This window comes from Mugil cephalus, chromosome 2, assembly GCF_022458985.1.
Source record: "Mugil cephalus isolate CIBA_MC_2020 chromosome 2, CIBA_Mcephalus_1.1, whole genome shotgun sequence".
In the NCBI taxonomy this organism is placed as follows: Eukaryota; Metazoa; Chordata; class Actinopteri; order Mugiliformes; family Mugilidae; genus Mugil; species Mugil cephalus.
In genome coordinates, this window is record NC_061771.1 from 1,857,084 (window position 1) to 2,001,262 (window position 144,179).

A 144,179-nucleotide genomic window follows, 5' to 3' on the forward strand; every position below is an offset into this window, starting at 1 on the left:
ACTCTGTCGTTTAACATGTTAAGATGTAAATTAAGGTATTAAAAACACATTCACTAGTCACCCAGTTCTCTTAACCAGTGAAATGGTTGTACACTAGTTTCTGTTGTTGGACAGATACTGGACACGAGCAACCATGTCCTGCTTTACTAAAAACTTGGCTGGACCTGCCAGTCACACACTGATCTCATTGAGGGACAGGTCTCAAAGTTATTTTTTCTTGCAAACTATTATTTGATAGTGATTTTTTTGAAAAAGATGAAAAGAAAACTAATCATCCAACGTCACTTTTTGAAGTGAACCCACAGGAAGTGCCAAAATGGTGATGTAAGTAACAACACTAATGACCTACTGAAGGTTTGGATTGCTTGAATCACAGACGAACATCTGCACACAAGTCAGTAATAATACTGTAATAATGTTTCACAGCACACTGGAAGCTGTTGTAAACAGAATACTGGATGTACAAAAGACTGACGGAGCTAAGAGGGATACATTAATGAGACTGCAGAGTGGTTGTGAACTTTGCAGAAAGCCTGAAAAAATGCTGTTCTGGAGAGACTCTCCGTTCAGCCTATCACACTGTCTCCACCTCAGCTACTAGCCCTTCAAAAAGAAAGAATCTGTTGGACGATAAACCCTCTCCTCAATGGAGAACACACAAACAAGAACAACAACTGACACTTATTCATCATGGAAATACTTCCTTGTAACTTTACAGTGATAAAACACACATTAAAACATTTACTTCATAGACATCAGCTACATATACACTGTACCTAAGTAAACATGTGTAAAAAGTACACAAAAGTGATTAACCAATTTAGAATCCTTTCAACAGACAAAACTGCAGACCTCTCCTCCAGTCCATCATCTAGAGGTCTGTCCATGCCAGAAGAAGACCTCTGGTTACAAGTCTTTGTTGGAAGTCAGGTGGCTGTTGGTGCTGTTGGTGAGACTGAAAAGAAAAGGTTGGTTCCTCTGTGGACATATTGTTGAATGATGATGGCTGTCTTTAGTGGAAACACTTGAGGTCCTTTGATGTTATCTAGTGTCGGTTGATGGAGTCAAACATGGAACTGTTTTCCTTGTAAATCTACTTTTCTGAACTATCAAAGCATGTCTTTAGAAAGATTGCTTTACCATCAATCAGCTGCTTTCATATTTTTTCTTGAGTAAACATGCTGTAAGAACTTCACTTCTAACCATTTTGACTTTATGTCAACAGGCAGTCATGTCTTAGATCTGATCATATCTTGTCTTATCTCCGAAGCTTCAACTCTACCGAGAGGTCCACTGTGGTGAAACCCTTCACCCAGACACACTGGACTGCCCTGCACTCTGGAAAAGGTTTTCAGTGGAGGAGGTAAGTTCTTTTCTGTCCTTCCTGAATAACTGTAGAACAAGCAGTAGAGTTAAACATTTATTCACCAGCTTCTTGAACTTCTTGTTAGAGAGTTTTAGTTTCAACATTTTGTTGAATGTTTTGAATGAGGGGAAATGACAGTTAATAGTGTTTTACTATTCAGTAAGAAAGAAGACAACCAGTGACTGCAGCCTGAAGACTGTGAAGACTTTGACCAAACCTACAGGGAGTATGTCCCATGTCTTCAAACTGCTCTTCTCAGATGACCAGTAAAACTGTCACACAAGACAGTCTGTTGTACCAGCTGAGGGTATAAAACTGCATTTTATATATTTTTTATGTATTTCATTACATTTACATATACATTTTCAGAAGCAGTTTAAAGCATAACTATGGTGCTGTCATTTCTTTTGTTCCTGACTTTGCGTTTAGTCTGACTCATTTATTCTTTTCATATAAATAACACAGGGTGAAGAAAATGGATGGCTTGAAAATCCTTCAAGCTCTGGCTCAGCACCACTCAGAATAAAAATTACATGAAGTAAGTCTGCTCTTCAGGAGGTATTGTACACTTTCCACTTCATGTCTTTGCTTCATGGGTTCATGCAGTTTCTCTGTGTGAACATGTGTCTGTGGGCGTTTACACTCACTGATGATGTTCATTGTTCCTGTACCAACAGACCAGACTGGTCCTCGATGCCAGGGGGCAACGCTGCAACCACTGTCGAAGTGTAATGAAACATCATCCCTTGATTTGTGGGTCTCTTATTCCTCAGTTGTTGCTGTGTTGCTGTGAGAGAACAACACCAGCACAAGTTGGTTAACAGCACTGGAGTAGCTCACATCTTCTCTCAGTGAGGTGGGCCGTTGAGTTCTATCAAGTGACTTGTCAAAGTGTAGAATTAAATCATTATTTAATATTGCTCCATAGACACCACGGGCAGATGGTACAAAGACAAAGAATGTCCTGAAGATCCTGAACAACATAGATATATACAACATAGATAGATAGATAGATAGATAGATAGATAGATAGATAGATAGATAGATAGATAGATAGATAGATAGATAGATAGATAGATAGATAGATAGATAGATAGATAGATAGATAGATAGATAGATAGATAACAAGTTCACAAATCTATGTTAGGTTGTATTTGATTAAATACCATTTACACTGTAGGAAACTCCTAAATGTGCATTAGGACATCTGAAGCCAAACTTCATTAGCCAAGCTCATTATCTAGACATCTATTATGAGTATATACACAATATTTATATGTACAGTCAGACTGAATCATCTGAGACGGACACTGAAGATACTAGAATTGAATATCTTTGAATTGAATCTCTGAATTGCAGCAACACATGTGACCCCAGCAAGGGTCAGGAATGCTTATCTTCATGTCATGATAAATCTTTAGTGTGGTTTAAGTTAGGTGTCTTGAGGAGAATTTATGGCTGCAATCCTTTGGTCTTCAGATCCATAGAGCACGGATGTTTGGTCCATTTTCCTGCTTCAGAATGATGTCTTCTTCACAAAGATAAAGACCAGATGGCGTTTCTAATGCATAACTACCTGATCAGGGCATTAAAATGGAGGTGTCCTACTCCAAAGACTTGAATATTCCCACCATCAGGTTTCACAGTGGGTTTGATAGACTGTGATAAGCATTCTGTCTCCTGCTGGTCTCCTTACGTATACCCTACAAATCTTAAGCTTGGATTCATCAGTAAATAACATGTTTTCCCACTTTTAGCCCACCACAAATATCTGGCTTTGTTTCTTCTCCTGACAGGTGCTACAGATTTCCTACTATGGCCTGCTGCTGATGGGACATCATCTGATTGGAGCCCTACCTTCATTATTTAGCAAATTATGCATCTGTGATCCAAATGATCTGTCCAAGCTGTGTCTTCAAACACCCATGAGCTACACACCTATGAAAAGAAACCAGCTCTTAATTTATACATGAGCCACGCAGCATGTGTTTTTCTTGCTGCATGTCATGCTTCCCTTATCTTTGTTCACACTACCGTCCCTCGTCACTTCTGTGGGCTCTCATATCCCCACTCTTCAGCTGTTGGTTGCACATGACCTGTGAAAGCAACATCAATGCTTGATGCTTTGTCCAATTAGACACCTTAATGGAAATTGCAGTGGTGCTGATGAAACAATTTCTCTCATTCCTTGGTGAAAGGAGGAATAAGACACATTTTATTTATTATTTATTTTTTGAAGTTGATTTTTTTACTTGACACATTATTCTTCATCAGATTTCCCTGCTGCTGTTGCCTTGGGTAAAACATTTACATTTATGTAGTGTTCTTGCGTTACACAGTTGTTTATTGCAGTTAAGAAGGATTTTGCTGAATTTCTGATGAACACAAAGTAGATTCTAGCTAAGATTTATGCAAATGACTTACGCAAATCCCAACAGCTTTTTATCTCCAAACCCGTGTGTTCTCTAGAGGAAAGTTTAACAAATCAGCAATTCAGTTCCTAAAGTGTTGCTAGTGTACTGTTTTGGTCTGAAGAGGGAGTTGAATGTGCTTTTCTTAAATGGTTCACTGAGAAGGAAAGGTGAATTATGGGTGATTCCACAGTAAGATAACAAAAGTTCACAGCAAAAATCTCACCATTTGCTTTGTCGACCTCCAACACTGTTGTGTAGGAGTCTGGAAAAGACCCCAGGGGTTCAAAATATATGGCCACTATGTTTCCATGGCAATGCATCATAAATGGTGGGGGTTTAACTGGATGGATACTGATCAGCCTACACACATACACTGCTATCCCATAATTTCTTCTCTCACACGGATTCCACCCAACTATTAGATGTGTTTGATGTCTCCTCGGGTAATTGGTGGGTGTTTCGCTCAAATGGGGCCACCATCATTTGGGTGATTGAAGCAGCAGACCTGGAGGGGGCAGTTTATATCCTCTAAAGCTACTAGGAATTTACATTCTGGGTCGGACACTCCCTCCTGTCTGCCTTTACAGATGAGGAGTCCCTGCATGCTGTTTATGTGAGCATGATTTAAACATGACATCAGAGCAGATTAAATGGCATGAGGCCAGCTGAGATTTAGGTCCTTGTAGCAGCAAATATCGACAAGATAATAAAAGAAATATTCACCCAAGGTTAGTAAATCTTCAACAAAATAAGTATATATGGCACCAAAGAATAGTTCAGCATATTTTCTCAGAGTGGACAGAATGGATAGACATATTTCATAAAAACAGATCAACGAAAAGCCTGTGAACGAGTGGCAGTCGGCTGTTCAGTCGGAGTTCCTCGAAAGCTCTGGGCAGTAGTGGCTGGTGATCCCTCCTAAATCTCTCCTTCCATGCCTTCCCTCATCTCTCCGCCCCCACCTTGCTCTCTCTCTCTCTCTTTTCTCCATCTCTGTCCGTGCCTGGGAGAACGTATGCGGATGGAGAGGAGTGGTGGCGTCTCCTGCTGAACCAACCATCCCGTCAGAAGAGGCGTGTGTTCCTCCTCCCTCCTGTCGAGGCTTCCGAGGTGAAACCAGACAGCCGTCCCCGCTCTGCGCCGTCGACCGCGCAGCAAACAGCGTGCCAGGTATCATGACGCACCAAAAAATGGGCATAACTTCTCTTTCTGAGTCTGCCATGTGCGCGTGTTGTTTAAGTTTCATTGGCTCCTCTAAGGCCACATGAGACTGGGGCTTGATTTCATGCTGTTGTCACTGCTAATTATGCATTTCTTTCTTTCAGGTGGATCTGCGCCCTGCTGCTGCTCCTGCTGGTGGTAGTGGTGGTGGTGCTGCTGCTACGTCGCATCTCTCAAAGAGAATTGCGCGTTTCCAGCTTCACGAAGTTGAGTCGCTGCCTCCTTTCTCGGTGAGCAAAAGCCAGAGTCGTGTGTCATCGCCGACTAACGCTGTGGTCAAACGGGATTGGTATGACGCCGCATGGAGACCCGTAGCTATCACTGAACTATTAGACGTCAACTTTTTCCTCTTCGGATGAAGATTTGTTCGCCCGCCTAAACCCATGTGGAGGCGCACTGGACAACACTGGAGTACGCACGCCTTTAATTTGTCACACCGGGAGCGAGATGAAATTGCAAACTATGTGGAGTCACTGAGGATCTAATCGCTGCTCTCCGCGGGTGCATGGAGAAGAGCAGCCCGAGGATGACGGGTGGAACCCGGGAGGCGCCGGTAAACATTTCGCCGGCGGTGGCTGCCAACGCCGAGGGCGAAGAGATCGAGGTTTTGGAAAGTACCGACGTCCTTCCTGTGGCCCCAGAAGATGTAAGTCAACACAGGGACACCCCAAGTGAACGCATGACCTCTGTTACCTTTCAGCATGTTCACAGTCATTTATCTAAATGTCATAGCAAAATCCAGGGACACCAGATGGAATTTAAAACACTGGAGTACAATGAGAGGAGAGGATGGGCACCAATAACACACTGCTTTTCAAAGAGGTCCTCCTTGTTCACACACCGCTTAATGATTCACACTTTAGTGCATTATGATTATGTAACTTCAGCTCCCTGACCACAATGATCAGATAATAACAGCATGTGATTGCAAGTCTACAATTAATGCAAATGTGCAGAGGGGAATGCCCCATTGGCCAAGATTCATCACAACAGCACCTATTTCTGAGTTTTAATTTTCCTCTCACCCCTTCCTGTCACTCTCCTTCACATCCTCTTTTTTCTCTCTTTCCCTGTCTCAGCAATGGAAATCTCTGTTTGACAAGGTATGTATCCCCAGACACTGTGGCTTCAATCTCTTTTCCAAATGCATGTTTCACTCATTGTGGAGCTGTGATTTCCTCCAAGTTGCTCATCTGCGTGTGAAGGGACTTAATCTTTATTACAACTTGAAGCAACGCGGCTATCTTAAGGTCATGAAACATAGGAGAGGTTTTGTATTTAAGTTACTTTGTTTTGCCATAATCATCAGTGGAAGGAAGGAAGACAGGACAAATTTACAAGTTAATGTAAAAAAAAAAAAAAAAAAAATCTATATTCAGGGTTACTTCCTCCTGTCCACTTTTAACCCATTATCATTATGCTGTAACAGTGGTTTTGATCACTAATAGAAGTGACTTAAACCCGCACAAGTAAATTTTCCGCACTAGTTCCAAGACATTAAATCTAATCATTTATTAATGTAATATATTGTGACATGACTTAATTTATCTGACTCAGTCAGGTTTGTTATCTGCTCATATTTCATCACTTTTTGATGAAATATCTTTCTGAGGTTAAACATCTGGCACCAGAATCTCAATGGGCTAAATGAAGTGGAGATGGCAAATCCTTCTTTCCTTCAGCCCCAGCTTGTGATTTTAGTTGATTAGACAAATGTATTTTTAGACCAAGATCTTGCCAAGTGCAACTTTAAATCCTTTGCGTGCTAAGTAACAACCATGGCATAACATGTAACCGGGCCACGCCTCTGTCATACCAAACTCCTGGGGTGCTGAGAGCAGCAGTGGGACGACGCTGGGGGCTGTGGGTTTGTCGTTCACTGACACTGACCCCAATAATGCTCACACACACACACACACACACACACACACACACACACACACAGCCAAAAAAGCCCAGGAGAAGAGAAACAGAGACTGGCTGATCATAGAAGCAGCAGGTTGGGCTGACAGACGGCAAACGGGCCTCCGCCTATCACACACACACAGACACACTTATGCACACACTGCTTGCACTGTGGGTCTGCTGCAGCACCTGCCTGGCCTGGGGCCTCCTGTGGGGAATAGCGTGTGTGTTTGTGTGTGTGATGGGGTTAGCTGGGACTTTTAGGGTTCAGTCTCAGACTCGTGTCAGGCTCACGCTTTCAGGGGGAGACAGAGGTCCCCTAGGATTATGCTGTGTGTGTGTGTGTGTGTACTAGTGATGAAGCGTAGTCTATGGACGGGGCATTAAGTGGGCCTCTCAATCCATCGTCTTTATGCGTGCGGCAAAGCTTTGAGCTCCTTCAAGTGGGCTTCGGCATGAAAAAAACGTGGGTTTGTCCAAATGGCAAGGTCGCTGGCCTTTCTGCACGCAACAAATATCCTTTCATTCACTCTTTCACTCTGCTTTCCTCCTTCATCCCTTACAATGACTTGCTCCATTTGTCAAGGGGCTGACCTCGCAGACCCCCGGCTTCTGTGCAGCGGCAAGAGAAATGATGGACCACTGAAGACCAGGAAAAGATTTTTTTTTTTAAATCTACTCTGGCAACTTGTGTTAGTGCTGCATGAGAGACAAAAGATAAATGCTGCCAGTAAACAATGAGCAAGGTCCATGCACAGATACACACTGCAAAGTTCATCTGTACATGTAAGTTCAGAGTCATGTGTAATTATTCTTTTTATCAGCATATGAGCGGAGAGTCATAAAGTGCATATAACTTCATAATAACACAGATTTTGAGACATTTTGCCTTAATTTCATGGTGAAAGTCCAGAAAGAGATGAAACTGTGAAATAGGGGCAGTATATTATGCAGCCAAGATTCCCTAACAGTCTTCTTAAGATAAAGTTGAGTCTAAGTCTAGGTCTTAAGTTTCTGGAAATCACAAATATAACAAACACACCCACCTGGTGCAGCAGTTGACCAGGTGTGAACAGTTGAAAAAGTCAACCACTGCCATTGCTTGTTATGACACATGGATGTCTTTCAGGTCAGTTGAGGATTTTGTACAGTTCATTGCATCTCATCCCTCATTGTAATGGCAGGTTCATGCCATTGGGTGTTGTGATCTGAACAAATATAGAGTGCTTTTTCTATTTGATCTGTGGGCGATTTGTACAAGCTAGTGCTTTTCAAGCAGAACTCAGTCTTCACCCTTCCAAACTTCCCATAAGTCACAATATGACCAAAATGGTTTTCTAGCTATGATATGTAACTTATCAATGTAAGCAAAATATTCTTTAAAAATATAATATCTTGGCAAAATAACATGTCTAGAGGTAAAGACAAAGATGCCTGCCTGGTCAAATGGCAAGTACATTTTATTCTGACCATCCTGCTTTCATAGCAGAGAGACAGTAGTATCATTTTCTCCCTATGTTTTTTTCCTTCTTTCTTTGGGACTTTCCTCCAGCTTCTTTAAAGCCATTTGTGCTGTGTACAAAACATTTGCCATCACATAATTTCTACCGGCTCCCATGCGACTCTGTACATACAGCTATCATTTCTGGGTTTCACACCATCAGGGGCCAGAATCAAAGTGCTGCGTCGCTCTGTTCGCTTTCCCCTTCACTCCTCTCCTTTGTCCCTGGAGAGGATTTTGTTGCTGTATACGTGCTTTCCTCCTCTGCATTCAGGAAGTAAGAGAGCAAACCTCCGAGTGCTTTGATGCATGTGGCCCATCGCCCGAAACAAACATGAGGACTGAGCACAGACAACGGCAGTGTCTAACGAAGCAGAGGAGATGCTGTCGGGGTGTCAGCAGCTGCACTGCCCTCTCTCTCCCTCATAATCAAAGTGTCCCAGCCTCTATTTGTCCTCTAGATGCACAAATCTGGAAAGACTGCTACTTCACTATACCCCGATTGCACACAATATTTTTTCACCCAGAAGAAATAAACAATCTTTTTGGATTATGTGCAGGCTGATTTGCACACTCACCAAAGTGGCCCTTCATGTTGTTTTGGGGGATTGTTGGGGATTTAAAGATGGGCCACAGTTTTATCCAGGATTTACCACATAAATCATATTAAAGCATGATTAAATCATGCACCAAATTGAAGCAAACATGATTGTTTTTCATTCCTAGAGAAGGAACGTCATTTTTTAGTGTGTAGAGTGTTAAATGGGAGAACAGAATTAGACATGTTGTTGAAGATTTCTTTGGCTCTCATTATTTTGCTTACAACAAGTCCCAGAGAGTGATTTTTGGACAAATTTGTTTATGAGGAATCTTGAGATGTTATTTTCAGGGGGCTGGGAATGACTCAGTATTCATGCAAAGTTCGCACCTGGAAGTTCTCAGTACAGATTGGCTCAACTTACTTAGCATTAGCAACACAGAGATATACACATACCGTATAATGTATTTTTGTCATATACAAAACTGTTTTTCTTTTTGTCATTTTTGTAAACTGTCAGTGAACAGTGACATAGTATAGATTCTAGGCTTCTCTGTGTGTGTCTGTGTGTGTGTCTGTAATCCGTGAATATGTCCACAGTTGTCGCTGTGTTGACAGCCTGCACTAAATGCCATGTTGAAATCTCCCAGGCACACGCCTGCAGGAGCTTAGTGATTAAACACTTTCACATGACTGCATACTTTCCATGGAAGAGTTTCCCTTTACATTACGTTGTTGGTGGCATTAAAAAGAAATGCTGCTAATGCAGCTGAAATAAATGTCTTATAGGTTGTTTAGGAAAGCTTACCCAGTTCACCACTGTGGGAAAAAACATTGTATTGTGAAACATGATTAATGAGCATCACCCCAATATTTATTATTTAAGCAGTTTTTCTTTGACAGCTATCGCCTTGCCTCATCGTATGGTGCAGCTGGCACTGCCTCCGTGTCACTCCTTTGTTCAAAGCACACTTGAAGTGAATGGTCCACCACTCTGGTAACTGGTACTTAATGGATAAGCCAACTGGGAAGCCTCAGCTGCGTTTAGTAGTGCATGCAGGGATAGGATGTCTTGCTACGCCCTGTCAGTTTTACCTTCACTACACGAAACAGAAGGGTGTTTAAACAATGAGATCATGAACAGTGGGTGGCCAGTGTAGCTCATGGTAAGGAGGTGTTCGTTAACAAGAAGATGTCTTGTTTATTAGGCTTAATTGCAGGTGTGTTGTTTAAAAGAAGGGAACCTACACCAAGGAGGGAATTTCAGAATAACAAGAAAAGTGACAAGGTAACTGACAATCTTGCGATGTTTTTTTTATACTATTGGAAAAGGTATGTTATTTTCACAAGTAAGCCCCTGGTTGCTCTGGTTTCTTTCTTATATAGATTAATTTTCCTCTTTGAACCATCTTATCTGTAGTAAACTGATATGCTTATCAGTCTAATTGCCTCTGACACGTACACAGATGGAGAGGCCACAGTTTGCTGACCTGCTCATCCAACACTTCACCAGTGATTGGCACCAGCTGAGTCTAGGAGATAACTCAAGAACAAACAGTCTGTGGTTATATTGATCTGCGTTGTCTTGATTTAGTGTCATAAAAGTAGTTACAGGCAGCAAAATCTGCTCCGCCTCATGTTATTGAATAGCACCCCGGCAGCGTGTTGATAAAGTAACAGGCGGATCCTCAAACATTTTCATTGAAAGGTTTAATCAGAGCTCATCTTTCCCTGCTCCGCTCCCTCTCTGCTGTTCAGCTCTAAATAGATTTCCTTAATGAACGGCACAGTTCCAGTTGGCAGAGTGTGAAAACAGTCGCTGCTTTTATGCAGAGCTAAAAATATCTGCTGTGTGTTGATCTGTAAATGTGAGAGAGAAGACGTTCCAGTTGATCCATACCTGACTGCAGTGTGCATTAGCAGCATTAAATTCTTATGTGATAGCTGAATAGCTCAGTAGTGTGGCAAACACGGTGTGTTATGTGTGAATGTACAGTGTGTTAGAACACAGCACATCTAAAAAAGGTACATTGATTACTAGACATGAAGTGAGGACAGTGGTGGGGGCTGGGTATGCCTGCTGTCTTTTAGGACCAGTGTCAGTGTGAACTTAGTTTGGGCCCCTACTCAAATGATCTCTGATTTGTCAGCTTGCTATTGTCTCTTTCATCTGTCTCATTGCAGCTCTCTCCCTTTATCTCTTTCTCTCATCATTTTGTTCCGATGTCTGATTCGCCATCAGATTTAAGGGGATGACTCTGTGACCAGGCTCCAGTCTCTGTTTGCACATCAGTGCTTTCATCTAACTCCTTTTCATTAGCCCATTAGCCACCGCCACCACAACACTAGCTCATCAAATTTATAGTAATGCAACAAAAACTGAATTTTTAAAACATGTATTTAGACTTTGATCAAAATACAGTGGTGTTTTCACTGAAGCTCAGTCTATGTATAATAATTTACTTTTATTCAGAAGATTGTGTTACAGTCTTTGTTTACAGCTTTACAAACCAATTGACGCCTGATTGTTTTTGTCCTTGTCAAGCTACACTAGGTAAAGGAACAACAAGCACTTTTTATTAAGCTATAGGCTTACTAAGCTAGCTGAATCTGTAAATACAGTTGTTAAAGTGGTAGCTCAGTAGAAGTACTGCTGTCGATAGTCACATAAAACAAGGCCCAGCTAAAACAAGTTGAAATGAGTTTACATATTCTATATTACGAATATTCTCATTGCTTTACCATGCAGTTCGACAACCATGTTGGAGAACTGAAGCTTATTATACTGTGCATCTGTCTTCAAAGCCTGCAGCCTCTGTTAACAAAAAGAGCGACCTGTCACGATAACACGTTAACACAACAAATGCAGTGCTTTCACTACTTTGAGCTTTCACAAAATTCCCACTTCACCTAGTGAGTCTAGAGGATCTTACACAGCAGTGGAAACATTTAGGGAGCTGTCCCAGTGAAGCAGCACTGTTTAACAGACTCCAGCTTCCTGTTCCAGAGTTGTCACTCTGATCCTCTGGGGGATCAAAGACACCTTGCCGGTCCATTCATTCCTTGCCGTTGAAACCATAGTGTTCCCACAGGTTGTAGTTACAGAGCTGCAGACAGAGCTAGTCATGACCCATCACACCAACAGCCAGAGTCTGTGTTTGTGTGCATGTGTGTACAAATGTGTGACAGACTTGTAAGTCTGCTCTTCTGTTTTCTCGTGAAGGCTTTTAGGGACCTGAAACCATGAAAATGTCAATGTTAAGACTAAGATCCCAGGAAGCACTTACTGTATATTTCAGGACACATTCCTATGTCACAGGCTGAACAGTTCTAGAGAGAAGCCTTGCAGGTGCAGTGTTGACACAGATACAATAACCCTGTGTTTTTTTGCGTGCACCTGTCCGTGGATATGTGTGTGCTTCTTAACTGATGTCTGCCTCTCCAGTCAAGGACTTCCCATTAAGGAATTTTCCACATGGAGCGTTCAACTGAGCCAACGCTTTCATTCCCCTCTGTTCTTCCTCTTGGAGAACAGTTTAGTCCTCAGCAAGACAGATGGCGCTTTGTCAGTCACCACAAACAAACACAGTAAAAAGTCAAAAGCTGAAACCCAACAGCAACAACTGTTTGTGCCTGTGTGCTACATACATAATGTTAGTAACGCTTTGTGCATTTGAACATTAAATTATTTGCTGGCTTTCAGATCACTTTTTCTGACTATGTGCTCTATTGTCCGTGGAGCCCTGTCCTAACAAAGTGCTTCACCAGTGCCTCCTTGTTTATTCCACCCTCTGTCTTCATCTCCCTAGGGAGTTTTCTGTCATTGCAGACTGTGTTGTAGACAAAACAACGCTAGACACACATAATTCAAATGTAATGGCATCTTTAATTCATTTTCTCTGCTTTAAATACACCCACACTAAACCTGTAGATATTGCAGCTCACAGTCACCGCTTTCTCTGATTCACTTCCCTCTCTTCTTTTCCCACAAATGTATTACACTGTATATACTTAAAATCATAAAACTATTTCTACAAGGACAAAGCAGGGCAGCCAGCTTTGGGCCTGTGACAGCATATAATAATCACAGTAACATCCCTCGTAGTGTGTTGTCCTCCCTGCTCAGCCTACATCCTCTTTCTGAAAAGTGCTTCAAGATTTCTCAAATAAATTAAGCACACAAGTGGCTTCCCTCAGATTCTGTTTTTTTCCCTCTTTAAATATCTGAGGGCTGGAAAAAGTCAGGGCGAATGATACGGTTTAACATTTTTCACATTCTTAGTATTCCATGTTTCCCTGCATTTATGTAATACCCAGAAGTCTACATGCTGCAGTCACAAACATATGAGATTATTATTATTATGCTATAATTTGTATATTTGCGCCTGTCAGAGGTGACTTTACTTCAACCACGCAGTTACTGGCTTTCAAGTCAGTTGGTTTTTGGCAACATCTTCTTGCAGCTCTGAAACAGAGAAACAGAGAAAGCCAGAGGCCACAGCGTTTACTCTCAGCCCATTGGTTGCGCTTTGCTGAAGTACAGTACAGTCACATGTTGTATTTACTAGGTTAGTAGGGGTGGGGGTTTGTAGCCAGTGCTTGGCCAGTGCCTGAATTGTAGATACACTTGGTGGAGCCCATCCTAGCTGTCACTGAGTGAGAGGTGGGGTTCACCCTGGACAGGTCTCCAGTTTATCATAGGCCTAACACAGAGAGACGAACATCCATTCACAGCTACAGCCAATTTAGAATCACCAATTAACCTAACATGCATGTCTTTGGACTGTGCGAGAGAGACACAGGGAGAACATGCAAACTCCACAGAGAAAGTCGAACCCAGAACATTACAGGTTTGAGCCATCCGTGCTAACCACCACGTCACTGTGCCACTGTACTTAGTTTCAGTCTTGCACATGATTTTTGAAAAGTAGATCAAAGTATGCTTCCCTGGCTGTTTAGTTATTGCCATGGCAACCATCCTCGGGTCAGCCCAGCCAACTCAGCAGATACTCAAGGTGAGTGACAGTGTTCAGCTTTCACACTGATCCCTGTTGCTGTCCTGTCCCCTCTGTGTCGTCTTACACAGGGCATTGCTCCCACAGCCCGCCTGCCAGCCGGGCCAAAGTGCTGAAGCTGCTAACTCTGACAAAGACAAAACCACAATACACAACACAAAAAGTAGAGCAATAGAAATCAGACGTTCAGATGTTTGCCCAACTCAAATTTGTGTGTGTGTGTGTGTGTGTGTGTGTGTGTGTGCGTGTGTTTTCATGAACAGGTAAATGTATTGCAGAACACATACTGCTCATTTGAAACGTGGAGTAATTCAGTGTATTTGTAAAAAACAAAAACAAAACAAACAAAAAAAAAAAAACATCCAGTCGGATATCTTGTGGATGACTTTTTGATAAAGGCCCAAACCAAAATAAGGAAATAAAATTAAGTCACAAATGGTACTGGGCCCAGTGATAATAAAATGTAATTGCGTTAACTATGAAGTTTGAGAAGATATTGGACCTTCTCTGGCTTGACTGCTGTATTTGGGAATAATTTATATTTGTCATAAGTGTTGTCATATTTTTTAGCTGTCATATTTTCATAATAAAGGGCATGTCTGTTACAGACCTTGGTCTAGTGAAGAGATACTAAGCCACTGTGTAGTAAGGTGTCACATTTCTTTGGTATGAAAGCAAAAATAGTGGGACATTCACTCATTTTATTTTATGTTTCATGGTACCACAGTTACATGTGTGTTTGATGGTTGGCCAAAAGTTATTCACCAGTTTTGAAAAGCTGTTGAACTCAATTTAACCATCTTTATTTAACATAATTAGTATCATTGTGGATTTATTACATTATGTCACATCAGGTGGTCAATGTCTTGATGGATCCCGGTGTGTCCTATCAAATTATTACTGGTGTGGTGTGTCGTGGAGTTCTTGTGACTAGGTGAATCTCAAGAGGCTCAGGAGGAAAACACTGATGCATTTATTGATCCCCTGGATTTAGGTGCATCATGATGACACAGGAGACAATTTTGAAAGCGTCTCTGTCAACGGGGGTGTTTTTTAGTTTTGTCACTCATCCAAGTAGCTTCTTCAGTTCTACCCTAGTTGTAACCTAGAACTGAAGAAACTAATGTGATTCAAGAAACTCTATAGTCCTGTTAAAGTTGTTTCTTTCTTTTTGGACACAGTCCCTGTGAAATCATGTGCTGCATTCAGTGTGGTACAGTAGTCTAAAATATGTCCTGTGGTGTGAGTTGCAATCACTATTAGATCTTGTAGCGTGACATAAATGAGAAGAATGTCTGTGTGATGTAACTGGATTTCATAATCAGGTAGGATTTAAAAACTCCTATAGCCTTAGCCCAGCTTAATGTGTATTCATTTTATATCTTTCAGTATGGAATATTGTCTGACTCTAAGTCTTTCCAAATCCTTTGTGAGCCCATCAAGGAGTTCATGTTTTAATGTGTCATCTCTACATGCAGCTTCAGTGATTGAATCTCTGTGTGTCCTTAATGCTTATAGTCACACCATTATTTCTAGCTGCTCACTTGGAATCATTTGAGCCAAACTATGTGTTAGTGCTGTGTGAAATCACAGCCATGGCACACCTTTAGATGGTCCTGTCCCGTGACAACATTATCACCCCAATCGTGTCTTCTAAAAATCTCTGAGTTTCAGGGGCAGATGGGGTATTGTTATTTTTATCACTTGGTTTTCGGCTGCCACATTTATGGATACGGTGGCTCATCAGGATGCTTGCCTGGGTCTGGCACTGAGGGTGTGATTATGATAAGACTTATCTTCTTCTGGGGAACAGCTGCCAAGGTTGTGATAACTTAGAGCTCCATTTCAGGTGGGATAAGGATACCTGTTTAATCATAACTTTTGAAACTTTCCAAAGTACACTGAACTTTTAATGGGATATTGGTAACATGGTCTGTGTGGGCACTATCCCATATATACGTGTACTTGTCAGTTCTTTAGGTACACTAGTGAAAATGAAAACATTTTCAACAGTCCTGCACTAAGTCTTAGCTTCATGAAGGTTATGGCATTCAGCATTTGTTTAAAACAACTGTGACAGCATTTCATTTTAAAATTAAATAAATAAATAAATAAAATCATATTTGAAAAGAAGTCTTAACTATAGTCTTAACATTTAACAGTACCAGAAAAATTAAGTAAAAGTCAGGCTGCGGGTTGTGTAAAGCAGATAATTTGGATTGATATTGTAATACTGTGCTATCTTGTGTAATAGTGGCAGAGTGATATGTGTAGTATAACAATGTGCAATAGCAACAACAGAATATTTGCAAAACAATCATCTGCAGGTTTAATTAATTAATGCTTGGTAACATGCCTTGGTCACCCAGCTTTTGTCCATGCCTCTATTTGTTGTTGTATGTTGCACGCTTGTTTTTCTTTGATGTATGTTTTTGTAGTTTTTTAATTTTTTATCTGCCAATGTGACTCGAGAGCCATAATCTCTGGCATTGGTGATTTTGGTTTTGAAATTCTGGTGAGGCCATGTAGGAAAATATTATAATAATAATATATAATCATTACCCTCACAACAACAACACAGTAGCCAGAGTAAACCCACACAACATGTAAACTCCACCAAGAAGAAAGAAGAAAGGCCAGAGTCAGGCTCCAACCTGGACCTTCTAGCTGGGAGGTATCAGTGCTTACCACCACACCACTGTGCCAATCTGACGATATATATTATCATATCAATAGCACCACCAAACGGCAGTGTTCAAGATCTCACTATATCAGATATATGACATGGAAACTATAAAGTGACAATGATAAACACACAATGCACGGCTCATGACGTGAACACCCCACATCCAATACACATCAATAAATATACAAAGTCACCACACACATTTCAGCTCCACAGACAAGTAAACAGCAGCATGAGATTGAGTCCCCCACACGCGCATTGCTAGTTACGCATCATGCAAATTCCATTATAATTCAAACAGTATATAAACTACATCATCAATTCCATACGGGTGAAAAATAAATTAGACTCACCAAGTTGCATGGAGCTCCCAGTTAACCAAGTTTTTTGCTTCAACCACTCCTGGTTGGATGACCTAGTTTGATCTTTTCTTTCTTGAAAAATTATTAAATCCTCTGGTTGATGTGCTCCCAAACCTTTTGTCACCAACTTCTTCTCAAGTGGTAAAGTCCCGAATCGCACACTAGCTAGGTAGTCAACTCGATTCATCATGCAATGAATGAATGAAATGTGAATTAGCTACCGGTAATGTTACTTCACTATGTTAGCCGAGCTAACCAGCCCTGTGAAACAGGAAAAGGAGCATCAGGGAAAATTAACTATTCACACACAACTACGCTACAAAAAGTGTCTACAATTGCGGACATTTCATTGGGGACCAAGTTTATTATTCATTAACTTATGCACAACAACATTTTCTAGACAGGAAAACTTTACAAGCTTATAGTCCTCCCCCGCACAGCAGCGCCCTCTGGTGGGCCCTTGCCCCACCGGCCCCTTATGCAAAGATGCCACTTATCTCTGGTATTTACGTGTAAAAGTCAATAATTCGAACTGTCCCATTTTAAATCAATCAATATTGACACTATATAAATAAAACTGAATTGACTAATCCATAGGCAGAGTGAGCTATAATTTCTCTTATGTTTCTCAACATGTAAGGCTAGTCCTTTAATGTTCTTCCTTTAATTCCTCTAACTATTAAACAATACACTTGTGATATTTAATAATATCAAAATGAAAATGATATTGGTATAAATGGGAAATAGTTGGCTTTGAGTCCTTTGAATGCTGTATGAGTCTGCCTCAAGTCTTAAACACCCTGAACTGCCTTTTCAGGAAGTTTTTCCTCTCCAGCTTCAGTAATGTAGTTTGAAAGAACTTCCCTCCTCCCTCATCTTAAAAGGAACGTGGAGTTGGGGACTGCTTCTTGCTGGCTGACATCGGGGGATTATGGGAACAGGATTATGAAGTAGGGGGTGTCCTAGTGGGAATTTTCACCACTTCCAAGGATTGGGAGACAACTGACTGATTGACAACCTGACTGTGGCAGATTACTTAAAGCTCCTGTTACAGAATTGCCCCAAAACGACACAGAAAATGAAATGTCAGTGGTGGCAGACTGCATTAGTACCTCAAACTAGTATAATATGACCCTTGCCTCTAAAGTACCCTTCTGGTTGGGGCGGGGTTGAAGAGTGACAGACAGTTTGAAAGGTCCCACCCGGCCCAGATGGCAACCTTGAAAATGTTTCTGAGAGCTTGCTTAGCTCCCCCATTCTCTCCCCCAGCTTTGCACAGCTCTCCCTTTTTTTTCTTCCCTTTTTAAGATTTGAAGAAAATAAGTCTGGGGCCCGCCCCTTGGGGCAGCCCAACCTCGGATCCATTTGCCAGCTATTAGAGATCATAAATCTGTGGTGAATGAAACTGCTGCCATCAGTGGTGCTGGGATTTGATGGTGTTGTTGGGGGAATTGACCTGAGGGCATAAGAAGGGACTGAATGGGAGAGAAAGACAGCCTGGGGATGGCTCATTAAACAAATGTTTCTCCGTTCTTATTGTTCCCCTTCTTACTCCGTGAGGAGCTGCTGAATGCGTGGAGCACTGACGGGATGTTTGATAGAGGGTTTGGCCTAGCTGTAATGAGGAGTTCTCACCTCGTTGTAAAGGGGAGGTTTGGGGATAAAGGGTCACCCATCTCCATCTTTGTCTCTGTGTTGACCTGCCCATGCCCTTTGCCTAAGTGACACAGATACTCCATCATTGCTTTGTCTGTGTATGTGTGTGTTTGACGAGGATTTAGACTTCTGTATGTCTCCTGGTAAATGAACTCCTGTTTGTGTGTTGCAATGTGTTGCAATAAGTGACATTTATAGCTTCTGAGGTATAACCTTTTCCTTCCTGGTGTGTGTGTGTGTCTTTTTGTGTGTCTTGTACCTGAGTCTTGGTGTTTTTTGTTTGTTTTTTATTCTGTTTCCATACATGCTTTCCTCAAGTTAGAATGCTTTTAAAAGCAGCAGCAGGGGGTAAAGTGTTTATTTGAACACATGCTAGAGAGCCTGCTGAGGTCCATTCAGCTCTCTGCTGCCATCCCTTTCTGGGGACAGCCAGAGTGCAGCACAGCTTTCCCTTTAATTGAGTCTGTCTCTTGCCCTTCATTTTTAAACTATCAGCTAGTTGGTTCTCCACCAAATTTTCTACTGTTAGCAGATATAATGCTAATGCTGCACTCATAGATGCTGAGCTGCAACACTCAGTGCATTTACATGCACACCTTAATTGAGCTAAGCCCGAAATCCGACTTTCTGTCTACAGTCCTTGTCCCAGTTTACATGCAGTGGAGAAAATCTAATAACTGACAGGAACATGTCCTCCTCCACACTAGGGAGCAATATGCATCTTTTCAGTGTGACAATACAATGTTAATACGGCTCGTTTTCTGGTCGTCGGTCATGCAGCACACAACAACAGATGGTTCTTCTACTGGCTCTGTTTACCTTCTTCTTCTGCTACCGGCTTTCTTGAAATGTTTTGTTTTAGCTGTTAGCTGTCACAGGAACCCTCCATCCACTTATAGACTCCAATGTGTGATTTCTAGTACCACATCACTTGGTGTTACTCAGAACCTGATATGCACCTCCCATTGACTATAAGGCGACCATATTGGATGTGATTGGTCCGACATGCAATTCCTTGTTCACATGACTCAGCAGCTGGACAAGCACAAAGAGTTTTCCCTGCTCAGACGTCTTCTCTATCTTCTGTGATGCAGTGATTTTAGTACAACTAAATGTTGATCCACATTTATTTACTCCATCTCCATCCTAAGCCACTTAGTTCCACTCACCATTATGTGATGTGAGGCCACCTTGTATTTCAGTGCATTTCAGTGCACAGGTATAAATGCTTTCGATGACGTAACCCCCTACCCCTTAGCTAAATTAAGCTTAATAGGTGGTTTATGCTTCTGCGTGAATTTGACACCGTAGCTATGGCGACAACCCAGACCCCATGCAGGCAGTAATGACATAGCCTGACGTGCACCTCCCCACGTGCAAATCACGGTGATGCAGACTGCAAGAGCTGTAATTGGTCTACTGGTAGTAGCTTATTTCCGCTTCAGTATTTCAGGCTGCTTCTCCATCTCTGCAGTTTTCAGATTGATTGTTTTAGATCAATAAAGATGGAACTCATCAAGGTAAGGTTACTCGAGGAGGTTCAGAGACACAAACATTTGTTGTTAAAATCTGCATTATCTTGTCTTGTACGTCTTCCTATGCTTTATTCTGCAGCTTCTGTCAAAGAAATGATGATGATATTGTGATTGCATCTTCTCTCCCAGGGACCTGAATGCCCCTCTGACTAGCATTGAACCTGGAAGGGAATGTGGCTTTAAACTTCAGGGGCCGAGCATGTAGACAGGAAATAGGCTCTGTCTAATGAAGTGTGCGTGAGTGCGTGTTAATGAATGTTGAGGGACACTGAGTGCAGTCCTCTTGTGTGATGCTGGGTAATAGATCTCAACTGTCTGTGGAGTGGGCTGCTGTGATGTGGTGGGAATTAGTAGACATGCTGATGGGACACAGACAGAACATGCTGCTGGTTGATCAACCATATTCATACCGCAATGCTTAGAGACATTTAATTTGGATTAAGCTACTCCAAGATGCCTCTATTACATGCAAGTGGGTTTTCTTCAGCAGGGTGTCTGTGAGGTTTTTTGTTTTTTTTGTTTTTTGCAAGATAATGAGGATGGCAGTATTGTTTACAGCATTAGGGAGGCTGGTGGCAAAGAAAAGAGAGGTTGCACATTTCACACCTTCAGCAGAACCTAATATCTCATCAGGTTTGCCCAGACCCACTCAACACAAGTTGCACAGCATATCAGCTCCATTAAAACACCATTCTAACCAAACATGTCAACCACAAAGAAACAATAAGAGTGCACTTGAACTAAAGTAGACAGCACTGCTTTAATATTACCTCTGAGACAATGAGGCACCGATCATTGTCATGGTCAGATTTCCTGCCATGCAGAGATGTACTAAAATAATTCTGCCACCAGTTTTTATGATATGTAGCTGATCTAAGGTTTCATTTGTATGTCTTGTGTTGTAATCATGGGTTTATTTTGAGTGGATTTGTGCAGCAGTGTAGTAATAGTACCTTGAAGGACAAATTTGGAAAAGGCAACATGTTCAGACAGGATTTCCTCACTCTGTCTCAAGAGCATGATGATAACACACATCATTGTACTTACAGAGACAGAAACTCAATGTGAAATGGCTCCCGTAGCTGAAAGAACAGTGAAGCCACTTCAAACTTGATACACAGTCTATAACTATGTGTATAATGTGCCTGCATTCTTGTGTGCCTGCATGCTTATGTGCGCTCTCTGCATTTCTGTTTATTACAGGGAATAAAATGTCTAGACATTTAAGGTAATGCCGTAGTGTCTGACACTTTGCCACACGTGAAACCCCATCTGTGTGTGTACATATGTGCACATGTACATGTACTCACTGAAGACATCTTCACACTGACCAGCGTTGCCTGGTTACAAGCCAGTTGGCAAGGGAACAGCGACAGCTAGTGCTAATTTGTGATGGCCTCGGATCTGTGTTTGTGTGGGGCCGCGTGTGTGTATAAGATGAAGGCTTCTAATCGGTAAGTGAGACAGGTGACCTGCTGCTTTGATTAGGCCAGACAGACAAAACGTCAGTCATTCCTGCAGCCACCATGCAACTCCACTCTCTGTGATAGAAAACCAATATGGGGCTGTTGGAAATTCAAGTCAGTTTTATTGACTGAATGACCAATTTAGACGAGTCATGGGCATTTCTTTAGACACACACATTCCTGTGTTTTTATCATGGAAATTTTCATAATAAGATAACTTCTGCCACCACTGCATTATTGGTAGGTAAAGCAAATTCTTCTTTGTATCGATTCATTTTGTTCCATGAATATATGTTTATATGTACAGTATATGCATATATATGTATGTGTGTAGTCAAAGTTGTGTGTTTAATGGTGAAATAGCTAGAGAACAGAAAGTCCAGCAAAGAGAGTGCATTTGATTGCATGCAAGAAAAAGCAATTACCTTTGGGAGACTGTGTATTTGAAAGAGGACAGAAGACACGAGGATAGAAAAGCTGGATGAAGAAAAGTAAGAAGAAAATGAACAAAAAGAAAGAGGAGATGCTTTGGCCAATGGGGAGTGCTGGTCAGCTCTTTCTGTGAGAGTTGATAAGTCTAATCTGTGTGAATATAGCTCCACAAGTAATGCCATGCACTTGAAATTTCAATTTTTGGGATCACTGATATTTAGGCTAACTTGGTATGACTTGCAGGAAGGGATGATGTGTCCGAGTAGCAACAGCTCCTCTGCTGAGAAAACTTAAGCCTCAGTGCGAGGAGGCGAATCCTTTTCTCACTTGTGAAGTAGTTTTCTTTTTCAATTGCTTTCACTTTAAAAAACAGAAAAATAAGGTGGATTGATGGCTCTAAATTACCCAGAGATGTTGAGTAGTCCTTTTAAAAATGATGAGGTGAGAATCCAATGATTTTTATTGGGAACACTTTCATTATAATGTAGTTCATGGCAAACCCACCATGACCTCTATACTAAAGGTGAAAGATCTTTGTTAACATTAATAATAACGTGGACCTTATGATAAAACGATCCTTTTATCATTTGGAGGATGTTGTAAACACAGTGCTCGATAATACTAATAGCAGTGGTTAGTAGTAATAGTTTTTATTCAGCCACATTACAAAAAATACAGATCAGTACAAACATGTAAAGTGCCGTGACTGAACAGACTCAGGCAGAAGCAAAGAATGCTTATGAATGCCTTACCTACACTCTCAACAATATCTTTCAAATAAATAAATAAATAACAATAATAAAAAATTATAGATTGCGTGTTCTAAAGCACAGATACATTCATCACCCATCGCTCTGGAGCTGCCAGTTTGTCATTAGTGGACATGAGGCTCTGATTGCCTAAGAAACAAGAACATAAACAGACGTTATGGACTGACAAGGACTGACTCTTCTTGCTGTCAGCGCTCCAGTGACGTTCAGTAAGGTCTGTTGGTCATAAGGCAGTAACTCTTTCTTTATGGTTATGTTTCATACCTCATATCAGCATTCTTTACACACATATTGGTTGAGTACACAATTGGCCAAGGAAGACCGTTGTCTATTGTGTCTAGGTCTATTGTGGTAGAGAGAGAGCACATTTGTCGTAAGAGTTTATACCAAAATGGATTTAAATTTAAAACTAAATCGTGACCATAATCAATATATTTTGTACTTTTTAAAGCTATATATTCTGATGCTTTGATTCATGTGGTGGTAATTGTGATTCTGTTGCTGTAACATTCGACACAGTGCCAATATAATGGATGAACGTACAGCAGGAAATGAATATGATAGAGAAATGTGTCAGGGAGGAGAGGATTTCCATCTGTTTTAATAATTATAATGGAATTATAATCTAATACAACATTATTATGAATAATAATATAAGCATTGCTTTAGTATTATGTAGTATTTTGACCACCCTGAACCACCCACGAGTACCTCTCATTCCTTCTTCCTTCTTCATCTTTTCACACAATAAGCCATGGAAATAACAAGTTCAAGTGTGCAGGCTGTGCAACACTTGCCCCTTCAGTCTTTCACCGGAGTTTCCCAGGGGAAAACACTGCTTGTTTTCAAACATGAGTAACAACGGGAAGAAAGCAGAGTGGGTGAAAAAGTGTTGGAGGAGCTGCTGTTTAATGAAAGTGTGTTATAATAGAGAGCTGTGCTGGGACAAGAAAGGCCCTCTCTCAGCTTGTTGAGCTTGCTGATGTATGCTTTGTCAGATTGTTGCTTAATTGACTTGGTTTTTGGCCAGCTGAGTGTTATCCTACCAAAGGCAGTAATTTTACCTACCATCTGACAGCGATAGGGATCTCTGTCCAGCATGAAAAGTGATTTCTATTAATGGCTAAAGCTTGTGTTTTTTATGCGTTGTACCATGTTGTTAACACATGGCACAATGCGTAATGTGGCACAAAACTATGTAAGACATAGCGTTACAGCTAAGTCACTGACCATCCAAACAGTATTTAAGTCTTCTCACTAGCTTGTTCTTCCTTGTTTGTAACTCTATCGGTCCTCTTCTGCCTTACTCATCTGTGGCCTTGGCCGTAGCCTTTGAGTGTAGGTGATGTTTATAGCCACATTAACATACACTGCTGTGGCATTTTGGGAGCTATTAGAAGTCTTATTGAGACATTAGTCATATCTCAGAAGTGTGAAGTGGGCAGACCTCTGGATGGGCCAGCGGGGGGCTGTGACAGGCAGGCGGCTGACCTTTTCCTGCCGAATCCTTCATGACAGGAGAGACAACGTCTGAGTAATTAATGGTGTGAAACCGTGGTGACTCATCACATGCAACCTGTGTCACTCAGCTGTCAAGTGACACCAATGGACAGAGCAGGGAGAAATCGAATTTAACCCAGCTCCTTGCCATTTGCATTCAAAGTCCATTTGAAAATGAATTGCATGCAGACAAAAGTATTGCCCTTTGGGATGTTAAAGGAGTCACACACATGCACATACACAGAGGATAATTAACAATATCAGTCCACAGGGACTGGAGTTTGTTTAAGATGCTGCTGTACTTCTGTCTCTCCTCTGCTCTCAACAGTGCTGCTTTTGTCTGGGTAACAGAATTTTTTTCTCTGTCGGAGAATAATAAAACAGCCAACTAGCTACTGACTGGTACGCTGTCAGCATCAGTGCCTGCCTGAGCCGGGGGCTGTCAGTTCAGCCCCGGACCATGGTACAGATTAGACCTGCTCATGTCAGAAGGACCTTCATGAACTTGGCATTTCTTTCTTACAAACTCTGAGTTGTGTATGTTTGCAAGGCTTCACATCTCTTTCAGTATACACGTTTTCTTGTAATTAAGTGACTTACAGCATAGTTAGGGACAACAGATGGAAATTAGCCTCGGCTACAATATTGGCATATTTATGTTTATGTCTTTATAATGTTCTTTAATATCCTCCTTCCCTAATTTAAAAAATAAAAGAAATGAACACACAAAGTTATTATGTACACACAAAGGTAAATAGTCATCCCAGCAAATTAAAGCTTTACTAAATGTTGTGTTTTTCCACTCTGTTTTCTTTATATGCAAGTAGAAAATAGTTTCAATTCAGTTAAATGCTACCTAAAAATGTATGCAAGATGTTTTCACTGAAAAAATACCTGGTAAAAATAAATTTTGCACTTACTGCAACCATAAGGTTAGTGGCTTAGGGACACAGAATATTTTCAAATACCTTACATGTAAGGCAGATGTATATTTATCATTGTCTCTATCCTAGTTTAAAGGAATGCTAGGTAGCTAGATAGTTAGCACAACACTAAAGAAGCTCTGATGTCATTAAATGGGAATGCCATTAGGCTTTAGATTTGCTCCTTCTCTACCACACACATACACCTTAATGACAGCTGATGTCAGTCTTTGACTTTTCACTGTTTCATTAATGCCCCACCCTTCCCATTCAGAGGTGCCGGCTGCTGAGAAGCAGTTGGATCCACTCAACCTGAACTAGTAACCAAAGGAGACCAAGTCTGGGCCACGCCAGTGGGTCCAGTGGTAAGTCCCAAAGCCACAGAGGATCTTGGAGTGCACAGTGAACACTGATAATACACTCCTGTGTCAGATTATATGACAAAAGAGTGTGTTTATGCAAGGAAGAAAGAGTGCGAGGCAAGAAATAGCAATGAAGACAAGAGACATATCACACAGGAATTCCGCCTGGCCACATCCTGAGAAGTCTGATTAACATGAGACAATGAGTTCGGGTGAGTGTTCTATTGTGACGCGTGTGAGCAATGACCAGTGAGAGAGGCACCCCTGGTTTTGCTTGTCGTCCTTGGTGCTTTAGTGTAATTATCAGGGAGACTAATAAGCTTTAACGAGGCTAGCTTTGTTATTAGAACTGCTAATTGCAGTCTGTGGCTAGAAATGTTTACAGTGTGTGGGGACCTTTTGCTGAAGAGAGAAAATGCGAGTAGTACTTTCAGAGATTATATTCTTTACCAAGAATATAAACAAATAGCTGTGTTTGAGTGTGTCCATACATGAATTGCATGTACGTACTTTACATGCAAGTGTTTTTGTGCTGGTGTTATCTCCTAAACTAAAGGTGCACTCTTTCTGAAATTTGCTATCCATTAAATTATTTGTGCAATAGTTCAGTCTGATTGAACTTTAATACTTGAAAATGAGCCTCTCCAATTTCCAGCTAATTTAAAATTTGACTGAAACTTACTACTCATTCAAGTTCTTTTTTTTTTGGCAATTTTGTTTCATACTGCAGAAACATTACTGGGAAGGAGAGGTGCTGCTTGGCTGCCGTGAGTGCAGGCACCATGACAAAGATTAATGACAATAAATGTCTAGATGGAAATCTGAATAATTCAGGTCCACTAGCCATACTTACCCCTGCAGCGTATGTTTATAACCTTGCACCTAATTGTGGCCACAATATGTGAGAAAAACTGACAGATCTTGTTCAACCAGTTAAATCTTTCCTGTGGTCCATGGCTGTGTTTTAATGTTATGTATGATGAGTGAAATTAGATTCTGTGAATTAGTCATTTTATGATTTATTATTGTTTACTGTGACATTCTACAGGCTCATAAGAAGACATGTTTATACTACAGTGGTGAGGTATAGCAGTCAAGAGCAGTTGAGATGTGAAAATGTGTTTGGCTCCCGCCTCCTTCTAAGTGTATAACTCGACCTCATAACTCCTCAGTGATCCATGTTATCTGATTAATAAGTTAACCAGCATTGCCTGCTAGTGTTTTCCTTCGATGCACTAAACAAGCCCCTAAAGTTCTTTTTGGATGGGTTGTCTTTCTTTCTGAGAAGTAGGCTGATTTGATTTCTTTTCCATGCTTATTAGTGATTTGATTACCTATTACCTGCTGTGCTCTGAGAAGAGTGAGCGTTGACCCTGCTGATTAGTGGATGAAGATGTTGGTCTTCGGGCATTTTCACTAGTTACATTAAAGCAACACTGATGTGAATAATAAAATGAGTAATAATTCTATTTAGTTTGTTCTGCTTCAGGATCTTAATCATTTGCATATATCCCTCAGTGTCAGACTGTAAGAGCTATGGGATACTACGTGGCTATTGGTATTTTTTTTAAAGGGAATGCCATAGATTTTTAACAGTTCGGTTCGGAAACCCTTACGCCTTTTGAGAAGAAGGAAAGCCATTAAGAGAGCCTGCTCATTCAAATGAGCAGATACAGTGTCAGCTATAGTTAACTAGTGTGTCTTGGCTAGTCTGCCTTCATACCACAGTGCAAACCTTTAGAGTGGAGGCTTGCGATTGTACAGGAATAAATTGTATGTGCAGGAAAATATGAAAAGGAGGCAGGAGGGTCGTGACATCTCCTTTTACTGTAGAGCAAGTGTAAGGGCACAGAAGTACAGCATAGCTATATTTCTGGCAATTTTAATAAGATGTTTGATGCAGCCACTGGAAAATGTAATAGTTTGTCTATGCAGACTGAGCAGATAGAGGCTGTTTTTATTTTGATTTAGTGTTTTTATTTACTGCATAATCCTTAAAACAGCGAAAACTCAGCGTTGCACACTGCACCTGCTGCACAGGCTGGGTGGTTATTACCATAGCAGTTATTTAAATGGAAGAACACAATAATGATACAGAGAGATCAAAATTAAGTTTTAATGCTTAATAAATATAAATGAATGAGAATATGTAGTGGAAAAATACATGATTTAAATTAGATTATTGTTGCAATAATCTAATTTAAATCATGTATTTAAATCAATCTAATGTTGTAATAATCTAATTTATTTATATAATACTATAATATCATGGGCATGTTTGCTATGTAATGACATGTTCTGTTCTGATATATCAGAACATGCACTAATGCTGTGTGTTTTACTTATCTTACTTATTTTTGGAATCTTCTCCTCACAGTCACTCCAGTAAATGATTGCACTGACACACTCTTGCACATCTTATTGTGTTGTCTTGCTGATTAGCCTTGGTGATTGGTCTAGAGGATGTTATTATTAAAAAATGTGACATTACAAATATTAACTGACCCTGCAGCCGCAGCAGCAGTGTGTTTATTGCTTCATGTCCTTGTCTACTAGCACATCTTGAGTTTTTTTCCTCTGAGTATGTCAAATAGCAGAGAGTAGAACTGACATCTGTGTGCCGTTGTGTCCCCATGAGACAGGTCACACATGTCATGCTGCTGAAGGAATGCTTCATGCCCGTTACTGCATGATTGAAATATTTCCCTGTACAATTAGACTTTACCGAGAGTGCTTTATTACACAGATGACATGAAGAGTGGAAGAAAGACTGGAGAGTGGCATGTTCACTCACAGCAAAGATCTGCCAATTCAAGCCAGTATTTTTTGATTATGTGGTGCAGTATGATCTGTTACTAAGGGTTTATCTTTACTTTACTAATGTTGTTATCAGTGTTTTTTGATTTGTAGTTTCTTCTGTTGCAGCACAAATTAGACACAAGGTGCTGTTTGTAGTGTAGCTACTGCAGTGCACAGTGACAAAAAAAGAACCAATGAACATGAGTGTAAATGGTACTGTGTATAATTGTCACACATCGGTCGACACATCGGCATTCACTGTATCAGTTCTTTACTGCGTAGCAGGGTGATAATAAATGTAGGTGTAAGAGGATTTGAGCTTGACCGCCAATTTAGTACCTGCTTTTAGTAGACCTGGATGTATAGGATCAGTTACTGGGGCTGTTCATTTTCTCAGACATCTCACCCTTCACACTTCCTTATTTCTCTTACCCTGTGCTAATCACCAGCTCACAGCTCTTGGGCAATGACCCCTATCAGTCTAGGTCAGATGTCAAAGGTCGCTGAGAGTCCAAGAGGTCAGACATGTCTGAAGCTGAGCAGTGTAGTTGATCAAATGACCTCCTATAAAGGTTTTTTCTTTGTCCTAAGATTGAAGGGATATGACTCTGGAAAACAAGTTAATTGCTTGTGATCAATATCCTGTAATCACACCCCGGAGTACAGCGTAGGTTGCTTCTGTTGCTTTTTCTTTTCAGTCACTTGATATGAATGTGGGCTCCATTTCATCATTCCTCTCTGACCCTCACAAAGTGCCTACTGCTCTCGACTTCTTTAATATTCATTTTTATGAAAATGAGACCGAAGACTAAAAGCTTTGGATTTTGTCCAGTGCTCACCCCCTGGCTACAGCCTCAGCACCCCTCCCTCTGCTGTGTCTCCTCCTCTGCTCTAAAAGATCTACTGAGAAGCCCTGAATATGAAAGCTCATTGGTTGTGGGTGTTTCGTGATATTATGTCTGCACTAGGATTTGTATGCATGTGTGTGTGCTTATTTTAATCTGAGAGATTTACATCACACTTGCTTTTGTGTTTGTAAGACAGATCCTATGGAGCGCAGACAATAACATACTACATACACAAAACGATGGCAATAGAACCAGTTCAGCTAAGCTGAATACTTACCAGTGTGTGGATTGCATTACCCAAAATAAATAAAATCCTCTTTTTGTTGTGATGCACATTTAATATCAGGAAGTTATTAAAAAAACTGACTACATCATTATGTATCTCATGTTGTGACATAATAAAGGTATACAAGTACATATGCATAGATCTTAAATATATGTCTTCTATGAAAATGACAAAAATTTATTAATTTGTGGTGTGGGAAATTATGACATTTTTTCTACAACTTCCTCACCAAAAAGTAAATTTAAATTGGTAAAAATGAAGCTTCAGTAGTAAACATTTAACATGTCATATTTAGTTTTTAGTGAAGCCTTTGACTCTTGTTCTTGTGTCATATAATGTCCTTCTCTGCTTGAACGTCTAAAAGGAAATGGTCACTAATTGGAGTGAAGGAACTGGGTAAACCTTGCATGAAATTGTTGTCAGGGGCCTATTGTTGAATATGCCTGTTGACTTCAGCGAGTGCTCACTCAGCTATGAAGCCTGTGGTGTTGAAAAGCAGAGCAAGGGGAATGTTTGTGTGTGTGTGTTTGAGGAAAACAAGGTATGGCTGCCTGCATCTGTGACTGACACAAAAAGCGATAACAGGCTCATTTATTGGGCTATTTATTTGTTTTAGTGGGGGAGCGTGCATGTTTGCTTTACAGAGAGAAAGTGAAAGGAGAAAGTGGAGGAGAGGTGCATGAATGTAGGGTAAGAGGGTGTTTGGGAAGGAGCGAGGAAGCAGACGGGAGGCTGATTGGGGTTTTGGAGGGGGAATGAGGGAGGAACATGGGGGAGGTGTGCAGTGAGGGTCTTGGATTGGATTGTAATCCTTTAGTCCTGGTTGGAAATAACCCTGCACAGTCTGGGACAAACAATATGACTGAGGACACAGTGAGCCTATTGTCACACACTGAGTGGTGCGACTGGCTATGGCCGACATCACTTCATCATGAAAAGATGTCCTCGAAAGAAACTGGCTGATCTGCTACAAGAGAAGGTGGGTTCTTTCATTGGTAGTTTACAATTTACATTTTAAGAATTAAGTGTGTGTGTGTGTGTGTGTGTGTGTGTGTGTGTGTGTGTGTGTGTGTGTGTGTGTGTGAGTGTGTGTGTGAGATAGAGAGAGATTTCCGTGTGTTGAACATGATCAAGTCAAAGCACTGGACGTTTTGGGAAGATACATCTCACTCTCACTGTAAATATGTACTGCATTTTAAGGATAAACTCTTGCACCATCTTCCCTCTTCTCCTCCTTCCTCTGTTGGCTCTTGTGTCAGGTGCATACATTCAAACCAGTTGTAAATAATGAATAGCTCACTCTGGTAAGATTACTGTTGTGATTGCTTTTTTTGTTCTAAATTTACCAGAACACTTAATATTCTGGATCTTATTCTACTGATTTGGGATGTTAGGTAAGTTCGAGTCTTGTTGTCCTTTACATAGTCACAATGCAATCTAGCCTCAAACACCATACCAATAAGTCAACACAAACTGGGGAAAAGTGCTCTTGACAAAGATTTGAAGTCATCACCAAATAGACTAATAGAATAATTTATGTCCCTCACCTCTATTGATGAATAAAACACCTAGAAACATTGTAATCTGTTAAATCACATGAGACCACGTAAAATCACATCAATTTGTCTTGGACCTGCTTGGCTTAAACAAAAGCATTGAAAACAGACTTTTCTCAAATTTCTGAGAACTTCGTCTTTCTTAAAATAAACCAATTACAAGTTCACACACATGGATAAAAATGTCAGCAGAGTAGGTGATGGAATTTTTTGATTGACGTTTGGGGAAAGGCACATTCTTTTTTTTCCTTCCTCTGATAATGTCTTCTTGCACTCTGAGGTTTTCTGTCTGCTGACAGAGGTGTTGATGGGGTCTGGTGTCCTTGTGCAATAGTACAAACTAACTGACTTTTATAGACTTAATATGTGTTATAATCAAGAGCCAATCTCCAGGGCTGCATTTACCCAGTGGTTGAAAAGTAAATCCATAAATAAAAAGTGCCAAAAAAACTGGGGGGGGGGCCGAAATGCCACTTGAGGCTCATTTAAAAAAGTCAGCCCCTAACTTTAATGTATAAAAACACATGTACTATATGCACCACAATAAGTTTAGATCTCTAGAGCTTCTGTAGCTCCGCTCACACTCGCATTTTTTTAATTAACTTTAAAGTCAGGAGCAGTCAGACACATGCAATATGGTGAAGGGTGGATCCACCACACTTCAAAACAACTCCTCTGGAAACTTTTGGTGACATCAGGGAAGGTTTGTCCACCTTTATATACATTACTAACTTACTTAGGTTTTTGTATTCCTTTTGGAACATAGGCCGTTGATGAACCACCTTCACCCATGTCTTTCTTGGGCTATCTACTGTAGCAGTTGCTCCGTCGGCCCCTCCTTCTTGAACCCGTGCTTTGTGCTTCTTCTCCAGGGACGACCTCTCCCCCGTTTGCCCCGTGGTTTCCATGCCAATACCTGTTTGGTTTTTGTGATGTTTCTTTTCAGAGTGTGACCAATCCAGATCCACTTTCTTCTTTTCATCTGTACTTCTATTGGTTCCCACAGTGTGATGCTGTTGATTGTGTTTGGCCAGAATATCCCAAGGATGCATTTTAGGCAGTGGTTCCTGAATGTCTGCAGCTTGCTTGTGATGGTAGTGGTGTTCTTCCATGTTTCGGATCCATACAGCAGTAGGGATACGAGGTTGGAGTTGAAGATTTTAAGCTTGGTGTTGAGAGAGATGTTACCTTGGTTAGGATGTGGAATGCTGCTCTGTCTTTTCCAATTCTTGCCTTTACATCTTCCTCTGACTCTCCATCCTCTCCATCACTCTTCCCAAGTAGGTATAGTTGTTGACGTCTTTGAGAGTGGTCCTCGAGTGTTATGGAATTCATCCTTTTGTTATTAATCTGCATGCATGATTTTGTTTTTTGACCCATTTATAGTTCAAGCTCAGCTGCTGTTGTTTTCAGCCTTATTGTCTTGTCCTGCATCTGTTGGTGTGTATGTGATAGGAGTGCAATGTCATCTGCAATTTCTATACATTGAATGGTTATAATACAATTAGTCATTCTAAGTATTGATCTCACCCAAAGTCTTAATATACTTACTGCTGTTATACTGGCTCAACCCTCTACCCCCTAAGACAGAAGGGTGATGGAAACAATCATGCCTGTCATGCATTTGGAGCATATTACTTTACTACATATGCTTTTAAATAACTGCTCCCACATGAACTTTCTCAAGTCTACTTCCAGGCCAGGTATGAGTATACATGCTGATTAATACGGCCATGTTTCAAAGATGACATCAATGGAAAAATGACAGCTAGGAATAAAAACTGCCTCCTCACTATCAGATGACGTGCAGAAAAACAACACGAGTGAGATCCAAAACCTCCTCCTCTTGTTGTTACTTGGTCAAGCACAGAGCACCTGCTGCCAGCCTGGCTGTACTCTAACTCTGGCATATGGCAAACACACACTCACACAAACACACGCCTGCATGGAGGCTTTAACTATTTCTGGATCAGGGGTGTTGGAATTTGGCAGGCAGCTAATATTGTCACATCTTTATGCATGAACGTGCACATTTGCAAATCAAGAGAAACACACTCACATACATACAAGGAGGCACATTGAGACAGAGGCAGCAGTTGTCTTTTGTATGCACTCACAAGCAACCTGACATTCAAATTAAACATTCAGTCGTGATATATTCCAGTGTTCTCGAATGAACAGATATTGTCACAGATGTATCTGTTTTCAGTTTTATCCTTGTTTTAGGGCATCTGGAGCAGCTTGATTTTAGCAGTCTAGGCAGGACCGTGTTTTCCACTTGAAGCAGTGTTCATTACTCTGCAATCAGCATGCCTCTTTTACATCATTCCTCTATCTATAGATAACCTCAAACACGCAATGTAGCAATTTCACTATTCATTCCCATTTAAGATTCAAAACTGTGTGCTATTATGGAAAAATAATACAGCAAGTAAAATCACAGCCTGGTGGTTAATTGTGGTGCTCAGTGTCATTTCAAAGTTAAATCCAGCGCCGTTAAAAGGTACTGTTATGTCTCAGCAGTCTCTCAGCATTTAAAACTGCTCAAAAACTACTCAAACTGTGGCTAAACCGCTGCAGATGGCTTTGTTATAATGTTTGACTACACAGAAAAAATTGCTATGGGTGATACAAAGCTCTCATTAAATAATGTTTATTCGTATCATGTATGTATCATCATCTAATAGAAACTGTGTGTTTGTTGTGCCTGTTCTTTTATATTTCATATTATTGCAGATGACTTACACTGTTTATGCATTGCCTCTGTGTGTGTTCATTTGCAGTATGACCCAGATAGTTCAGGCTTTATCAGCACGGAGCGGTTCAGGGACCTGCTGGCGACACACGGCTCTGAGCTTGACCCCCACAAACTGGAAGTACTATTGGCCCTCGCCAATGGCAACGCTGATGGAAAGATCTGCTACCAAGATTTTGTCAACCTGGTGAGATGTGTGAACATTTGCGTACTTGCTGACATTTGTTTTAAGCAGAATAGCAAACAAGAAATTCAATAGTTTACCAGGAGGTCTGTTTAGATGTTTTGATTGTTTTTTAATATCAGTATACAATGTATTTATTGTGACTTGCAAAACGGCGTAACTACTGCAGGACACCTCAGCATCTTAGTTTTCTTCATCACATCAAGCATTTTTCTCTTTTTACATTCAGCCCCAGAAGTCATATTCCAAGATCACCTCTGCAACAAACTGAAGAGTCTCCCTAATAGGAAGTGACGCTCAGTCTGGTGATAAATTCCCCTCTTAGCGCTCACCTTGCCCCACTTTCACTTTCACCTCCAAGCTGCAGGCTGCTTGTGATGGCCAAGGCCTTACTCCACCTGTGCTCGCTGCCTCAAAACTTCCTCATTTTCTGTTTTCCACTGTCTCTTGGCTGTTCCTCCTGGGAGGCTGAACCGCTGACCCGGGACTGTGTAGAGTGGTCTTGGAGTAGGAGTAGTTCTGTGCTAAACAATAACTACTGGGTGGCTGAGGGATGGGGTGGGGGTATGCATGTCTGTAGAGACTGTAGGGAATTCATTGTTGTCTGTGAGTGTAAGTACGTCCATCTCTCCCCATCTCTCTTGTTCCTCTGGTCTGTTTATTGTACGATGCAGTGGGTGAAGAATGAGGCCTGTAGGAAGCTTGGAAAAATGTCAAAAGATGTCACGTGAAAGGCTGTGGGTCAGAGGCTGCTACTGGAAGTGGGACAGAGAGGAATGGGGTGCATCTGTGTGTATATTCACTTTTTTTCTTAGTCCTTATTGTGTCCACCCCCTCACCCCCTCACCCTCCTCTGAGAGAGTTTTACATTTTCAAACACAGCGACAGCAGAGGGAAAAAAGAACTGACAATTTATGAGTGACGTAATATAATGTGATATAAATGAGTAGCCAACAATTCATTCTGATAAAATTAAGCAATTACAAAATGATTTCCTTCCTTCCCAGTTTTATTGCTCAAATTTATTCTGATTTCTCTGATTATGATGTGAACTATTGGCCGGACAAAACAAGCAGTCTTAAGACTTTTCCTATACTTTTGGAAAATCCTTTTTGAAATTTTTTGATGAATATATGTGTGCTGAAAACGCTCACGGCCAAGTGTGAAGCTGCTTCATTGATAATCAGATACTACAAGTCTGAAACCATGGTGTGTGCCAGAAAATGGTGCATTGCACTCTGCAAGTTGTGGGTGAGTTGCTGCCCCTATCAAAGCAATTAAAGTATCTTCATGAGTCATGGTACAATTCAGTGAAAAAAGTCAACACAATGAAGGTCAAAGGGCACACAGGAGGCTTTTCTTGTTGAACATCCGTATCTAATCTGATCATTCAAATACAGATATTTTCACAACAACATGATTGATCATCTAGGATGTTGAAACTATAAACTGACTGACCGCCATGATACAGGAGAGGACAGCTCTGTGCGATGGTTTGTAATTCCTACTAGCTTTAGTCTCCCAGCTAACAGTAGCTTTTCCAGTTTATTTCTTTCAGGCATGCACTTAATAGATGTGCCAGACAGCTCTTGGTTATAGTCTGTGGTCCGACGTTTTACAGGTGTCGTGAGGTGACATAACTGTGGACGTTTGGAAACTGCTCATCTCAAAAGGGTCCAGTATAGATGGTTCAGGCATCTGGTTAGGGTTCATGGTGGGGTTTTACCAGGCATGGTCAGCTGGTAGGAGACCCTGGGATAGATGCAGTTCACTGGGATTACATATCTCATCTGGCCTGGTAACACCCTGGCATCCCTCATGGAAAACTACAGTGTGTTGGTAGGGAGGGCGGCATCTAAAATATCATACTTTGAGTGTTGCCACCATGACCCGACTTTAGATAAGTGGGAAAAAAAATAAAATAAAAATAAGTGAACAAATACAGCTGGAGGAAATACTCAAAAAAAATAAATAAACACATGCAGTATATTTGCTGGTTTTGCATTTGATATGTTGCTCCTCTCAGTTTTTTAAATATTTTAGAAAGCTATTCACAAACATCACACTGGGCTTTTAAGAACACTTTGAGATGTTATTACCTAAACTGTTGATAGAGCAAGTATTCATGGTTAAAAGTTCAGTGTTACTCTGCCCACTCCTAGTAGCTATTCTACAAGTCTCTGAAGGAATGTATGGTATGTAAACATGACATAAAGGACTTTTTATGGGAAGGCATCAACGGCCTCAATGATAAAGGTCAATGTCAAACCAAAATGAAATATGAGATCAAGAAGTTTGTAATTATTTCAAGTTAACTGTGCAGTGTCTACTTTCTGTTGGTAAATGACTTATATCTCTAGCAGCAAAGATGGTCTGAGGTGGGGAGGAATAATAAAGGGAGAGTCAGAAGCCAGGACAGACAGAGACAAACTGTGAGGGGTTTATTTGTCGCACCATCTCTCCTTTGCACAGCAGCTCTTCCATCAATATGATTGTCAGTAATTGCCTGCTCACTGCTTTGTCACAGTCAGCATTCAAATCACTGCTCACCCTTCTCTTTACTTCATCTTCTCCTCTGTCTTTTCTCACTTTTTACCTTTAGCTCTGTCTTTCTTACTGCACAACCTCTCAGCTTTGCCCAGTTTCTACCTTACCTGTTCCATATTCTTCATTCTTTCTATTTTTCTCCTTCTGCTTTACTGTCTCATATATTACTCCAAGGCTTTGCTTTCTTACATTTGTCTTGGGCAGAAACCGGCTCTGTTGTAGTTCGCAGTATGAGTGACACACTGTGTAATGATAGCTGCTGCACCATATTAAAAACAATAGTGTCCTTCTTTGATGGCTGCAGTTTCTTTCTTTCTCTTTGAGAACTGTTGTAGAAGAAGTAGTTTTCAGTCTCCTGTTCACAGATCTTTGGCTCAAATTCAGGTTCATTCGCAGAAATATGGAATTACAATGTAAACTACTGTCCCAGGAAAGTTTGACATACTTGACTGTGTTTGAGGAATCGTTTTTTTTTTTTTTTTTTTTTTTGAGACCGTCATTTTGAAGTACAGTAATCTGACAAAACAAATAAGATATGTATGTATGTATGACATTTCTGTGAAACCAACATCACACATTCTTTCTTTCACTATACCTTTCCTTTCACTCCCTTTTTCAACCTTTTTCTCTACTTCTGTGTGTCCTTAAATGCGTCTGTTGCTGGCCAAACGCCCATTTGTCCCCCTCACCTCTTCTCTTCACCCACTCCCTTCTCCTGGCAGCGGGTAAACAGTGAGAATGTCATTCTTTCTTTTGTGTCTTTAAAAAAAAAGAGAGGAATCGCAGTCACTTCACAGAAAGAATTGACTGTCTTTATGGAGCATGGCTGCCCGGGGGGAGGACTGTGCTCGCTCTTGCTGTAGTGTGGTCTAGAAGTGTCCATGGTAACCTGTAATCATTTTCCCACAGTTCTGTTTGCCTCATATAAAGCCTGAAATAATTGGCCCTTTTTTCTGAAGTTTATGTCCAAACAGTGTTCCCCACAGGGACAATAAAGGTCCTGTTAAAGAGTGCCAGAAGAACCACCAGCCAACAGTTTTTTTGATGTTTTTGACCTTCTGATTTGATGCACGTCTTTTGCTTTCTTCAACACATCTTTCCAAATCAATTAAACAGAAATGAACTATTCAATCATCATTCACATGATGATCAGCCTGCTATCTTTAAGCCAAAATCTTCCTTATTGTTGCCATCACTCACAGCTTTATTACAGATCCAACATTTTTCTAATAAATTGCAGAAAGGCTTTTTTTTTTTTTTTTTTTTTAGAAATCCAGTGGCTGTAAACCAGAACATTTTTCCCATCATTACAAAGAAATGGGAATGACTGCATCAACTGTTCTCGAGACAAAATGATAAGATGATTAAATCGTGAACAAGATCAAATAAAATTTGATAAAATAAAATACTGTAAGCTACCCTAACCTTTTTCTGATTAATAAAAAGTCTTTATGTCCATAGTATGACAGTCTTTGGTTCAGTCTTACTCTCATAATTTTCCTCATTTCCTCATTTTTATGTCATTTATTTACTAGTTGTTGCGCCCTGAGGAGAAACTGTTAGATGTGATGAGACCTTCTCAGCTTCAGGATGAGGATTAGACACATGTGCTTTCATTGTTTCAGCATCTAAATGTCATGGTCGTGTTTCTGGGATTCAGTTAGATTCTCTATTAGAGCTACACTGATCAGGCTGAACATTATGACCACGTTCCTAATATTGGTCCCCCTTTTGCTTCAAATACAGTTGTGACTCATCAGAGTGAATGGCTAATCTCTGTTATTTTCCCTGGGGAAAAAAATGGCTAGTGGAAATTGTGATTGACAAACACATTGGCTGGTGATCAAAGAGTTAATTTACAACCCTGGGTAGAATGGTGTCCTTTCCAGGGTGTACACGCATCTCAATCAATGACAGCTAGGCTGGAACCCCTCCATGACCCTGTAAGGATAAGCGGTTATGGAAAATGAATGTACATAAAACACCAGGGAACTGCTAAAAATCGTTTTGTTTTGTCTGCTCAACATCCCAAAACTCAAAAATATTGTATTTACTGTAAGAGGAGTAAATATTTCAATATGCCAGAAGCAGTTTTCCCCATTTGAGTGGATAGAATCATCAATGTTCTCCTAATCAATTAATGAACTAATCAATCCAGCTGTTGTGTCATGTATGAGTGTGTAAAGTGTTGAAAAGTGCAACACATTTGTAAGGAAAATTATTACATTAAATCAGAATAACACATTTGAAATACAAAAGTCACTTTGTCAGATTTTTACCTTTCTTACTATACTGATTGGTTCTGAATGTCTAAAAATGGGCATGGAGGAAGTGAACTTGATTTCAGAGACAACAAGGAATGAGGAGACGGTGGTTGCTAGGCGATGGTACTGGCACTCTGCGAGGTGGGAGTGGTGTGTGTGTGTGTGTGTGGCCTCTATCCAGACTGTGTGTTGAGTTCTTCATGAATATGCTCTACAAAATAAAATCTGTTGAAGTAGCATGGAATATAAAACAACTGATTTTATGGTATGATGGTTATAGTATGCCCTAAATGTCATAACGTTGTCCAAATCTCTGATCTTTCCTTTTCTCTTCCTTCCTGGTCCCCTCATCTGCATCCTCCCTTTTTCACTTTTCTCTCTTCTTTGTTCCTTTCTCCAGATGAGCAACAAACGCTCCAACAGTTTCCGGAGAGCTATTCTGCAGGGGAGCAGGCAGCTGAAAGGCTGCAGTCTCAGAGATGAAGTTGGCTTAGGACTCCCCCAGCGTTTGGTCCGCCATGTCGCCTATGAAACACTCCCAAGAGAGGTTGACCGCAAGTGGTACTTTGACAGTTACACCTACTGTCCCCCTCCCTGGTTCATTCTGGCTATTACCATTGCTGAGGTAAAACCAGTATATGTTAACTTTTTATTAAAGGTACATTTCAATAGATATGAGATTTGACCATTAGAAGTGCTAAGGAGATACTGTACACGTATCTCCTTAGCACGTACATAATAACAACTGTGCAGTTTGGCAGCTCTCTCACTGGCTACATTTCATTTTACAATATTTTTCAACCCAAATCATTCTGATTCCAACTTGACAGTTTTATTCATAAAATGAATAAAATGGAACAAGTGTTTACATGTTTATTAGTTGCTAATACTTTTCTTTTGAGTGCGAAATCCAACTGAGACGACGGCCATTTATTCTGTTTGGGCTATTAATTGTAATCACTGGTTAAACGCCCAGATCCATGTAAATTCTTATACAGTTCTGTTTCATACTATTGCACTAGTAGCTGGTACAGTAACTCAACAAGAATCGTTGTAATGTAAATTTAAATCTGGACATATATGATGTAAAATACTAATATTCAAAAAAAAAAAAAAACATTTCTGTGACGATGAAAATGCTTAAAATACATTTTAGCACAAGAAAACTGTATTCTTTTAGTCAGTGTATTTTATTTTACAGTACAAAACAGAAGTTATTGTCAGGAATAACTTGGGTTTAAAATCAGTATTTAAACAAATAACCCAGCATTTCCCCCCTCTACCAAACTGCTGATAACTTCTCAATGTGTGTATTGTTGTTTCCTAGTTTAAGTGATAGCTGTTGGAGACAAATAAAGTAAATGCATTTAAGTTGAATTAAATTAAAAGATTGACATTAACATTTAATTCTAGTTATTGTGGTGTGTAGGCTCAACAGTCCCTCCTTAAAATGATCATTAGTTCTTTCTGTGCTCTGCCAGGTAGCCGTGTTCATGTACTACGGTTTCCAGCTGGAGCGCTTGGTCCTGCAGGTATCCAGCCCATCCTTCTTAAAGAGCCCCCTCCCTTACCACCCCCAGCTACGAGCCCAGGCCTGGAGGTATCTCAGCTACATTTTCATGCACACTGGGTGAGTTCAAAACCTGCTCTTAAATTTCTAGTAAATTGTGCTATGCTGCAGTTTCTGTGGACTATAGTGACTTGTAGGCAAACAATCAACCCAATCGAATCAACCCTAAAACATACTGGGAGACAGTGAAGTAAGGCAGATATGGGGAAAATATGTTCTCGCTTGTGTGCTTCTGTTAAAAGACACATAACAGTATTCTTCACCAAATGCAAGCATGAGAGAGAGGCCTGGCTACCCCCAACACACAAAGCATTACAGTAGTCAAGATGAAAAGACAAAAAGGGTTGACTTTAGATAGGAGACTCAAGTTGAAGAAACTGCACTTGACCACTGTAGTCATCCATTATCACACCCAGATGTTTAACTGAGGGTTAGGGTCACATATGGATGCAGGGGACTAAGGTGCATATAATGAGTCTCAGAGGCATCACTAAGTCCAGAATAAGAAATAGGTCATGGTCAAGTTGTGAGTTCATTGTGAATTAGGATGCATTTAATTACAGCCCCAATCCCCAAAGAGACAAATAAGCTTGTGGAGTAAAGTCTTTTCAATAAATGGACTGTTGATGAAATGTGCATGGACCGTGAGTGGTGCTTCATAATGTCAGATTATTTAATAAAACCCTCTTCAGTCTCCTCCTCTCCTCTCCTCTCCTCTCCTCTCCTCTCCTCTCCTCTCCTCTCCTCTCCTCTCCTCTCCTCTCCTCTCCTCTCCTCTCCTCTCCTCTCCTCTCTCGTGGGAGACTCCATTATCAGTTCATAGCAGGTTTAATCACCTCTCTAAGAAAACGTAATGTCAGGTTATAAAGAGAACTAATAAATGTAATTTACTTAGGAGTACCTGGAGGTTCTGGTAACAGGGATGACAGTGTATGGTGAAAATGATGGAGGGATAAAAGGAGGGAGGCGGGATGTTTAACTGGTCACACAAGGACAAATTTAAAAGTTTTAGAGCCTCAGAAAAAGTGGCTGGAAACTTCTGTGTATGTGTAGTAAGTATATAAAATGCTAAGGTTGGAAAGATTACCATGAAGTTAATCTTCAGTCAATCAAGTTTTGTATTGTAATGCAAAAATCTATGTGGTGGCCTGGTGGTGGATGTAGTAGAAATCATCTTTGTCTATATACATGTATCAGAGATTTGTGCGTCATTAATACCCATTTGAAAAGCATTTCAATGATTCTTTTATTTCATCATGTGTCTGTATAGCCGTGTGAATGCTCCTACATTGTGTTGTAGTATATCTCGTGGTCTGGGACTGACTGCTTTCTTTTGTTGAAACAGGACGTGGTTCAGTCTGAGATTTAATCTAATTCACTATAGATTTGTGCTGGGCAGCTTGCCATTCAGCATTTGGTGTGTGTGTGCCCAGCAGAGGTGGTTGAAATGCATTTGGTGACAATTTGGCAAATTGTTCAAAATACTAAACAATTAGGCATGGCACAACCCTGAAAACATGCTTTCTGTTCTGCACGTCACAAACCTTTATATCAGCACAATTCCTTCAGATTCAATACTCACTCATTATTAGTGACATTAAACTAGAGTATAAAGTTTTAATCTCTTGCATATATGTTCAAATGAAGAACATTAGATTATCTAAAAACTATCTTTACATATTACATACAGTATATAAATTAGAAATTGAACCATCTTAGAGGTATATTCACTACATTCATATCACCATGCACCCTGTGATCCATGTATCCACTAGTGCAGGCAGTGCTTTGTTGTTGTATCACTCCATAATACACACTAAAAGTGACAAAGACTAAAACCACTCTTCACATATTTCAGTTTTACCCACTCTCTCTCTCTATCACATACACACAGACATTTGCAAACCATGTAATCTTGTCAACAGCTCAGCAGAACTGATCCTTCCAATTCCCAACGCTAAAACATGTGTAAATATTGGCCAGAAAAAAAATCTTGCAGCAGAGCCTTACTAACTCAGACTGACTCATTTCTCTTCCCTCTCACTCTCTCTCTCACATAAATACAATGTGTGGAGCAGCTTTAGAACTTCAGGAAGATTAGTGTGTTCCAAGTATAAACCACATTCAGTTTGCCTTTCAATTGTCCAGTTGGCATAATCAGGAAGGATGCTTTCTCCTGACATAATAAGGAACAGTAAAGGAAAGTGTGGATAAGAGCTGAACAGGACAATGGTGAGACCAGTGATGCTGTATTGTTTATAGACAGTGGTTTTAAGGCAGGAGGAAAAGCTGGAAGTAGCAGAGCTGAAGATGGTGATGTTTCCAGATGTGAGATGTTTTTGAGATAAAGTTAGAGAGACCAGGCTGAGACATGTTCAGATGAGGAATAGTGAATATGTTGGTCGAAGGATGCTGAGGTTAGAGCAACCAGACAGGAGGTCTAGAGGAAAACAAAAGAGGAGGTTTATGTGTGTGGTGAAAGAAGACATGAAGGTAAATGGTATGAGAGAAGAGGATACAGAGGACAGGGCGAGATGGAAGCAGGTGATTCACTGTGGCGACACGCGAGGGGAACAGCCTAAAAGAAAAGAAGGCTATTACATTACAACCTGAGTATCTGAATTACTTTTGGTTATAATGTAAAACTTGATATTTCTTGTTGTGAAAGATGTTCCAGTTCTTGAATTGTGGCAGTAAACCTGAACTAACAGTAACGTTTATCTGTAGTTTGGTGAGTCAGAAAACTGCGCTTTTGTTGAGTGCTCTCAAAGACCATGGTCATCTTGACACAATAGGACCTCATGGATCTCATGGTCTGCTGTAGATCTGCCTGACAGTGCTGCCTATTCCTCACAGCCTTATTAGCAGTTTAGAAATAGATAGCCGCCATTATCTGGAGTGGAGTTGCCCTTGTGCATTTGGACAGGCGTCCCCCGGCTAATCAATATGCCCCATTGTCTGTCTGATCACTGGAACGATCCTCTATGCCAGTGTTGTTGTTAAAGTGGTCTGCTAAACTAAATAGATTATCGGCCTTACCTTGTTTTTTGGTCTGGTTTGTGTTGCGTTTTGTGTCTGGTTCGCTGTTTGTTTAAGCAATGTCCATTTGATTCTGTGAAACAGTGGAGACGCCCAAAAGAGTGTTCACATTGTTTCTCTTTGCCTCTGTCATTTCTTTCACATCCTGCTCTTTTAAACAGAGGTGACAAAGTAATGTTTTTTCATGCTGTGTTTTCCTGTGAACAGTACATTTCCATCTGTGTATGTGCATTGTGTGACTCGTATACCATGTGCCTCTGTCTGTGTTGCTATGTAATACTTGATGATTGTCTGTTAATGACCACATACAGTTTGCTTGTGACAATCATCTAAGTTGCCATTTTCTTTTGTTTTAGAAGATATCTGTTCATATATCATCTGTCGTATCCCTTTTTCCTCCTCCTCATCTTGCTCCAAAGAAGCTCCCACTCAACAACCTTCAACCCCGAAGACATAAACACACAATTTGTTTTTGTCGCAGTTTCTGTTTTATTATTGTTTGGTGCCAGAATTGAGCATCTTTACTGTCAATCAAATGGAGATGGAAACATGTGTCCTTTACAGTTTATCATCCTCTTCATGTCTGTGTTTGATGGAAGGGAAAAAGGTTATTTGAAGTTGCAAGTTTGCACAAAAACTCTATTATCTACACCATGGATTTAGGATGGATCTAAAATATGTACGGTGTTCAGAAGCCACAGTAAAAAGGTAAAAATTATATTAAACCGGTACAGAACAGTGTATTTAGCAGTTTCTTATTTTTCTTATGCTTTGTCCTCAATAGCTGCCCAATCAGCAAACCATGTAAATCAAATTAACAGCTCAGCAACACAGACCCTTTCACATTCTCATGATCAGAAACTGGGAATAATTGCTGGCCTCAAAGACTGATGTACAGACTTCATTTTCTTCCTCTGACTTGCTTTTTGCAGCATACACATGTCTAAATGTTTCTAAGCATGTTTTTTACACAACGGTCCTTTAGCTGATAGACAATGGATCAGCAACAGGTTTTGACAAATGACCAGTCAGTTGACTCATTTATTCCATATCCACCAGTTTAGTTTATCTGGTGCGTCTGAAACTTTTCTTGGACAGGCTTTTGACTCCGTCACCACGTTTTCTTCCCTTTTCAGCTGTTGTAGACACCCACAGTGCAGGAGGAGACATTTACCTGGCATGGATTCGTTTAATCAGCAATAACTGATCTTGGTGGAAAATGTTTGAATATGAAAGATGTTCATTTATACAGTATCTTAAAGTTTCACACTACAGCTTTAAGCCCTATGTTTACATATTGATATTGTATCAATAGTCTGACAGTACGTATATGTGTGTATGTCTTACAGGATTGAACACTTGAGCCTGAACATGGCCATGCAGCTGCTGGTGGGAGTCCCTCTAGAAATGGTCCATGGTGCCCTGAGGATCGGACTGGTCTACGTGTGTGGTGTGCTAGCAGGTACACTACACACAGTGCTCCTCCCCCACAACCATTTTTCCTTCTGCTTGTTGTGTGTTTTTAAGCATTTAACAACCTATCAGATTCCATTGACTGTGTTGATGGACACTGGTCAATGAGCAAAATGTGCATAAATATATATATATGTGTGTGAGTGCGTGCGTGTCTGTGTGTGGTGTGCGTGCGTGGTGTGCTCAAAGCAGATGGCCTTGTGTTTCTGTTTTCCTACCAGACGTGGTGGGATGTAGGGGGTTGTCAGTGTCCCATCAAAGCCCCCACATCGTCCCTGTATTCATTTACAATAGGGGCAGTGCAAAGTGAGTTAGCCCACATGGAGCTCCATCAGAAAAAAACACCCACACATATGCAGTAATAATGAAATAGGAAGAGGGGGGTATGAAGAAAGAGAAGACAGATGAATTCATAAGTGTTAATAAGACTGAGAGGGTCTGAACAGGGGAACTAGGATATGAGACACACAGAGATAAATGAGTAGAGGAGGGGGGTGACAATTAAAGGAAACTTAGTGAGATACTACAAATGAAAAGCCAGAGCATATGCAGGTTTGTCTGTCAACCTCAGACACTGGAGTAATTTCAGCCCTGTTCAGATGGCAAACTGTGTGAGTGTGTGTGTAATCAGGGCCGCTGCTGTTGTGATCATCAGTGTTGGTTTTTTGTGACAGGGGTGACGTTTCTAGAAGATATTGGACTACTTTTTGATCCCTTGTGGCAGGAATTGTGGGTTATTACTGATAGAGGGAGAAAACCCAGAAAGTATTGTGTGTTACAGCTTGTACTCAATATTTACTTTTGTTTAATATTCATGAAATATCTGTCTGAGTCTCCATCTGCGTGTGTCTGTGCAAGGGTCACTGACAAACACCCTGGGGATACCAGATGTGGTGGCCCGTAGCATTAACCTCACAGTGAAATGAGGAGGAAACACACACACACACACACGTCTGCTGTTTTAATTACATATCGACCACCAGCTGAAGAGGGCACACTCTGGTTAGATCAGCTGCAATATTTTGGTTTGTTATGTCTGACGGGTCTCTGTTGTCCACAGCAGCATTTAGTGTCCAGCTATAAAATATTAATCTACAGATGTAATTTGATAAAGAAAACGGATTTTTCTTAATGTAACTTCTTAATGTTTAACCTTCACAGTGGAGAACGCAGGTGCAGAGACTAAAAGTCTGTCTCATCTGCTCTTTTTTAAAGTGTTGCAATGAAGATCTGCAGATCTGTATATTCATCCATCCTGGATTTCTCCTACAATCTAAAGTAGATGTAATAATGACATTTGTTTAAAAAATATAACTGTGTCTTTTGTATCTTCATCAGATTTCAGTGCGTTTTTTGAGTGGGTGGACAGCAATGCTGTAAAGACACAGTTTTAACTTTTGCACAGACATATGATAAAAAGCGTGTTTTGATTGTTTAAAACTGAAATGTATAAAGACAAAATGGTCTCTAGCTGATATATTTGGGTTCAGATAACAATGCAATTCTTCCAAATTTTATTTAAGGACATTTAAACAGTTTGCAGTCATGATGACACAAATGTCACTGAGTGTGTTGAGAAATACAGGCAACAGAGAGGGCCTCAGCTGGCACATGCAGGGATCAGAGGTCAAGTAATGACTCAGAGAAAGGTCTGTGACCCTCTAGGGACAACACACACGCTGACACTTTCATGGCCACAATGGACTTGCATGTAAACATGCGAAGAAGTCAGTTAAGGACAGCAGACCCTGCAAAGGGTGTAAGGCCGGTGTGGCCACAGACAACAGCAAGTGTATACGAACACATGCTCAAGTAGGAAAAATGAGAGACAGAATATCATAAACACATGTGGGGTCACACATATATAAAATTACCACTGTAAGTGCTTGGTAGATTCAGCCGGCTCTTGATTTTTCTCATTACTAACACTTAATTGTTATTAACAATTTAAATATTCATTTTGTTATAAAATATATGCTGAATCAATTAAGTCAGTTGGGAATTGTGTAAGTAGTGTGTTTGGGTTTATGTGTGTGTGACTTTCTGGATTCAATTCTGCTGTCATTTTACTTCACACACCTGAGAAGGGCAGACATCATGAAAAGATGTCTGCCCCATGTCTTCCGTGTTTGCTGTGTTGTCAGTTTACGTTTATTCAACATTTTAGTCACTAATGTAATTTAAACATGAGGGTAGTTTTTAAATGAACACATATTAAAAAAAAAATGTTTTGTGCTTGAACTTTGCAACAATTTCAAATTTGTCTGGGATTTTGTTTTACTGGAATCTCAAACATGTTTCCGTTTGCGTTGCGAACCCTCCTTAAATGTCTAAAGGACAAAAAAAAAAGGTCTAAAGGAGGATTAAATTAAATAAAATATGGACTCCTGCTTATGTCCACAGATCACCTATTGATATAATTACTGTGAAACTGAAGAAGCAGGAGCAAAGAAAATTGTTTTTGCTGATTCTATATTTTCTATTTATGTGTGGTGTGCAGACAAACTCCAGTATTTGTATTGTGAGAGAAAGATAGTCCTTGTATTCTCTTTGGAAATGTGGGCAGTTGTGTTTCACAAATTTATAGTAGCATGAATAATGTTCACAGACCAGTGCTGTGGAGTGAAGGGAAGGGATAGATGTACATAAAACATAGACGGAGGCATGGAGAGAAAGTTAGTGAGTGAAAGAAAGAAAATTAGCAAACGAGAGAAGGTGGGGTTTTGTGTTTGGGTCGTATAATAGTCCAACCCATGTCTCTACATTTCAGCCTTTTTTTTTATTCTGTCTCTTGCACAGAGACTGCATTGAAGAAAGAAAAGTTTGTGAATATTTAACCGTTTCAGTGCCAAACTGAATCTTTTGTGCAGCACTGAATTAGTACCAAGGTGGTAAGAGTGCCGCTCCCTTTTTGTGGTACCCCAGTTTGTGTGAATGCATTGTTGAGCACAAAATCACAGTGTGTGCTGGTACAATATGAGCAAACCTCTGTTCATGGAAGTCTATTTTTAATACACCCATATTAAATAACGAGTCACAAAGCTGCCTTTCTGACATTCGAAATAAATGTATTCAGTGCACAGCCTGTACAAAAACAATTCGAATGAGTCAGTTAGTCACAATGTCTGAACTGTATGACCCTGTGAGGGAAAATGTTCAAATTTCCTCCTGATTACAGAGAGCTCAACATTGTAATATACAATATGATAGTTTTCTAATAAACAGTTAAAGTAGGGATTCTTTTAGTGTTTTATCATATTGCGTATACACTCAACAATTCCAGTTACCTTTGTTTTTTCTATCTTCATAGACATGTCACCACTCTGAAAGCAAACAGTTTTCAAAAGCAAGTGACAAACAGCTTTGATATGTCCCGATGTACATAGTCTGTTCAGCACCAAATGGCAAAAGCAATCATGATTATAGCACGGTACGTCAATCAGCCACAGCATCTACAGGTGTAAAGGAAAGTTAAGATTGAGCTCAGCCCATGAATGCTAATAATTCTCCTTTCTGCTGGATGTGTAAATGGATGACTGATTGCAATAAACAAACTTCGTTGTGCGTTTAAGGACTTCTTCTGCATGCTTGACTTGAAAGCCAAGATTCAAAGCTAATTGTTTTCTCTGCTGAATCATAGCTAGATTATATTATTAGACTGTTATTTTTTCAGTCATAAAGGAAACTAAGTGACTGTGGCTCGTTCATTCTCAAATATATGGTTTTAAATACAGTATGGCCTCTACAAAAGTGTCTGTTGGCAAACAAAGGTTCATTGTCACTGCTAAAAGGAAAATGCTTTCCTTGCTCTGTGTCCTGTGGCTTTTTGTGAAGTTCCATCAGCAAAAGGATGTCCTCGTGCATTTATAAATTTACCTGAAACCTGTTCACTGACTCGTGGCCTTTCTCATCCCTACAGGGTCTCTGGCTGTGTCTGTCACTGATATGACTGCTCCAGCGGTAGGTTCCTCCGGTGGAGTGTACGCCCTGGTCTCAGCACATTTAGCTAATGTAGTAATGGTAAGTTTTTATGAGACCCCAGCAGGTGCTTCTCCATCTACATATGCCATACGTCCCTTACCACCATGTGAAGGTGTCTATGTGAGAATATGTGAATAATATCGTTCCATCTGAATGCACTCTGCCGTCCTTTGATATCTGTGCTTACTCTGTTAGTCTAACTCCCCTCCCCTCCTCAGTGGGTCGTCACACACACATCGTACTTACATCACTCAATGTGAACTTTTGTTGTGTGTAATAGGAGGCTTATCATGTACCCTTCCAGATCCTCCACAACATTCTTGAGGTCAGGGTGGAGGAGTTTGTCTCCTCCTCCTCTATGCTGAAATCTTATTATCTAAAACGGCAAGAACAGATTGGGGGTCAGAGTGCCTCTGGGGCTTTCAAAATTGTCATGGATGAAGACAAAGGGCACAGTTACTTCATGTCAGCAGATGTGTGTGTCTGAGGATGCCTCCTCAGTTTGCTGTGTCTTTAGAGCATCAGAAGTGTTTTTCCTCATCATTCTTCTCTTTCTCTTTATCTTTTTTTACAGAATTGGTCAGGAATGAAGTGTCAGTTTAAGTTATTCCGTATGGCTATGGCACTGGTTTGCAGTAAGTCTCAGTGAATACTCTACACACTAACACTCATCTTAGGTTCCATTTTAAAACTGATGATTTGTAACAAAACGGTTGAGAGATTACAGTTGAATATTAATGCATGTATGCCCGTTGACTCTAAGATTACAGATACAAACAAAGAGGAAGTGCTGCTGGCACAACTTCCAGTAAATTTTATGCGATGGGTTGCCTAAATACAGAGTGACAACAAGAGATTACTTGCTAGATTGTGACCTTTGACACACCCACATTGGTGATAGACAAGTGTCAGAAGCTTTCTCTATAACTTGTCATTTCCAGTGGGTCTAAATCAAGTGAGTTTCTTCAAAAGATAACATTTGTAGTTCCAAAGTCCCTGTTCTTATTTAATAGACTTTCACAGAACTTCAGCAGGAAACACTTTGCGAGGAATCCCAAGAAGAAAATTTGTAGTATGATAGCTGTGACTGCAGATAGCCACCTGATTTGATAATCCAGGCTGCTAAAGCCTTATATTAAGTTTACATGTATTTTTGCACAGACAGAGATCTTATTTTAATTATGTTTTTATTGCATGTATTCGTGTGGTGTATGGTTGTGTTTGACCTGTATACAGCACATACTGACACTAATGCCACATATTTTCATCTCTTTCTTACTCTTACAGTGAGTGTAGAGTTTGGCCGTGCAGTGTGGCTGAGGTTCTACCCTCCAGCCTTTCCTCCATGCCCCAATCCCAGCTTTGTAGCACATCTGGGAGGTGTGGTAGTCGGCCTGACGCTGGGCGTGGTGGTCCTGCAGAACTATGAGCAGCGACTCCAAGAGCAGTCCTTGTTCTGGATCTTTTTCTGTGTCTACACCTTGTTTGTGCTCTGTGCTGTCTTCTGGAACATTTTTGCCTACAGCTTGCTTGATGTGCGACTTCCCCCACCACCTTGAGTTAGAATCAGACAAGACACTTTATCCCCTTTATTCCTCCACTGACAGATGCCTGGCTGCCTGGCTGGGTGAGTCACCTCAGCCCTCACATTCTGAGCGTCATCTTGGGTTGATCAAAATCCTCTGACAGACCCCCTTACTCCTGTATCCAGCGCTACAATGCAAGGATATCTGGCATGCAGCAGCCTTTTCTGTCTGCAGTTTCTAGCCACCCATTACCTTTCTGTATTAAGCTTTACCATTGTCCCTGCTTACCATACAAGCTTACCTCCTGCTGTTTTTTTTTTTGTTTCGATCTTTACTGGATGTTTGTCAGTGGGACTGTTATTGACATCACTGCATCAACAAATGAGTAGCAGTGCAACACAAACAAGCAGCCTCAGCCTTGTCCACATGGCTTAATCTTCTCTGCCTCTTGCTCCTCAATCCAACGGTGCCTAGTTATGAAGACATCAACCTGATAAAAGTATTTCTGCACTGCTGTTTCTTATGTAGTTCTCAATATCCGGGTTATGTGTGAATGAAGGAAGTTATGTAGGAACTTCGGCTAGGTCAAAGTTTTGCCATCATTGCAAGAAGCTTGTGATCCTACAAAGTTTAGATAAAACAAGAGGATAGCAAACAGAATTTATTATGAATTTACCTGTTTGAAGGAAACTGAGGGTTATTTTTCAGTGTTGCCTTCAGCATTTGCCACTTCCTCAGAGGAGCATTCATTTATTTTTTCAGCATTATTTCCACTGTCTTTTGTATGTGTGCAAGGAGTGCCACAAATGAATAATTGCAGATGGAAAAGAAGCAGAAGAAGTGCCATTCAGACTTTAAACTTTCAAAAATAATGCCAAAACGTTGCCACAAGCACATGGGAAAGAGCACTGGCTCCAGCAACTGTTGTTTTTGTGTTAGCAAAATGAGGAGTTAAGTGTGAACAGGACATTTTCTTTGTCAAATTCTTGTCATTTTTTTTGCGCTGGGCCTTTGCATTGATATTTGCAAAGGAAAAAAATAAAATAAGAGTAAAGGGTAATTTATTTATAAATGGTGAGATCTTAGTTGCACAAGACTAATGGAAACATTCGCTGACACATACAGCTGGACCATTCTGAATTTAGCCTCTTCCTCATTACCAAACATAGAAGAGCACACATGCCTGACCTCGACTGCATCCGGACTGGGGTTGTTTCAGTTCACAAGGCAATTGGGCAAAGATTTAAATCAATGCTCTCTCAATAGTTCCTGTTACAACCGGAACAGAAAGTGACCCCAGCCCTAAGCTGTAAGTCTCAAACTGTACTGTATTTTAACCTCATGTTACACTGGTAACTGCTTCGCAAAGATAATATTATAATGTAATTAAATACAGATTAATATTTTAACACGCATTTGCTGTGATTATTTTTTAGATGATGATATTGGTATTTTGTGTACATTGTTTGATCGGTCCGCATTGTGGTGTGTTAGCTATATCCTGTTACAAAATTGATTAATGATGGCCTAGAATTATAATAAGGGCTAAAACTGAGCGAGGGGTAAATCACTGATAATATTTTAACATTGTGCATATTTTGTAGATTTGATATGTACATACTGGGTTACATTAAACAATTTTATACAGAAAGAAAAAAAAATTATTTTGTCGGATTCTTTGGAAACGATGTGATTCAACAGGCATGCTTTTCTGTGAATGGGTGGACACGTACATATATTATTCCGTTTTTCAGCTTGGTCCAAACCGTCATCGTACTGCTTCCTGACAGCAGCTGTTGTGGTTCGATGTGAGTGAAGACTTTCAAGCATTTCAACCCAAATGTCCTCCAAAAAACTTAATTGTGATTTACATCATGTCACCCATGGATCCACACATATTTTTACTTAATATTCCAGGAGAAGGAGGGAGGTAATCTTCCACTGTGCAAATAAAAATGCTCAAACTGAGCAGCTTTGAAAGCAGATTAGGTTTAAAATTCACACACAGTTTTTACAGAGAACTCATGGCCCCAGAGTATAGCATGGGTGGGAGGCTTTGTGGGAAAAAAAGCAGAAGTCAAAATGATCAATGAAATGTCTGAGCATAAGAATCAGCCCTAATTTATTCAGAGAAGGGAGCCCCTTAAGCTGTCAGTGAATGTCTCTTCCGTCTAGCCAGTACAGCCATATGGAAAATAGTGTTCTTGAAGGCGTGGAATGACAATTCATTATGCCCCCCAGGAAAGCTGCTTCAGTCATGTTTCCTCTTCATAAATCTCTGATTTCAAAGGTCGCCACTCACCTTGTTGGGAAAGTGAAGACAAGAGAAACTGAGAAATTTGTCTGAATGCATTTTAGTGTCTGAATTTCTGCAGCCTGTGGAGAGGGGTTTTTTGTTACAATTTGGCTTTATTTTAATATGTAATTTACCTAATTCACTTGGATACCAAAAATAAGAGTGATATAAAGAGAGAAATAGCCCTTTAACACTGTTGGGGTTTTGGCTTATCTTAAATAATAGTAGTTGATTTTCAGCAGTGCCACAATACATCAGAAATTATGATAATATTCTGGTTCTGCAAAGTAACCATAACCTCCACTCCCTGAAAGGCTTTATGGACAAGCTCTGCTTCCATCCACTATATGAAGGCCTGAAATCCAGTGGCCTATTTCTGCAACATTGTCCCCACCAAGTGGACAAAACAACAAATTGCAATCTCAGGCATGAGAGTTCTTTCGTAAGGACAAAGGTGGATGCACAACAATATACAGTATAACATATAAATTGTAAGTAAGTGCTAAGGGACAGGTGACAAAATACAGACTTTATGTTACACACTTTATATGGATGCACTCATGTAAAGTGCAAAGTGTCTGTAAAGTAAGGGAAAAAAAGTAAAGTAATATTAAAATATTCAAATCGGAATATTGATATGTTGAAAGTCTTTCATATATTTTTTTTACTAAGAGCTCAAGTGATATTGTTGGGTGATACTAAGGCTTACTAAGTGCACTTTTCTAACAATCGGACAAACATATGGGCCAATACTCTTGTAAGTTTGAACAAATGAATTTACAGTAACTCATCTTCACATTAGAGAGGCAATGAATTAATACTTAACTAATTAACTAAAAGTCTGAACAAAATGAAACAATTTAAAACCCTGAGAAAAGCTTAATGTGAACCATGTATGCACATGAACTTCAATAACTGCAGCCTGGAGATGCTGTCCAACATGAGCTTGATCCCAGCATAAATCTCTACCTTCTGGAAAGAAAAACAAAATAAAACAAAACAAAACATGGAGCTGGTTGGAGAAAATGCTTGTCTAAGGGACCAGTTTGTTGGAAAACGGAAATGGAGAGGCTGCTGGATGAGAAATCTTCACAGTTGTGAACGGCTTGGTGAATGTTAGTGAGTTGGTCAAAAACAATGGCAATGTAAAGGAGAAGACGAGCACGCTGCTTATCTGGTCAGGTGTTGAGTTTCTGTGCCAAATAATTTGTTGAATGATAATTGCTTTATACTGAGCATCTGAAGAAAATGAAGCTGACTCTCTTCTAGAGCTTGCCTTAAAAACAAAGACAAGGCACAGATAAATGCAATAATAAAAAACAAAGGAGACTGAAGATGGAGATGGAAGTAAAGGAAGAGAGAAAAAGTGAGAAGAGAAAGAAAGAGAAAGAATTACATCTACTCGTCCCTCCCCACTTCCCTCGAACGTGCCAACACTAACTAGCTCCTCCTCTTTCTTCTTCTCTCTTCTCTCACCCCTTTTTACCTCACACTACTGGATTCCCTTAATCACTGTTCATACTGTAAATTTACACAAAAAATGAAAAACATCCATCCTGCAAGACAATATTTTATATTGATCAGAATTGGCCCACAGATATTTTGCGTTGCACCATTGATACTACAATCCCTAGTTATCCCTGCGAATTCATACAATATATTCATACAATCTATTAATCTCACAATGTCTGAAAAATAGCATCATATTGGCCACCGTTGGTAAAACAGCCAAGTGAAAACTAGTTGGAGCACACCTGCAAGTTTTATTTTTAATACTTTGATATGGATTAGAAAAAGTTAAATTCCTATTTCTGTATGAATGATTTCTGATATAATAATACATCTGAAAAGACAAATTGTGACAAATAAAATAAATATCCATTCTAGATGGCACGTGATTTCTTAATCAAGTCAGTTCTTAATTTTATGCCCCCTCCACTGCATTACTTGATAAGATGAAAATAATCATTTTAAATCTGAGCAACAACCAAAACAGCTATTGACATTTTTGTAATATTAAGGTGGATTTTAATTGAGAATTTGTAAAATATGTAAAAACACAGTGATGAGCTCATCAGCATACACAGATCAGGCACAACATTATGACCACTGACAGGTGATGTGAATATCACTGATTATCTCTCCATCACAGCACCTGTTAATACTGTATATCATATCATAAACAGTAAGTAACCATTTTGTCCTCATAGTTGATGATTTAGAAGCAGGAAAATGGGCAGGAGTAAGGATTTGAGGGAATTTGAAAATTCCTACAAGTTCTTGTGGGATGTTCCTGGTCTGCACTCCAGTCACACATCTGGGGTGTACTGGACAAACAGGCCTGGTCTATGTAGGCCCCACCACACAATTTACAGGGCTTAAACAATCTGCTGCTAACATCTTAGTGCCGCCAGATACCACAGCACACCTTCAGGTGCAAAACGGAGACCAACACAATATTATCATAATGTTATGCCTAGTCGCTGTACATGATGTTTGGCTCTTGACTGTATGACTGTATAAGTCAATGATGGATTTTGTAAAATAACCTATTCATACATACATACATACATGCATATTGTGTAGGTCTGCCTGGTGCCATTGTCACAAGACGGTCAGTGTCATTTACGTCTACTGTGAGTGTTTTTAATGTTGTATAGTAATAAACGATATCCTGTTTCTAAAACCAGGGGCGTGTCTACATCGCCCGTGATATTCACGCGAGACCATACTGCCTATTCGCGAGACTTCAGTGTCCGCAACTTCCTAAGGCAGAGCGCCATTTTCGGCCTTGTCACGGGACAGTATGCTTTTGTCTAACAGATAATAAGACTCGCATTTAACGCTGTAAGACTTGTTTTTCAGTATTCCGTAAAATGGGGCGAAAAAAGAAGAAGCAGATGAAACCATGGTGCTGGTATCCTTTTCAACTTGTTCACAAAATACTCTCGTAGAAAGACCAGAGGCTACACGGAAGCTTGACAAAAAGGAGGCCTCCGCTAGCATATCCGAGCGTTTATCTCCTCTTAACCTAATGTTAGCTGGACATTGTGTCCTATGTATGCTAGAAAATCACGTTGAGCTCAATTAGCTTTATTCAACTCCTATTTAATATTTGATAAACATCTTCGTCGAGGGAAATTTAAATTGTAAAAGACATTGACCTCAGGGTGTAGCTAAAATTAACGTTAAACGAATGAGATGTCCGCTGTGCTAATCTGTTGAATTGTTTCGTTTCCGATTCAGTCTGACGCCATGTGTAGCTAAACGGACTGAGCTGCCTGGCCGTGAACACAGACTGCGTTTCGGCACATTTGTATTATTTCAAGCATGCTAATTCATTGTTGTTATCTAAATTGGTTTATTTGTCTGGTTGAATTTTCGTCTTGTACAAACACGTCCTTAACTCCCTCCTTAAGGTACTGTAATCGAGACTTTGATGATGAAAAAATTCTCATCCAGCATCAGAAGGCAAAGCATTTTAAATGTCACATTTGCCACAAGAAGTTGTATACTGGCCCTGGCTTGGCGATTCACTGCATGCAGGTATGGACCTATATCCTAGCAGGTGATTTTTTCTGTGACATCTTGTTACATTTTGGTCACAAATGCTACTTTGCATGTGTTTCAGGTGCACAAAGAGACAATTGACAGCGTACCAAATGCAATTCCGGGAAGAACGGACATTGAGCTGGAGATCTATGGCATGGAGGGAATACCAGAGAAAGACATGCAGGAAAGAAGACGAACATTAGAACAGAAATCACAAGGTTGGTTCACTAACAGTAAAATTGAAGACCATATTACTGTGGACTATGGGACTTTTAAACGAAAAGTATTTTTGTTGGAAGTGTGGGCTCACCATCAACCTTCTGTTTGCAGAGAGTCAAAAGAAGAAGAACAATCAAGATGACTCTGATGATGATGACGACGATGACGAAGCAGGACCATCAGCTCAGCAGGTTGCTGCTGTCCAGCCTCAGGCAGGCTATGCAGCTCCAATGACCCAACCTGGGATGCCTCCAGTGGCAGGTGCACCTGGGATGCCTCCTGCAGGATATCAAGGTAGGAACTTTGTTGTAGACATAAGATGGTGGGAATTAACTTAAATTGTTAAAACGCTACACACACAACCCTACACTTTTGAATTATTTTCCAGTCAGTCATAGCATCAGGTGCTTTTGGTAACATCATTTACTCTCCACAATCAAAGCTGAAAATCTGAGTTGATAAATGCAGACATTTCTGAAGAACTGTGAAGCTTTTTTGTAAGAAGGGATTAGTGAAAAGCTGCTGGATGCAGGTTAATGGCTTTAAAAAGATGTCAAAACATTTAATCATTATTCGATGACACTGTCTTTGTAAATGTCTATCCCAATTATAAATGTCTGTATTTTCCTAAAAAACTCTGCTATGGGGTTGGCTAGTAATGATTTTTATCCATTTATAATTATGTCAAATTGATCCATCTCATGTCTGTATTATTCATTTTCTCGTAACAATTTCCCAGCTCTAGCTTTTTTGTATGTTTTCTATATGGAGTACAATAAGCATTGATCCACCATAATTGCATTTGGTTCAGACATGTGAAATGATATGTAGGTTATTTGAACATATATATTTTTATTGTGCTCACTTGGTTTGGTGTGTAAGTTCCGTATTAAGTAAACTCAATATGTCTTGTCTGATTTACAGGAATGCCACCTATGATGCCAGGTGTTCCTCCCATGATGCACGGCATGCCTCCTGCAATGCATGGAATGCCACCAGGGTATGAATATGGTTTTTGTCTGTCAATTTATAGCACCTTCTGCATTTAATATATACCAAGATATCATTTTATACATGTACCATATAATATAATAATAGTACTATAATTATTAATCGTACTTATTAATAATAATTATTCGATTTATTTACAACTTGATGCAGCATGATGCCAATGGGAGGAATGATGCCTCCCATGATGCCAGGGATGCCCGGTATTCCTCCAGGTGAGTTGAGTTTAGTGAGATTGCATTTTAGGTGCTTTCTGAAAATGCATTAACCTGGGCACCTACACGTTGTAGCTCAAAATAGCTCTTTCGTCAGGACAACTGGCCCTAGTGTGAGTGCTTAAAAGTATAAAAGCCACAGCAGTTTAAAGCGTGGCAATAAAAAAGATTTTACAAATACAAAGTTGAATTTTATTATTGACTTTATATGTTGCATGCGTTCGTAAACAAAAAGGTTAACTCTTATGTGTTGGATTGATCCTTTAGGAATGCCACCTCACATGGCTCCAAGGCCAGGGATGCCACACATGGCTCCAGCCCCCGCAGCAGGACCAATACCCAGTCGTCCAGCAGTTCCTGCTGCCCAGCCCGCTGTCACGAAGCCCCTCTTCCCCAGTGCAGCACAGGTGGGCATCATGCAAATCCGCCTGATGCATGCACACACACTAACACACATACACAGTTTAACAATTTGCAATTTTATATGCAAACAGGGCTTTCAGACACATATAAAATGCTCCGTCTCTTTTGATTCCTCATGTCTTCTTTCAATCAGTAGCACTATAGCACAGTGAATTCTGTACTCATACTTGAGTTTGGGTAGTTTATATGGTTATTTTACATGCCAATGCTGTGATCTCCTTTCCACCATGCTGCAGATGGGCTCTGGTGTTCACAGCAGCACAGCAGCTGTTTCTTCTCCACCTGCAGACCTTCAGTCTGCCTCCTCCCAGCCTCCCTTTCCTAACATGCCACAAGTATGCTCACAGACAGGACTTTGACATGGACTGTGGCAGCTGCATGTTGCATATTTATTAACTCTGCTTGTAAATTCTAAAGTTGTAGACTATGCTGTTTACTAACAGTATTTGCCCTCGAAGCCTACTTGTGCAAAAAGAGAGCACGCTGGCCAAAATGTTGGTGTCAGAGGACGGTTGTCCTTGACAAGAACTGGCATACGTTTTGTCTGTGAGCTTTATTACTGTGCATGCGTTCAACATCATCCAAACCCTCCTGACCTTTGGAGCATGAATTGTGCAATAATTACTTGTCATGCTTTGAAATGACTTTGTATGTTGCAATAGTACAAAATGCACTGTTTTTCTCCACAGTCTGGTTTCTGAGTTCTGAATGTATGATGGCACAGTTCATTGCTTATACTCATACAAAGGCTTGAACTCATTCCATATTGAAAATTGCACTGTGGTTGAAAATACATGGTGTCAGCTGCATAGTTTTTGTTCACAAGTTAACCAAGAAATTTATATGTAAATAAAGTGGGATAATTGAGTCAACACAGTTAAATGTAATAACACTTCATTTTAGATTCAGAAGAATCTAATTAAACAAAAAATGTGGCCGTTCAAAACGTGTTAAGTTGACTTATGTGGGTTTATATTTCTCTGTGTGATCTGTCACAAAGTTATAGTGTATGTATGTCCTTAACTTTTTTGTTTTTTACCTGTTGGAAAGTTGACGGAGCACCAGGACTTTTGTTTACCACATTATTGCCTGTATTGTGTCTTTGCACAGGCCCAACAGAACGCACCAGGAGCAGCAGCTTCAAATTCCCACAGCACGGCCGCCTCTTCCGACCCTCCTAAAGCAACGTTCCCTGCCTACACCCAGCCCTCTGTCTCCTCTTCCTCTTCTACTTCATCTTCTTCTAATCCCTCTAGCAGCACTGTGGCCAAGCCCCCAGCCACAGTGACCAGTAAGCCTGCTACCCTCACTACTACGAGTGCAACTAGTAAGTTGATCCACCCTGATGAGGATATCTCACTGGTAAGTTGCTTGAGCTTTCTATTATGCCCTTTTCACAGTAAGTAATGACTGATATATTATATAAAATGATATATTTAGTAGTAGAAGCTCATGGACTTTACAGTATTTGACCGCTAGTCTGCTTCTACATATCAATATTTTTAAATGTCTGATCCCAATTTTTGTTCATGTTAAGTGTAGCACTCAGCATGTATATTCTAAAAGCAACTTGGTAGTTTATCTTTTGTGGTTATGTTGAAGGATGATTCTGAACTTGAGTATCCTCAGTCTGAAATCAGGGCACGCCAACATTGGTACCCAATTCCTCAACATTTTTGTGAGTGTTTCTTTGTATTGTAAGGGGCATAATGGTGTTTATTTAGTCTGAATGTTTGCTTTGTGTGTTGTATCTGCCAACAGGAGGAAATGAAGGCCCAGTTACCCCGTTACCAGCGTCTTTTACCAAGACCTGGTCAGGCCCACGCAGCTGCTCCCCCAGTGGCGGCCGTGGGCGGCATAATGCCCCCACAGCAAGGCATGCCACCTCAGCAGCCAGGCTTGAGGCATCCCCTGCATGGTGAGAATATTTTTAATCAATAACTTGCATTTGGGAATATACACTTGAGTTGATGGTGGTAAATGTAGCATATTCCAGACAGTGGTCTGTTTCTTAGCTACTTTAAAGACTATACAACAATGCTTTGTAACGTCCGTCTAAAAACAACAGCTAAATGTCCATGTGTACAGTGTCTGGCCAATAAAAGATCAGGTTTGGCTTCGGCAATGTCAGTTAATTGAGAGGGCTTTCCAAAACCTGTTAGACTAGTATTTACATGTTATGATTAGGAAGATATCCACTTCCAGTTTGTTGAATCTTTAGAAATTTTAGCACTAAGGCATTTTGGCTTCCCTAATTTTTTGTTTATTTTATTTTTTCTTCCTCTGTAGGTCAGTATGGTGCCCCCCCTCAGGGCATGCCAGGCTACATGCCTGGAGGGATGCCTCCATATGGGCAGGGTCCTCCTATGGTGCCCCCTTACCAGGGAGGCCCTCCCATGGGCATGAGACCGCCTGTAATGTCTCCAGCTGGACGCTACTGAAGCAGCAAAGCACCCACCACATTAGGTTTGAGGTTAACACCTTTCTCTCACCCTTGTACTTTTTCAAACCTAGCTGCAAGCCAAGAGCAGTAAGACCAGTGGTGGTGAAGACAAACATTATTTGTTAGAACACATGGACGTTTAATGTGACATCTTTATTGGAAACAGCCAAACACCACATAAGTTCCTAACAGCTATTTTGTTGTTATTTGATTACATGTGAGGATATATTTTTTCCCATAGGTTTCACTCAGGTTCATAGAAGTGAAGTGTGTTAAATGATTCATATTTCTTTTGAAGCTGCTGGAGTAACATGAACGTACCAACCCCTTACAAAGGCAAGTTTTTCTTGGAAACCTTTGATAAATTTTATTTAGTCTATTTCTTTGGTAGATTGATTGAGGCCCTCACAGCATGCTTAGGTGCTGTTGGACATTCGTCCCCAACCTTGGTTGGTGAGGGTCTCAGTAATGAAAATGATTCCAACTAAGTAGTGTTAAAAACCCATGGCTCATCAGTCTCTAGCTTTATTCTTTTTTTCAGGTTTGTTTTTAAGATTTCCTGGTCAAACGTTTACTTGTATGCATCCTTTGTAATGTTTAATCAATCTGTTGTAATAAAATCCATCTTGAAATCCAATGCTGGTTTGTCCTGACGTGCGTTGAGGTGAGTCATGAAGGTTTGTACTGGTGTTGTATTTCTATACATCCTAGGGATCTGTTTGACAGAATTTCATTGGACATTTAAATACCAAGTTTGCCATCATCTGTTTTTTTGTTTATTATTATTTTTTGCAGAGATCGTCTTCAGTATCTGAACAAACAACTGAATGTTACAGTACCAAAGAAATGTCTAACATCAGTTTAGAAAAAAAAAAAGATGTCTTATGTGCAAATCTTGGCTTGAAACGAAGATGTTGGCCAACTTCTGGTTCCAAATGCTGCATGTTACTCATGATATGATGTAAATGACTGCAAATAAAATGATATTGGTAGATGTAGGGCACTCACCAAAATAAACTAAATTTCATTCCTGATTCATTAACCCCTTTTTTCTACACATACATACCAGTGCTCAAACATGCATGAATGCTATATTAGTGTATTTCATAGACATGTCCCTATAATGCATTATGAAAACTCAATTCAACAAACCCAACAATACAGTAGCTCAATAGTAAATTCCTATTCTGTGAACCTCAGGACTTTTGATGTTTTTAGACTTAGATTTTCCCACATAACTTTTGCAACCTGTTTCAGCAGGTTTCATCCAATTCAGTGCTTGGTACCTTGTTTTTTTTTTGTTTTTTTTTTTGTTTTTTTTAACAACCATGTTACAGTATGTATTGTAAAACAAATGTAACGACAAGCCCAAAAAGAGACCCTTACCAGTATAAACGGACATCTTACAACACATCTCTGATGACACTTAGTGGCACTAGAAATCCCCTCTGGTCGTGATCTTCAGAGAAAATGCTTTGCTGGATCGGTTTTTACTGCAGTGCTAGTTTGTATTGCTGGGTGGTTTTGCATTATTTTCATTTCTGTTCTAAATGTTTTGCATAATCCTCAGTGATGAGATTGCTGTAGCCAAAGTGATCTCTGAAAGAACAAACCTACAAATACACATGGAACTAATGTGCAAAGTCAGTCACGGATCAAAGATCATGGTAGTGTAAGAGGTACCTGTAGGCAGCTAGTGTGGCACAAGTTTTTCCTTGTGTGTTTTCCTCTGCCCATGCCACTTACTGCTCTGTATTTGTTTTTGTTGTCTGTAGCCCATCCATATCAGCTTTTCAGCCTTAAAACCCACTCAGCTGGCATGACAGGTCAGTTAATCCCAGTAAGTACCTGATGTTTATTACAGTGTGGGTCTGTCCCGTATAACTCCATGCTAGGCCTTGTACTACATCATGTGTTGTTACATTACAATATGCTTGTAAACTATAAGACTAAAGAGAGATGAGTATACTGTTTGTATTCCGTTTTACTGACGGGCACATAGACTTGGACATTGAGATGTAAACTTTAAATGTGTTTTCTGTGCTCTGATTTCGTGTGAAATCTACTAACATGGTAAGTAGCAACAGGCTCAAGGCTGTGGTTGTGTGTGTGTGTGTGTGTGTGTGTACTGGGGCTCTATGTTTAGGAGTCGGCTCACCCCGATTTACATATGGGAGTTCTCCATGTTTTTGGCTCCTTTGAAGGGATGTCCAGCTGTCACAAAGCTCCATCCACTGCCATAGAAGATGATGCACAACACTTTAGATGAAACGCACTGTTCCAAAACTGGTGGACTGCCCCTTTAAATATGCAGCACTTCCAAAGACAATGTTCATTTATTTCCATTTATTTATTTTATTTTTTATAAATCACAAAATTGAAACATTTAAAAGAAATCATATTACTTATTAGTTTCTAGAAAGTATTATAATGGATAATGCACACAATCACCAGTTTCTGTGGCACTTACTCGTACAACCAAGTGGCTCCAAAGTAAACTGCAAGCCACTCTGACAACCACAGTAGAGTCGCTACCTCATTTTATTGTAGTAAGTAACAGAAACAAGTTATTTATGGTGACTGATGAAGCCAAACCATGCGCCACAAAAAATGAGTTGCAAAAGTATGAAAATAATAAAAGGGTGAGCTGACTCGTATTAGAAGCTCAGAAGTGTTAACATACACAGGTGTTCATACTAATTACTTTGTTGCTGTTTTTAGTTTTGTTTTTTTTTTTGTTTTAAATATTTAGTTGAATATTAACTCTATTGTATAAGCCGCATTTGTCCAGAATGCCTTGACATTTGAATAAAAATGTGTTACCGTTATGTCAAAATGATTGTTTTTAAATAAAAACTATGGATTCTTCTCTGTTGCTTCTCTGTGCTTAGTCTTTGTAGCTTTCAGAAGCTAGTTAAATCTAGTGGCACCTAGTTGTGTAGGCACGTGAGACGTTCATGTGAATGCTTACATAGAGATGGATGTATAAGGGTTTGGACTGTGACACAATCTGTATTTAAGATGCTTACTAATGCATGATTAAGTTAATTAAATAATGAATAAATCTGGGAGTATTCACATCATACATGTGCAGGATTTCCTACCAATTTTATACATAGTCCCCTTAGCTGCAAGACACTGAACCCCTAGTTGCTCCCAGTGCAACTGGCGCTGGTGTGTGAATATGTGTGTGCTTGTGTGAGTGAATGGGTGGATGTGTCTCTGACCGTAAAAGCGCTTTGAGTACCTTTGAGTAGGTAGAAAAGCGCTATATAAGAACAAGACCATTTACCATTTACCTTATTTCACTCAGAAGTGATTGGACATAGTCATGTTAATAAAATGTTTATTTTTGATTCTTTGCCTAGAATCATTTGGACACAATTAAGTGTGTTACCCATGCATATCAACAAACAACACATTGTTGGTGCTGTTTCTACCTACAGTAAAGTGCTGTCCTATCCACTTGGGCTAAATCTGGGCATTATGTATATTCTCACACACTCACATCTGACTTTTGGTCACATGGTCAGTGTCCCAGTGCCATTGACCATGCATGCATTTGGATTACTCTATATGGAAGGAAGATTTAGATAATAATCCCCGTTTCCTGCTCCATGACTTGTCTGGATGTTGAGTGTTTATTTACCATAAACAGAAACCTTTTTTTTTTCCCTGTTGATTTAGGTCAACCCTATTGTTTCGGTTGTGTCTGATGAATTTGTGTTTTGTTTTTTGTGTATTTATGCATTTTCTAAATGAATGTGGGTTCCAAACCTTTGACCTGTTTGTGTTGACCTTTAAGCCCCTGAAAAGGCCACTGTGTATACACCTTCCCTATTATTTGAATATGAATATCCAAATGAAAGCTAATTGCCTGCACTTTAAGCCCACATTATTTATATTACATACATATTTGAACATATGGATTACAGAGTGAAATCCTAGATAAAGGAATACTTCATTCATTTACCAATACTACTGTTGATGATCTACATGAACATGGAGCGCTTTGGGACTTGTCTGGTTGCCTATGTGCACGTACAGACAATGATATTTTTACACCTAAACCTTTGTGTGTTTGCATTTCAAAAAATTGTAGAAATATTTAGAACATTCAAAGTGTTTATGCTTAAGCATTTTTAATGAAGTTTTTTTTAAAGGCAAAAACTGTTTAAATGAAGTGATCTGAACAATAAAAGTGATAAAACAGAGTGAAAGGCAGTGAAGCTGCAGGTTCACAAACCGCAACATGTTAAACACGCTTCTAAATGCACTCTTAAACCACCTGTAATAAACCACTTCCTGTTCATTAGCTATTTGTGGTTCACTTCTACTCTGAAACTAGGCAGATGTGCACACTATGTAGAAAAACAGGGCTTACTTAGAACAGGGATCTTATTGTAAACAAACGAAAAGCCTGAACATAGAGGCCCACTTTCCGTTTTTGCTGTTCATTCTGCTCCAGTCACACGTTTGTTGCACTGTTTGTTTTTTTTGCTGCTTCTCACGTCTGAGTGTGAACATCTGTGTACGTGTGAAGCACAATTCACATTTGAATGTGTGGACCTTTGCCACCAAATAAGAAATGATCAAGCCCCTTGATTGAGTGGCAGAATGTCATTAAGAGTAAAGCGGTTGAATTTCTAGGTAGACAGTGACTTATGTTTTCTCAGTATTTCAGTGGAGGTCTTAGATCTAGGTCAGAACATTATTTGCTGACGAGTGACGAATGTTTAAGAAGCCTCTTTTTAAACACAGGATGTAATCAGTATTTAGGCCTAATGATCAAATCTTATTTACATTGGATTAATACACACCGATGAAGGGCCTCCATCAAGAATCCATCAAGGGAGGAAAAAGTGCTTGGTAGAGGGAACACAAGGACCCTGCATCAATAGCTACTTTTTAAGAAGTGTGTCAAGTCAATTGGTTGAAGTCCATTGACAGGAAGTAACCCACGGCTGGCAGGATATCAGCATCCGTAATGTTGAGGCATGTACTAGCACGGAGGCAGATAGAGAGAGCAGCCAGCCAAAGAGGGAGAAGATCAGTTTTCAGAAACCTGGCTTAAGTGACCAGGCACAGCTACAACTAGGAAGTGGGAGGATAATGACCAGGCTAGAGTGCTGGGTAAGCTGAAAGGGACGGTGGAGAGTAAGTTGGAGAAAATGGGAGATTTTATTTCAGATTATGGTAAGGAAAGATTTGGAAACCAGAGGGAGAGGTAGTTAGGTCTAGGCGCCAACAGGAGATTGATAGCCTGCTGGTCGGTTTTCAGTTGGACTTGGGATCTACTGTGTTTCGCCTGGGATCTTGGCACAAAGGATTGTAACATCTTATCCTGTTTAATAATGAATGATCAGTGTTTTTTTTATCATGTTATGTCCTACAACAGTCTCCACAATAACATTTTTCCACTGACCTGTACAAGTTGTTTAACCAAGTCTAAAAAACAAAGCTTGAAGGTTTGGGGACATCAAGCTTCAAGTTCCTGTTTGTGAATACGGTCATATTAGTCTTAGGTGTAGACCTCTGTCATTTGCATTAATTGTTCCCCCTTTTTTTTTTTTTTTTTGTTGTTTGTTTAGTTTTTTTTTTTTTTTTTTTTAGTGTTGACAGTCCATTGAAGCGAATTATCAGAGAGCAGACACATCCTGTTCAGAGACTGGCAGTCAGCATCATTTCCTCTTGGAAATAGTTTGTCTTTCGAAAGACTTTTTGTCTTAAGCATGTGAAACCCAATGGATGCAAATTAAAAAATGAAAAACATGAGTGAGGCTACTTGAACTTAAAACATTTAGGTCAGGTTTCCTAAAATGAGTTTAGGACCTTCTGAGAGCCCTCCCACGCTGGTAAGTAGTGCACTGGTGATGCTTATTACTTTTTAATCAGATCTAAAACATTCTATCTCAGCTGTTGGATATGATGACATATTCAAGCTGTAAGAAGGAGCTGATCCAACATAGATTGGTTAGTATGTGCTTCCTCTTGTGTGCGCCTTGAGGTTTGAAGGTGGAGCTTCATAGAGTTCCTCATGGTTTCATTTACAGTTAAGCAAACTCTTGACATTCACTTTTGAGTGCTTGCATCTGTGCTGTGATGTTGTAATTTAGTGACTTCCTTCAGGATCTGAATTAGAGTCTCGTGCTGGTATTAATGATGACTGGGACCAAGTACTTGGCTTGTCTGTGGACTGTGGTCATCACCCAGGCTGGGTTTGGTAAGTTCACCTCTTCTGTTTCAGGCAGGAGATCCGATTGTTTGCATATCTGGTGCTGGCAGCTGATGTGTCAGTCACTTCTGTTTAGTCACTGAATATGTTTAAAAATTAATAATTAGAGCATAATAATATTAAAATTAATTAAATTTAGTTGAACATGGATTAAGATTGTTCTCTGTCATTCTGCATTTATGGATAGATGCTTTTTTTTTAAGATAGATAAAAAAATCGTCTTGTTTATTTTTTGTCACAAACATATCTATATGTTGGCATTTATATATATGTGTGTGTGTGTGTGTGTGTGTGTGTGTGTGTGTATATATATACATATATATATACATATATATGTGTGTGTATACAGATTTTTTTTTTGTTTGGCTAAGAATGAAATAATGTGTTTGTGACACATTTCTTATTGTTTCCACCCAGTCTGCGGTGATATTCAGTTCTTGGAGCGGCATGAGGGTGAGTCTGTGGTTCTTCCTTGTGTGGTTGAGAAGAGGAGCACCCCGCCCTTTGGTGTCTACCTGAAACGCAGCTGGCTCCGTCCCGGTGAGGTGCTGTTCCATTACACCAAGAGCAAGTTCCAAGTGAACAACAGTTCTGACAAGAACCGCACCAGTGTCGACGGAGACCCGAGCCTTCACTCCGTCAATGTGACCATCTCTCAGCTGAGGGTCAGAGACACGGACCGCTACTACTGTGAGTTTCTTGTGGAAAATCCTTCCTCTGAAGATGAAAAGATACAAGGAACAACTGAATTCTTCCTCTTTGTTAATCCTGGTGAGTACTTGCTCACTTTTTCTTTTCTTTTCATCCCATGTTTCACCTTGCGACCCACAGAAAGTTAAACTTTCCAAAGCCACACAACAAGAAGTTCAAAGCATCAGATCATCCCCACAAGATGTATGTTTGGTGCTGTTTACACAGAAGTCGTGCTCCTAATTAAGGATTCTATTTATAATTAGTTAGGTATAAAGGAGTTCATAAAGCCGTTATTACAGCTGATAAACGCTTCATTAATTCTGCCTTATTAAAATGACACCATCGAGCCTGTTTTCCTTTGGTCCCACAGCAAGACCAGACACATCTGTAAACCCCATATTTATATAAACAACTCTGTGGCTTTTAACCCATGAATTAGTCACAGTAGTTGGATTTTCTGTGCGACGCCTCTCACTGTTTAAATGAGTGCCTAGTGGTTACATTCGTCTCGTTCCCTTTCCCCTCTGGAGATGCCCCCGGCTCAGTGGACATGGAGCTGGTAGAGACGTGTGCTGGGGGTTCAGCTGTGCTCCCCTGTCTCCCCTCACACGGGGAAGGCTTGGCGCCCGTGGAGGGGGTGAGTGTGAAGAGGCAGCGGGGCATGGCGCCTGTGGAGGTTTTGTATGACTGGAAGCGGCACAGCAGCTCGAATCCTTCCTCCTCCTCTCAGTTCCACCTGTCCTCGACGCCTAGCCCTGGTGGCATCGTCTTCAAGCTCACCGTGCAGCAGCTGCAGCCAGAGGACAGCGGCCTGTACAGTTGCCAGCTGTTCCATAGTGGCAGCCCCGACGTTAGCACCAGCCTAGGGAGGCATGTGGTGTTTGTTTCTGTGCAAGGTGGGTCGAGCCACAGTGGGACCGAGTGATTTCACATGGCTGGTGCCTCGCTTTTCTCAGGCTTTTGAAATAAAAATACTCATCACACTAACACTAGTTTTTTTTTTTTTTATGCTGTGGCACCCTGTGTTTCCCTTTTCGTTTCTCTGTTGTTTCAGTGGGCATCAGTTCACAGACACATCTGGCTTCTTCCTCTACTAACTCCACTGATGGTATCAGTAACAACGAACGACTTTCCTCACAGTTGAAACTTGAGAGTCATTTGCACGCTCTGATGTTGCCTAACAGCAGTGTTCCGTTTTCTTTATTTGTATGTTTATCTGTGAACCACCGATAGACAACCACAAGTGTCACAGAGTTAGACTTGTATATCAGATCCTAGCCCTAACCCTAACCCACACAGTTTGTGCTATGAACAGACTTGTAGAACAGTACACATTCAGTCCATAACCAACCACTCGCTGTGTTCAGCTGTTGGAAAAATCAGAAATGATGTATTGGGACCACAAACCAAAATCAGCCTTCCCACGATTAACAGCTGTCCCCTAAAACCAATGATTTGTTCAAACTGCAACCCAAAAGTAGGAAGGAAGTTTGTCTCAGTGGTTGCTTCTCCTTCCCCGAACTCCACCATTCTTAGGCTATTATTGCAACTTCTTTTGTGTGTTTTTTCTTTGTCTTTATGCCTCTGTGATTTGTGAATTTGTGTTCAGCTGAATAAGCAGCGTGGTTTCAGAGGTGAGGATGCGGAGCAGCAGAGAAACTGGTGTTGGTTTAGTTCTTAGGGGGCCTGGACCATTTGAGTCTTGCAGCAGCAGTAGTGTTTAAACACTTGATGTGGACATGTTTCCGTGCAGGTGACCGGTGCGGCTGCTCCAGCTACCCCACCCTGCTGTACACCTTGTCCTCAGCTGTGGTCCTTCTGCTCCTCCTGCTCTTGGCTGCATTTGTGGCGATTTATAAAGTGAGTGTTGCTGTGCAGTAATTCGAGACAAAAACAATATAGCTGGTGCGGCACCTGCCTGTTGAGATCGTGCCAGAGAGTTCCTCTGCAGCTCAACCACAAACCACACTGGTTTCATAATGTTTTAGCTGTTTGTCCATAGCTTGTTTTTCAGTAACCATGTCACCAAACCCTGACTCCTCTTCTTGTTTTATTAAGATTTAACTAATTAAGTTTATGTTTATGGAGTGTTATTTCTCCTGGTGATTGTCACACTGAGGTTTAGATTTGGTTTGACTTCCTGTTGAGGATGCCGTCTTGAGAGTAAATGAAAAACTTTGATTTTAACACAGGAAATTGAAAGTGCACGTTAACTCTGGTTGTTCTCTCCACTGATTTGTTTTCCCCCTTTCTCGATGACTGTCAGTGCAAAGCAACCCGCAAAGTCAAGTCACGCCCTCAAGCACCCATCTACGAAGAGATGGTCGGGGTTGCGCCTCACAGTCGGAAACTGGGCCCCAGCCATCTGGAGGAAGCAGAGTCTTCTGAGTACAGAAACTGTCCAATGAAGAAATCCTGCCCCGACAACTACTATGAAAGCCCCAGCGGGGCCCTCCGCCTCAAGAGTGAGTCGCTGAAATATTAAACCTTCTCACCGACATCACAGACTAGACCAACTCCGCTCTAACATGCACAGTCACACTTCAACATGCAGTATTTCATCTCATGCAGTTTTCTGTTTGTGCATTTGCTTAAGAGCTTTAATATATGTCTGGCTCATAGTACAGAGAACCAAAGGGACAAAGTTGTATTCCATGTAAATTTATATCAAATGGTTATGATGTATATGTTGCTGCAGTGCATTTTCTGAAAAATAACCTGACAGGATTTCATGCCACAGTTGTGGTTACATTCACTGCTTCTAAATAAACAACGTCCCTTTTTAAAATTATTTGTGTGGTCACTTTATACCACTAAATTTCAGTGGTTACATTTAGACCAGTTAGAACAAAATACCTCATGTGATGAGGTTAGATCGGGGTGGCCCGACGGGAAGGAATATTCAGATTGAGAGGGGCAGTGTCAACATTTAATAATCGAGCTTGTTAACCTTAATAACCATGTAAATGTTTGACTTGATTGTTTCTCCCTGGTTGGCATCAATCCATTCTTTGTGTGCTTGTCCTACGCAGGGTAAACATGAGGTGGTGAGTTTCCATGAAGAACAGAAACATGGAGGTCGCACAACAACCAGCTGTTCAAAGTGTGAAAAGCTATAATTGCTGTGAGATTAAAAATGTTTTTCTTTTTTGGCCATCTTCTTTTGAATAATTTCAGTGTTGCCAGCAAAAATGGAGGCAAAAGGTCTTCTGATATATTTCGAGCAGATTTTGCATTGTACATGTTAGAAAATGTATATTTGTGTTTTGGGACATGGAAATGGATTTGTTGACTCTATCGTATTATCTGATTTAGTGTCCATGTAAACAGTCACGGTGGAATCAAGAAATATTTTCCATATAAATGCAACCATTGATAATTGGAATAATGTAAATAAAAACTCTTATAAACAGCAAGAGGTGCTAGTTGTAAAATATTTCGCAGGCTGACTTTAGATACTTGACATCTGTCAACAAAAGCCCACTAACAGTTCCACTAACTGAGAGAAACAAGACCTAGGGCAGTATTGGGTGTTTTATGGCAGTTTGATGTGGGCAGCACCCACAGATGTTATTAATAAAAACCTAATCTCCAGCAGTCATGTAGACCTGGAGAAGCCAGATGGATGAGTGGGGAAACATCTTCAAGAACTCAAACAAGATGGTTTTCTTAAAAATAAATGACCCTGTCCTGACATGAGGTCCTGCCTCTCATTCATTTTTAACAGTTCAAACAGGGACCTTGACACAACCTATTGTATTCTGTCTGCATGCAACAAAATGAGACAAGACACTCGGGAACAGCCAAGAAAATTTGTAATTTATTAATATAGTCCGAAAGAAGCTCCATTAATCATGGAAACATTTTTTTCTGGTGCATGTCTTTAACAATCACATTCTATGAGGAGAAAAAAGAACAACATTAAAAGCCACAACTTTGTATTTCAGTTACAGACATTTTTCCTTAATGTTTTTTTTCCAAAGTAAAGAGAAAGGCAAAGGCAAAGTCTCCCCCCCACCCACCCCACATACACTTCCCCTTAAAAAACAGACCGCCTCAAAAGTCATTGGGCTTTTGTTTTTTACTCAGTACAACCCACAGTGCTTTAGCAGAAGGATAAGCGCTCATTGGTTAAGGATTACACAGCATGACGACGCAATGTAAAGTTTTGCTAAAACATTAGATGGCAATGGCGAGGGGGGGGAGTGGAAGAAGTTTGAGCAAAACACACACACGAAAATAAACCAACCCTACATCAAACCCTGAACCCCAGAGTCTGAGTGGACAAGCAGCCGCAGTGCAGCGGCGACGCCTCTACTCCTCCCTCCCACTTGTGCATAGATCATGATCCTAAAACCAGCTTTATTCCACTTCAAACTGCCTCTGAAAACCATCTCTTCTCACATGTTAAGAAATCTCTCAGCTATTCAAAGCCTGTCAAGGGGGCAGACATTGTAACAGACAGGAGAGATGATTGAAAAAAAAAAAAAAAAAAGAAATAAAAAAAGAAAAAAATCTTGCACAATGCTCCTGAACTACAGGATGGAAACAAGGTCAAAACATACAAATGCATTTTTCTGTCACTGTCTTTTTGACAATCAGACCATTGATCATTGTTTAAATGTAAAGCAATTTCTACTTAGATTTCACATGTAAAGCACTCCACTTTTCTCAAAGTTGATTCTCAGTCATATTTGGTAAATATGTAACTTGCTACAAACATTTTTTTAATGTTGTTTTTAAAGAAACAATGGTACACTCTATACTCTGTTTAACTCATGAACTTCAGTGCTTGCTTGGAGTTTAATAGATTTCAGTTGCCCCCCCCACCCCACCCTCCCCACACACACAAACATTAAACCTAGAAATGATGGAGTTGGTATCTGGAACCCTGGCCTTCCTGAGACAAAATCCACATCTTTTATGAGTGTGCAAGATAGTGAGCAAACTGCATCGCAGTATTACAGAAAACACAAAATCACAACTTAATACATACAGAGATAGTCTATCCACAATGAAAAGAGAAACTCAAAATTGAAATATGACAACACTGATCAATCCCAGAGTTTTGAAAATAGCATAAATCTTCATTTTGCAAGATATTCATGTCCATATTTGATGGAAGATGAAATTTGTCCTTTTTTTGTTTAAACAACATTCCTGTTATAAATTCTTATTTCCTTGAACTTCAGACAAATGAAATGCTTGTAAACGACGGGTGGCTTTTGCAAAACAAAAAAGAAAAGATAGGCACCTCTGAAATGAGTCTTGTAACAAACTCACCTCCCACATTTTATCCCTTTCCATTTCTCCATGAAGTTAACATCGGGATTACTAGTCCTTCTACAGCTAGCTATGGCCACAGTTCTTTGTTTTGTTTTTTTCTTTATTTTTAGATTTTTTTTTTTTTTTTTTTGTATTTTTAGATTTTTAGATTTTTTTTTTACATTTTCTTGTATAATCGGAACAAAATGGTGCAATACTCAATGATAATCCTTGTATTGGATTATTCCACAATAAAAGCCACTATAAGGTAGATAAACTTTTTACAGATAGAATGAAAAACAAAGTCCTTGAGTAAACATGTACACATGAATTGTCACCGTCACCCCTCCGTACTTAGACTCGTTTACCTACGATTAGCTGAGTGAGGGGCAGAAGACACTCAGTGCAACGTTAGAAGATGTCTATCAGAATAGTTTTTGACAGAACACAAAGATAAAAATGGACACAAAATATACTGAGTGGAACATAACAGCAGGCCATGTGTCCTGTACACACTCACGCAATTTGTTGAGCACACATTCATACGAACATCTGACTTTCAAGCACACGTCTAAGATGACTTTTTTTTTTTCAAAGATTTTGTATTTGTAACTTAATGCAATACATATTTGATATTCTCTAAAAGCCCCTAAGTGTACCTGTCAGATGGAGAAAACAAAAAAAAATTACTGACTTCACATTATGTTAATGGCGCTCCATGATTCAAGTATTTCTGTTCAATATTTTTGTTTTGTTTTGATATGTTTGTGATTTTTTTTTTCTCTCTCTCTCTCTCTCTGTCTCTCTCTCTCAGTCAACTGGGTAAAAATATGCATTGAACCAGGTGATTCAGGTTGGGCTTTTAGACAGGCTAACTGACAAACAAATACACACATATACAGTACAAGCACTTCAGAGTACTGTAATATGTCATCAGAACCAAAACGTGCATATCCATCTCCGTATAAGAAAGACGCAGCTTTCAATCAATCAAGTATCAGTTTACACCTGACCCCAATTCTTTCCTTTGTATCACTTATTTGCGGGGAAAATACATATTGCTCATTTTCAGTTGTATTAAACCAAGACGTTTCAAACAAAAAAAGGAAAAGTTTCAGAGGTTACGATCCAAGAAGTCTGAAGAGGTGATACCACACACCGTGCTCACAGTATATATATATATATATATGTATATATATACATATGTAGTGTATACATATATACTGTTATCTAGAAGAGAACTGTAGAGAGGAGAGCCTCTCGATGCTGGTGCAGCATGGGAAACCCCCTTCACTGTCAGGGTTCTCCAGTTAGTACAGGATGCTGGGAGGTCCTCGGCTATTGGGTCTGTCTGAGCTTGGATCAAGGCAGTTACAGAAACAGGCAATAGTGATTTTTGCTTGTGTGCTGCAGGACTGCAAGTCCTGAAAGGTAGCCTTTTCCCGTTTATTTTTTTTTCTTAATTTTTTAAGCTTTTTTTTTTCTTCGTTTTTAAGACTTTGTACCTCTTGAAATGTGCCTCTCCACTCCCGCTGTTGCGGGATGAGAGAGTGAGGCTGATACAGTGGGCCCAAGCCATCTGGGTCTGTGGAAATGTACAGTTCAGTGGGCCCTGCTTTGAGCAGGACACAAACATAAAACAAGATAAATACAGCATCCACAAAAAGGCACCCCGGCCACCGCTCCACTCCTTTAGATGGTGGTAGTAGAGGCAGGTGGCCGGAGACGTTTCAGCTAGAAGTGCAGAGCTTTAACATATTATAGATCTTTTTTTTTTTTTTTCTTCATTTAAATTTTTTAGCATTTTTAAGGTTTTTATGTCAAACTTCATAAAAATGACGTTAAAATGCGATTTCATTTTTGGTTTTAAAAAAATATGTACCCGGGATTACCCATCATCAACTGTGCACTGTAGCAAACTGGAACCCCCAACTGAGTAAAGATTTTCTCCTTAGCATGGGGCATTCCCCACAAAGCATAAAAAAAATCTCAGTCATTGAAGGGTGTGATGTTGCCGCCCTTTTGTTTGTTCCCTCCTGTCCCCCGCTGCTCCCTCTGCAAAGGTTATCAAAGCTCCTCCAAACAGGGAACAGAAGTGCTCTCTATAAAGATACAGTATGACACAGCAAATTTATATTGGCACAATACGTTGGCATCTTCAACATGCAATAATGTCCCCCCCAAACAGTAACAATAGGCCACCTTTTGGGAAAAGGATTCAATACAGGCCTTTTCCAATAAAGATTCAATTTCGAGGCGTGAGGTCTGTACATATTGTTGCGCAGATGGCCGTTTTAATTTAAGCTCTCACAGTAGAAAGGACAGATACGGAGAGCTGCATCTCATACTTGGTATCATCAACTCCCCTACCCTGAGATCAAGCTGGACAGAAGTGTTGTCAGCGTAGAGAGAAAGGCCGACCTTTGATTAAGTGTTCTGACTTTAGTATATGACAGTGTTCTGGTGGCTTAGCCTGACTTTACAGAAACTGTGGCCATTCTGAAGTGCTGACAAGAGCGCACGGGGGACAATGGTTAGGGTATGCCAAGCTCTGGGAGGAGTGCTCGTTCCCGAGTCAGGTTTGGCGTATTGTAAAGGGCCCCAGCCTCTAGTCTTTTGCATAGAAACAGATACGAGGGCCTGTTGGTGCCTGGTCAGGGGAGGGCTACTGGGTCTGGTTGAGGTGGAGGAGGAGGAGGAGGTTTTAGCGTAGCAGCTAGGCAAAGGGCAAGGGGGGACAGCCTGCAAGCAGGCGGAGCAGCTTGGAGCGACAAACACCCACATCCCCGTCTGAGACACCTCATATTTTTTTGTTTTGTTTTTGTTTTTTTTTTTGTTTACACATCTCAAGATACTACCTGGAAGTACTACAGAATACTGTCAAACACAAAAGCATGATCAGTTAAAAACAAATAGACAATCAATAACGGTCTGTAGTATTGATCCTCATTTTGCATTCAATACACAGGATGAGCATACAGAGGCACCTCTGACCAAAGTGTTTCTGCATATGAACAGTGAAGGGCTAGTTCAGCAGCCAGTATTTTGTAGACCACTGCATGTAGACAAAAATAACAATATAACACATTGAAAAAAAAAAAAAAAAAAATCTAATGATATTTCCAAAAAATACAAAGTACACTGGCAAAAATTCCAGAAATATGACTATTACATCTTCCAGCTAAAGTGATCTTTGTGTCAAAGAACTGAGAGATGGGGAAGAGGGCAGGATGACAGCAGGGTCGAGTGGTGGTGGTGGGCCCCCATTGGAGAGCCGTGATTGGCCAGTCTTGGAGGAGCTGCGTTTCTTGTCAGACTGAGGGAGGGTCAAGTGGAGCCCAGGAGGAAGTGCTGCGCTGTGTGGCTGTCACATGACACCCAAAGGACCACAGCAAAGAGGCACTCAGTGGACTCTCCCACGCCCCACCCCACTCCGACTCACCCACTGACTGGCTGGCTGGCCAGCAGGTGTCAGAGACAGCTGACATTGCAAGTCTAGTGCCTCCAAACAGAGCAAGGCTAATGATTTTGGAGTAACAGTGATATTCACTTTGATATAGTTCAGAGAAGCTTTTTCCCCCAAAGTCCAATGGTACATTTCAGTTTTGTTTCCCTTCATCCTGCTACCAGAGGAACAACGCCACACACATTTCCATGGAATAGATACAGTACATAAAAGAGCAGTATTTTTTTTGTTGTTTTCAATGTTTTTGCTGCTCCTTTTTTTTTTTTGATTTATTGGATTGCAGTTGAAGCGATTTGCTCTTCATAAGTGCTATGATAAAACCCTTTGAATTTATAAAAGTCTTAGTCTCTTCTGTTTGTACAGTACCAAACGCAAGGAACACTCGTAGGTCTACTGCATTAGGAGAAACCCCTCTTATTTGGTATTGTGCCAGATACCCAGAACCATCCAATCCCACTGTGGTTTCAGTCTCTGTTGGGTGTGGCTGTGGCACGCAGAGAGGAAGTGTGCATTGTTGTGTACCCAGTGTCATTTTTTCAGTACAGTTTGCTGCATGCACAGTTCAACAGCTGCTTCTTCCTCTTTGCAGAGTTTTCCCAACAGTTTCAGCGGGATTGTTGGCCTGGAGGGAATCCAAGTTTTGAAAAGGGGTAAGGTTTTTGAAGTTCCAAAGTCCTGCTGAAATCAGCAACAATCCACAAAAAAAAGGAAAAGAAAAAAAGACAAACCAGCTCTGGTGGACATCGAGTATGGACGGAAGAAAGGTCTATGATGTATATTGCACAATGTAACTGTCACTAGAAAGTAAAATTGAGTTATTTTTTTCCTCCGCATGTTGGATGACCATAGAGGTTGCTGGGCTTCATAACAAATCAGACAATAGAAAATTCGACAAAGCACCAGTGAGCGTCCGGGTTCCGAGTTGAATATCTGGGCTTGCAGACGTCAATGATTAGGTTCCACTGGACATACATAAGGAAATGCACACACGCAGCGAGGTTGACAGATAATCTTCTCTCAGCTTATATGTCGTGATAGATGTCAAAAAAATTTGCCTGGACTTCAACCTTAAAAAAAAAAAGAACATTTAACGGCTGTGTCAATTCCTTGGAGACAATTTAAATAATTAAGCAGATGATTGGTAGGGCCAGTCACGGTGCCAGGCCTTCTTACTGTCCAGTGACAGAGTTGGTCACCAGTCGTGTCCTGTTCAACTTGCTGGCTCAGAGGTGAAACTGTGCAAGATTTCAGCTATTTCTTCAGTTACAAAACAAACTAAAAAAAGGCGGCTTGGGAAGGACCTGGGCCAGAGAGCACTTAAGGCTAATATTAGTGCTGAGAAACAAACATTAACATAACTAGTAAAGGTCTTTGAACAACATCATTGGCCATGGATATGCTGGGAATGGTCATTTTTAAGTCTTATTTTGGGTTTTTTTTGGGGAGGGAAAAGGAAAGTCTCAGATGGCAGCTTTGATTGCTTCTCCTAAAAACACTTCACACAGAATGTCATGTATACTTATGGAAAAACTAAAAACACTTAAAAGGTTTCTTTGCGTTGTGTCTCATTTCAGTTTCTTTTATATGATGCATTTCAAAAATACCAAAAGGAAAAACATTTTTTTTTCCCCCAAAAAAGGTAAACCTAACAAAAAAAGGACCAAGTAAAGCAGAAGGACTGGGTCTTCAGTCTGTGTGGTAGGGACCACAGCCTTCTGATTCACAATTCACAGTTCAAAACAGTTCAAATTGATACTGATTATCGCCACATGATTTGCTTGGGTTTTGCTCCTGTTCATATCTATTTTTTTTTGTTTGTTTTTAGTTTTTTTTCCACCCCACCTTCCACCAATAGCTTACATGACATGGGGGTGGTGGGTTGGTTGGTTAGTGTGTCGTGGCATCATCCTACATGGACTCCCCACTCAGCAGATCTCCAGGCAGCAGGGTGTTAATGGGAGTGGGGCTCCCGATCACACGGGCGTCCTCTCCACTAGGCGGCCCCCACAGGCTGGAGTACTGGGGCACTCCGCCCCACAGCAGGTCTCCTCCGCTGGCCTTGCCTCCACCAGTACCGCTGCTCCACTGGCCAATTGAGTGGGACTGCGTTGCCCCGCCCATCCGGTTTTGATTGTTTCCCGGGTTGGCCTGCCAGCTCGTGGTGTTTGCCCCCAACGACTGGCCTTGTGCAAAGAAGCGGTTCACCTCCTCCTCACCAGCAAACTCTGCCAGGATTGTGGTGTTTCCCAGCACACACCTTACAGGATGAAGGAGGATATCACTGGTTTTACAATCAGAAGTCAATCGGGTATAAGCAATTACTGGTTTCATCTAATTTGTGTAGTAATGCATATACATTGTTTATTTAGAGCGTAACTTTTCTAAGCACGTTTCATGCAGCTGATAATTTAAAGTGGGTCACACAAAGTCATATGCTTTGTTTCCATGACAACCAGCTGTAGTGGCGGCAACTATTAACTACAAAAAGTAAGGGAGTCTTGCAACACTGAAAGAAAGAACACGCGAGTGTGCTCATAGACCGTCTCTACACTAGCGTTTTCCCACCATGAACTTATTATTACAATAATCACAGTAATGTTCCAAAACATTTGACTGCAGCGTGATTCCCCACCTCCTCTTCCATGTGGCTGTCCAGACATAAAAATAGCACCATCTGCTCTACAGAGAAAAGCTGAAATGCTATCTGAAACTCCCAGTGTTCCCTGTAATAAGGAACAATGGGGATTTCCCCAAATTTTTTCTCTGTCACTGCTTCTTTGTTTGACACAGTGGAAACTAAGAGAAGAAAGTATGAAAATGCCTCTGGTTTCAGTCTTCTTAGCCTAAACTGGCTGACGTAAGAGTGTGCTGAGGCTTACATGTGCAGGGATTTTTGAGCCTTCGCAGCTTCATCCTTAGAGCTGTAGCGCACCACAGCATTCCCCTGGGTCAGGTTAAGATGGAATGTGATCAGGGGGCCATGCTGCATGCACAGGGTCCGCAGAGTTGAACCATCAATCTGAAGCACAAAGACACACGCAAAAAGTTTTAAAAAAATTGCAGTTCATTATTGACAATGCAAGGTTATTCATGCTTTAAGTACTACTAATTACTACAACTAGGTATTAAAAATTAGATTTTGCGCTTGATCATCTGTTTTTATCTTTAGTTTCTTATTGATCACATTTACAGACAAACTATAAGCGTAGGATCATATAGAGTATATTCTCTTTAGGTGTTTCACATAGGATTCCACAGTTACATAATGGCTCTTCTCAAAACAAAGCAGAACATAATACGCACTTGTGGGGTGAGATTCCTCAGCACCAGCCAGCTGCTGGTCCGATTGGAGCTGTCAGTACTCCATGTGGTTCCCTCTGGAAAGGAAATGCAGACACGATATATATAACTCAGCCTTTTATTGGAAAAAAGTTCAATTTAAAGTGTATCTGAGTAAAAGCTCAATATAATTATACTATGATTGTAAAGGGAGATTGGTATTTCTAGAATGTAATTTCCTGTCAACAGAAGGTGAGAATTCAACAATGGGTGAAAATATGACACCTTCCACCTTCTAGATAGTATTTCCTCTTCACTGCATGAATGGAGACGTGTTATGACAAAATAAGGTCACAATGTCACATATGTGATATTTAAAAGTGGCGTCTTTCAGAGCCGGTAAACCTCAAGATGTCAGTTTGGCAGGGCGTGTTCAGCAAGAATGTATACTGCAAGTGCTCAGGGCACAGTTGCAGCTGCGAATGCCACACCTATGTGTCTTCAGTCACGTATGTGCTTGATGCGTGTGAAATCAATCACATAAAAGTGATAACTCTATTTTCACTGGGGCAGCAATCTGTTGAAACGACTCAATTTATTGTCAGTGAAAAAAACAGAATGGGTCATAATGGGTTCATTTTAGCAATTTCAAAAAAATCCTATGCAGTAACCTGATATTTGCTTTTTCAGAACTTAGAATTATAGAGGAAGTATCTCATACGAATTTGAGAAAGATTGTCAAACAAAGGCAACAAAGCACTTTAAAAAGAAAATAAATGATATAACTTGGCCGGTGTACTTGCCATAATGACAGAATTTCACAAAAAGAACTTTATACTTAGAAACAAGGTAAAAGTGAAAATTGGGGTTCAAGATATGACATGTCTCCTCACCAGAAGAATAGGAACCGCTCCAGCCTTGGGCCAGACCCAATGAGTTGCCACCCCAGGTGGAGGAGGGCTTTGGGTTTGTGAGGCCTGGAGGAGGCCTTGATGGGGCCGTGGTGCTGCGCGGACCCTGAGGGACTTTCCACAACTCATGGGACAGAGACGCTTGGCTCTGAGAGATGGGCCCTTGGGACCAGGTGGATTTCATGTCAGACAGTTTACCTTCATAGGGAGGGAGGGGAGAGGGAGGGGGGAGAGAGAGGGAAGAGAGAGGGGAGAGGATGTAAAAGAGTGTAAAAATGTCTTCTTTTGAATACCGAAACTGTTGATGATTCCATTTGTAGTAGATTAGATAATGCATCCTCCTCTAATGCTTTTGTTTCAATAGTGATTTGAGTCATATTTCTATGTCCAAAATCCATTTAGAAAAGCTTGTACATCATTCTGTCAAACTAATTTAAATTAGCTCTGCTAGAGAGGTTAGTTAACAACCCCTGTCCTTTCCTTGTCAAGATGGCAAATGCAGAAACTGCAAAAATAATACAAGGTATCAAGTCACAGCAAACATGAAATCCTTAAAGCACAAGCAAAACACGCACAGGATGTGTACAGAACAGCTGGGTGAGGCTTGTTTTTTGTGTGGTTTGGTCAAAGAGGCACATATGGTCGGAGGTAAAGGTGTTTTCTAAAGACACTGAAAGAACAGGTTGAGGTGTAACTTTAAGTAATAAAGTTCATAAATAAGTAGATCATGGGGTTGGGTAAGGTTTAAGATATGCAGAAGTCTATGGTAGTGTCAGGGCTCCCGTATGGGTAAGGACAAGATTAGCAGGTCCACACATGGAGGGAAGACACTCTGGACTTGTACCTGAGCTGTCTCCATCACAGGATGACAGACTGAAAGAGCTAGAGTAACCACTGACTGGCCAGTCACTGCTGCTTGGAGGCAGAGAGCCATTCTGAAGTGGAGAGTCTGGAGAAGTGGCTACACGGTTATAAAGATAACAATGTTGTGAGACAGACAAAACAAAAAAAGCTAACTTCATGTATGAAACAGTACAGCTGCTGTACACGCTGTGAAGCTTCTAGCTGTACTAAACTGATTCCATACCTCCATTCCTATCTCGCAGCAGGTACCGATTGACATCGTGGATGTTGGTGTTGATAGTGGGGCCGCTGGGGACACTGCCAGGAGTCATATTGGGGTCATTCTCAGGGTCAATGTTCTGAAGGCCCTTCCATGGCACCCCTGGGCAGAACTCTAAGGCATTGAAATAAGAGAGGGGTTACTGAAACAACAAGCTTAGAGACTGATGAATTTCATATGCCATCTCTCGACATTCAAAAGATCACTGAATTCATATTATTGTGATAAACAACACTTGTAACAAGCGCAAGCACAATCAGTTTACTCTGACTGACATACAGGAGCTTCAACACTTTTATTTACATCACATTCTCACCTGGGGGCCAGTTAATATTGGTCCCATTGGAGATCTTTTCATTGGGGCTCTTGCCCTGGCCCCAGCTGTCAGGGGCTACTAGGGGGCTGGTGGGGGACTCAGCATTGGAGATTAGATTGTAAGGGCTGTATGAGTCCTCCAGCTGGGGGGGCTTCCCAGGGGGGACCAGGGTAGAGGCAGCAGATATGGCACCTAGCACGCACAAAGAAAAATCAGACACTAGATTGAAACGCATATAATTTTGTGTAGGCAAATGTAAGTTGAGTTGTTCTTTTTGAATTACTTATTACTGGCATCTGCATGTTGAACTCTTTAAATGACTCCTGTTGATAACGTGATCTTTAACGAATGTGATGTCTGCAGTATGTTTATCTGTGTGCCCTTTAATGCTGCCAACACATCTTTCCCTAGCAGAAAAAAAAAACTTTTTTAAACTTTTAATTTCCTGTGTTTCTGGTGTACAGATTCTAATCTAAGCCTTACAACAGACTGACTTTAAGAAGGCAGAAATGAGCTAACAGTCAAAATGTGTGAACAAAAAGAACAGCTCACCAAAACACACTTGAAAGATACAAGTTACAACAAGCTACTGTCAGTTGTGAAATATCTCATCTGCAAACTTTTTTTTAAGTGTCCTTGTCCTAGTCTGTGTTTTTATCTTTGCTTTTATTTTGATACCTCAGTATTTTATTCTATTGTATTTTATTGTATCAAATACTGGACTGTTATGACGACAAAATTTCCCTTCGGGGATGAATAAAGTTATCTGTCTGTCTGTCTTTCAGAGAATTTTTTATGTGTGATGGTGTTGTTGATATTATCGTGCAGGATTTTAATCACACTTAATTCAGCGCTTAAGTATTCACTTGAAATCTTTGTGTATTGCTGGAGTGTGTGCACACATGCTTGTGTGTTTTTGCAATGTACCGTGCTTATTGAGGTTGTTCTCCAAATTTGAAGAGTTGCCGGAGAGGTTGTCCATGGAGTTGGAGTGTGTCCATTGGGACAAGCGGGACTGGGGCTGAGGGGGTTCCTTCAGGGACAGACCCCCCACCTCCATGCAGTTTACATTCATGTTTGGATTCAGTCCAGCTGCAAAACATAATTAAACATACTGAAGTGAAAACTAATATTTTACTCAATTCTATACAGAACACAGCATTGATTTATATAGTAAGACCAAAATATTACTGTCAACCTTGTGTTGCCCCCATACCAGACTTACAGAGAGAGTAGGTGGTGTAGGCGTTGGGAGAAGACGGTGGCTCTTTGGTGTGCAGTGTGTCGGCGAGGCCTGAAGCCTGGTGTGGGCCTGCAAAAGGGTCCATGGTTGATTTTCCGGAGCCAGGGCCTCCAGTAGGGCCACCAGGAGGATGCAGACCAGTGGAGGAAGAGGAAGAGGAGGAATGAGAGGGAAGTTGCTGCTGCTTCATCAGCAGCGCCTGGTACAACTGACGCTGGTGCTGCTGGATCTGCTGCTGCATGTTGGTGATTGTACGTGCAACCTAGGAAAAAACAGAGGGGTTGTCATAATAAAGAACTTGAATGGAAAGCTAAGATCACAGCTACAAAAGCATGATGCAGAGCACTCATCGAAATACTAGGAAATTCCAAATTTCCAGCTTAATGTTATTGTAGGACATCAGAAGATGGCTTTACTTTTGTGACATTTTTCAATTTTTTTTAATTTTCACAGAGAAAATCAAAATGAATGAATTTACCATATATGTTTCCTTGCCTTTAAGTGGTAAACACATGTAACCATTCAGCCATTTGATTAGCTGAATGAAAAGCATATGCTTGTGTTGAAAGCTGGGTTGAAATGATAAGATAAAGTTTCAGCATGTGGGCAAAATGACAGAAATATGAGCAAAAAAGGGGAACAAACTTGTTCTCCTTTTGTGTAACTTTGGCTCAACTCCTTTTGTAATAGCGCATGTTGGAGTGTCATGTGTCATGCCATGTGTTCCCAAAATTTTTTAAGTTGCATCATAGAGCTTTGAGTAAACGATCATGTGTGTCATACATTTTTTGGTCATAATGAAGCGAATGTTGACTCACTTGCTGCTCTTGTTGTCTAATGGGGCCAGAAACATTGCGTTGCGCCTGCATCATCTGCTGCTGGATTTGTAAACGCTGGTACGCCTGAATAAAAAGGAACATACAATGCAATGATAAAAATGACAACAAAAAAGAGTATATTAAACCAGCCTTTATTCGTCAGTATGCGCTAATAACCAGAAAAAAACTAATATGAACACATCGCAAAATATTAGACAAGTGCAATCTACTTTCTATTTTCATTAGACCCTGAGCCTCTTACAAATGTCCACAACATGTACTCTATGCTCTCTGATCATAAGCTGTAAAACACATGCAAAATAAAAAGAGCTGGTGGCTCACCATTTGCAGTTGCTGAAGTTGGTACAACAGGGTCATTTGTTGAGGGTTTATTGGTGAGGTTAAAAGTGCAGGGTTCAGACCAATGTTTTTTGCTGCAAACTGCAAGAGCTGTGCTTGGACCTGAAGGGAACATACAAATGCCAAGGTAGAAGGGAGACATGACATGTTACTCACTGAAAAGCACAAGAGCAAAGCACCTTCTGGAAAGATAAGATAGTCAGTGCGTTTACATGCACGTGAAAAAAAACTAATTATTGCCTTAATCGGACATTAACAGGAGAACTTAAGGTCTCTACTCCGATTAGTTCTCCTTATCCGATTGAGACACCCAGATAATGTGATTGGAATGCGATTTTCTCCGGTATGTATACAGTGAATCGCATTTTTCAATTGGCTTCACAACCGCTGCGTTGGCGTGTGACCCCGGAACAAAAACAAGACCGCATTCAGAAAGTTGAATTTTGAGCATAGCTCGATTAAGCTCTGCATGTAAACGCACTGAATGACGAGTCTAAGAAGAGCTTTGTAAAACCCCTGTGGCTATGTAAAGCATATTAATGACAAGAATAAACCGAAAGCTATCAAAACAAAACAACGTTTGTCATATAGTATTCCAACATAACTGGAACCCCCTGGTTTCCCTTTGTAGTCAAGGGAACCCTGCCTTCTGTAAATATTATCATGTGTGTAAGTACCTGAGGGGAGAGAAATTGAGGCACTTGAGCACGTAGACTAGGCTGGGAGGAGCTGAGAGGTGGCACTGGTGGCTGAGGAGGCTGCTGCTGCATGGCCCGGGTTTGTGCTGCTCCACTACTGCCAAACATTCCACTGGGTATCTATAAGCAGGAATCATTTATAAAAAAAGAAATTGTTATTACCAACAAACTGACCGGCTATTGGAAAGAATATGTCCTCCCTTGTCCATGTCCCATTCAATACATGATTAATGAATTCTATGAAAAAGCTTGCATTTGTCAACACAAACATAAAATATTTTATTTTTTAATTTATCCACAAAGCAGAAGAACTGTACCTGTCTGTTGTTCAAGTTTTGCATGGCCAGCCCCGGGTTGCCCTGTCCCAGACCCTGCCCAGGAAGGCTACTGTTGGCCAGGGAGAGCTTCAGGCTGGGGGAAGGCAAAAATGGTGATGGGGGGGCATCATCTGACAGGACACCATCCTGGAGAAGAGCAAAATAAACAGTTTGTAGGGACAAAAGGGGAGTAAACAGCAGTAAACAACATATATTTCAAATATGAATGTAAAAAGTGAGTGAAAAAAACTAAATACTGTAACAATTAGAGTGTCTGGATAATTTTTACGATTTATTTGTGACAAATTAACATTGTCACATAAAATGGCTGCAATATGTGTACAAAATGACTACCACTGTGTATTTACATTTTGTCAGTACCAAAATGTGGAAAAGGCCTGGTGGCTGCGCAGCCTTATTTTACCTTGTCCAGAAAGGTGGCGCGGTCGGAGGGGTCTTTGGAGAGTGCAGAGGGCCGACATACAAGAGGCTTATTCATGCCATTGCTGTAATCAGATAAGCCCATGCCCCGCTTGTCCAAGTCTGTCTTCTTCTCTAACAGGGCAGCTGAAATTAGAAAGGAAGATGAAAGAGGTTACATAAAATATAGACTGCCAACCCATTAAAGAGTTGTGTCTTAAACATATTTCATATAGAAGTAGTTATACTCTATTCACTGCCACATTTCAAAGACAAGAATGTTACTTCCAGTCAGTTGTACTTAAGGAAATGTATGTCCATTCTGAATTTTTTCATTGAAATCAGGATAAATCAAATATCTAATCTAAGAGCTGCATATAATTTGTAAAACAAACGCAAACATACACTGTACACAGATTTTTTGGTGAACTTACTCATGGCCTGGTCAAGGTTCATATTGTTGCTCTTCAATGCCTCCTCAGCAGGGTCTCTCTGTAACAAATGTGTAACTTAAACGATAAAACAACACATTCTCAAGAAAATATGGTATGTTGAGTATGCAAACTTAGTATCCATACCGGAAAGCCCATGTCAGTGAGTTGTTTGATGAGGCGGTTCATGATCCAGGCCTCGTCTGGCTTGTTACTCATCTTTCCCTGACAACATAAAAACAAAATATTTTTAAACATTTTAAACATGTTATTTCCAAGGTTGCCTGCCTATATTTTTATGGCAAACCTAAAAGCGTGTTTCCTGACCTTGCTTGGGCACTTCTTGGGGCCATTGCCCCAAGAGTTACAAGAAGAGCTGCTCTCCTGGGAGGTAGGGCTGTTCCATACATCCCCATCCTCAGTGTCCCATTGGCTGGTAGACATGCCCATCTCCTCTGGTGCACTTCCCCAGCCATCTTGCATAGGTTTGGAGACTAAGAAAGAGACATGAAGGTAAGAATGAAGAACAAAAAATGTGTTCCAGTTTTCACAGGGTTTAAATGTTTTAATAATGAAGCCATTTAAAAAAAGAAGCCAGTAATTCTCAACCTGACCACTTGGTGTCACTCTTGCTATTTGAAATTCTGTACTTTCCTTCTACAACCAATCCTATTATTTTCAACACTTAAAACCAACAGCACCAATAACCAAGACCTACTGAGGCGTGGAATTGCTTTAATCCCAGCAACACTCACCAGAACTAACAACAATGACCAGAAGTGACACATGTGGTAGAGGACAGGTGTGAAGAAACTTCCTTTTTTATTTCCCAAGTGAAGTGTGTTCAGCCCAAATATTTCCATCTACCATCAATCAGTCTTTTTAAGATTTACAGGAACCAAACCAGGCATCAAATTTCTGAGCTTACAGACTGAAGCAGGAAAGCCATTTTGCTATAATTTTCCAAATGTGAGGCAATCTTGACCACAAACTGTCTGCAGCAGTGCATCTGAAACTAAACCTAAAACTGTAATTTACTGTGTCATACTTTGGCATGGGTGAGTATGGTTAATGGCCAATGGCAGTGAGCATAGTCCTGCATCTTGGTACAATTTCAGTGCTTGACCATTGAGTTCCTGTGACTGACATCATGAATTGCTATGCCTGTAAATATTATTCATCACTGGACATTACCTGGCTTGCAAGGTGCAGAACCTGGGGGTCCATTGGCTCTGCCATAGGGGGCAGAGGGCTCATGGCCACCATCTCCCCATCCTCCAACCCCACCTTGGGGCTTGCCCCAGGCCGAGGTACCATTGTCCACAGCTGAAGTTGGAGCTGCTGGCTCTCCCCAAGCAGGCTCTGACTTGGGCTGAACACTAGGAAGCTCTCCCCAACCTGGAAGAAAGGGGCAAATTCATCCACTTGCACATTTTATCAGTTGTTCATTAATCCTTGTTTGCCCACCCTTGAAAACTAAACAATCAACTAATGCCAGTAAGAGCTCAAATTTAATAGTGAGGTTGTGAAATCTGCATTATATTAATCCACAAAATAATGTGGGCTAATTAAAGTAAATATACCTGCTCCAAATTACAGAAATTTTGCACATATTATTTTATCACACTGTCTTTTCAAGTGTGCATGAAACAGTAAGGTTGTCAGTTGCTTAACAGCGGGTCTATATATGGACGGCTTCAGTCTCCCCCCTGACAGCAGCAATCGCTTGGTTATCCGCACCTGCCTTGTTGAGTGGCATCTCCATGAAAATGTCGAAATGTAAATGTAAAACAACTAGTAAGTCAAGGAAAGAAAGAGTTATAGCACCTTTAGCAGAGATGACTGAAAACATAATTGTTTAGAACAAATGTCTTAAGGTGGTAATAACAGTCTCTGTGCTGTATAAATAGTAAGCAGTAGGGGGCAGTGCTCACACTCAAATTCAAAAAGTAGGTAGGTATGAAAATTACAATGTATATACACACTGCCTTTGACTTCAAAGAATTATTGGAATTTGCTAAAGTTCCAACTTGTATGTACTGTTTTAATTATGTATTCATGATCAATTTCTCTGTCTATCTGGTTAATAACAGTTCTTTCAATGAATAATTAATTTTTTTTTAGACATTTTGTCACTTTAAGACCCAATGGGTGAAGAAAGGCTTGTTTATATTTGAAGCTTACAGTAATTTTGAACATTCTATTAACTTTTGCACTGGTTCTATATACTTTAAAGTCTCCGTCAGGAGTTTCAGAATATCAAATGCTAAGTTTTTTTAAATACCTGGGTTAGCGAGGGGAGGTCTACCCTGGGGGCCTGCACTTGGATGTGAGGCAGCAATGTTCGGTGACCCATTGTTGTTTCCATGGTGTTGCAGGTGATTCGGGGGCTGGCCATGGTGGGGATGGTGATGCATGTGGTGAGGGTGATGGTGATTGTTGGTGCCAGGGCCAACAGAGTGATTGTTGTTGTTATTGTTGGGCACAATCATTCCACCATTCTTAGTAGGAGGTGGGCCATTGTTGCCTGTGTTACCATTGGGATTGTTACGATCCCACATGTTGACAGTCTTGTTGTAGGCACTGGGATCACCCCAGGTGGATGTTCCATCATCAATCTCCATCTTCCTGCGGATGGAGGGAGGAGAGGGTTCTTCCCAGCCAGTAGGCTCCATACCCTGGTCCTGTTTGCTGACATTTCCCCAGCTCGAGCTGTTCTGCTTCACAGAACCTGGACCACCCCAAGGACAATTGCTGCCACCTCCTCCACTGCCAGTGCTGCTGCTGCTGCTTTCCTGTGGCTTGGAAGAGCCCCAGCCTCCCTGCATAGGGCCATTGGCACGTGAAGTCTCCCCCCAACTGCTATTATTCACAGCAGGAGCAGGTTTGCCCCAGCCTCCTCCTCCTCCTCCTCCTCCTCCTCTATTTCCTCCTCTTGGGCTTTCCTTCCATCCACCATTTCCACCATTTCCTCCATTACCTCCTTCCCCTTCCCACATGTTGCTGGAGGACACATTGTTTTTGGCATCTGGCTCTCCCCAGTCTCCTGTGCTGCAGCCATTAGAACCCCCATTACTGTTCCCCCAACCATGGGAACTTTTGGGGCCCTCTCCCCAACTAGTAGGCTGGTTTTTCATCATGCCATCATCCCAGCTGGGTGATTTGTCTTCAGAAGCCCAGGATGGTGTGCTGCCACTTTTAGGACCACTGGCAGGCAAAGGATCACCCCAGCCACTGGTAGTGCCATTCGGTGCTTTGCTGAGGGACTGTTGAGTGTCACCCCACCCTGATCCAGTCTGGACTTGCTGAGGTGGAGGAGCTCCCCAGCTAGAAGATGATGGTCCTTCATTGTCACTTTTTCCTCCAGACCCAGGCCTTCGACTGGGACCAATATTAGGGTTGATGATACTTCCATTGCTTGACGAGGGTCCACCATTAGAGCTGGTGCCTCCTATAGTGTCTGAGCTACTATTGCTCTTTCCATCGTCAGAGTTGGCTTCTTCCATCTCCCATACAGTATGCTGTCGGATGGGGGTCTGTCCCCAACCGGTGTTACTTAACACTCTGGGATCCAGGTCCTGCCGGGGTAGCGCAGGGGCAAACTCAACACTTGAGGACCTGTCTCTGCGATGGGATCGACCTTCACTGCTGTCCCCACTATCCTCACTTGCTGGGGCAGTTCCAGGCTGTTGGCCCCATGAGCTAATCTGCTGCTCTTGACCAGAGCCAGAACTACCAGCATCTACTGAGTCCCAGCCTTTAGATGCATCTCCACCACCGGAGGATTTCCCCCAGTCACCCCAGCCACCACTTCCACTACTCCCACCACCACTGCCTTGGCGACCCCAGGCAGAAAGACCTCCAGAGGGAGTTGAGTCCCAGCCTGAGTCCTTGGGGGAATCAGCTGCCTTGGTCTCTCCACTACCCCATACTGAGCTGCCTGTGGTGTCCCCATTGAGTTGGGATGATTCAGTGGGTGACTGGCCTCCCCAGCCAGTTAAACCATGGATAGGGCTCATAGGCTCCTGAGCTTGTTGCTGTGGTTTAGTGTGGTTTGGTCCATCAGTCTTGAGGTTTGCAGATTCCAGATTGAAGGACAAGTTTGCGTTGGTTGAAGGGTGCTGTTGATCATTTTCGTTAGCACTTATCATGCCAACCCAACCTCCCCCAACATTATCAGCACCTCCCAGGCTACTATTTCCCATGTTTCCATTGCCATTTATACCTGGCGGGAGGGATGAAGAGTTGGACACCCCGCTGGGGCCAATACCGCTGCCTCCTCCACCCTCGTGGCCAAGAACGGGCCATGCTGAAGGGTTGGCATTGGGGTTGAGGTTCAAGTTAAAATTGGGAGAACCCCAGTTATTGGGCGCTCCAACTCGCCCACCATTCATACCATCTTGTTTCCCTTCTGAGCCCCAGCCTCTATTACTCGTTAATGTGCTGGTTGACCCAGGTCCTGTCATCATATTATTGTTAGCTTTAAGAGATGGGTAGTGGGCCTGCTGGCCGGCGGCACCTGTGGCCATACTCAGAAAACTACTCCTACTGGTAGTGACAGCACTGGTGTCTATGTTTGAGCTAGCTGAGCCCAAGGGGCATTCTGGTAATGCAGGGTGGCTGGGGTCACTACTGCAGCTGATGGAGGGCCAAGCTTCTGTGTCACTTCTGTCAATAATCACTTTGTCCCAGCTGTTGGCACTGGAGGGGCTGTCGACTGGTACAGAGGCCCCCCAATGAGAGGTCTCATACTGGGCACCAGGGCCGCTCTGGTTGGATATGTCTAAAGAGAAAATGAACAAACAGAGGGAAAGAAGGGAAAGAAAGAATACATTAGGTTAGATTGAGGAGCATCATGTAATAAAACTAGGTTCACAGTCAGGCTACAGTTAGTTTCCCAAACCAATTTTATCATGGTTGGTTAACACCAGCTATTGGACTTAGCAAGATGAGATGGTCACACTTGCACATTCTACAATCCAACACATAATCAGAATGCATAGCCAAGCGTGCTCCATGTCATATCAGCTATGCCACATTCATATATCCTTGGCCTGGTGCAGTCAGCCAAACAAATTCAGGGAGATGAAGCCTTTGCTTTTTTTTTTCTTTGTCCATCCTTCTTTCCTCCTTTCTTTTTCCTCACTCAAACTTCAAATGTAACTTTTCTTTCCAAGCAGTTTCCTACTCCGTTGGCATATTGCTTTTGACCCTTACTTATTTTATCTATACCCTTATTTATTATTAAGCCACTCATTTTGCTCTGACCCTTTTCTCTGTCCATGTCTCCTCTCTCCCTTTCGTGAGTCTTCCCTCACCCTTTAATTTCTCCCTTTCTACCCTCTGCACTCCTCTAACACCCAGTAGTGAGAGGCCCATCCGTCTCCATCCTGGGTTCGCTGACTGGAGCTGTGAAGGGAAGCCCAAGTGGAACGCCGCTCATTTACTGGAATGAATCCAGGATGGCTTCTCATCCATCACTCCCTATACTCTGCCGGGCCAACACCTCGTCCTCCTCCTCTTCTCCCTCCTCCAACAGTATTGCACTAAGAAACCACAAGGCACTTTCTCCGAGCTTGTCTGAATAATTCTGTGTCTCTGCTGGCTTGTACCTGCAAATACTAAACATACTAGTGTATGGGCATGCATTAGATTCTGTACATTTCTAAATGATAATATACATTACTATGTGGGGAGTAAAGAAGGCATGTACATATTTTCCAACCACCTATACGCTTTTAGACACCACACCAACAAAAGACAGATTTTGCAACAACACGCTGGACATTCTATATTGCACACAAGCAAATTCATTACACACAAAAGCATCCCACCAGATGTGCAACTAATAATAGACAAAGTCGATGCAGTAAAGGGGTAATCAATCAGTGGGAGGCAGCTAATCAATGATCTTATTAAAGCTAGTGGGTGAGAGCAGGGAGGTTATTGATCCAGCATGCAAACACCCTAATGACTAGGCCAGCCTAAAGCAATTGGCTGAAAAACCAATGAGAACTACTGCTATGAAAACCACCAGCACACTGGCCAACCAAACACATAAAGGGAGAATAAGGATAATAGAAGCGCACTATTATTATGATAAACTACCAGCACCTAACGAGTGCCACACTTAAAATGCATCTATACCAGTACACTTCAGAGGTAAAACAAGAGGTACATTAAATCATGTACAGTACTAGTTATTCTTTCAAACATCACATTCCTTAATGTAAATGTCTAATAAGGTTTAGGTATGTGTGGTCAATCTGCAATCAAAGACAAAATAGGCAGTTCTAGAAGCCTAATAAACAGTAATCATGGGCAGGTACAGTCAGCTTGACTCACTAACCATCAATTGAAAGTCAATTTTATTGTTTATAAAACCTCTGAGGTTATTGTTCTGCCTTAACTTCTAGTACTCTTCTGCTTCCATCAGATATTGATTTCAATAAGAGCTGGAAGTTATCCACTGTGAGAAAAGTGGTCAAAAGGTCTGTTTGTTTCTATGTAGATATACAGACACGCTGGCAGCTATGTGGCTTCAAGATGCTGCACAGCATACTCTGTGAATAAAAATTATGCCTCAACATACTTATCTCTAGTCCCAAGACACACAGAGTTGACATACTGATGGAGCACACTCATATAAGTTGAAAAATGGGAAGAAAAAAAGAACTAAACAGAAACAGAAACTAAAAGGCATGACTTATCTGGGACTGAGGCTGTTTCTGAGACAAAAGTGCAAAAAAAAAAGTAGAGTATGCAGAAGTGTAGTGAATACTAGAGTATTTGTTGGACAGATGATTCAAAGAAGTTTCAGTAGTTCCCCATTTTTCATTTTTCATATTGCTGTGAATGGAAATATCTTAGAAGTTATCTAAATTTACCTTAGTCACAAACACATATTAAGTACACTTAAATCAAATGAAACTACTTGCAACACTGAATAACTAAAATGAGTGTTTGTTACAAAGGCTGGTTTGGCACAATTTCAGAGCTACTTATTTGATGCATACCTCTTGCTACCCAATTAAACTGCAAAGAAAAGAATAAATAAAAACCACACAGCTGGTCTTTTCATTTACCACTGCATGCTCTTAGTGTCAGGTAGGAGTTTGTTTTTCTAAAAGCAGAGAGAATAATGGTGGCAGTATTATTAAAAGCCACTGATGTTACTCTTTTTCTGTTCCAGCAGTGCTCGCTTTCTGAGCAAAGAGGAACGCCATTTTCTCAGTCTTGGATCTTATCCAAGAAGCTCAGTGGCTGCAGCCCTAGGAAATTTTTATTTGGTTCAGTCGACCCCACACCACCCATTTCTGTCACAAACAGTGAACATAACAAATTTCAAACAAAAACCTAGCATAAAAGGAAAAAGGGGAGACCGTGTTGCCTGCAGTAGAAAAAAGGGGTCAGACAGGGAGAGTGGAAAAATACCTGAGTGTTGCACCAGCTTCATTCTGCTTACACAGATCCATGCAAGAATTGAAAACAGCAGACATCCTCTTGGTGTGTCTGCTGTAAGCTACTCACTGATCCACAAATCTTTGCAAAGGCAACTGAATTACTAGGCTGTATGTTACAGACCTATGCCTACTACAACTATATGTGGCATCTGTGAATATATTTCTTTAACTGTGTAATGTGTAAAAAACAAATGTGGGTATCTTCCTCAATACAATCAGACCATTATGAGCTCGTCTAAAAGAGTATTTATTACTGCTACAGCACTACTGGCTTAGTTTACACAATATAGGTATAACATTTATTGTACCTACTCCTGTGAATAAGAACATGTGTAGCATGTGTAGACTAATGCAAAACAGCTTCTTTTTCCTTTCACCTCAACATCACTAAAGTTCCCTTTTCAACTCCTTTCCCAGACATTCCAAAAGGTCTCGCTGATTCTTGGCAACTCGTGGATTTGAGGGAGGGGCATGAAAGCTAGCTGAACATGAAAAACAAAGACGAGAGGACAATTATTTCCATCCACCATTTGCAATCATGTGTCAGTAATGCTTTGCTGCTGCTTTCATTCTGGCAGCAATAAGGAGGGCAGTCTCTGATTGCACTTTGTGAATGAAAAGGGTCAGAAATAAAAACAAAGGGGCCCTCTATTGCTCCTCATGCAACCAACAGGCAGCACGTACACAGAAGTGCTTGCATGCATGCAAATCTGCTCTCTACATAGAACTATATACTTCTTGAAAGCAGGTAAATAATAACAAAAAATCCCAACGGTCAGGTAAACCATCAAGGGCTGTCAAAAAAAAGCAACACCACCACCAACACAAGGAAGATGCGTGACACCAGCTTGTGAGGGCTGAAAGAAAAAAATAAGTAAGACATGAATTTAGAATAATGAGACTAGTTTCCATCATAGAAACGGGCATTTAGCCAAGAATTAAATGCCTCCCCTCCCCTCTGAATAAAATTAAAGGCAGGGTGACAGAAAGAGGGTGGTAGTAAGAGATGGGGGTTATGGGGGAAGGGTTGATACATGTAGCAGCAAGGGAGAAGAAAGAGACGCGGTGATAGAGAAAGCAAGACCAGGTTCTGAGCAACACACTGATTTCTATAGTTGCAGTGTGTGCCACAGACTAACCTTAGTTTCACAGTGCAAGCTGCAGAATCATATAAAACCTTAACCAAAGCAGGAGGGGATGTTTATTAGTCTTTTGTCCCCAAATAGACCCTCTTGATCCGTCTTTCAAGAGAGGTTTACGTCCCCCCACATCAAGGACAGCATGCACTTGTTTTTCCGGAAGCAGGGAGAAAAAGAAAGAGTCGGGGAATGGTCTCGGGAGGTTTAAAAAGCTCATCATTCATGTCTGTTTACCTCTGCTGAGAGGAGAGGCAAAACAGGAGTGCGAGACCATGGTAACTTCTCTGGTTTCCCTGACAGAGGCTGGATTAATGAAGCCACAAGGGGGTTCTCTCACTTCTGTGCCTATGTCTGTGTCACAGCTTGAACACATAGTGCATTTATAGTTTTATAGCTTCATTAGGGCCATGTAATCTTGTGATTATCTGATGATTTTAAAAAATTCAAATAAGCAGGATCTAAGGGACAGTTACTTTTGCATTTTAATTGTTCTGTGCTGGACACAGATGTTCATTTTTATCAGGTTGTCTAAAACTAGGTAATGCATTTTAATTTCCTTTTTAAAAAAGAAACATAGTTTAAACACCACAGTCTTGCATATATAAGAAATGATCAAAATTCAAAGGACTTTTCCTGAAAATGAAAGGGGGGCAAATTATAGAGCTAAGTGTTTTAAGAGCACCCAACAGAGTGCCTTCTGGCAACATGCTCTGTCTGGGTGTCCAGCAAACAGCTGCTGGGCTGCAGTTCCCACAGTCTTAAGAGAGTCCCCCACCCCAATCCAGCACCTGCTACTGGGGAGCCTGTCTGGGCGGCTGCTGGCTGCTCTGCACTACTTTAAGGTCCCCAGTCAGCTGGAGAGATGGAAATGGTGAATGCGACAGAGCGATGGAAAGGGAACAGGGAGTCTCTTGTCTGGTAGGACAATTAAATGGGGTTGGGAGAGCAGAGGTTATGTAGGAGTGTAGTGTGTGAAAGCCCTTGAATCTAGAGGGGGTTGCGTTTCATTCTTTGGGGATGGGAGCCTGCTGGAATGTAATGTATGCAATCAACATTTACACAAATTTCATATTGATCTCTTCAAAAGAGATCAAGGAAAATGTGTACACAGTAACAAGAAATTGGTCAAAAGAAATGCATTTAACCAACTTGGCACATCTGCTCAATAAAACTGATTTACTACTGGCTTTTACGAAACTACTGTGTGTATTCCCCTTTAAACTTTGAGCCAGCTGGCCTACAAGGGAGACACATATCTAATAGGACACAACTAGGTCAGACAAGTGCATTCTCACTGCTGAACAACGATTGCATCTACATACATGCGTTTGTGCTTGCCTGTGCATCCCATCACGTGCCTTAGGGCCTCAGTAACCTCATCTGAGGTGAAAAACTCAGTCCTCACAGCAGATTCCATCTCTAACTTAACTAAGACTATATGGTATGTGTATATAACATAAAACAGATAAGACAAAAACAATAAAATTAAAAAAATAAATAATCTCCTACTCCCCAAGTTGAAATATTAAATCTGGAGCCTAAACTGCAGAGCAGAAATTTTACCAACAATGGCTACTCTTTAAATTATATATGCCTATAGAATCACTACAACAACAGCGCCATTGGCTTGAGGCCATTAGCTGAGCAGACAGGAAAGAACAGGCTATGGATCGGAAGCCCTGGGGATAAGAACAAGGGTGGTAAGGAGGTGGTAACCCTGCCAATGGCTACTCTGCTACAGGCTGTGTTGTACTCAGAGGCCCCTGAGAAACCCAGAGAGAGGTAAAGGCCAACAAGAACAAAATAATGGTGGACAAGGACATTAAACATGAGATTATAGGTTAATACACTGAACAAAGGGAGCTAAACTAGTGTGGAGCCCAAAGGAGACAAATAATTCGTTCAAATCTAAAGTACAAGACGTATTGCTTCTCTTTAAAGAGTTTACCCAGCAGCTAAATTTAGAACCCACAGCTGAGGAAACCCTGCACCAAACAGCTGAGCACATAAGCTGAATATTATTATATCAGGTTATTAGCCTATTTTAAAATGATTCTCAATTGAAACTCACAGCAAATTTTAGCTAATGGTAGAAATACAGGATTCTTTCAAGTTATCATCATTTAAAAACTGTTGAAATATTTAAACAAGGTAAATTCACAGCATTTTTCATTAAACCACAAAGAAAACATTTACAAAACATCACTTAAAGCTGTGAAAGTTGACAGCTGCAAAAAATACAGGCAATCACAGATGAGGGGTGAATGGGTTTGAAGTGTGGATGACTCCACAGACTGGTTGCATAGGCATGAATACAGGTAAAACAGCAACAGCGCATACGAAAAGCAGTCGCCTCTGTAATGCAGAGGGCTTTCTGACTAGCTCCACACACAGCTGCTGCAGATTTGTTTACCGAATGCCCGGTGTTCTCACAGCAAATGTTGAGTCAGTAATGAAAGGCAGCACAGAGCAGTGTGGCAGCAATGATCAAAAGAAAGTAAGTGAAAAAGACAGAAAGGAGGAAACTCAACAAAGATGTTAACAGATGCTCAGGCTAGATGCATCGTGAAAACACTGGTGGTGTGTTACAAATGCATCCACTCAGCTTCATCTTCAAAGTTAAGTGTGTCATGTTTTTGGATGTGACATACCACCACTTTTGTATCTGTGTACATTAGGCAGATGGTTATAATTGGTTTTACAGACAGGAGAAAAATAAAAGAAGAACAGCTGTTCTGGATAAACTAGAAATTTCTTTCCAATATAAATTGTGTGGGTGTAAAAAGGAAAATGTGCAGAAATGATAATACAGCTATAATATATAATATGTTCATAACTCATGTCCATCATTTGGTTACACACTGCTTTCATACAAATACAAGAAACCGCTGCACGATATCCCCCTTAGGGCAGGTTACATATTAGTAATCTTAGGCCAACAAAGAATTCATTAAAAGCTAACCCACTGGCTACAGAGGTCTGACCATGTACGTGAGAAAAAGGAGGCATCCAGGCTACAACTGAACTATTCTCCTCACTTACACTGACACATCTACACTGAGTTGTCATATGAAAAAAAATATTATTGCTATATATTTTATTTTATTCCCAGACAGGAAGTGATATTGTGGTTTTAAACTACTGTCATAATCACTATGATTTATTGTGTCTCTCAATGCAGCTATGCATAAATTACAGCGCAAACTGAATAGTAAGTTTGAAATGTAGTTACACAATAAAGTGGATGTGAGATCTATATACATGATATGCCTTATATATACAATACAAGCTGACAAACTGAGTAAAGTTTTAAGATGGTTAGGTAATTATGATGATGCACACAGCAACCACCAAAAGAAAACAGAAATATTGTTTTCACTACACTGACACAAACCTTGGTGGTGTTTGTCTGCAGTGGACGTGGCAGAGTTTGGGGTAGTGCTGCTGGTACTTGTAGAAGAAGAAGAGTAAGATGATGAGGGTGAAGAGTAGGAGGAAGAGGAAGAGGAGATAGTGAGAGCACTGAGGGCTCCTGCAGGCAGTGGCTGGCCTCTCTTCAGTAGCTGTTTGTGCTCCTGCTGACGGAAGCGTGGGGGCACCTCTCTGGGCGGGTAGCGAGCACTGGCAGAGGACAACTGGCACTGCTGCTGAGGGGGAGTCTGAGTCGCGAGCTGGCTACTGCTGGAAGCACGCTTGCCATTGCCAGAAGAGGAAGAGGAGAGGGACAGCGTGGGGCTGGCAGGGTGGAGGTGGTGGGATGGGCCGGGACTGGGCTTAGTGGGAGCAGGCTCTGGCACTGGACAGATACAATACACGGGCACACAAGCATTCACACACAGAAAAACACATGCAGGGAGCAAGGTATTAATGTCTCGGTTAACTCACTATTAGTACTTCATATAAAAGTAGTCATATTTGTCTCGGCAGTGCTGACCCGGAACGGGGGGGGGGGATATTATCCTGATGTTAAAATACCGGTGAGCCTCTACATTGTACCATGTGTGCAACACATGTTAAAATTGCCATCTTATCATATTATATTCTCGCAGTATGTGATGGAGCAAAATACAATTAATGATATGTCATATGGGGCAGATCTTTAAAGAATGAATGGCAGATATCCATGTTGTTAAATTCTGTGTATTGCTTTTACATGTGATGCAGGTACGGGGAGCCTTAACTGCAGCTATTTCACTTTGCACTGTTTGTGCGCTATCGCATTAAGTAAACTACCTCACACAGCCTGTTGTTGAACGTATGTTATTGGCCAAGATACACACTATGAAAAGGATATTGATTTCTGGTGAATGGACACCAACACACGTGGAAACAAGGAGACACTTCCTTTCCTACTCATTTTACTTTCTTTTCTTGGTCTTCCTTCGCTTGCACTCACGCACGTTTCCCTGCTGGTTGGATCTCTGCTTGACCCTTTCCCTGTGGTTACAGTGACCAGCCAGCCATCTAATTGAGTGTTAACCTGTAAGGTGTTATTATTAGCAGGACCTGGCTAGGTAGCAAGCGAACAGATTGGCATTGCTAAGTTTCCTCCCTATGGTGCTTCAAGGATGCTTGGCCTAAGCACGGAACAGATTTTATTGAGGGTGCTGGGGGAGCAAGTTGGGGTGAGTACATGACTGTATGCACAAGAGTGTCAATGGAAAAGAAAGCTGAATAAGATCTGATATAGTAGTGGTCTATCTGAGAAGTCCCTGAAGCACAGAAATAGTTGCTGTGAGCTAATAACAGAGTGAACCAACAGCTGCTGTGATTTACAGTTCCCTGGTCCATGGGTAACTGCATGTTGAATAGTTGATGATGTTGTTTTTCTATTGTCCCTGGATAGGTAAGTCATTCCACACAACGGCTGGGACTACTTTAACTCAAGGAAGTAGGATAGAAAAAGACAGTTTTGTGTGTGCAGAGAAAGAGGGGGGGTGCTTTTGAAAAGTATGAAACGAATGGGATACAAATGATCTGTTAAATCTTCAATCTCACCAGTGTGACAATGTGAACTATTCGTATGACAGTACTATACTGCAGTGCTAGCAGTTAACCACACAGTGACAAGCACACATAGGCCAACACTACCACATCAGAGGTTAAAATAAATCCAGAGCACAGAGGTATTCACTGTGCCTGCCAAGAGCACGTTTGAAAGCATGGCCAAAAACAGAGGGCCTCACAGACTGCCTATCTGATGAAACACAGAAAAAGCAGCGATGGGTAGGAGATTCTAATTTTCAGCAACAAAGACTTATTTCAAAATTCAATTAATCTGCATGGAGAAAACTACCAAACATATCTGTTTCGTCTTCTTTCACATGGGCTCAGACACACTTGTTTATAGCACACATAAAATGTGCGTTGCGAATAGCCCCATTTTATCTATGTGAGAGAAAAGGAGAGTGAGAGAGAGTAAGGCAACGAAAGAGCGAGGGAGAGAAAAACCTGCCTCCCTCCAGCGGAATCGGGCTGACTGTTGGCTTGAAACTGCAGCTGGTGACGCACATTTCTGATTAAACTCAGCTCAGCCCGCCTGATGCTGCCTTGGCCAATCAGAGAGCAGGACAGTGAACACAAGCTGCCCTGCCCCCTTTCCTCCATGTCCTCCCTGCTCTGTTTCCATCCATGTTCCCCACACGTCTTTCCAGCAGCTCCACAACACTACAGCTTTCTCTCCATTTCCCTTTCGTTTTCCTCTTTCTACCGGTCTTTCTCCGTTCACCGTATTCTCCCTCTGGGCCTCCATACATCTGGATCCTTCATCTTTTGTCTTTCGGCCCCTTTTCGCCCCTCTCTCGTTTCTGTCTCCGTACCCTGCCATTTTCTTGTTTTCACTCCTCTCCACCCCATCCAATTTGTCTGTGTTCTTTTTCTATCATCTCTCTTCCAAATCCAACTCATGTTTCTATTTCTACCGAGTGTACATTTCGCTCCTCTGCCTATTTTTCTTTGTTTTTTTTTTCTTTTTTTTCCTGCTGCTAGATTTAAGACATAGGCTGTAGTGACAGTGTCTTTTAGGAAACCCTGTAGCCATTTAAAGAAAGCAGTTTAAGCCTAATTATAGTTTGGATTCTTGGACTCCAGTTCTCTTGCTCCTGCAACCACAAAAGCCTGGACTCCCAGTAGTAATTTCCAATGAACCAGGGACTACCAAGATCCAGTTTGCAGTACCGGATGCTGAAAAACTTGGTTTCAGTCAAGAATATTAAACAACATTTAATCTACCAAATACCAACTAGCTAACAGAAAGATGAATGTATTTAGCTGTGAATTGTTTTGATGTTGTTATGCACATACATAATAAAAACTTACAGAATTACAAAGCCTACTTTGAAATAAGCCAATTAAAAAGATGGTTACAGAACCAAATTCATTCCTTTTTAATCATTATCCATCATGTCAAATCTTTGAAACTTAAGCAGACGAACATTTTCTTTAAGCTACTGGGCCGTTGTTTTTGGAAAAATAAGATCGAAGGGACCAATATAGGTGTTAATCCTTTAACATTTGAGTTCTTACAATCTGGTAAGATAAGCAGAAAAAGGCTGATACAGAAAGAGACAGTATTCCCTTAGCTTAATACACACCCTGTTTCACAGAGCTCGTTTGTGTTGATGTAGTAACAAGGGCGTATCCATGCTGCAACTCCCTAACCATGCTGCAGATGACCACATCTAATTACTCCTAGACAAGCAATGACACACAGTTTCCCTACAATAGCCATGGTAAACTTAAAACCACTCACTGCTCACAGGAACAGCTAAAAGAATCACTTATTGTTCAAGTGCTGCTATAAAAATATCCTGCTGCAGTAATGTGTAACTATCTTTGGTGTATATCAAAATTTAAAATGAGAATTAATGTTCTCCAGAGAGCGATGTAATGGGAGCATGCATACACACACATAGCAGGTCAAATGGTCGTCTGAATGTGTTAAGAGGTGAAAAATGTAGTATGTGTGAAACACTGCTCCCCTCTGCCTTGCACAAACATAAATACAAATAAGACACGTCTTTCATTGTGAGGAGACATATTCTTAATCCGTGATGAACAAGTGAGTGCTTTTGAAGGAATAGGGGTGCAGAAGAGAAATGCTACAAAGGAAAAAAAAAACATGAGGAAAAAAGGGGGGAATCCCTTAGATAAGAGCATGTCTTAAATCAAAGGAGACAACACACAAATGCCAGTGAAAGGCAAAGAAACCCACAAAGTAAGTTTATGAGGTTGCGTGTCGTTGCATTTGCATTCAACTGGATGACCAACAGTCTGACTAAGCATGGTTTCTCTGGTCATTAAGCTCTTCTGGAGGTGTAACTTATTTCCTTAAATATCTAGCTGACAATTTACAAAAGAAATACATATTTTAAAAAGACATGTTGAATTGCCTCAGACAAATGACAATTACGGAAAACCAATGTCAAATGTTAACCAATATTTAGTAAGTTTTCTTTATGAGAAAGAGGAATGTCTGGCTACTGACCTCAAAAGCAATGAACAGACTGGATCCATTTTTACAGAAACCTTGCGAATTGGCAAGAAAATAACAAACACAAACAGAATGATGACAAATACTCATATGTTCCACCATCTCCATTGATAGTCAAATTCAGAATTATTCATGTTACACAGATGTGAATGTGGTGCGTGAACAAAATTTGGTTCTTTCATCTGGTGATGGGCTTTGTATATCTAACTGAACCTGAACATGAGAGATGATTAAGTACGCATCTGTATCAAGTGCACTGTAAGTTCTATTAAACCCTCCAGCTGAAGCACTCTCAGCAGTCTTGAGGAGTTTTAATTGCAGCCTTTCTTTGCACTAAATGGTTAACTACACATAGTAAGTAAAGCAATCGTAAGCAACATTTTAAGAATAAGAAAGTGGGCATGAATTGAGAAAAAAACAATACAAAGATAAATGGAAACACATGAAACCCACAAACAAGGCACAATTGGAGAGAAGAATTGCTATCTGTGATTGTAAAGAACTGATTGGTTCCCTGAGCGTTGTGCCAGGCAGAGCAGGTTCCCACATCTCCTCTGTCTATTGTCTGCAGCAGCACTTTATTATGCAGCTATGTTTATAGAGGGGGGAGGGATGGAGCCAACACGCAGGCATATATTCCCTACACAATGGTGCATTTCTTCATCTCATAGCAGCTAGGAACTAGAGAATGGAAGGAAAACAGTTTTAAATGTGTTTACATCTCTATATAACCACTGCATATGTACTTCTTATGTGCTAGTGGTTTTGTCAATACTAGAGACCAGGTCCAGTCCATTTATCCATGATGTAGGATCAAACGTGTGGGTAGAGGCACAAATGTAAATGCTAATTGATTTAATTTGTTACTGGGAAGTACTTCTGATAAATAAGTGTCATTTAAGACTATGTAAGGCAACCATAGCCATAACCATAACCGTAAATATATTAATCAGTGCTGCAGATATTGATATAAAGCTGTAAGATTGAAATGAAGACTTAGTTGTTATGGCGAAATAACTAAGACGACCTTTTAGTCACAGAAGGCAAATGCATGTGCTTGTTTGTGTCTATTTATGCACTCAACTGGTCAAGTGGGTGTGTCTATAGAAGGTCCCATCTGTCAGTATTAGCACAAAAAAGCAGAAATTCACTCACACACACAAAATAAAGGCAAAAATTCTCACCCCTCACCCTTCATATAATGGGCCGTTGCTACAGAGACTGACAGTTGCCTAATGCACCTCCATGTGCCTCTTGTGACCCTCGGTGCCTCTGGTGACCCCTTCCCACACCACGCCTCTTATACTCTCACTCTCTCTCTCTCTCTAATTAATATCCCCAACTCCTGTCTGTGCCAAGTTGTTGTTTTTCTTTCCTCTTTGTAGTTTATCTCAGCAGTTTTTCCCTTGCCTATTCGGATTATGACAGCTGCCCCAAGAAACCTGTTTTGCTTTTTAATCCTAATAGCGGGTAAATCACACCCTGGGTAAAGAGCTTTAACAAGATCACTCTACACCTCAGTCTCAGGTCAGAGCCTCAGGGCAACAACTGCCTGAGGACACATTGTGAATGTGATAAGTTATAGAACGTGATTCTTCAACTTTTTAAGACTGACTTACAAATGAGAAACACAACCTCCCACAATCAGAGGCCTACGATCATTAGAGCATAAGAAATCCAATACAAATTCAAGAATTGTTTGGGGTTTGAATATAAAAGTGCTGAGCAGTGCTCCAAGATACACAAATTAATACACAACATATAAATAACAAACCCCATTTCATCAAGTTAATTACAACTGATAAAATAATGTACCATGTCGAATTTTCTGTCTCTTTTATATACATGCCATCTGACAAAGGAATGTGATAAGACCAAAGGGCAGACATATATAGACATAGTCTTTCAACCTTACTGAAACACATTTATACATACACCTTACCCCCAAAACACTGGAAGAACTGTCTTTCATAACAGTTGAGCTACAACCTATTAATCTGCCTGATATCTGGCATAAAGCAGCTTCCTGACAAGGGAGGAAAAGATGATGGGGGAAGGGCACGAGCCACAGAATAGACTCTCTTGTCAGCAGCTTGTGAGTGATCATACAACACCAATACACAGAGAGGAAAGCATTGTTTAAGTCTAAGAGCCCCCCTTGTTTCCTTTATCTCTGGCCCTGGTCTCTCCCTCCATCCCTCACTCTCCTCTAGCATTTGACATGCATGTGGTGTGAACACACAGGGGGTAGAGGAAAAACAATTATGCTTGACAGTCATAAATCCACAGGACCTAATTCACAAGCTATTCGCTATTAATTCATTGAGTGTTTATAAATGTGGTTAAGAGAAGGGGAAAAAAACAGCCTGAATGCTAAAGTAAATTAGCCTCTAATTAGACAGCAATTCATGAAATTCCATTTTAGAAGTGTTGAGGCAATTAATAGCATGTGAAATTGCAAATTAATCCAATACAGAATTATAGGACACACTTGTGTTTATGTGTGTCTCTCGCCACTTTGAAAAATATAATGCTATTATCACCATGATGCCACCGTGTAAATATGTTTCTCCTCAGATGCGGTCGTCGAGGCTCAGCATGAAGAGGGTGAAATGACAGGCAGAAGTAATAGCATATGCATGGGTATCAGATAGTGAAGGATGTGGTAGTGACAGCCTTCAGCAGGGAAAAGCACAAGAACGGCTAATGTGTAGTTTGCAGATGTTCTCATTATCTGACTGTGGGAATGTAACAAATGCTCTGTGGTATTGGTGTTTTTTTGTCTCTCGCATGTAGCCACCTGTGTTGTAAACCGTATTTGTACAACTTCCTGCTTGGGGTTTGCTTTCTCCTTACTTCAGTAACATGTGCATGTGTGTATGTTAACAGGCACCATGGACATTATTATCTTGGCTGTTTTCACAATTTTACAATGTAAGTATTTGCTTCAGTCTGTGACAATAGACTGTGCTTTTGAGTTTTTATGATTGTGGGCATCTAGGAAAACACATCTCCAGCTTGACTGAAACATATAGACTTTATATACTTGTACCTGTGTGTCTGCACATGTGTTTCTGTCAAGGTTGGTAAGTTTGAGTACCAATCAAACTGACTTGCTGTGATTGCAGTGATGGGAGAGATGAAGCCGTCTGTGTGCTGGGGGTGAATAATCAGCATCTCTTCCCTCTGAGGGAGGAGGGATGCTCTGTAACAGAGGTCTAGCCTGTGTGTGTGTGTGAAGATGGGGGTGGGGATGGGGGGTGCTTAGGGCAATGCGACACTGCCTCCTGGAACCCTGCATTCGGTGTAACTCCATGCCTAATAGGGGGCAGAGAAGTTAATTCTAGTGCGCCGAAGCTTTATCCTTTTTTCATACATGTGAACGCACCAGGCCGAGATCGATTACCGCAAGTAAATTGAAATGGCTGGGACCAAGGAGGCCTGAAGAGAGGCAAGCAGAAAAAGGCTGAGGATAGGGAAGGTGATGAGTGTGTATGTGTATGTGCATGCATATGTGATTATGAATTTCTGAAAGTGTAAGGAAGGCCGAATGCACTGATATGGATGGAAAGACACAAATCAGTACTGCATACTGATTTTCTCCCTTCCTGCATATACAAACACCTCTATTATTTAGTGTCATGCATGAAAACCCATCTCATTCCAGTTGATGCCACCTTCCTTTGAAAGATATAGCAGATGGGAGGTAACGTGCCAGCTCCCAGAAGTCCTGATGGCTTACTGAATGATTAGTCCTCAAACAGTCTTCCTTTATCTTTTTTTGCTGCATGAGTACCCACCACACACACACACACACACACACACACACACACACACACACACACACACACACACACAAAATCGGTTTCTCATTCCATGTCCCTTTCTTTCTCGATCTCTCATTAAACATACCATAAAATAAATGTCCATGTCATTAGTCCTCTTCTGTACAAGTGCCATCACTGACTCTTGACGGTCATTTTTGGCACTTGTCTAAAGTACTCACTGCTCCATTACTTTCTTTCCAGTGTTTGATTCTTTCATTTTTTACTTTTATCTTATCCCAAAACAGTCTGTTCCACTTCTTACTTCTTTCTCCTACCCTTTCCTTTTTAGTTGTGCTCCATCCATAGGCCAAAACTTATCCATGTTTCCTACCTGAACCTCTGCATTTCATTTGCTACTACTGCTCGAACTTTTCAAACAGCCTATATACACAAATCAAACAATGCAGCAAGAAATTATTAGGGTTTAATATGCATTTCACTAATTAGGCTCAAACATGGCACAATGGATGTGAAATGTAAATTAAGCTTTATACACTGTCCAGATTTTAGAAGTAAAAGCTACTCTTAAACAAGCCTGTCAGAGAATCACCAGGGAAGATACCAAAGTTTAACTCGTGTAACATTTCTAATTACTTCCATTCCCTTAAAATTGGAGAGTTGTGTTTAAAAATCTCTACAGCACCATAAGCAAAACAACCAAAATTGTCCCACTGTTCTAAAAATGTGGTTGCAATGTAGCAACAATGTTTGGTTAATACATGATATAAGTAAACAAAGAAGCTGTGCAACATTTACTTGCTCATATATTCCTGTGGTTATTTGGTTTGCTCCAGTCATTAACATAGTGTTGGTCCTCAGCGGCCAACGCAGGTAATGAATAAATTGGTATGTTCAGAGCAAGCCTTGAAACGAAGCTCTGAATGTGCCTTGGTAGATAGTAGTTTTTTTTGAAAAGTAAAATCTGCTTCTTCTCTCACATTGTTCATTGTTACTATTTGTAACCAGTGACCTTTGTCAGGGTACCAGTCATTCAGATATTATGTACTTTTAGTTTGGTATTAAAAGTCTGGAGATGTCTGAGATTTTTACAATTCAGAAAAGTGTCTTTTTGTCATTGCTCAAGTTGAAGAACAGTGGAATCAACTGTTCCATCCAGATGGCCACGCTGCTGCTCAAACACTGGAAGGACGAGCACTAACAGGAAAATTTCCACTTTGCTCCAATGTGTGAACTTCATCTAAGTCTATACCTGTTATAACAAACACCTATTTATTTAAACCTGAATACATGAATTATTTCATTAAATTTCATTAAATAGATAAAACTACTCATAAACTGGAAGTAAACAAATAAAGTGCTAATATGTCTTCTAATTTAACAATTCACAAAAACTAAAGCGCAAGTCTGTCACTGTAACAAATATGACAGTGTAGCACAGGGGTGTCAAACTCATTTAGTTCGGGGGCCACATTCAGCCCAGTTTGATCTCCAGTTGACCGGACCAGTAAGACGACAGAACAATAATCTATAAGTAATAACAACTACAGATTTGTTCTATTTGTTTTAGTACGAAGAAGAAGATGAGAACATGTGAATCAGGAGAATGTTCACACTTAATACACTATCCTTAAAAAAAAAAAAAAGTGCAATGCTTTGTAGTCCTTTTCATGCAAAAAATGCCTTGTTTATGTAATTTTGTCACTTGTCAAATTCATGTTGCAGGCCAGATTAGACCCTCTGGTGGGTCACTTTTGGCCCGCGGGCCGTGAGTTTGACACCTGTGGTTTAAAGCAACACTAGGAAGCTTGTTGACATAATAACTAATACTAATTTTGGAGTAATACAAAGAAAAGAGCTTTTTTTGCATTTTAGTGGAGCACAAAGAGCATGTGAGGACACTGAGAGGACACCAGCCTCTGCTTTCAGCTTTCCTTTCTTTCATTTGCACTCATTCTCTTCCTTCTTTCTCTATCCCATCCCCCATCTCTTTACCCACACCAAACTCACTGAGCTGTCTGGGTGCCCTCACGCTTCACTGCCTGATGCTGCGGGCATACCGAGCGTCACTCTGCATTACACTCCACTGTATGTGCTCTGATGTGTGTGGAAGTGTAGAAACAAAGAGTCAAATGGCACAATAGTGCTAACATGCAAAATGTGTGTGTCCATCTGTGTACAAGAATGCAAATGGAATGTGTGTATAATGCATGAATAATCTGTGCAATGTTAGCGTATGCCTCATGTGTGCTAATCAGAGCTGATTAATGTACTGTAGACCAGTGGTTGGAGTGTAGTACTAGAAAATGAGGGAAATGAGAGGGTGCAGCTTACGAGAACATGACACTCACCTTTGGGTTTCTGATCGGCAGCCTGCAGAGGGGGAGAGATTTGTCTTAGGAACTCAATAAGGAAAGGATGGGGTTTACAGATAATTTAACATTTGACAATGATAAAATACTGAGTTTTATTCAACAGTAAAAAGACTAATGGAACTGAATGACATGAGCCTGTCAGTCAGTTTATCAGCCAAAGCTTTTGTTTTTATTGGTTTTGTTTTAAAAAGAAAAATGAAAGAGTGAAGCACTAACTATACAACCCAAACACAGAGTGCTGTTTCAAGTTAGTGATAGTAGAGTTTAAATAATTAATAAAATCAGTAATCCATAAATAGTCTGTGTGCGTGTTAGTGAGAGAAATGTATGCATTTTCACATTCACCTTTTTCTGAGCGATGTCTTCTCTCTTCTTGGTCTTGTCTTCTTGTTTTTTCTTTTTCTTTTCTTCCATCAAATGGTTCTCTTTCTTCTGTTGCTAGCTTCTCCCAGCTGTCCAACAAGAGAGGGAATTATGATGAGTCAAACATTAAGGAAATGAGCAAGGATTTAGCTAAAATATTAAGTGGGTTTTTCCAGGATTAATATTATGTACTTTATACAATACACATAAACTCCATGGATATGGAAAATTGAGCTCCACTGCCACAACCACCACAGATGAAAAATGTTTTTCATGCAAAAGGAGATAAAGGAAAGTATACATTCTAATACATTAATAAATATTGGTAAATTGTGAAGAATTAGTTTGACAAGACTGAATTAACTTTTTCACCATTACTGGTATTTACAAATAGAGATAGTCAAATTCCACGTTGCCAAGCAAACGTTTAGTACTTTCAGCAAAACCAAAGTCCATTCAGGGTCTGACTCAGATCTTTTTATCCAGAAGTGGCATTTCACACAAAAATAATGAGTGGAACTTCTGATGCACACTTTCCCCTTCTTATCATAAACTGGAAAGACAAATGAGAGAATGGGTTTGAACATGGCCAGGCATAAAAGTACTAGTTTAAAGACAGAAAGAAAATACAAAGGATGGAAGGAAAGACAACGTAAAGGCCACCAGACCGACAGAACAAGACACAAGGTCTCTTTACAAAGAGCTGTTTCCAGTGGGCATGAGTCAAACTAGATAGCTAGCCTAAAGGCCAGAGGAAACTGAGTACTTCATTTTAGCCTCCATTTCCTTTGGCTCTGCTTTAGTGACAGCTCCTGGAAACTATTAGAGGCATGAGCTGGGGCACAGGGACTAGATGACTGTGTGTGTGTGTGTGTGTGTGTGTGTGTGTGTGTGTGTGTGTGTGTGTATGTGTGTTTAGTCTTCACTAAGAGCAACGGACATTCATCTCCAATACAGCACGGTGGGATATCAAATCAATGATAACACTGTCTAAAATGTGCAAATGAAATCATCATCTTCATCTCAGCCTAAACCAATAAAGTATTCTTATTTGCTGGCCAGCACATGAAGCAGGAATGTACAAGCATACACTGGCCTACCTTGTACAATTAGCTATTGTTCTCCATGTTTGTGAACTAGAAAGACATGACTTCCTCTCAAAAAGTGCCCCATTAGTTAATGGTCACGTTGAATACGCTGCAAATCAGGTAACGGTGTTTTAACAAAATAATGACTATCATTCTAGGCTAACTATCTTTCTATGGAGACCACACAAAACCGAAGTTCTTCCAAGACGATACTGCATAAGGGAGTTTAAATACTTTGGAGAAATTCCATAGACTGCTTCTAATGTGTATATGATATTTCTGACCAGGATGAGTTGATGTTCTTGAGATGATGTGAGGTGGCTTTCCTGTACTATACTGTTGTCAGTTTATTAGCTTAGTTGGTTAATCTGATAACACAAGCAAATGTAAAGCCTCAAAACCTCTTGGTGAGAAGGCCATAATCATTTAAAGACCAAAGTTTTGTTTTTGTTTTTTTGATTTATTGAAACAACTGAAAGATTAATATTGAAATTTATGTGCGTGCGTTTCGTCTCTGACAATCAAACCAAACACAAAATGTGACTATACACAGGCTCTGGATATGAATCAAGATCTGAATATATGAGTGAATCATAAGGTTCATAACACAACATTAATAGAAGACCTGCTTCCCACTGGGCTGCCCACTGCTAGAGGGAGGGGGCTGTCAATAAAAAAGACAGGAGAGGCCTCAAAAAGAGTCTGATGGTGCAGTAATGTCTCTATGGAAGGAAGGGACAGACATCAGGTAGGGGTAGACATACATCCAGATGTGCAAAGCTCAATGCTGCTGTCAGAAGTGTCTTTAAGACAAAAACCTAACTCTGAGTAGCAGCCATTGCATTGTTCGATCTTACATTCACACACTCACACAGTCCTATTTTCTGCGTTTCTGTGTTTGTCATTGTGTTACCACAGCAGTTCAGGGAAGCCTGGCCTCAGGTAACAAGCAGGAGTGTGGTTATAGATGTGTATGTTTGTGTGCATACAGATTATTGTATGCTATATGTGCAGTGTGGGCAGCATACTGTTACGTGCAGCAGCCATATGCTTGTTCATATTCTTCCACACCTGAGATAATACGATAATACATACTAAACTACCACCACTGGTGGAAAAAAAAAAAACATCAGTAAGTAGAACATATTATATGTAAGGCATCAGTGACAGAAGTGAGCCTAGAAAGATGAAGAGTTGAAGACACTGGATATATATATGCATTAGTTTCAGATATCAGTTGCTATTGACAGACGCTTTTTACTACAGCTGACTGTGCCATTTTGGTATCCTCACCTTTTACCCTTGAAATGATAGTGGGTTGCTGTATCTGGTTACTAGTGCTGTTGTCACAGTGAGGGCTGGGGAAACTGGGTCAGAAGGATACAAACACTACAACACAACCGAACAAGGACATAGCATGGTAATGCAAATTTCCAAAATGGCGATACTCTATGGAAGACTTCTAATTTAATATTTTATTTACTCACTAATTTTAGAAACCTAGCGGCACCCTGGTAGAAATCCAACATGAAATGAGAGAGCAAACAGTTGTCAGTTGCCAAATTTAGCTTCTTCCCTAACCTCTATTGCCCCCAAATATAACCTCACCTGACTCTCTCCCTCTACTTCAGTCGTCCTTACATGAGCACTTCCTCAGACATGACCCTGAGTTGTCTCTGTGGTGCCTTCCAGCATCAGGTTTACCCTTGCTGGCAGTATGACACTGCACTTAGGCAAAACATGTCCTGGTTTGAGGTGAGTGGTCTACAAGGCCAGAGCATGTCATTCAGTGCTCTTTCAATAAAGGTGATTAAATTACCAACATAACACAGCTAATATCTTAAGCATAGCTTTATTTCCTATACGTTGGCCTGAATATTTTAAATATTTATGCAAAGGCAGCTCCTGTCAAAGCCAAGGAGCATGGCAAGCCTTGGTTTATAATAAAAAAAAAAAAATTCTAGCAAACTTAAAAGCTCTCTTATTAGTGCTTTCCATTCATACTCAGAAGCTGGAATTTCCAAATTCCAAGTCTGAATTTTCATCTGGAGCCCCCGATTCTTTTATGTTTTTGTTGCATTAAATCAGACTGTATTTTTCAATATACAAACGTTGAAATGCTGCTGTAGAGTAATTTATGTTTTTCCTGTGTTATATGGGAACCTCAAGCCTATGGCGTGCTAACAATAGCTCAAAATGATAGCCTATGTAAAACCAAAACAGTGCAAAACACCACTGTGGCAAACTGTGATTAGTGATTGAGTATTTTTTATAAATTTCTGCCTCATAGATTTTAATCACCGCAAGTACTTCTCGTAAAAAACTCATGAGTTGGTTTAAGTAATCATTTCGATTTACAATTCGTGTAAATAGCTTAAATTTTGTTTAACATTAGAGTAATAATATTAGTTAATATCAAGATTTTTTTAAAACCTTTAATTTCACTTTGCACTCAAAAAATTTAAATATTGAACACAACAAGTTATATTCGGACAATCCAAGTGCTTTTGTGGACACGGCCATCTTGTTTTCCGACATCTGTAACTGGAAAGACGATAATTTGCATGTGATGCCATGCATCACAAGCTCCGACTTCTGACCTCTGAGGTAAATGGAACGCAGCATTGTATCATGTTAGTAAGCCTGGCATTAAACCACATGCCCAACACTCAGTTGAACATTTATCAAACTTGAAAATCTGAGTAGAGCTGAGTTGCTGGAAAATACCTTTTGAGGCTATTTACCTCATTTCTAGTCTTGGTGCTAGATAGGGCTTAATGCAACCTACTTAATTAAGTACATAGCTATACCAAAAAATACATTTTTCATGTTATCATCCCGTTCCTAGTGATACGATGGATATTAATAAACCAGGATACTTCATACCCTAAATACTACCATACCTCTAATTTATGAATCTATTCCACTAAAAATACAATCAAAGATCCTTTATTGATTTGTATGTGTTATGAATTTAGGAATCGATTAGAAAAATACTAAAGATATTGGATGCCTATGGAGGATGCCCTTTCCTTATGCTGAACAAAACAGTTCAATATCCTGGGATACATGGCTAAGCTACAGAGGGGGCGACATGACAACAGCAGCACACTGTACAGGAATGAAAAGGACAGAAACTCACAATACACACATGCCCCGCATAAAAACACAAAGACACACACAGGAAAGCAGACTGTCTGATGCCTGTCTTCTTCCGCCAGGGATGTAGAGAAAAGGGAGGTGGGGGGAGGAAGGGGGGCAGGCGGAGGATGAAAGCAGACGCAGAGCAATACCAATTAAGAACGACAGCCGCCGGAGAACCAGACAGGGCATGGAGAGAAAGGAAAAAGACTATGGTGGAAGAGGGAAAAGACAGAAAGAATCCTCACTGGAGAAATGGAGTCGGTGGAAACAAAACTGAACGAAGCACTACTGGCGCTGGCAGACGAGAAGGGGGGGGGGGATATCCATGCACCTTGATCTCTAGTGTCTAGAGATACAGGGAGAAACATAAGGGATAAGGAAGAAAATGCAGACATAATATAGAGGGGATAAAATCAGCTGTGCTACTATGAAGACAGAAAGAAATAGAGAAACAGAATTTCAGAAGGCAAAATACACCAATAAAACTTCTGAACGTCTGTTGTCGATGCAACACCACTCACAAAGGAGTACGAAGAGGAGAGGGAAGGACTTTCGTCTCTCAGCAAAAAGTAATATGGTCAGGCCATGACCACAGAATGTGGTAAATCCAGTCTCTCGGTACCATTACCATTCAGCCAGCCACCCATTCCTGTGGTGTTACAGAAGCCACAGGACCCTCCTGAGCCTTATTACATGGAACATTATGGGCTGCCCTTACCTGGGGAATAATTCTTCAATACCTGTAACCGCTGCAAAAGACCTCAGCTACACCCCACGAATGTGTGCGGGTGTGCAGTTGTGTTCAGTCAGCCTCAATGGCTTGGGCAAAACAAGTCTGCAAGTTCCACAGTTGATAAGGAGCAATAACAATGTTGGTGTGTTTTTTCTATCGTTCAGTCACACCAACCTGCTGCAGTCAATCCGTGCATACCAGCTTTGCCTACAGCAGGTGGAGTTAGTGGCTTGGGAAAGTATACAATGCACTTTACCAGAGTGGACTCAATGAATTGTGGATGTTTTGCGCTTAGGTGAAATCTGAAGGTGACGGACTGACTAAATGTCAACAAGTGGGTGAGGACTTCTGATCAAGGGGGGAAGCAACATGGAGGAGAAAGTCAAAGAATCAAGCAGTAAGAGAATCTGAGCTGTGCTATAAATAACCACTTTGAGGTTTGTCTCCAGAAAATTAGCACTTAGTGTCTTGGCCCCTGCTTCTGCCAAGTCGATATGAAACTTTAACACAGTGGCAGCTCATTAAATGGGAAAACAGCACAAGGCACAAGACCAAGCAGGCCTGTTCCGTGCCATCAACAGAGCTAAGGCTTAGTGAATTCCAGAAGAAGCTGTCATGCCCTGTGTGCTTGTATATGCATTTGTATTTGCTTTGCTATTTTATGAGTGTTGATAAAACTTCATACAGCCTGTTTGATATAGGTTTTATATGGAGTCATGTTAAAAAGCCAAGCAGTTTGCCATTTCTCCATGTCAACAATGACTAGATTGAACTAATCTGCCATTGCCTCATTCATTGTATCTCAAACACATGACAAATGTGCTTTAACTGGTAGATTTACACAATTCTCAAAACATATTTAGTAAATACACATTAACAGTAGCTCAAGTATATTTAACTTTGCTTTTCAGACAAATCAAATGTTTGCTTTGTCTCCTTATTGGCTTGATTTTGTGATTCCTCCTTGTTACGGCTAATATGTCTCATCTAATCTCACCTTCTACAACCACTTATCGTAACTAGGGTTGTGGGGTCAGGTTAATATGTAATTAAAGGAATATTTTTAGGTTAAAAGCAAACAGTTTCCAATAGAAGAACTGCTGTCTTTTTTAACATGTCTTACATTAATGAGGCCTGGAGAAATGATATAGAAGCCTTAACGGCCTTAACGATTGTCTTTAAATTATTTTTCAAACGCTGAGCAACCTGTCTTTACTGGCATCATCATACCCAGACAAATGAGTTAGCCTAGCCTATACCTTTACCCTCAGTATATTCTAACTTGAACCACCAAAACAAGTCTTTGCCCTCAAAAAACAAAACACTTTGGAAGTATTTCAGAAAGTGCGGACCAGTCATAATGTCCTCAATTTCAAAAAAAAAAAAAAAAAACACTCTCAAGGTCTAAACTCAAATCAATATTCAAAGACAGACATACAAACACAAACACACAACAACAGTCAACAATTTATTGGCTGTGGGCAGTGTAAGCAATAAAGCAGATTCTGAAGGAGAAACAGAAAATAAGTACTGCGATTAGTTAGAAACAAAGGCTCGATCGGATGCAAGACTGTCTTTCTGACACGGTCAGAAAGACAAAAAAAGAAAAATCAGAGAGAAATGTAAACCATGGCCGACAATAACACTGCACATCTTAAAAGGTGAGAGGAAAGCAGAAGGTAGGGCACATTTTTATCCTGATTAAAAATTGCTTCTTCTTTTTTTTTAATTGATCTAATGAGTAGGAAAACGGCAACATTGTCGCGTGGGATCTCCTGCATATTTTCTGTTAGTGTCCATGTGATGCCCATCTCTTCCTCTCTGCATCTCTCCAATTATCCGACATGAAGCAGAGGGAGGAACGGAGGCCCCCACCAAACCTCGACACACTGAACATTCCCCTGGACCCCTGCCAAGAATCACAGGCAGCAGCTCACTAGTTTCAGCTTCCCCCATCCCCCTGCTTCTATCCCGTCCTGGTTTACCCCTGGTGGGCCCCCTAAGCCCCTGCCCCCTCCATTGGCTCACAAGTTAGACAAGGAGGAGGGGGTTACACAGACCCCACCTCCTCCTGACTTTGTATACGAGACTTTTGGTTGCAAGCAAATCTAGCCACTCTTCACTCAGGGAGAAATCATACGTGGACCCTCCAACAGGTTATGCATTTCACTTCAGAAGAAATACAGCTTACACTTTGGCATATTTACAATCAGGAATTAAGGCCTAGATAGCAAGAAGATAAGATTACGTCTACCGTAACATGAGATAGTAACATCTTTTACCTAAACAGGTCAGTGTTGCACAGGTAACACCTGGTCTACACCCCAGAGATCCAGGATGGATGAACTGAATAAAGCAAATCATATCTTGCAAAAAACAGGTGTTCCACAGACATTACTTTATTTGACAAACCAGGTTCCAAAACAAAAAAAAATGTCAAGGCCAGCATCAGTCCTCCTTTATATTCCGAGTAGCCACGAAAGGACACCCTATCTATTTCTAGCTTCCTAGTGCACAATCATTGCAAACACACATTCCAGAAAGGCTCCCCTTGCTGGGGGAGAAACACAAACAGTCTACATTTAGTACAATGGCCGCACCAAGCACAGCTGCTTGAAAAATCTCTATCCTGCTCTAGTCTTCAAAATAGCACTACATAAGGCAGAGGAAGAGGGTAATGGCTTTGGGCAACCTCCCATTGAATCCAGCTGATTCTACTGTCAAGGCTCCCCTACTGGAGCAGCACCCCGCGGCGGTGTTAAGCACGTTATCCTTCAGGTCTGTGCGAATTGTTTGAAAGGCCTCATAATCACAGGCTCAGTGACTACTGTAGTCAGGCTTGAACTAAGGTCAATGGCGGTGAAAAGGGGATAGACAACACAAGCCACAAAAAAACACAACACAAAAGCATTTCCAGGGTCAACACAAAATATCTGACCAGGAATGGAAAGAAATGTTGGTTTATTTATATTTGTAATCTCTTGGATAAACTGTCAAGCTTTTGTAGAAGAATCTAAAAATCTCAAGACCAAAAAGTGTGTATGAAGGATACAGTGACATAGAACCAACAGACCAGCAACCTGCGGATAAGAGTTTAAGTTTATGTTTTGTCTATCAAGGGTCAGACAAGGGGAAGCAAGCTTTGGGTTTCCTTTTAAATAAAAGATTCTGCTAGTGCGCTGCCAAAACAGCAAAAGCAGTATAGTTCATTGAATCTGGACCCCAATGAGGCAACAGTTTTTTGTGTCCTTTCGCATGCAATAAACCACAATTAAACACCTCACGTTTTAAAGGGCTGAAATGCAACCACGTTTCAGAAAGGTTTAAAAGTTTCAGTTTCAAATGCAGTGATTTGCAGATGTTGGCATTTGCAGAATATCCATATTCTTCATAGACATATACACTGGATATCTCTATGTCTTAAAATGGCAAAACCATTCCATATAGTGTAAGAAAACACAAGTGTACCTGACATCTTCATTTAAATATAACACACCTTGCCTCTGGAGTTACCCTTCTACTGCTCCTCCATTTGCCCTTGTGCCCGAAGGATGAGCCACTTACTTTGGTTTTTGTGGTGCTAAAGCATTTGTTTGGCAAAGTTAATTCCTCCACCTCTTTACCAGGTTTTAAGTACATGAATTGTTGTGATTCACTAGTTTTCCGTTCACTGGAGGACCCCTGCAATGTCCCTTTACAACATACGTATCATGTCTTTGATAAGCTGGGCACGCGTATGAAAGGGAGGACCCATGACCATGGAACACAGCTCTATGTTTGTGTATGCGAGTCAGCTGAGTGTCTAGGCCAGGCAGGAGGCAACTCAAGATCTGATTAACAACTGAAGGGCATTAGCCAACTGTCAGGGTTTTGAGCTTAACAAAAATGGCCACATAGCAATCCCAAGCTCATTCTGACCAAAACACATTTCTGACACCACAACTGCATTTTCAAAACAAGGCACGTAGACATGAAGACACATCCGTATGCATTGCACATAGAAAAAAAAAATGTTTCCCATCAAACTGCAAATGTATGTGTGTGTGAGCCTTTTTCATTTCATCACCTCGCTGGTGTGTGACGATAGAGATAAGACGGCGGTGACAGAGATGTCAGAGGGGGGTTAGGAAAAGGGGGTTTGAAATTGAACAGGAAATTATGTACTTCAATTAAGACACGCGGACGAGATATTAAAAGCTATACTCCAGTGCCTGGGGGACAGGATGCAGGAAGGGGGATGCAATGGAAGGCGACAGTTCAATCAGAATCCCTGGGCTTTCGTACCGAGCCGCGGTGGGGGGAGTGGAGGAAAGAAGGGAAGAGAGACAGGACAGCTACGTTTAATAATGTACTTGGAATTTGTGTAGTGGAATGTGCAATAGTGTACAAGATACAGAATGTGATACTGCTGCAGAATGAACCGCAGACCACCAAGCTGTGAAAATTGGGACCACATTTTGAAAAAAAAACGCAACTACAACAGGTAAGAGCAAATCTAAGCTTTCGAAAACAATACACAGTGCTGCTGCCATGATACAACTGTCTGCAATCAACCTATAAAGATAAAATCTAGCACCATCTACTCAGTCACTTCAAGAAACCATCTTACTACACAACTCACATGTACAGAGTGTGTTCCAGTCCCTGCAGCCAATCATGAAAGAGCTATGATATAACACAAAAGTTCCCAACATTTTTATGCCCTTCAAATAAACTACATTTACTCATCAACCTCACAGTAAATATCCAAAGGTAGCACATGGGAGAATACCTCTGATCAAGCAATAGTTTTTTTAAGATGCATAATATGACTAATATTATGGGCAGCACCACAAATAATCAGAAATAATCAAACTGTTTCAATGATGTGCTTCAATCCCCATATAACAAGCGAGAACTAAAGTGATACACTGGATCGTCTGGCGTATTTATTTGTTTTACATCTCAAGCTAGATCGTGTGCATTTTTCCCACTGCGATTTCGACTTTTAAATAATTAATAGCAAAATATTCATCAGAATCTTACCTTGCGTTTATCACAGCTTTGGCAGCTCTCGGGGTTGATGCATGGCAAAAAAAATATGCAGAAAAAGCATTCTCTGGTGTCTTTTCAAAAGTTACCCGTAAAGAAATGGAGCAGAGATTTAGTCGCAATTAAAGTCAGGCTTGGCAGATAAGCCGACTGCTGCTGAAGCAGCTTGGTGACAAGATACCGAGGTAAACAACGGCTTCTCAGCCAGATATAGACTACACACACAGCAAATACGGTAATTTATGCTTTGAGCAAAAAGGGAAAAAAAAGATAAAAATAAAACTATACGGTGTAATTATAGTCGGCAAAAATCAAATTGTTAAAACGTCACGATAAATTGGGGGCGGGGAAAGGGGCGAAGCACCACTAAAAACAAAAACAAAAAAACGGACACGAATAAAATGACTATTCAAAGCAGCTAAATGATGTAAGCTAACGTTAGCTGGTTGGCGTTGTAAGTCGTCGACCGTTGCGAGGTTTCGCAAACCGGAAAAATCAGGCCTTTTTCGTTAAAAAAATCGCCGTTGCGTTCTCGCGCAGCAAAGCCGACGGCCGCGACAGCCAGCCAGCCAGCCAACTTGTTTTAAAGTGCAAAAGAAACGTTTCTGTTTAAGTCGCCGGTTGGACGACTAACGACGGGCTGGCTACCGCGAATGCAAACTGAGTAACGACTCCCGGGAAATACATTCTGTGTTGATCCAGACAGCGGAGCGGACACTCATGGTAGGCGTTCAGTGAGCTCTCGTTGACAGGGGTATCGCAGCCATTTTGTTCAAACTAACAACACCGCAGTCTCCCTCTCCTCCTCCCAGGGAGCAGACAGATCAGGAAGTGGCTCCGGATACGTCACTCCCGACCAACCAAAACACCGGACACAAACTCCGCCCTCCGCCGTCCGGCCCGCCCTCCTTCTTCTCCAAGTCTCCGAACTGCGCAGAGGACAGACGGGAAGAAAAAAAGGATGGCAGGCAGCTCATATTTCCAGGTTAAGGGCTGAAGCGTGCATGTCAAAAGAGAAACAAACGCCACACTGAAATGTACGTCTGAAGAAAACGTCGACATTTTCAGTTTAAACATGTTCACTCGATATGCTCTATATTTTTACATATTAATGTACTTTTGTTCCTAGCACTGATGCAGTACTGAGGCCTTAAAGCTGCCCGAATCTGTATTTTCATTTTTAAATATGTAATAACCTAGAGAGCGATAACTGCAACAAATGCACAAAGATGGTCACTCAGCACATTCATTTCTGCATCACCAGTGTGGCTTTTTAGCATCTTATGTAATTGTTTTGGGTTTACAGCCCTTGGCTGTATTACACCTGTGACAAACACATCTGGGAGCCTTGTCCCAAAGGTTTTTTTAGGGAAATGCCGGCCCGGAGTCACTAAGTTCGGCAAAGATCTGCCATGCCAGTCAAACCACAGAAAACAGGAGGGTAAACATGTGACTTGAAATTTCTCAGATGTCAGGTCATACACATTATCTGATCACTGTGGAGTTAAACAAAATTGATCTGACTGGTTTTCGGACTATCCAATTACAATCAATGTTTTTTTTCTCTTTATCGGTCGAGACATGGCCCATAACGAAATCATAGTGTAATAAAAATTGAGTCTGCTAACAAATAGTGCATTATATTTTATAAGCTGTAAGCAAGTAGAAAAGTAGTAGAGTAATAGTATAAAATGTGTGTACCATTACATAACATTATAATACCATACTTAATGTGACTCGTGACCAAAACAGTGCAAAGCACCACATAAATGAATCATAGTCCTCCAAGTCTTCAAGCAAGTGAAACTTGCATCATGAACTTCGCTTAACTGACTGAAATTACTGTAGGGCCCTAACCCTGGCTACTCTACCCTAGACGACCTTTGTCAAGAATCTCTTCATCACATGATGTCCAGTAACATGGGGAGATAATTCTAGGCTTTTCACAGCATGATGGATGAGGTCGCCCTTGTACAGCCTGAACCGCGTCTGCAGCCGCCTAAGAGAAAGAAAATGCGGCCCCTGTCCATTCTCTGCGCTCCTTTCTCATGGAAATGACCGCTCCATGCACAGACTAGCTCACAGGGACACACAACACACGCACACACACACACACACACACACACACACATACACACTGCGGTGGGAACAGGTCAAGATTGCGTTCCACAAAGGGAAAGGTTGACCAGTGAGAACACTCCTATACGTCGCTGGAAGAGACTGCTAATGAGAAAGCCAGGGGCCCCGGCCAAAAGTTTTTTTCTCCTTTTCAAGGCAGTATGCCCAGAGCTATTAAAACAGCAAGCTCCAACTGAATGGAGAAAGCAGATGTTCCGTACTCAGGGTTAAGAGAGGTGAGAGCAGAAGGGAATGCCTTCAGAAACGCCTTAAGGGATATGTAGTTCATTGTGGCTCAAGCTATTAAACTGAAAATGCAGACATTAGCTGTTTATTCATGCCATCTAAGTAAATTATGTTCTCAGTGAACATTTTGTCTCAGAGCTAACTGAATGTGTCCAAGTACCTACATTAATGATGTCTTAGTCACATGAGTTATCGATAGATAGATAGATAGATAGATAGATAGATAGATAGATAGATAGATAGATAGATAGATAGATAGATAGATAGATAGATAGATAGATAGATAGATAGATACTTTATTCATCTCAATGAGAAATTCACATAGGTACATTAATATAGGAGAGAAGACAAAACACAGGTATGTGTCTTTGCATGTAGATATTCACAAGTACAGTATTGATGCGTGTGAGTGTGCATACAGCTGTCCCTGTGCACAACCACTCTCCAACTCATCACAGCTATTCTTTTAGGTGTCTTTGAGATGTTTCTTTGACTCCGCCAATTTCCCTAATTGCTTTCACATTTAAGCATGCTGCTGACAGAAGCAAGTCAATGGGAAAGGTCTGCCTGACATTCTGATAAGAAACAACCCAGACTCAAGCTGCAGGACTGCAGTGGAGGCAGTCGTTCATCAGTTTCCCCCTCAGACAATACATTCTCTTTCTCTCACCATTCTTTTTTCCTCTCCTCCATTTTTCCTGGGTGCTCCTCTGCCTTTTGTTTTAATTCCAGTCCAGTCGTGAGCTGTGTTCCGCAGAAGGTTTTAATTTCCAGCGTGCCGCCAGAGTTTGCCACACGCATGCATGCACCAATTCACAAAAGAATGCATGTGTGTACATCCAACCTCAAATTGTTAAGCATACTTCACATACACTCACTATACTATACTATACTATACTATACTATACATGCTTAATTGCTCCATGCTCCATGGGTACATGCATACTTCATACAAATTACATAAACCGAACCCAACAAGCTGTTTTCCTTTCACATGTCAGAAAACATCCTAATATATGACATACCATGTAAAATTATATGGTCATCAAATTATTTTTTAGTATTTAGAGTCTATTTTATGCCTTACTCTCAAATACAAAGCACCCTTCCAAAAGTGTTATATGTTAGTCTTATGGAACCAAGTAAACGAAACATGATCTAAGGGGCAACCTAACATTTCAGATCTAGGGTTTAAATCTCTATTCCCCAGACACAGCACCCTAGAAGAAGACATTTATGCTGTGCTGTGTGATACAGAATGACTGATGAGTTATGTGTGTGTTGGGGGTTGGGGGGTTGGGGGAGGGGGGTGGGGGGTATTTTGGTATTGATTATGAATACATTCTCCTCCACAGTCTGGACTTTATGCATGTGAGTAATCAAAATGCAGACAGTGAGCTACTGCTGCTTTGCTCAAAGTGACATTTCTAAAGGCATGACTTGACATATGCAAAAGAACTGTCATGATGATAATTCTGACAGAGGAAGAAATCATCTCCTAACTGCACATAAAAGACGATTTCACAGGGACTCTCCTAGTCCTGCTATTTTAGGGCCAAATTTGCAAGTAGTAGCTGTGTGACTGAGCTGGAACATTCATTGTTGAGTTTTTCTGTCTCTGATTGGCAATGTGATTGAAGTGTCTATCCATTAAATAACAGTGCAGATTGGCAAAACCCTGCTGAGCTGAGTTGCTTATTGCTCATCTCCATGGTCTGCAGCATTGCAATAAAAGATAACACTGACTGCAAGTAGTTCGCTGAAGGCATGGTAGTCCAAAGGAGGAGGAGGAGGAGGAATCCTTTTCATTAACTTTCATTAAGACTAAGGACTGAATTACCCTGAACAGAAGAGCTCTGACACATAAATGTCATTAGGAAGCAAAATATATACACTCACACTCCCCTGCACTAAAATAGTCATGCATAAAGCTGTGCACAAGCACGTGAGCAGTTGATTTTCATAAGAACACGCAAATGCTGTGTTTGACAAATGGACACAAATGCAGTGCAGACAATGAAAACTGATGCCTCTAATCCTCCATCTAATGCTGTGGGACTGTATAGTACATAATATGTTATGGGGGAAGCGCAATAGAAAGAAAAAAAATGTATGCGGAGCTTTTAAAGGGGCAATGGTAGGGGTGGGAAAGGGGTAACGCAGCCTTATGTATTTGGTGGGTGTTTTTGTGTGCACGCCAATGTATGTACACTTGCATGTGATCCACTATGGAATATGTGTGCGTATTTGTGTGTCCATATGTGTGTGCTGCATGGGCGTAGGGAGACAGAGCAGAGCGGAGCTTTGCAGTGCAGTAGGACAGCATTTCTGAGCTGTGGTAATTTCCCCTGAGACGAGCGAGCAGGTAAAGGCCAGCGAGAGAGGGAGGGAGAGAAAGAGGGATAGACGAAGGCTAGAATAGAAAGAGGGAGGGAGGGAGAGGAGGAGAGAGCACCAGCAAGCGAGTTTGTCAGAGAATAATGAGGAATGATACAGCGGTGGCGGAAACGAGGCCAGAAAATTTGCCCAATCAAACACACATACACTGCATTAACAGCAGCTAGAGGTTGAATTTAGCAGCTCTCATTGTCAACACATTAACGTTTCTATTTTCATTTCAAATGCCTTATCTTGTTAATGAGTGTTTCTGAACTGACTCATTGTTTTTGTAATGAACTCATCTATTAATTACAAGTGCGCCTTTTCCTGATGACCTTGCTTTATTTTGTTCCAAGCTGCAGACCTTAATATTAGCATAAATTAAACCCTGCTTATCTTTCATCCCCAATAGCTAATACGTCAAATTATCACCCAGGAAAAAAAACTGCGTCAAGCACAATAGAGCTTTGTGTTCTGAGGTTTGTGTATGTGTGTGTTTGTGGGTAAGCACCCACACTTATTAGCCTCTCCCCCCTCCCTATTTGCAAACTCATTACCAGCATATAAGACCTGTGTGGATTTTATGGTGTTTTGGGAACTGACTGGTTAATCAGATTTATTGCACACTTAAGCTTAATTGATTGCCTTTATGGATTCAAATGAATAATTAAGTACTAACAAGTTCAATTTTTGTTTCATGATTCTGAAATGACAATAATGACCCTCAGAAAGGGCAGGCAGTGTCAGTCAAAAAACACTAAAATCACAATATTTGCTTTTCAACCTTAGTCATCTCTTAAGTGATTTAAATAATATTGAATTGTTCCACTCGGCACAAAACACACACATTGTTTCCTCCTAATCTCACATTCCATACTTGCAAAAGTCAAAACATTTATCTTTCTGTCTGCACTGATATTTGATGTTGTGGTAATGAAGTAGTAGCAGCGTTACATATACACAGGCAGTGAAAGGACAGACAGTGTATCACGATCAAGGCGGCCCAAACAAAGACAACATATCCTGACCTTCATATGATCTTCACAAGATCAATACTATCATCAGCACAGACAAGCGGTCACAGATTAACTCAGCCTGCTATAACCATCCCCCAACTCCCAATACACACTCCCTCTTTCTCTCAAACACACACACACACACCTGAGTGTATTGATTGGTTTGCACAGATTGACACACAGAACCACCGCAGCGCTTGTTGACTTTACTTTTCACTGCTTGGCTGAAAGGATAGATAACACCATATTTAGGCTAGTAACAGTAAGTTCTTCTGTGGCTGTAAGGATCAGCAGCCATAAAAGTAGAAATCTTTTGATTTGAAGATTTTGAAAAAAAAAGCTTCTTATAGGTAAATACTACAACGTTATACATATGATTGTTCCATATTTACATGTATTTTTTAGATCGCAGAAAAGGACCAGTTAAAGTTTGGCACAGCATATTATTTTTGACATACCTCTGTGTACATATGAACAAAAAAAAAACATCAAACTCCCCACCAGCGTTTTACAGGAAATGTGCATTAACACAGCAAACAAAACAAGCAAATTGACATCTATACATCTTCAGGTGCCCAGAAGGCAACTAATTTAATCCTCCAACAGTGTAGATGTTGGTGGTGTGTCTACAGGCAAGAGCTGATATTTAGAAGTCCATTAACACAGGGTGGAGATGGGTTAATACACTGTGTGTGGCTGGAGATCCAGTGGGAGTTTAGGGCAAAGAGAAGGATAGAGAGAGATCTGGTGGGGGGAAAAAGGAAAAAAGTGATGTGAGGTGAAAGAAAATAAAAGAAGGGAAGAGGAAGACTGGAAATAAGTGTGGATGGAGGGAGATGTGTATGTAGGGAGGGTTAGTGGAGGTGTTGGGTGAGTTTGTGTGGGGTTGGGGGAGGAGTGGGGGTTGTTGTGAGCATTGCTGCCTGCTATCATCCGCTTGTGCCTGGGCGTCAGTTTGATTAATGCTGCTTTCCTCCAACTGACCTCCAAGGTCACTTGAATAGTGGGTACTCAGCCTCTCCCATTCGCTGCCGCACCGGAGGGGGGTAACGGCCGCATAATACGCTCCTCCAGAGTTCCTTCTGTTATTCCTGTTTCCACTTTTCTGTCTGTCTGTCTCTCATCTAAGCTCCCTCTCTCTCTTTCTGTCTCATCCTCCCTGTCTGTCTGTCTCTCTCCCCTTGATCTGTCCTTCCTCTCTTCCTACATTTTCATCTTCATCCATCTCTTGCTCTCTGCCACCATTTGTCTTTCTCTCTATCTGACTCTTTTGCTCTCGCCGCCAGCTCTCTCTAATCTCAAATGCAATCAAAAGTGGCAATAATGCAATGTGTTTGAAGATGCTGCACAGAGGAAGAGGGAACAGGCCTGCAGTGGACCATTAGGGGCACTGAATGAGTAGATAAACACACACACACACGCACACACACATGCCCAAAACCACTCCCCCCTCCCTCTGTTCACACACAGACTGCCAAGGTGAAGGCACATGAATAGAGTTGTCCTACACCAATAGACACTTGGCAATGACACACTTCCTCTGGCTGAGAGGCTCATAGCAAATGCCTCTTATTGTGCCAACCAGTCTTCCCTGGCATGAATCTGGCAAGAAGGGAGTTACATATATACAGAGAGAGACAGAGGGGACATAAGGACAGGGGGAAAACCTCCTCAACTAATTCCTTGTAGAGTTGTTTCTTAGTTCCTACTGTTTCTGATTACAAGTGCTTTTCAATGTTGTTTTTTCCTGCACTGTATTACTAATTGTACTTTCTGGTAATTTGTGTTGACATTAAACTTGGCTACTTCCCGCGACAACAACAATTTTTGCATCTGTCTGCAGCAAGCTTCACTACACACAGAAGATGATAATTGGCTTTGCAGGACACAGGCACAGTATTTGTGTGCCATGTTCACTGTGGCCACACCAACATTTACTGTATCAAAAGCACAGCCTACTCATTCATTTCACTGAGTTTCCAGCGAGCTGGCACAGTTGTGGTGCACATGGCTATGGCAGGTGTATTTGGAGACACTTACTGTTTTGTACCAGTATACAGCTTAGTGCAGATGCATCACTCAAACTAAAGCTCTGGACTGCATTTCATCTCATCAGTACTTGCAGCAATACACCCACATACACAAAGGGCTTGTGATTTCTACCACAGTGCTATTTTCAGTTTGAACGCCTGCGCTTTTATAAGAAAAGAAATCCCAGAATGTATTTACATAGCTCTTTTTTTTATATTTGCACTGCATGTATTATATATTTATGTGCTTCCAGTTGGTCTTGAAGAACCTTGATAGGGTATAGGCTAATACCTTAGTGGATCCGAATGAATGTGATCATATGCAAAATATCCTTGGGTGCATTCAACCCTAGGTCCTCATTCTGAAACCATTAGCATTTGGGTTGGTGTTAACACAGTGACTGGGTTTTGCTTCAAAACAAATAACCAGTTAGACTAGAGACTAGAGATTGTGGTCTCAGCCTGTTGGCAAATGCTCCAAGCAGTAGTTTATTTGTAGTGAGAACACGTTTCTCATGGTCCGACATGACAACCACTGTACCTGGTGCGACACTTATGCGTGCGCATTAGCCAGCTTCCTCTATCTGCTCCTCCAAACTGCTCCTATCTTGGTTCTAATAGTATAACCTAGCAGGTTTTCTGATGCATCTTTTTGGCAGCAGCAGTGTGCCTTTTCATCATACAATACATAAATGCTATTGCTCCATCAGGCAAAACATGTTGTTCACCTATAACTTTTTCTCAAACTCTTTGTGTCAGTTGTAGTAATAGTATGTTACTACCTATCTTCTGTTGTCCTACTTCTTGACTAATCATTATTCGGCCAGTGGTGTTGGTGCTCATTTTCCATTCTGGTCTGTTGGGGTCAATATAATTTTGAATAAAATCCAATTATTCTTGGATCTATTTCAAATAGGGCCTGATTTTGGTTGAGGTTTCTCCCTTTGAAAATGTATTTACCCATGTCAACCTCAGTTCATTTTCCACAAGTTCAGTCCAAATCATGAAGACCATGTACCATTCAGAACAACTTCTAATTGATCGAAAATTCACCACGCTGAGACATAGGGTTTTTCACAGGACACTGGTGATATGCAAAGTTTTACTCTAAACTTTTATCATTGAACATTTCAATAGGGCATGCCTAAGCAAGATGGCGTCTTAACGTGTGTACAAAGAAGGCAGTAGTACAATTGTAGCCTGGAGATTTAGCCCTGCTGTGCATCATCAATTTGTCTCACACTCTGTATCCCCCCTCCTTTCCTTTTTTTCTCTGTCTCTCCATGTTCCCTTTTTCCAGCGAGTGCCTCGGCGCGAGTGACACACACACACACACACACACACTCCTGAGCATCATGAATCTTTCATGCGAGCGGGCTGTATAATCCCTGAGGCGTGCTCTCTGAGACCCACACACACCCGCCTCCATCACCTTGAGAGAGAGGGAAAGCCATCACCAGGAGAGAAGGAGAGAGAGTAGGGGAGAGAGAAGGCATGTGACACAGAGAGATAGAAAGATAGATGGGGAGAGGGAGACATGCAAAGGGAAGGAGGGGTGAGGAGGTGGAAGAAGGAAAGGAGAGGAGGAGGGAGTGCAGTGGAGGGAGCAGCCAAAGACAAATTGAAGGTGTTAAGTAGGACCTGGCTGAAATTACCTTCCTTCTTTTGACCACTGAGGGAAGGATGAAAGAGGAGGAGGAAGAGATAACAATGGAGAGGTTTGTTCTTTTTCTTCTTGGCTGCTGAAGGCAGCAGTGGAAAGTCTCATTACTATTCTTGGTCTGATGGAAGCACACTGCACACTAGAACTGCAGGGCAGATCTGCAGAGTGTCCTTTACTGCCTTCATTATGTAGATATGAACATGATATGCACACACATGTATAATCAGAATAATACACACATACATGTATGACAATATTCTAGCCATACTACGGTTGTATGAGAATGTTTGGACACGCCTTAGACAAATTGTACCTTTATGGGCTTTGAAAGGGAAATAGCATAAATACAAAGGCTATAGAAATTCTAGACATTTACTTTCAATTTCATGGACAAAATAGTAATTATGGCACATGAAAAAAACTTAAAACTCAGAATTCCATTCAAGAAATGCGAGGAACTTCCAGCAAAAATGAAAACTTTGATGAATTCTCCAAAACTCAGTAAGAATGGGCTAAGACAGTGTCTGAGCACTGATGCACAGACAGGGTCTCCAGAGTCATCAGAACCTTAACTGCAACCTGACATCCTCACAAACCTTGATGTCTGCAGGGTTACGTGGCAGCCAGAGGCACAGGAAACACTGCACAGAGAGAAGGAAGAATGAGTTCTATTAAACACAAGTTAACCCTGCAAGTCAAGAAAGTGAAACTAAAAAGAAGCATACCACAAACCAGTGGTAGTAGTACACAAATGCTAAGGGCACCTTGGATCCAAAACCCACTACAACTAAAGTATATTAGTAAAAAGTGACTCTCCACCAGCGACTCTCCACCGCTGACAGTTTCCATAGACATATATATATTTCTATGGTATCCACAGTACAGGGAAGAAAGAGAAGAAAAGAAGAGGAGGCAAAACAGGAAAAACACAGAGGTAATTAGGTGTTGAAAACGTAACATTTTCTTGCTAGCTAGCTTTATTGGAGGAGAAAGTGGAGAGCATAACGTTACATGCAGCAAGTGGACTCACTTTGGAGGCTAACAGAGTAAACTTCACCAATTAAATAAATATTAGCAGCGAGAGTTACCATCAGGTACTCCCACAGAAAAAGCCTCCACTTTTTCTTTAATGTTCTGCTGACCACCATCCTGTCTGCCTAAGGAACCATGTAAAATGTCATGTTTTTATTGACAAGTAGACATCCAACATTGGACCAGAACTTTGGAATTTTTATGCTGCCTCCAGGTAGCACACTGCTACATTATCCGTATTAATGCACATAGTTTTTTTAAGCAATACTTTTATTTCACTATATTTATATTTTGTTATGTCTGTACAGGGTTCTGTTATGTTTAATTTTGTGAAATAAGTAAGTGTCTTCTTTATTTGTGTTGTGATTCATTTAGTGTAAATTTTGCATGCATTTTAATTGTGTTTTGTACTATGTACTATTGGCTGTTATTTTATTATTGTTTGATAAGTGTGAAATAAAGTGGGTTGAAATTGAATTGTGCCACATGTTTTTTAACCTCTTATTATTCCATCCTTTCTGAAAAAAAAAAAAAAAAAAAAAAACTAAACACAAAACATACCCAAAGTAAACTGAATGCTGTCCATGAACATTTTGGAGCACACGCATGGTCTTGGTCTCTTTGGAAAGTTTCTATCACAAAAGTCAGAATCACTCTAAGTGGTTTAGTTCTTGAGTAATCAAAGTTGGCACACAGTTAAAAAATAACAAGCTGCTGGGTTCGCCTTTTTTTTTTGTTGTTGTTGTTGTTGTTGGTTTGAAAAAATGTGTTGGTTGAATTGGTTATAATGATTTTTATCAGTGAAATCAGAAGAAAATGACATATTGCATGCAGCATTTACACAAACACAATACGTGATTGGTTCAAAAAGCTACTGCTGTCCCATATTCCACCTACAGGAATGTTAAAGAGTTAATACTGTCTTGGTGGTATTTTGTAACATGTAACATGGAGTTGTATTTGCCCATGCCAAGTGTGCTGTAGAAAAATGCTACATGATGTATAATACTGAGGTTTCGTCAATGTATTTTGTGCAATAGCTTATTGATGGGGGTGGGGGCGCCACACCCTAATTTCATTTAGGGCGCCAAAATGACCAGGTTCGACTCTGGTTTAGAGTTTGAATATTTCTGAACTTGAAATGAACTGATTGTAAAAGTAATGTAACCATCTAAGTACTTGCTTACGGATGCTTTTGCATGCATCACAATTACGGTTTGATGATTTTGAAATTCATGAAATAATAAGTTTAAATGTTAAATGCTCTTGTAATTTTAATGTCGGCTGCATGTTTTGAATTTACTTTAAAAATCCACAAAATATGGAATTTCCTTGGGGTGCTACAGCTCTACACACAGACCACTGCCCCACAGCATTATTCACGAGCGACATCATTCTGCCATGACTAAGGCTCCTCATTTTTGGCTTTACCATTCTTTGAAGGATCAATCAAGCTAAACCAACCTGATCTACAATCTGTAAATGAGCAGATTGCAGCAGTGTCATGTCACAGTCGTTGTGTTTCCTGCACTGTTGTTCTGTTTTGTCTATTAATGGATGCAACCAAGCAAAAGTGTGTGGGACATCACACTGGTACATCACACTGGGCAAACGACTAAAAACCATGAAAAATGTCTATATATTGTAGAATTATTGATTCGACAGTAATATAAAACATTTGATTTGGTAAGAATTAAATTCCACAACTGGTCCCCTTTTTGCCTTTTTCTCATACTCCCCCCCCCCCCCCCAATGGGTCATTCATGGGGATTTCTTCTCTCTTCTTTTTCATCCTTCCCTGTTGGACATGTTCAGATAAATACCACATAATGGTTCCTCCAATGGACTCCTACCACACTTTATTAGCTTCATACTGGCTTTCCTCTACACACGTCAACCCCGAATTCGGTTGTCCAGGTTAGTTGCTAATGGAGTGACAATAGAAGACTCACAGGAGACCAGACACCATGGTTGTAGCTGTTGCTTTAATTACCTGAGACGGCAGTCAACACAGCAGCAGTGAAAACCTTCTCACTGGCCTGATGAGCTTATTATGCCTCCCACCTTCACACGGCAGGCCTCTGATTTACTATGACACTGATTAACAAGGTTGTCCGAGAGGAAAAGGTGGAAGGGTGTGTGTATCTTCAGACACGTTTGAAGGTATGATTTTGTAGTGAGTACGAGTGTTACAAATCTGTCTACAGATATGTCTTAAATCATACTGGCAGTGTAAAAACATGCAAGTAGTAAAAAATGTTATTAGCATTTTCATTGGGTACATAGAGTTTTACGAATCAGACTGGTATGTCTGATAGGAAAGGTTGAATAAAGGAGAAGAACATGTGTGAGCGTATGAGTATCTAAAGTAAAAAATACAAAGTGTCATTGCTATGGGGTGGGGTGGGGGTGCCTGGTGTGTGTGTGTGTGTATATGTACACACATATATATATGTATGTATATACACACACACATACATATACATACATACACTACAGTCTTGGTGCCTTCTTTGGTGGAGCAGACAGAGTAGAGGGGGCAGGCAGGGGGAGACGGGGGGCTGAGGGTGGTGGACGGTGCAGTGCCAATTTCACGCCTCCGCTCATCTCTGCATCTTCCAGCTGCACACTACATGCTCTCTTCTTTTCTCTGTCCTTCCTCCCCACACTATACCCCCTCCCCCTTCTATAAACACACACACACACACACACACACACACACACACACACACACAGGCACAGAACCGTTCTCCAAACACTACCCCGTCCTTGCCCCATCAGTTCATCCTTACCCCTCCCCAGTCTCAGTCCAGGTTGGAGTGTGACAGCACTGTTGTTGTTTTTGTTGTTGTTGTTGTTGCTGTTCTTGCGGGGGGGAGGGGGGGGTAACAACCAAAAGAATATAATAGAATATAAAAGAATATAATAAATAACATCAGAGTAGTACAAATTACAGACAAGGAAGCCAAAATTCGTCCTCAGCGAAACTGCATGACAGGATCCTTGTCCATGTACTCTAGCACCCCCATCCAGTTCAACATGGATGCTTCCGCATGTGTACTCCTTATCCTTGGCAGCACATGGGCGGAAAGAGGGCACTAGAAAAATTGCCGACTTAATTTGCATTCGTAGTGGTAACATTTGTTTATGGCATGTGTGACACCTCTCTTAACGACCTCACCACTGATTGAAGCAAGCTTCCTAATTAAGCATTAATTACACAACAATAGAAGTGGCAATTAGGTGGCGACGATGCAACACTGACATATTCCCACCTGGGCTAATGTCAACACGACATTAATACAATCACCGCCTGCTGTGGTTATGGCTTTCTAAACAGTCATAAACGTCAGCTCACGCATATTGTACCACAGTTGCTATACGACTGAGCAATATGTTTTCTCTCCCTTCCTGTGCCTGCCTCTCTCAGCCTGTCTGTCTCTCTAGCAGTGTCTCACACTGGCAGTGAGTTTCATTCCTGGTGATAATTGGTGAAAGCAGGATTACGCAGGCAGGCGGGCGGCAAGGGTTTTCCTTTTGTAGTGGCACAGTCCTGCTGCACTGCAGGCTAGGGCCGTGTGGAGGATGCTTTTGTTAGAGCTACGTCACACCAAGACAGAAGATAAACCTTACTGCTGGTCACAACACACACACAAGCATGTGTAGGTACAAAATCCACAAAGACACACATGACAGACAGAGAAAGAAGAGGAATTAGAGAGTGGATGGTGGACCGACAGGATAGTACATGTCTGTGTGTGTGTGGACTGGGGACTCTGCCAGACAGAGATGAAGCCAGTCTTGTTTGGATACCTCATTTGGAGATATAGAGTGTATGGGTTTGTGGCCACTGAAGATTGGCGAGAAGAAGTTTCACAAAAGTGAAGAAGAAGGTGGTCAACTGGAGGGTTTCAATGGGGCGTGCTTGACAGCAGTGAGAATGGCAGTTTTATGATATGATATGTATATGTGTGTGGTCAGGGTGATTAGAAGTCAGGAGGAGTAAGGCTGGTCACAGAGAAGGACCAACTTTTCCAACAGTGGTTGAGTTGTCAAGTGCCCTGTGTTTTCAAAATGAAGCATCACGGGACTAAAAGATCCCAGAGAGTGCTGTGCATGATGCTTAAAGTGAAATAAACTTAACAGAAAATAAACACAGCAGGATTCATCCTGTAACCCTGAAAGGTTTCTGAGCTCCATGAAAAGCCCAGAATAAGGATTTCACACATGAGCAAACTTTGCTTTTTTGCTCCATCCCCAAAGGCATTACTCTGTGCCTGTGGGATAACTAACCATCAGGAGAATCAGCCGACTCCCGATCTTCTGTTCCCTTTGGCCCATTTCCCCCACCCCTAAATTAGTGGAATTTTCACGAAGCGGGAATGCATTAGGGAGAGATCAGGGCAAATGGCACATTATGAATACTGTCAGAAGTGGCCTATTAAAGAGGAATCAGACATTATCGATGCCTATGTATCTGGAGAACAATCTCAGTTTAGTTAATAATGTGCAATTAATCATAGGTCACTTAGCGCAGGATGGGGCATAACATACTGAAAAGGAAGAGGGCTTAATCTGCTGTTCATCCGTCTAGAAGAAGAGAGGGATGATGGAGGAACGTTGGCGAACTGTAATCTAGATGAGAATCTGGCTTCGGGAGTGGGTTTTGTGAATTGGAAGGATTGAGACTAACCACATGCCTGCTCACTTTTTTCAGCTGGACTTTCTTTATGAACATAGAAAAGCCTCATGAAATTTAAAGGATGATGTTTAGTATATATTTATTGTTATGTGGTAAGACGCAGCACAGTGAAGTCAAGTTTTTTCTTAGGAAAGTGACATGCTTTCTCCACACTCATGTAAGCTTCCACAGTTTTAAACATGATGGGAATTAGCAATGCTTCTGCCATTGCCTTTAAGGTTTGCAGGTTAAAGGCAGTGACCTTAAACCCCTGACTGTACCTAAGTTATAAATCACTGCACCTGAATTCAGTTATGACAACAGCAAAACATCAACAACAAAAAAAACATGCTAAATTACCCATAGTTGCAGCAAAACGTTTTTACTGATGATTTCTTTTAGAAAGACACTCATTTCTGTCTGAAACACTCAGAAACACACAGAATAAGGCAGACAGCTTTGGAGAGACTTTTATTATCCAGACTGTGCCTTCAGATAGAGCTTGACTGATGGATTTCATGCAGAATGGTTCAATAATGACTGAGAAATCACTGTCCGAGACACATGGAAAAACCAATATTTCAAATGAATTTGTTGTACCAGTGAGCTATATCATCACTTGCACCTGCAATTAGACCTGCATGTGTATTTTGACTTTTGACTATCTGTATCTATTCAAGAGTGGTTCCATTGATTCATTTATTTATTCAGATAATTCATCCTGTCTTTTTTTTACTCCTTTTTCAAAGACAACGATGACTTTTCCAATTTTCACTTAAAAGTTAGTAAAAATCAAACACTAGTTTATTTTTATTTTTTCGCTCTGCGGCTGGATTCAGAGTGACCACTAGAGGTTCCTTGTGGGAGTGTGCAGAGCAATAAATGATCAGACATTTTAATGACTTCTGGGTAGAATTAATGTTTATGACAGATATTAACCTTTACTATCCAGTTCACCAGTGTTGACAGACGGCATGTAGCCTAAGTAACACTCACAAACGCGTTCATTGACCAGAAATATCCCAAGTGACTGATTAGGACTGAGATAATGGAATGATAAGGAATTTGGGATTTTATTTTTGAAACAAGTTGTGTTTTTCTTTGAAGGCAAAGACATGGCTTGTCACTGTGACTTTTTTTTAGTTGTGTTAGTTTATGGAGATCTTTTGTATATGATTGCTTCTGCTCAATACTTGTGATCACTCTGATGGCTCACTTCAATAATTAGAGCATCCAAACCATCTACTTGTCTTCCAAATCCCATCCCAATTAAATTGCTCAAGAAGGTTTTTACATGAATGAATTCCTCCATACCAGATACATTTATCTTTATTAACAGGATATGTGTCTCAGTCTGAAAAACTGCTGTAATTAGACCTTTACTTAAAAAATGACTCCAGACCCAAATTTTTTCGCTGATATTCAGGCTTCATTTTACTTCTAAAATTCTAGAAAAAGTTGTTGCCAATCAGTTGTGTGACCATTTAAACATGAATGGTTTGTTTGAAGAGTCAGATTACCCACAGAACCACTACTATGAAAATCCTCAGTGTTATATTTGATAAGGATTTGTCCATAGTTAATTTGCACATAAAACACATAACCTGCATAACATCATCAAAATGACCCTGTCTCAGAGTGATGTGGAAATAGTAGCTCATGTATTTGTGTCTTGCAGGCTGGATTCATTACGGTCTGGCTGTCCATAATGCTTTTTAAAAAGCCTTCAATTGACTAAAACAAAAGAAAAAAGGCTGCAGGTTTCAGATTGGGTGTATTTCCTGAGGACATCACCCTTCGAGATGCAAGAAAGCTGGGAGTTGTAAAAGACTACAAAAGCCTTTACAAGAGATCATGTATTTTTTATTTTCAAAAGATTTGGAATTGGGAAAATAGTGACAATATAGGAGCATGTAGAAATAATCAGATAGGTACTGCAAATAGAGGATAAAAGGGTATAATCTGATATCCCAGAAGCTTTAGAAAAGAAAATAGGAATTTAATACATTGCTCAGTGACACGATGGAAGGTACAAAGATACGAAAGTACGAGAGAGAGAGGTAGAGGACGAGAAGGAGTGAGAGGAGACAAGCAGGGGAAAAATTCACTTCCACAGTTGGCTAGTCTAGGAAATCCTGCAATCTCACAGCAACCAGAAAGTAGAAGCAGATGAGCCATGTCTCTCCATCCCTCACTCTCTCTCTCTATCCATCTTCCTCCCTTCTTTTTCTCTCAGCCTCATTCTCCAGATGAATTGCCTTCATATTTTTCTTTCTCCCTCGCTCCTTTGTTCTCTCTCCTCTCATGCGCTCCTTCCTCTTGCCTCCACCTAACCTCTCTCTCTATGTCCTGAGCAGTTTGACTAGTGCTCAAGACAGACAATAGCCCCCAGTGGGCTCATTTCACACCTCTGGGCCTGATGCCAGCCAGTCAGCCAGCCTATGGTGTTACAAGTGACGGACAGACAGCTCTTGGTAGTCTGGTTTCCCTGATTAGGACGCATCCAGTGGACTGGGAGGAAGAGAAGAAGGGAAAAAGGAACACTGAAGTGTGCCAGGTTAATTTTCTCCCCTGTATTGATGAACTTGGTGAGGGGAGTTAGGGTAGTAGATGGAGAAAAAGCTTAAGGTTATGTGTACAAAGTTTTGAATTAGTATGCTTGTGCGCAAATAAACAAAACCTGCTGTGTGTCATTGGTTTAAAGGGGTTTTTCTAACCACGTTAAAGTGCCTATGTGTGTCTTTGTTATACCACAGGACACCAATTGCCAGTGACGGAGCCCGAGCCTTGAGGCTCACTCAGTGTATTTCACAGCAAACAACCCGTTACCAGTCTAAACCTACTTGTCTCCACAAAGACAATAAAGACAACTCTCCATGCTTGCAGAATAATAACTGAGGGGGGGGGGCATATTACACAGCAGGTCAAGTATGGATGGGCATGTGCATTGTATAATGGCAAGAGTAAACGGTGCACAACAAGGACAAATTGAGATGCTCTAACAAAGCAATTACATCTTCTAATAAAGCTGTAATTGTGTTTCATTATGGCGAGACGACATCTATTTGCATCATCTTTTATTCCCTTGCTCATCGAGTGGTGCCTGCTCGCTAACCTCTGACTGGCTCACACAATGCTTATTATGCTTACGGTGGGGATCACACACGCACAAGCAAACTGAAGCAACACATTCAGGCACACAGACACACATACACAGAGCCAGACAATGAAGTGAGGGAAGCCTCTAGCGTCACAGCGTAGATCTCTCCATTGAGAACCTGTAATTATAGACCCTGTCTCAAGATAAATCAATTAACGCCAACATATAGCTTTTAATTTAATCCGGAGCTAATTAAAGTGAGGAGACAGGCGGGAGTGGGGAAGGATGGGAGAGGGGAGGGAAATGGGGGAGGAGGAGGAGGAGGAGGAAGTGGCGGTGGTGGAGGTATAACAGTATAGGAGGTGTGTGTATCTGTGAAGGCTTGGGGGATTGTCCCGGTCCCAGGGCCCAACCACGCATTGCAGAGATGATTGAAAAGAATTCCACTGGCAGTTTGGTTTGCTTTGGGACCTCTGATGTTGGCTCAACATTATAAAGCATCACCTGGAGCTGTCTGACTGACAGGTGACCCTTTAATTGAAATAATTTAGCTGCTCATTAAAGAAGAAACACCAATCCTGGAAGAAGGCAGGAGAACCATGGTGTTGGTGTGAGCATGTGTTTTTGTTGTATACAAAGAAGGTTAGGGAGCTATTTACCCGGAAGGAGTCTTTCCTCTAAAACATCACATAGTCTTGGAGCTGCTGACTGAGTCTCTTATTACACAAAATCATTCTCAGCTGTGCCATAGCAGTGTCAATGACCTATTTATAAGACCAATTTGCACTGCATTTTTTATATTTGTAATTAATATTTGTATGTAAACAAGACTGGATTGTGCATGTATGTCACTGCTTTTTCACATTGTGTTATTGTAGAGTCCAGTCAATACAACTCCATAATTGTTGCTGGAATCTGTTGGTTGCAGCATGAAGCACAACACAGATGGAAATCACACTGGGCTTCAGTTAAGTCTGCTGTTGAAGTCATGCTTCCGGTCTCACTGATTATCACCTCTTTCAATCATCGCAGCATTACCTGCCACGTCTTTATCTAACCACATGGACAATCCAGTCTATTTGTATTGACTGACTGTAATGGAGGCAGACCCTCAATTAGGACTCGTGTTTAAGACTCAAGTTTGAGTCAAATGGTGGAAGTCATCTCTTCTTTCATCTCATCGTTCATACTGTTTCTCAAGATTCAATAACAAATACATTCATATGCTTTATATGCACGTTTTTGTTTCTATTTCCTGCTGGCGAGTGAAACTTTTGCCCAAATTTCTTCAATGATGACTCATACAAATGTTTGTTGAGATGAAGAAGCAGCCAGAAATACACATCTACCAAGCAGACCAATCGCAGCTCTTGTGGTCTGTGTTGCCGCAATACATAGTTACATTTCTGGGGAGGTACGTCAGACATTAGAGTCTGCGTAGGGTCTGGACTGTCGCCGTAGCTATGGAGTAGCTATGGAGTTTCTAGTACAAACTAGAAGGTTCTGTATAGAGTAAGCAGGACTTGATGATTCCCTCTAGTGTCGGATAAGGAAAAGTAGCCACAAAACATGATGCTGTGACACCCATCCTTCCACTACCTTCTGTGGGTATGGTGTTCTTTTTCTGATGTCTGATGTTTTGCACCAAACAACAAGTACAATACAATTTTGGGAAGGAAGTTCAATATTGGGGTAATCTGACCACAACACATTTTTCCCCCTACACCTTAGTGCATAGAGGTAAAAAAAATAAATAAAAAAATAGGGAGCTAGTTGTTGCTTGTGAGGAACAAACAGTGTTTTGCCAGAAAGAGCTGCAGCATTTTCTATGTCCTTGTCAGCTCAGCCTCTTCACCAGTTATCACCTTGTCTTTTCATCACTTTTGGAAGAATGTCTTGTTCTTTCTCCAGCTGATGATGACTGGGTTCTCGGTGCTCTATATTACATCTAAATTTTTTGTAGTCTTCAACTGAGCTATACCTTTCAAGATGCCAAATCAGCAACGTTTCATGCTTAGAAGAGCTTTTTGTGGCCCACGACTGTTTTAGCTATATGAAGTGATTGAGATGTTGTAAAAATCCTTCAAGAAGAGCAGCTTAGGGTTGGAGTTGAGCTCAGATGAGTATCTGAATCTGAGCACAGCCACAAATACATCTATGTGTGTACGCACAGTTGGAGACAAACACTCATAGTGCTTTTATACCACTGAGAAGATAAAATCAAATCAGTATTTATTGTTTTGATCCTTTGCTTAAAAAATAAATTTACGACAGATTGTATGGTTGTAAGGCTTTCAAGGAGCCAGATCATCTGTTGCAGCACTCCTTGTTCTTCTTATCACTTAAAATAAAGCATATAGATATTTATGACTGGGTGCTTGAGGCTCTTCTTTCTCGGCAGGAAGTTGAACGGTTTGCAGTATCCATGGAGGGTATTTCAAGCAGCAAGTGGTGTAAAGAGACTGTTCTCTTTGGGGATCTCATAACTGCTCATCTGCTCTTAGTAGAAATGTAGTTTGGTCTTTCTCAGTTTGACCTTCAACATGCAGCTAAGTGTGAAGCGGCTGGGACGAGAGTCAAGACCGCCAAGTCTGAGGCCAAGATTCTCTGGCAGAAAATAGTGAAAAGGAGTTTAAGTACGTGATGATTTTGCTCACAAGTGAGAGAGCAAAAGACAAACAGTTGCCATTTGCTCAAATCCGAATCATGTCTGTACAGGGATTTGTCTCTTTTCTTTTGCCTCATGCTACAGGTCCTTTCTCACTGCTGGATATTTTTTGTTTGGTTTAGACAAGGGGTAGCTCCTGGCCAGAGTTTAGAAGCAACTTGACATCCATGTTAAAATTCACACCTTTACAGCAGAAATAAACAAGATAACAGTGAGGTAATTTATTTATTATAGCTAATTTCCAAGTTCATGACATCATGTACAAGTCCGTGTGTATATGTGTGTCAAAACTGGAAAACCTTTGGGTTATAGTCAGTCAACGAATCAGAGCACACAGGAGGCAGGACATGATACAAAAAGTATAGACTTAGGCTTAGAGAGACTTTAATGATCCACGATGGAAATTACTTTGTCACAGTAGTTTCGTTGCACATAGAAGTAAACACTCTTATAAAACACAAGAAAGATAAAATGAAATAACATTAGATTAAAATAAAATAAAAATAATTATTTCCGCGTAAAATAAACAGTGTACCACGAAATTTACAGAATTAGCGTTATGAACAATGTACTAAAGTAGTTGGCAAAACAGTGTCTAAGATGATGTTACAAACCTGGTAGTTTTGTAATTATCTCATAAAGAGCCAAGTCTTGGTCTCCTGAATTTTTCTGATCTTTTTGGTGTTAGCTATGGATTGGTATTTGGACTGATCCAGCCATTTTCTCAATGATGGTATTGGGCTTCAGCCAAGCCTGATCTTTTATAGTTCTGTATTTTAGGTGTACCAAACTTTTTGTTGGTCTTCGCGGATTTAACTGCTGTGTGAAAATATTATGCAATGTGGACGTTTCCTTGTTAAATTAACTTTGGCAGCTCTATTTATTTGACTTTATGAATCTATAGGGGAGGACATCTTGTTTATTTAATGTCAATTATTTAAGGTCTTGGCCAGTACCCAGTATTAAAGATTTGGATTGGATTGGAGGGCAAAAAACATTTGATTGGGACATCTCTAGTGTTAGCCCATTCCAAAAAATGTTATGGAAACCTGTATGTTATATTTCTAGTCTTCGAGTTTAGTGTCTTTCAATGCCAACTTGTCTGTGTAAAATCTTTCAGGGCTGCAGTCCATGTGTGGAAATGGCTTGGGATTGGTGAGGCATCAGCAGTAATAAGGAACACTGTACTACACCGTTGTGGAGAAGAGGGGCTGAGCCAGATGGTGAAGCCTTTGAGTTACCAGTAGATGTACAAGTCATCCATGGCCTGTGGTCACTGGTTTTGGGTAGTGAAATAATAAGAAACAGGAGCTTTCAAAATAATAGTGAGTGAGAGAGAAAACTAAATAATGAGCAAAGAAAAAGAAAAACTACTGAATGACAAAGAACAGTGACAGCTCTCTGTACTCCGCTCTCTCATTACCTGGCCTCATGAAACACTGTGAGGTGACAGTACTGTGAAATAAATGCTCACAAAATGAAGAAAAAAAAATGTACAAAATCACATTTTATCTCACCCTGATCACTTTGGTCTTTGTCTGCCTCTACGTTCAGTGCAATTTAAAAACTGGTTACATTAATAGCCAGTGGATCATTAGGACAACAGCCAGGGAGGGACTTCAGGGGATTGTAAATGAACAACGTTGTCATTAATTAAGGTCAAGGCTATCAATTGACTTTTCTTGTGTTCTTATTGTCACCCTAGTCTCATTTTTAATTTGTTCTCATTTACTTGAATTCAACCCAGCAACAGATAATATTAGCTATATTAATTGCTTATAAAGATTTGATGACTATGAGATGCAATTCGAGGACAATAGCTTACACAAAAAATTATGTAAAGCGAAGATTGCTCATCTACATTACTTTCAAACCATGCCCGTGCATTATGCTCTTTTCCAAAACACAACTGACGCTGGAAATGTGGCTGGGGAGAGGCAGACTGAAGCATTGCCTTGTTATTTGACTGACAAAATAGCCTTCAAGAGGTAATTAAAATCCCAAATTAGCTTGACGAAGACATTACTTGCTCTACATATTTGGGGGAAATACCCAAGAGGCACACAAAAGCAAGTAAAGATAGGAAAGAGGTAATGAATAGGGATAAGAGCCTGGGTTATATTGAACATAAAGAGGATGTTGCACTGTTCAGTCTGTCCATCTGAACATCAACCAGCTATACTGTTCTGGATTTACCAACAAAGACATGGAATGCCTATTATATGTAAGAGCTCTCTGTATAATAATCCATATGGGCATAACATATTGAAGGATTATATGTGTGTACATAGAGAACATGACCATTCTCGCCAACCCTTTCTGCCCTGGGGGATCGTAAAATGCTCATTAATTCTTTAAATTAGCTTAAATGCCCTTATTGAGCGCCACCTTCATGATTATTTTTTTGCTTATTAACTATTCCCTAAGTGGGCTGCTGAGGGTCCTGTCAGGTCAAAGGATTGGTGTGTGTTGTGTTTGTTGTGCATGTGTGTGTGTGGAGAAGCCAGCTCAGAGGCAGACCTCATCCCCCTCCCCCTCTTTCCCCATTTCTCTCCCTCGCCAGGCACAGGGACCTATCGCAGTTGCCTTGGTGACGGTGGCTGGCAGCCGACAGGAAAAGAGGCTGGCAAATAGAAAATGTCAATTACTGCAGAAGATATGTAGATCTGAGCGAGAGGCTGCTGCAGAGGGGAAGACCAGGGAGGAAGAAAAAGAAAGGGAAGGAAAAGAGGAGGTTGGAGAGAAGAATAGGTGGGAAGAGAACCAAGAATAAGGAGGTGAGGACAGAAGCATGAAAGAGGCAGTGAAAGACAGAGACAACACTAGAAAGGAGACAAGGAAAATGAGGGAGCGAGTTGACAGCCGAAGATAGCAAAAGGTTACAGAGGACTGTCGAAGGAGGAGGTGGTGAGGGAGGGAGGGAAGGGAAAGCAAGATCATGTTAATGCAGGAGACGAGAGGCTGAATTGAGCGCTGGCTGCTGACAGAGAACGTCTGTCCACATCCATTATAACACCTTTGCCTTTCTGAGGCAGAGTGAGGCTGCATGGTTGTGTTCATTATTCCTCTCCTGTCTCACATCCACAACCTTCAGCACCAGCCTCTATCTAACTGGCAATTTGATTAAGCCTGGAAGATAAGGTCGCCCAGGAGAGAGAAGAGCTGTTTGGGGGTTTGGAGAGTGCTAGAGCCATTCTGGTGCAATCATTGCATTGATCTCTAAAGCATGTGGCAGTGCAGATTACGTGACCAAGTTAGGGCCATCATGGGCTTTGGAGTCCAAGATAAGTGTGTGCCTGTCTCTGTCTGTGTGTGTGTGTCTGTGTGTGTGTGTGTGCGCGCGCGCGTCTGTGTATATACATTTAGATCTGTGGCAGTTAATCATGCATGCATTTCCTGCAGGATGCATTATCCACCATATCTGCATGTGCGCATATTTAGCCTTTTCAGGTAGATATATGCATCTTGGAGGTGTGTTTGTGTGTACTTCACAGAGTGAGCATATCCTATTTGAGCGTGTATCACCAGACCTAAGCTGAATTAATGTGTCCCTATCCCCATTCCAATTTCCTTCAGAGGTCTCTTGACCTCCCACTCTGCCGACACATAATGGTCCATTTGGGGTTTAGCAGCAGGCATTACCAGGAAGCAGGAGGCAGTGAGCTAGACTGTATTTCCATAAGAGTGGGACACGGAGGCCCTTCTATACATACATTATCCCCTTTGTGTCTGCAACGTCTCACGTGGGGTTTGTCTTTGCCTATGCATGTGCGTAAGCAAACCTACTCACACAAGATTGCTAAAAGACACATAAATCCACTGTAACCAAAAGGTCTGCTATTGCAGTCATCACATATATAAGCACACACGTAGCGTATAAAAAGCCATTCACACATGACATGTGCATGGTTATGACAGTTGCAGTAGCACCTACACAGCAGGCTGACTGTGATTGACACTGATAAGCTCTGAGGGGAGTTGCTGTCATACTGTAGCTGCACAATATCACACAAACATTTGCAGTCTCTTATGCATTTGGTAGACTATGATGCATCCTCTGATCATCTGTTATGTTTTGCGTTTGAACCCATTTTTCAATGATAAGTTAGTTTCTCTCTGGAGGAAAAGTTTTGTATCTAATGGCTGCTGCTCATAGTAAAGTTTTCAGTGTGACCTAAAGGGCAAAGGTTTTACTCCAAACCTCAAATATGCAGGTGGGAAATTCTACTTGATGGCCATGGTATATAATTAATTATAAACTAATTTAATTCATTTTAAAGACTAGCAAGAAGATGTAAGATTCACACCAAAACTCCTTCTTCTTGTGAAGGTGGAGCTTCAGTTTGGCGTTCCGATGGTTCCAACCAAAAGTAAGCACTTAAAGTACATGTTATCACAGAAATCAAAAGTTTAATAGAGAAA

General features: G+C 40.9%; 4 protein-coding genes across 10 annotated transcripts; 3 read left to right on the forward strand and 1 right to left on the reverse strand.

The window, feature by feature from the left end:
* Positions 1-3,642: 3,642 nt before the first annotated feature.
* On the forward strand, positions 3,643-52,141 carry rhbdl3 (rhomboid, veinlet-like 3 (Drosophila)). 2 transcript variants are annotated; one of them, XM_047579521.1, is made up of 10 exons: positions 3,647-4,950; positions 5,106-5,647; positions 6,081-6,104; positions 33,925-34,083; positions 39,292-39,516; positions 40,373-40,521; positions 44,850-44,962; positions 48,893-48,993; positions 49,529-49,589; positions 50,242-52,141. In XM_047579521.1, the coding sequence occupies exons 2-10, from the start codon at positions 5,507-5,509 to the stop codon at positions 50,511-50,513; spliced, it is 1,245 nt and encodes a 414-aa protein (XP_047435477.1). In that variant the 5' UTR covers positions 3,647-4,950; positions 5,106-5,506; the 3' UTR covers positions 50,514-52,141. The 2 variants fall into 2 exon arrangements, with proteins under 2 accessions (XP_047435478.1, XP_047435477.1); XM_047579522.1 differs by lacking the exon at positions 6,081-6,104 and having other exon boundaries at positions 3,643-4,950.
* Positions 52,142-55,527: 3,386 nt separating this feature from the next.
* On the forward strand, positions 55,528-61,273 carry znf207b (zinc finger protein 207, b). Of its 2 annotated transcripts, XM_047577486.1 has the most exons (11): positions 55,528-55,693; positions 56,196-56,322; positions 56,408-56,546; positions 56,659-56,841; positions 57,472-57,547; positions 57,709-57,770; positions 58,038-58,177; positions 58,430-58,528; positions 59,304-59,555; positions 59,955-60,111; positions 60,483-61,273. In XM_047577486.1, the coding sequence occupies exons 1-11, from the start codon at positions 55,653-55,655 to the stop codon at positions 60,632-60,634; spliced, it is 1,428 nt and encodes a 475-aa protein (XP_047433442.1). In that variant the 5' UTR covers positions 55,528-55,652; the 3' UTR covers positions 60,635-61,273. The 2 variants fall into 2 exon arrangements, with proteins under 2 accessions (XP_047433442.1, XP_047433443.1); XM_047577487.1 differs by lacking the exon at positions 58,430-58,528.
* Positions 61,274-63,642: 2,369 nt separating this feature from the next.
* On the forward strand, positions 63,643-73,421 carry cd7al (cd7 antigen-like). Of its 2 annotated transcripts, XM_047577488.1 has the most exons (7): positions 63,643-66,491; positions 66,766-66,859; positions 67,289-67,642; positions 68,095-68,460; positions 69,318-69,424; positions 69,831-70,029; positions 70,597-73,421. In XM_047577488.1, the coding sequence occupies exons 2-7, from the start codon at positions 66,796-66,798 to the stop codon at positions 70,599-70,601; spliced, it is 1,095 nt and encodes a 364-aa protein (XP_047433444.1). In that variant the 5' UTR covers positions 63,643-66,491; positions 66,766-66,795; the 3' UTR covers positions 70,602-73,421. The 2 variants fall into 2 exon arrangements, 1 of the variants encoding a protein (XP_047433444.1); XR_007112218.1 differs by lacking the exons at positions 63,643-66,491; positions 69,318-69,424 and having other exon boundaries at positions 66,499-66,859.
* tnrc6c2 (trinucleotide repeat containing adaptor 6C2) lies at positions 71,363-119,630 on the reverse strand. Of its 4 annotated transcripts, XM_047577482.1 has the most exons (23): positions 118,819-119,630; positions 108,811-108,917; positions 108,442-108,463; positions 98,208-98,609; positions 88,496-90,994; positions 87,406-87,609; positions 86,539-86,705; positions 86,359-86,436; positions 86,215-86,272; positions 85,785-85,927; positions 85,361-85,507; positions 85,023-85,163; positions 84,328-84,447; positions 83,986-84,069; positions 83,150-83,429; positions 82,852-83,016; positions 81,925-82,116; positions 81,573-81,722; positions 81,330-81,446; positions 80,468-80,683; positions 79,599-79,672; positions 79,175-79,314; positions 71,363-78,552 (listed from the first exon to the last, which is right to left on the reverse strand). In XM_047577482.1, the coding sequence occupies exons 2-23, from the start codon at positions 108,877-108,879 to the stop codon at positions 78,204-78,206; spliced, it is 5,817 nt and encodes a 1,938-aa protein (XP_047433438.1). In that variant the 5' UTR covers positions 108,880-108,917; positions 118,819-119,630; the 3' UTR covers positions 71,363-78,203. The 4 variants fall into 4 exon arrangements, with proteins under 4 accessions (XP_047433438.1, XP_047433440.1, XP_047433439.1 ...); XM_047577484.1 differs by lacking the exon at positions 98,208-98,609; XM_047577483.1 differs by lacking the exon at positions 81,330-81,446.
* Positions 119,631-144,179: the final 24,549 nt, after the last annotated feature.

Coding starts and splice junctions, on each gene's coding strand:
- rhbdl3 (XM_047579521.1), top strand. CDS start 5,507: ATGGAGAAGAGCAGCCCGAGGATGACGGGTGGAACCCGGGAGGCGCCG. Junction 5,648..6,080: donor TTCCTGTGGCCCCAGAAGAT/GTAAGTCAACAC, acceptor TCCCTGTCTCAG/CAATGGAAATCTCTGTTTGA. Junction 48,994..49,528: donor ATTTAGCTAATGTAGTAATG/GTAAGTTTTTAT, acceptor CTTTTTTTACAG/AATTGGTCAGGAATGAAGTG.
- znf207b (XM_047577486.1), top strand. CDS start 55,653: ATGGGGCGAAAAAAGAAGAAGCAGATGAAACCATGGTGCTG. Junction 56,323..56,407: donor TGGCGATTCACTGCATGCAG/GTATGGACCTAT, acceptor CATGTGTTTCAG/GTGCACAAAGAGACAATTGA. Junction 57,771..58,037: donor GATGCCCGGTATTCCTCCAG/GTGAGTTGAGTT, acceptor TTGATCCTTTAG/GAATGCCACCTCACATGGCT.
- cd7al (XM_047577488.1), top strand. CDS start 66,796: ATGATGACTGGGACCAAGTACTTGGCTTGTCTGTGGACTGTGGTCATC. Junction 67,643..68,094: donor CTTCCTCTTTGTTAATCCTG/GTGAGTACTTGC, acceptor TCCCCTCTGGAG/ATGCCCCCGGCTCAGTGGAC. Junction 68,461..69,317: donor GGTGTTTGTTTCTGTGCAAG/GTGGGTCGAGCC, acceptor GTTTCCGTGCAG/GTGACCGGTGCGGCTGCTCC.
- tnrc6c2 (XM_047577482.1), bottom strand. CDS start 108,879: ATGGAAGAAAAGAAAAAGAAAAAACAAGAAGACAAGACCAAGAAGAGA. Junction 86,706..87,405: donor TTCTGCACCTTGCAAGCCAG/GTAATGTCCAGT, acceptor TCTCTTTCTTAG/TCTCCAAACCTATGCAAGAT. Junction 86,273..86,358: donor TCACTGACATGGGCTTTCCG/GTATGGATACTA, acceptor CATTTGTTACAG/AGAGACCCTGCTGAGGAGGC.